This window comes from Pleurodeles waltl, chromosome 9 (genome assembly GCF_031143425.1).
Source record: "Pleurodeles waltl isolate 20211129_DDA chromosome 9, aPleWal1.hap1.20221129, whole genome shotgun sequence".
NCBI lineage: Eukaryota > Metazoa > Chordata > Amphibia > Caudata > Salamandridae > Pleurodeles > Pleurodeles waltl.
Genome location: NC_090448.1, coordinates 630,642,541 through 630,786,719, shown reverse-complemented (window position 1 = coordinate 630,786,719; position 144,179 = coordinate 630,642,541).

Here is a 144,179-nt window from a genome sequence, read left to right as displayed (position 1 = left end):
CCAGCAGAGTGGTGCTTGAGATGGAGGGGCCCTGTTCAGCGGTGCTCTTCTGCGCGGCGGGGCCCTCTTCAGCGGTGCTCTTCTGCACGGCGGGGCCCTGTTCAGCGGTGCTCTTCTGCACGGCAGGGCCCTCTTCAGCGGTGCTCTTCTGCACGGCGGGGCCCTGTTCAGCGGTGCTCTTCTGCACGGCGGGGCCCTCTTCAGCGGTGCTCTTCTGCACGGCGGGGCCCTGTTCAGCGGTGCTCTTCTGCACGGCGGGGCCCTGTTCAGCGGTGCTCTTCTGCACGGCGGGGCCCTGTTCAGCGGTGCTCTTCTGCACGGCGGGGCCCTGTTCAGCGGTGCTCTTCTGCACGGCGGGGCCCTGTTCAGCGGTGCTCTTCTGCACGGAGGGGCCCTCTTCAGCGGTGCTCTTCTGCACGGCGGGGCCCTGTTCAGCGGTGCTCTTCTGCACGGCGGGGCCCTGTTCAGCGGTGCTCTTCTGCACGGCGGGGCCCTCTTCAGCGGTGCTCTTCTGCACGGCGGGGCCCTCTTTAGCGGTGCTCTTCTGCACGGCGGGGCCCTCTTCAGCGGTGCTCGTCCAGTAGGTCAAGGGAGCCAGACCTGGCCTGGACTCCCTGCTCACTCGCCCTCCGACCGTGCTGTTGCTGGACCCTTCGGTGACGGAGTCCTGGGCCCTTTGGTGTCCTTCCTAACACCCGGGATGGGGCTTGTGGGCCCCTCCTGCTCCGCACTCCTGCTGGCTGACTCTTCCGCCCTGCTGCCCTTTCACTCCTTAGATGGGGCTCTCGGTCCCTTGCCTCCCCTAGCTGTTGTGGCTGGTGAAGTGGGCGAACTTGGCTCCTTGGGGGCAGCCGTGTCAGTCCTCTCACGGCAGCCCTTCAGCTTCCTGGTCTTCTTGCCTGGTGGGGGGCTGGCTGTCCCCTTGCTGCTGATTGAGGTGTCACTGCTGGCAAAGGGTGGGCTCCAGAACCCATGCACCACAGTGACACTCGAAGCTGGGCTGGTGGTGGCTGAGGTGCTCTTGGGACTCTTTGCAGATGGAGGGGGTGGGTCAGTGGAGGGAAAGAGGTCAAGATTAGCAAGGAAAAGTTTCTTAGGACCAAGGTAAAAGGTAGGAGAAGTGGAGATGGAAGTGGAGGAAGAGGATGTGGTTGTAGGAGAGTCGGGTGTGCTGTCTTTGGGTGCAGGTGCATGTGCTGGAGGCTGTCGTGAGGTGGATGGCTGTTGGGTGGGTGTCTGCCTGCGTTTGTGTGTCTTGGAAGAGGGGGTGACAGACACAGTGGGAGAGGACACAGGGGACGTGTAAATGGCAGTGGGGGTGGTGACTGCACGTGTGCGGACTGGACTGGAGGGTGTGCTGGTGATGGAAGCACTGGCTGATGGTGGTGTGCATGCAGGTGTGAGTGTAGACGTCACAGGGAGGGAGGAGGGAGACGAGGAGGAGGGGGACACAGAGGTGGTAGTGACTGTTGGAATGTCTGCATCTGGGTGTTGCTTGCGTGAATGCTTGTGGGTTCTGTGGTGCTTGTGTCTGGATGAGCTGCCCTTGGGTGTTGAGGTGTGTGCAGGCTGGTCTGATGGTGTGGATGGGATAGGCTGAGGAACAGGAGACAGAGACAGGCTGGAGGCAGTCAGAAGAGGGAGGCTGGAAACAGGGACAATGGCTGCCGTCAGTGCTGAGGCCAGAGCATTGAACGATCGTTGATGGGCAGCCTGACCCGAATGAATGCCCTCCAGGTAGGCATTGCTCCGATGCACCTCCCTTTCTACCCCCTGGATGGCATTCAAAAGGGTAGTCTGCCCAACAATGAGTGTCCTGAGGAGATCAATGACCTCCTCACTGAGGGCAGCAGGGGTAACAGGGGCAGGGGCTGAGGTGCCTGGGGCGAAGGAGACGCCCGCCTTCCTGGGCGAGCGGGCACGGAGCGTAGGCTGAGGGGCTGCTGGGAGGGTGGGGCTGGTGCGCTGGGTGGCGGCTGTACCTGCAGAGGCGGGGGGCCCGGATGTTGCCGCCACCGTTAGGGAGCTCCCATCCGAGGACGTGTCGCTGGTGTCACCACCGGTCCCCGTTGTGGTGCTCCCCTCGCCCTCCGGATCACTGGTGCCCTCGGTGTCTGTTCCTGGTCCCACCGGGGCCTTGTGACTTGCAGCTCCCTCGTGCTCTGATGCCAATTCTCCTCCGCCTGATGATGCTAATGCACACATGCACAAGAAGACGAAGAAGAAGGGTGGGGGGAGAAAAACGAAGACCAGGTTGAGTACATGCAATGTCAACACCGTTGGCGGAGAGGACAGACACAGGAGCCTCATGCACTAAGCCGCGCATTCGGGGTACACTACTCAATACTTCTGACTAGGACAACAGGTCTAGAGACAACAAAGGCGCACATGTGTGATGCTGGACCATCGATAGCTGTACTGGTCACCCTACAGAGGTGGGGGCCGGGAGCACAGGGCCATGCCTAAAGGAGAGGACTACACTACAGAAAGAGCCCTGGCCTAATGTCACCCCCAACCCTCCTCCCCCACCCAGACGCCTCCACTGCGCAGAGAGATAGCAGAATGTGCTGATACTCACCCCCTTGTGTCTGCTGTGATGTCCTCAAGCGCCCATCCAAATCAGGGTAGGCCACCGCCAGGATCCGGGACATCAGGGGGGTCAGGGTACGACTGGCACCCCTCCTAGGTTGGGAGGCCATCCCCAGCAGTGACTCGGCGGTCTTCCTGGTCCCACGGCGGATGTCCTCCCACCTCTTGCGGCAGTGGGTGCCACGTCTGACGTGGACCCCCAGGGCCCGGACTTCCTTGGCGATGGCACGCCATATGTCCACTTTCTGATGGGCGCTGACCTATTTGACATGTACAGGGTGGGAAGGAGAAATCATCATATTCCTGCATGTTAGATGCGATTGGCCCCCCCTCCCCAACCTTGCCATATGGCACATGCTCTCATCTGTTGTGCGTTGCACTCCTCATTCGCCCCCCACCCCACCAACTTAGCATCCACCCCACTCCACACAGGCATAGCCCATTCAATGTGCACCCAGTGGACTTACCTGTTGGTCTGGAGGACCGTAGAGTAACGCATACTGGGGGAGGACCCCGTCCACGAGCTTCTCCAACTCTTCGGAACTGAAGGCGGGGGCCCTTTCCCCAGTCGCAGCAGCCATTGTCACTTCCAGACCGAGGTCACAGCAGCACTTGCAGTATAGGTCCTCTCCTGTGGAAGATCAGGTCTCGAATGATTAAGCAGATAGAAAATGGCGGTCACGCCCGCGGCGGTGCGTACCGCGACCGCCGGCGCACCTCATTATTGGCTCCTGAAACCCATAGGCTTCAATGTTAGCCAATGCGGCTTTGTATAGCGGTCTTCGACCGCCTACCGCCACGGTGTGCCACGCCAGCGCATTGATCTCACATCCCATTGTCCCACTTCACAGGTCAGGCAGCCGCCATTTCAAGGGCCCACATGGCATAATTTGTACTGCGTCACACAGGCCTAGGCCTTGCATTGCCACACATACACGCCTTTCAATACATAGATAATCGTCTGCTATGCATGCAGTGGTGAACGTGCCTGTGACTTGCTTGACTCTGTGCTCCATGTTGTCCTTCCTAGGCACCGTCCGCTGGGACTTGCGAGGAGAAGGATGAATCCTCGCGTGTACCGACCGCTGGTGGACCTGTCGACAATGGAAGAACGCCACATCATACTACGATACCGACTTGACCGAGCCACTATACATGAACTGTGTGCCCAGCTGGAGACAGCCCTGATGTCCCCCATCCGCCAACCCACAGGAATTCCCCCTCTAGTGCAGGTTCTGTCAGTCCTCCATTTTCTGGCAAGTGGCTCATTCCAGACAACAGTGGCCATGTCATCTGGAATGTCTCAGCCTATGTTTTCAAAAATCTTGTCTAGAGTGTTGTCTGCCCTGACGAAACACATGCAGCGCTACATTGTATTCCCTGAGGAGGTAGATTTGGCCACTGTGAAGGGTGATTTTTATGCCCTTGGACATATCCCCAACATAATTGGTGCCATTGATTGGACCCATGTGGCTTTAGTACCCCCAAAAGACGATGAGCAGGTGTACAGAAACAGGAAAAGTTACCATTCAATGAACGTTCAGGTGGTCTGTTTGGCTGACCAGTACATCTCCCATGTGAATGCCATGTTCCCTGGGTCAGTGCATGACGCGTATGTGATGCGAAATAGCAGCATCCCTTATGTGATGGAACAGCTACAGAGACAACGTGTGTGAGGAATCCCCGGACCAGGGCAGAGGAACGGTACAATGAGGCCCATGGGCGAACTAGGAGGATCATTGAAAGAACCTTTGGTCTCCTGAAGGCCAGGTTTAGGTGCCTACATATGACAGGGGGATCCCTGATGTACTCACCAAAGAAGGTGTGCCAGATCATCGTGGCCTGCTGTATGCTTCACAATCTGGCATTGCGACGTCAGGTGCCCTTCCTGCAGGAGGATGGTCCAGATGGTGGGGTTGAAGCAGCTGTGGAGCCTGCGGAGAGTGAAGAGGAGGAAGACGAAGAGGACGACCCAGACAACAGGGACAGAGTTATCCAACAGTATTTCCAGTAGCACACAGGTAGGAATCACCCACGCCATTTAACTTTTACTGAATGCCCCCTGCATCTTTACTTTGTGTATTTCCCCCCAGTTCTTTTAAACTGAAGTTTACTTTTCCCTTCCCTTTTCAGTGCTGTATGACCCACTGCGTGACTTCAGCTTGGTTGGCCCATGGACTAATGCTTATAGACATCGGTATGTTGTCCACACATAAATTACAGAACATTATTGATAAGTAATGTGTTATACATTTGTAATTAATACAGGCTGACTCCAGAATGATTTATGTGCAATGAGTGATTTATTTTTAGTGCTATATATTGGTACATGATATTAAAACGGTGAAGGGTGAGGGTTGAGTTATGTCCATGGCAGAGTCCAGTTCTCGGTCGCACAGGTGCATTGTTCATATGGCTGTGGAAGGATGGAGCAGGGGCAGTTCAAGGTTGGACAGGGTGACACTGTGGGACAGTGGAATGACATCCGGGGGGATATTAGGCTGGCGGGGGTCTTGGCATCCTACTCTGTCTTCCTTTGAGATCTCAGGTTCCTCTTGCGGGGTGGTTGTTCTTCAGCAGGAGGTGGGGTTCTGGGGGCCTGTCGTTGTGTGGGGGCCTCCTGACCACTAGCGCCGGCGGAGGTGGTAGGCTGTTCCTGGCTAGTGACAGGGGCCCTTTGCGGTGCCACATGGTCCCGCAATGTGGTTTCTATCCGGTTGAGGGCCTGGACTATGGTCCCCATAGCGGTAGCGATGTCCCGGAGTTCATTGCTGAACCCCATGTACCGTTCCTCCTGCTGTGCCTGGATCTCGGTGAACCTGGCCAGTACCGTCGCCATCGTCTCCTGGGAGTGATGGTATGCTCCCATGATGGTGGTGAGGGCCTCTTGGAGAGTCGGTTCCCTGGGCCTGTCCTCCCCCCCCTGTCGCACAGCAGCCCTCCCAGTTGCCCTGTTTCCCCGGGCCTCTGTCCCCTGGATGGTGTGCCCACTACCACTGCCCCCACGTCCCTGTTGTTGTTGGGGTGTTGGGTCAGCCTGGGTGCCCTGTAGTGGCGGACACACCGCTGATTGACGCGTCCGCGAGACAGAGGCATGGGCCCGCTGGGTGGGAGCTGTGCTGGTGTTCCCAGAGGGGTTTGGGTCTGCTGTGGCCTGTGTCTGTGTGTGGGGAACCGACTGTCCAGAGGTCCCCGATGGTCCGGGCTGGTCGTCAGGTTCTAGGTCGACAGAGCTGCTGTGCTCGCTGGGGGCCTGTTCTGGGGGTGGGATGGACATCTCTGGACCCTCCGTGGCGGTGTGTTGGCGTTCGGGCCCTGCAGGGGTGAAGGAGTATGGTTATTGTTTCTGTGTGTGCCATGGCGTGCATTTTGAGTGCCCTTGTCCCCCAGTGCTGGCATTCCCTTGTGGGAGGTGTTGTGAGGGTTTGGGGGTGGTGTATGGGTATGTGCAATGGTCATGCTTTGGTGGTGGCTGTCTATGGTTTGTGTTGGCATTCAGGGGTTGGTGTTGTTTAGGGTGGGTTGTGGTGGTGAGACATTGGCAGGGAGGTTATGTGCTGGGGGGTGATATTGGGGGTGAGGGAGGGGGGGGTTGGCATGCTGGTGGTTGGGGGGGTGAAGTAGTTGAGATTCGACTTACCAGAGTCCATTCCTCCGTGTACTCCAGCGAGGCCATCAGGATGCAGGATGTTTACCACCTCTTGCTCCCATGCTGTGAATTGGGGTGGGGTGGGTGGGGGTCCGCCGCCAGTCTTCTGCACAGCGATGTTGTGCCTGGAGATCATCGAGCGCACCTTCCCCCGTAGGTCGTTCCATCGCTTTCTGATATCTTCCCGATTTCTGGGATGCTGTCCCACAGCGTTGACCCTGTCTACGATCCTTTGCCATAGCTCACCCTTCCTTGCTATGGTGGTGTGCTGCACCTGTGTGCCGAAGAGCTGGGGCTCAACCCTCATGATTTCCTCCACCATGACCCGGAGTTCTTGATCCGAAAACCTTGGGTGTCTTTGGGGTGCCATGGGGTGGTGTGGATTAGGTGTGGGGTGGTGTTTGTGGTGATGTGCGTGGTGATATGTGGTGATGTGTGCGTAGATGTGGTGTGGGTGATGAAGTTGGGTTCCTGTGTGTGTTGGGGTTTTCTATTGCTGTGCTCGCTATCTCTATCTCTCTTGCTCTCGCCTTCGCTCCGATTTCCAACTAGTGGGGGTTTGTGGGTGATGTGGGTGTGTGTTTTATAGTTGATTGGATGTGTGGGAGCGTTGTTTGTATGTGTCTCAGGTGTGCGTATTTCAAAATGTCCAATGTGGCAGTGTTTTGGAGCTGGGTGTGTATTTTGACCGCGGCGGTGTGTACCGCAAATGGAATACCGCGGTTGAAAGACCGCCGCGTGGATTCGTGGGTCAGAATGGCATGGGCGTGTTTGTGTTGGCGTGACGGTGGAGGTTTGTTCATCTCCAGTTTTCCGCGGCTCGCTGATGTGGCGGCCTTCCTTGGATGTCGGATTTTTGGCGGTTTCACAGTTGGTGGTCAGAATGACCGTGGCGGTCTACCACTGCCGCGGCGGTAGAATGGCAGACTTCTGACCGGCGGTAAGGGCCTTTTACCGCCGAGGTCAGAATGACCCCCTTTATGTCTTGACATAATCTTGTCATTGGTTGGTAGAGCTGCATTTCTTTTTGATGATTAACTCAAATGTTCCTATTTATGTTGAACAAGTGCATTAAGTCCGATGATCTTCTGTAGTATGCGTGCAGAGTGTTAAATAGAATTTATTTAGACACTTTTTTCTTGCTCAAACGCTGTTCCATCTGACATCATAGCACTTTATTTGCACTGCAAAACAGCAAGTTTATTATAAAGATACACATGAGAATAAATACAGTAAATAGATGCATACATGTAGATAAGGTATAGGTCCTTGCAGGACAACTCACGAAAAAGGTTAGAGGGGAGTATTATGTGGTATTGATATAAAGTGTTGCCACCAGTGATGTGGCTCTGTAGCACTGTGCTGCCCTTGTCTGATATGCACCAAATAATTATTGATGGTTGTAAAGTGTGTGTCAGGATTCATAGGAACATCCAGCCGCACACGTCAGAACTCATACGTTACACAAGGGCAGCAAACTATGCAGCATTCTAATGAATTAGGGCAATTAAGAAACAGAAATGGAGGCCAGGACTGAAGGGAGGTTGATACATTGGTTGGTCAATTGTATTGGGCGTGCCATGAGGTTATGGAGTGAGGCACCTCCATAAAAGCATCAGCAGGCCATTGTAGACACAGGAAGATTTCTGGAGATGGAAGAGAATAATCAGGATAACAAGTCCTATCTCCCGAATATCTTTGCCTGCCTGGTTGGTTACTTTCTCTGTACTCGGTTGGCAACATTTTGCGTTTTTTATATATTTTTTTTTTTTTGCCCTCGAAAGGATTTTACGTCTAGGGTTTTATTTTTGTTTTCTTCCATCCTTCTACCGATCTTGTTTCCCTGTCCACAGTTTGGAAGAACAACTCAGTCCGCAGCATCTGTCATGGTGCTTCGGTTTCACCTAAGTTCGCTCCGTGCAACAGTCTCTCTTCTGTTTGGTTCTCCAGCTGTCGCCAGGAGGGCTGGGGCTAGTAACAGCAACTTCCACAACTACAGCATCTGAGAACTCCACCTCTGTCTAACACATACATTACTTGATATGATTATAATACTTCAATAGCTACTTGACACCCATCCTTTACTCGACCACCCAGTATGTGGATTAATCCCAGCACTTCCTTGCTGAGTACCTTCTATCACAATTTCTGAACCTGCCAACTGGAACGGCCTGTCTTTCTAACTCTTTCTTGACCTTTTTTCTCCTCAGAGATCGTATTTTACCTCTGATTCTGACAGGCTTTGGTAATCACACCAAAACCAAAGGGAGAGTGGAATTCCTACCTACGGCTCCGAGTCTCTCACCGCCCACTCTTGGGTGGGCTTATTTACAAGAGGCCTGTGCCACTGGGGCATCATTTTCTTAGACGCTCTGGTGGCACAGGCCTCCCATTCATATCTATGAGGCGATGCTAGCCATCCTGCGCGGTTTTGCATGGCCTCAGATATATGGAGTGAGACAAAGCAGCTCAAAGCGCTGCGCTGCCTTTCTCTGCATCAAGGAGGTGTTCCATGGGCCTTGCAGTGGGTGTTCCCACACAACACACGTGGATTTTGACACTGCCCCAGATTTACAAAATCATGTATATCTGGGGCAGCACCAAAACCTTATGCTTCCCCAGAGCAGGCGTAACAAGGAGAAATGTTTTCATTTGTCCTCATTTTTTCCTCTTTCCATGTGTGCTACATTCTGCAGCAAATATAGAATGAGGAAAATGTTACCATGATTTTCTTTTGTGCAGGAAGGTATTCCTTCCTGCACAAAGGCAATCATGCCAACAACACAGAAATCTTTACACCATGGTGCAAGGGTGCCTGCATTGGCGCCAAGCACCAAATTTGATTTGAGATTTGTAAAGAGCATGGCTACCTGCCTCCTCACCAAACAAAAGTACATAGTCTAGTGTATAACATTTGCAGATGGAAGCAGCTTGATCATCTAATTCTTCTGGAAACATTATGATATTATATAGATAAAAACAGCCAAGTCTTTAGTTTCTTCCTCAATACTGTACGCAAATTACAAACTTGCAGCAAGTGTGGCAGGTAATTTTGCAATTTAGGGCCAAGATATGCAAAAGTCCAACCGTCGTGCTGGGTGCTCCCAATCCTCAAACTCAAAGCCAAATCTAAATGGCTTGAACTCAGAGCAGGATTTGGAATGTAAGCAGATCCCAAAGATCTTAAATATAATGGCTCGGTATTATCAAGGCACTTATGCATGTAGCATAAGGTCTTAAATTGGACCCGCTGCTCAATAGGCACCCAGTGCAGAATATTAAGCAAACAGGTTGTCGAAGTAAACCTAGGTGGATGAAGAAGTATATGGGCTGCCACATTTTTAACAATTTGAAGCTGCCTGAGCAAAGATTTAGTCCCCCCCATTAAAAGACGTTACCATATTCCAATCTGGATATCACTAAGGCCTCAACTACATTTTGTTGGGCCAAATCCAGTAGACGTACCTTCTTCAGCCACTTGCGAACACCAAAGCATGTGGCCACAACTGTATTAACCTGGTTACTCATGGGTAGTTTATCATCTATCCAAACTCCCAGACTTTTAACCACCTGCATTGGATTTGAGATTGGGCCCGGAGCAGAGGGCCAAAGATGGGGGCCCGAAGGTGGGGATGGTTACCTCTGTTTTATCGCCCATTTAGGTTCAGCAAATTGCTATTCATCCAAGCTAACCTTTGGGCAAGACCGAGGCTAAGGGCTTGCGCCTTTCAGGTGTCCCTGGTAGTCAGAGACACCACAATTTGTGTGCCATCAGCATAAAAAAAGTGTGAGTCCGCAGGACTCCACAATGTTAGCAAGAGGCATGCCATACAGATTGAACGGGAGTGGGTCCAAGGTATAGCCCTGAGGTACCCCAGGAAGCTAGCAGATGGGATTTAGACCTGTGTTGATGTGTATGGACCTGAAAGGTATCATTATACTGGAAAGGCTGTACCCTGCACTCCCATTCCTTCCAGGTAACTGAGCAGAATGGAATGATTCACTGTGTTGAATGTGGCACTGAGATCTAATAGAATCAGTACCGCCGAACTGACTGAATCTAGTTGGCCTCGCAGGCATTCCATGACACCAAGGAGAGCAGACTCAGTACTGTGACCAGCCCTGAATCCTGATTGCAAAGGATGAAAAATCCCATTCTGCTCCACAAAAGATGTAAGTTGCTGCTTGACATGCCTTTCTATAACCTTTGCTAAGGTAGGCAAAGGGAGAAATGGGACTATAATTTGACCATACCAAAAGGTCCAGATTAGGTTTTTTAAGTAAGGGTGTCACTAAGCATGTGTGTGCCAGCAAAGCGTGAGCTGGTACTGGCTGAAAGGACAGGAATGCACCATATCTTGTAAATAAGATGCATTCCTGCCCTTTCTATTTGGCATAGGGCAGCACCGCCCCAAGACTTGCAGGGCTGCACTATGCCAAATCTTTGTAATCAAGGCCCTGAGTGTTGTGTGTGGAGGCCAAAGTGATGCTCTCATTGTGCATGTTAGTGATGTAGAAGTGTTTAAAATGAATAGAGATGATCGTTTACTACATGCCTTCTATGGAGCCCTCAGTTATTTAGAAGAAGCAATCCATTTTGACTTGGTGCTATCAGTTGGTGAGGGCGGGGGATCACCTTGCCAGTGCAAAATAACTGAAAATCATTCAGCTAAGAGGTCTTTCTCACAATGCTTTATGGTTGAATGTTTGAAAGGAAGCTAACAGAATTATTAATATTAAGGTGGCTGACAGTCCCATTCACAGCCCACACTAATTTCTTCCTAACAACTGAAAAATGCAGAGGTCCAGTCTTCCCTTCTCCTCTTTTACACACTTCATTCAGATTATAGAGAAAGGTAGTGTTCCTGGTGGTGGAGTTGTTGCCAGCTTCTCTGATAGATCTGGCATCCGTGTGGGTGATTTCCCTTTTCTTTTTGCCTTTGCTTCCTGTGTTTTTGACTCTTATGGACATTGTTTTTGCTGTTTTTTGGTACTCTGGGCACTTTACCATTACTGACCTGTGCTAAAGTGCAAGCGCTCCCTGTGTAAAATGTGAATTTGATTGGTTATCCCTGATTGGCATATTTGATTTACTAGTAAGCTCCTAGTAGAGTGCACTAGAGGTGCCCAGGGCCGGTAAATCAAATGCTACTCTTTTGACCTGCAGCACTGATTGTGCCACCCACATGATTAGCCCTGTAAACTTGTCTCAGACCTGACACTGCAGTGTCTGTGTGTGCAATTTTACATTGCCAATTTGACCTGGCAAATGTGCCAGGCCCAAACCTTCCCTTTTACTACATACAAGTCATCCCTAAGGTAGGACCTAGGTAGCCCCATTGGCAGGGTGCAGTGTATTTAAATGGTAGAACATGTACTGGTGCGTTTTACATGTCCTGATAATGAAATACTCCTAAATTCGTTTTTTTCGCTACTGCAAGGCCTATCTCTCTCATAGGTTAACATGGGGACTGCCTGTAAATACCTTTTAAGTGCGGTTTCCCATTGGGATCAGATGGAGATGTGGAGTTTTGGGTCTCTGAACTCACAATTTAAAAATACACCATTTGGTAGAGTTGGTTTCTGGATTTTATCAGCTTGAAAATCCCACTTTTAGAAAGTGAGCATTTTCTTGCTGAACCATTCTGTGCCTCGACCTGCCTATGGAATTCACATCTGGGTCAGACTGACCATTGGGCTGTTTGTGAATTCCCTCTAGATTAAGACACAGAGGGAGCTGAGGGGTGCCCTGCATATCCCGATGAGTCTCATGGGCTAGAGTGGGGAGGGAGGAGCTGACACTTATATCTGAAAGGGCTGTGCCTGTCCTCACACAATGCAGTCTCCAATCCCCTGGTGTGTGTCTGGTGATGGTGTGTGTCTGGGCCAGGCCTGGGCAAGGCAGGATCTTATGAGCACCAGAGACTTTCCTTTGAAGTTTGCCTACTTCAACGGTAGAAATTAGTATAAGTAGTGGACCAAAAAACCCCAGACTTTTAGAATACTTCTGGATCAAGAATTACCTCTGCCAAGGAGAAGAGCTGAAGAGCTGGAGGAGTACCGCCCCTTTACTGTGTGTGCTTTGCTGGGTTGGCCTGCAGTTGTTGCTTCTGCCTCAAAGAGAACAAAGACTGGAATTTGCTCTGTATCCTGCTTGTGAAGGTTCTCCAAGGACTTGGACTGAGCTTGCCCCTGTTCTGAGGTCTCAGGGCCATCAGAGACTTCATCTGCCAGCACCTGTGCTCCATTGCTGAGAACCCTACCCTGCCAAGTGGTGTCACATCCAGTCCCTGGGCCCTTGAAAGGAGAAGCTGGTGAACCCAAGGTGGAGTTCCATGCACCGGACCCGAGCAGCAGAAAAATCAGCACAGCGCCTTCACAACAGCTGAAAAATTGACGCAAAGCCTATAAAATCAACGCAACACCAGTTCATCATGGATTCATCACTGCTGTGCATCTGGATTTTCCATGCATTGTCCTTGTGCATCAAAACCTGCAAAATCACTGCGCAGACTTGAGGCGGTTTTCCAGAAATCGAAGTATCTCTTCCCTGCGAGGAAAGAATCGAGGCAAGGCCTCACTTTTAAGGAATCGACAAATCGCTTGCTTTTCAGACGCACGCTCGCCCATGCAGCTTTATTTTTGACGCATACCAGGTACTTTGTGCTAAAACAACGCATCCATTGATTTCTATGTATTAAGACTCTTTTTACTTTAAAAATGTATATCTTTGCTTGGGTATGTAAGATTTTTGAAATTTTTGTCTTGTTTGATTTAGATAAATATTGGATATTTTACTGAACTGGTGTGGAGTCCTTTCTGGTATTTTCACTGTGTTACTGTGTGTGTTGGCACAATTACTATACACATTGCCTCTCAAATAAGCAATAAGCCTGAATGCTTGTACCAAGCTACCAAGGGGGTGAGCAGGAGTTATCCTAGGTGTGTATCTACCTACTATGACTAGAGCGAGGGTCTCTGATTGGGCAGAGTGCAAACTGACTGGCAACCAGAGACCCCATTTCTAAAATTCTCCATCAGGAAATTCCATCTGGTGGCTGACGATGCTGCCAGTGGTAATGGTTGATGGAAAGTCTACTAATCTTAGGTGGAGGTAATACCATGAAGACATTCTTAGAGTAGAAAGTCGCTGAAATGTAGGCATCTACATGATAGAGGTAGGATTAGAAGATGACATAGAAGATCACTAAGAGAGCGCTTACACAGTTTTTTTAAAGGAGGGTCTGGCAAATTGTGATTATTGTAGGCTGGATTGACTGCTCTGGCTTCCTGCCATAGCCAGAATTGAGGGGGTCTTAGACAAATGATGATATAATGAAGTCACAGGAGGATGCAGTACTTAGGCCCAGATTTAGACTTTTTCATGCAAAACTGCACTAGCACAGTTTTGCATGAAAAAGTATACCGCCAGCTAGCGTTATTCCAAGATGTAGGCCGGGCATCATATTTATTGAATGACGGTAGCTGGCGGTAAGGAAAAAGGAGGTGAAGGGGTGGGCAGGAGGTTGTGCGTCACAAGATGATGCAAGTCTGGTTAGAGGCATAAAAATGCCTCTAACCAGACTAGCATCATTTTTTGACATAGAAACCCGAAGGACATGGCTTCTGCCTTAGTAAAGACAGGAGTCATGCCCAGCACCCCAATGGCCATATGTGCCCTGGGCATGGCTATTGGACTCAGTGCCATGTATGGGGCCCAAGTTCGGCCCCCCATGTCACTTAAGAAAAAAATTGTAAATACTTACCTGTACTTTCTTACCTAAGATGGGGTCCCCCCATCCTCTGGTGTTCTCTGGTGTGGGTGGGGGTGTCCATGGGGCTAGGGAAGGGCACCGGTGGGCTCATTCCACGGTCTCTGACTATGGAAATAGGCCCACAGGTCCCCTAATGCCTGCCCTGACCCAGGTGTTAAATATTGGCGCTAAGCAAGCTTAGCGCCATTATTTAAGGCGCCCTTCCCCCTATGTGTGATTTTAGCACAGGGACAAATATTGCTCTAAGGCCATATCATCATATTTTGCACAGGAACGCCCACCTTGCATCTCATTGATGGAAGATAGTTTCCTGCAAGCAAAAAATGTCTTCAACTCCAAAACTTTGGCGCTAGAAAGGTCTAGCACCAAAGTATAAATATGGAGTTAGGTTTGTGCCGAATTTCTGTAAAACAAATTATGCAAATTTGGCGCAAACAGAGTAAAAATCTGGGCTTCAGTATCTGACCTACTGAGTGCATACATTATGGGCCTCATTCCAACCCTGGCGGTCTATGACCGCCAGGGTGGAGGGCCACGGAAGCACCGCCAACAGGCTGGCGGTGCTTCAGTGCCCATTCTGACCGCGGCGGTAAAGCCGCGGTCAGAAAAGGGGGTTTTTACCGCCAGGAACAGAATGTCGGGAACGGGTGTCGTGGGGCCCCTGCACTGCCCATGCCACTGGCATGGGCAGTGCAGGGGCCCCCTAACAGGGCCCCACCATGATTTTCACTGTCTGCTTAGCAGACAGTGAAAATCGCAACGGGTGCAACTGCACCCGTCGCACCCCTGCAACTCCGCTGGCTCCATTCGGAGCCGGCTTCATTGTTGCAGGGCCTTACCCGTTGGGCCGGCAGGCGCTCCTTTGGCGGATGCCCGCCGGCCCATCGGGAAAGCCAGAATGGCCTCCGTGGTCTTTTGACCGCAGATCGGCCAAGTGGCGGTTCCCGCCCGGCGGGCGGTGCCCGCCGCCCACCGATATCAGAATGAGGGCATATGTATCTCTAGCATTGTGTAAATAATTGGTTTGCTAGAACAACTCACAGTTTTAAATCACCTAAAGATAATGCTATTATTACCCTAAAATGTTATGTTGGTCACAGAACCACATAAATTAACTGATAAAGGAGGCGGCATGGCCTGAGGTCGTTTGAATGTCAATGTCAGGAAGCTAGATTTATTTATGAACCAAGTTTTTTGAGTTTGTGCTGGGATTTATTGACACCAAGAGGTCAGGTCCGCACTTTTTGTGATTATACAAAGTTTTACAAAGAGCAAAATAGGAATACATTTTTTCTAAATAAATATGAGTCAGCAATTGAAACACACCATAGTCTTCTGTGGACTATTGCTCAACTTGTGCTGTAATCAACAGCTTAAGTAATACGTTTTTTCCTTTTTTATTTATGTGTGCAAGACAGGATGATGTGGTTTCACCATTTAGGCTCTCGTAATACACTGAATAAGAATTTGAAACTCAGGGTATTGTGTAATTACTTACTAGTAAACTTCATTACTTCTGGTCCTGTTACCTTTGTCCCATTCCTCACTGGTGTGGAGAACCCACCGGCAAGACAGAAAAAAGACAATGCTCATAATATTCGCCCCTCCGTATGAGACTAGAGCCTACATAGGGATTACTTACCCAGCATTCCTTCCAACTACCAAGCTTCTCCAATATGAAGACCACCAACTCAGGAGGGATAGAGGGGTGTGATGCAAGGGACAAAGACAACAGGTCCAGGAGTAATGAGGTTTACTAGTGAGTAATTAGACATTAACCTCCTCTCCCCCTTGTCCTCGTCCCCTTCATCACTAGTAAGGACTACCATATAACCAGAACAGCCTTCATGTTCAGAAGACAAAAACTACACAAGCCACCATTCACTGCTACACCCAATGATGATTTATTATGCAGTTAAAAAATATCAAGGCATAACTAAATTCAGCACTCCCACTCCAAAATTAGTACTGTCATGTAAGACTTTCAGGCCCTCAATAAAACATTGGCGGTAAGTGCCACCTACCGCCATGACGACGGCCGCCAAAAGACCGTTGCCATGGCTAACATCCGTCCGCCATGATATAACCACAGCCGGATTTCCGCCACAAGAATGGTGGAAATCCGTCTGTGGCCATACTGGTGGACGGTGTTAAGAGGGCGCTGCTACCACCAGCAGCGCCACACCAGTGGACCGCCACCAGCTGTATTATGTCAAATAATATGGCCTGGTGGTGTTCTGCTGGCGGATGCTGCTGACGGTAGCAGCGTCCCGTCCCGTCCCCTGCCGCAAGACTCTCTGAATTCAGGTAAGTCAGGTTTCCGACAGGGGTGGGGGGTGAGTAGTGTTGTGTGTGTGTGGGTGTGTGAAAATGCGTGAATGAATGGAAAAGTGAATGCATGTCTGTGTGTACATTTGGATGTGTGTACGGATGTGTGCATTAATGAATGGATGCATGCCTGTATGAATGCGTGTATGCCTGTGTGAGTGAGTGTGTGAATGTATGGTGTGTGCCTGCATATGTGCGTGTATGGGGGTGGATTGGAAAGGGGGAGTTGTGGATGGAGGGAGGGTGTTGGGGGTTGTATGGGGAGTGTTGGGGGGTGGGCCTCCTACCAGTGACAGGGAATTCCTTCCCTGTCACTGGTAGGGCCTACTGCCATGGTTTTTGTGGCGTTACGAAGGCCACGAAAACCATGGCGGTAGGCAGGGTCACAATGGCGCCGGTGGGACATTAGTGGCCGCCGGATTGGAGATTGTTAACTCCAGCCCGGCGGCTGCTACCGCCATGGCGGTCAGTGTGGTAGATTGTCGGGCCAACACGCTGTGGGAAAGTACCATCTTGCCTGGCATGTTACCCCCATATTTCACTGTATATATGTTGTTTTAGTTGTATTTGTCACTGGGACCCTGCCAGCCAGGGCCCCAGTGCTCATAAGTGTGCACTGTATGTGTTCCCTGTGTGATGACTAACTGTCTCACTGAGGCTCTGCTAACCAGAACCTCAGTGGTTATGCTCTCTCTTTGCTTTCCAAATTGACACTAACAGGCTAGTGACCAATTGCACCAATTCACATTGGCATACTGGAACACCCTTATAATTCCCTAGTATATGGTACTGAGGTACCCAGGGTATTGGGGTTCCAGGAGATCCCTATGGGCTGCAGCATTTCTTTTGCCACCCATAGGGAGCTCTGACAATTCTTACACAGGCCTGCCACTGCAGCCTGAATGAAATAACGTCCACGTTATTTCACAGCCATTTACCACTGCACTTAAGTAACTTATAAGTCACCTATATGTCTAACCTTTACCTGGTAAATGTTGGGTGCTAACTTACTTAGTGTGTGGGCACCCTGGCACTAGCCTAGGTGCCCCCACATCGTTCAGGGCAAATTCCCCGGACTTTGTGAGTGCGGGGACACCATTACACGCGTGCATTGTACATAGGTCACTACCTATGTACAGCGTCACAATGGTAACTCCGAACATGGCCATGTAACATGTCTAAGGTCATGGAATTGTCACCCCAATGCCATTCTGGCATTGGGGAGACAATTCCATGATCCCCTGAGTCTCTAGCACAGACCCGGGTACTGCCAAACTACATTTCCCAGGGTTTCACTGCAGCTGCTGCTGCTGCCAACCCCTCCGACAGGTTTCTGCCCTCCTGGGGTCCAGCCAGGCTTTTCCCAGGAAGGCAGAACAAAGGACTTCTTTAGAGAGAGGGTGTTACACCCTCTCCCTTTGGAAAAAGGTGTCAGGGCGGGGAAGGAGTAGCCTCCCCCAGCCACTGGAAATTCTTTGATGGGCACAGATGGTGCCCATCTCAGCATAAGCCAGTCTACACCGGTTCAGGGATCTCCCAGCCCTGCTCTGGCGCGAAACTGGACTAAGGAAAGGGGAGTGACCACTCCCCTGACCTGCACCTCCCCTGGGAGGTGCCCAGAGCTCCTCCAGTGTGCTCCAGACCTCTGCCATCTTGGAAACAGAGGTGTTGCTGGCACACTGGACTGCTCTGAGTGGCCAGTGCCAGCAGGTGACGTTAGAGACTCCTTCTGATAGGCTCTTACCTGTGTTGCTAGCCTATCCTCCTTCCTAAGTAGCCAAACCTCCTTATCTGGCTATTTAGGGTCTCTGCTTTGGGGAATTCTTTAGATAACGAATGCAAGAGCTCATCAGAGTTCCTCTGCATCTCTCTCTTCACCTTCTGCCAAGGAATCGCCCGCTGACTGCTCTGGACGCCTGCAAAACTGCAACAAAGTAGCAAAGACGACTACTGCAACCTTGTATCGCTGAACCAGCCGCCTTCTCAACTGTTTTCCTGGTGGTGCATGCTGTGGGGGTAGTCTGCCTCCTCTCTGCACTAGAAGCTCCAAAGAAATCTCCCGTGGGTCGATGGAATCTTCCCCCTGCAACCGCAGGCAACAAAAGGCTGCATCACCGGTCCTCTGGGTCCCCTCTCAGCACGACGAGCGTGGTCCCTGGAACTCAGCAACTCTGTCCAAGTGACTCCCACAGTCCAGTGACTCTTCAGTCCAAGTTTGGTGGAGGTAAGTCCTTGCCTCCCCACGCTAGACTGCATTGCTGGGTACCGCGTGATTTGCAGCTGCTCCGGCTCCTGTGCACTCTTCCAGGATTTCCTTTGTGCACAGCCAAGCCTGGGCCCCCAACACTCTAACCTGCAGTGCACAACCTCCTGAGTTGTCCTCCGGCGTTGTGGGATCTTCTTTTGTGACTTCGGGTGAGCTCCAGTTCACTCCTCTTTGTAGTGCCTGTTCCGGCACTTCTGTGGGTGCTGCCTGCTTCTGTGAGGGCTCCTTGTCTTGCAGGGCGCCACTTCTGTCTCCTCACGCAATTGGCGACATCCTGGTCCCTCCTGGGCCACAGCAGCATCCAAAAACCCTAACTGCAACCCTTGCAGCTAGCAAGGCTTGTTTGTGGTCTTTCTGCGTGGGAACACCTCTGCAAGCTTTTTCACGACGTGGGACATCCATCCTCCAAAGGGGAAGTTCCCAGTCCTCTTCGTTCTTACAGAATCCACAGCTTCTACCATCCAGTGGCAGCTTCTTTGCACCCTCAGCTGGCATTTCCTGGGCATCTGCCCAATCTCGACTTTGTTGCGACTCTTAGACTTGGTCCCCTGGTTCCACAGGTACTCTCGTCCGGAAATCCATCATTGTTGCATTGCTGGTGTTGGTCTTCCTTGCAGAATTCCCCTATCACGACTTCTGTGCTCTTTGGGGAACTTAGGTGCCCTTTACACCTACTTTTCAGGGTCTTAAGGTGGGCTATTTTTCTAACCCTCACTGTTTTCTTACAGTTCCAGCGACCCTCTACAAGCTCACATAGGTTTGGGGTCAATTTGTGGTTCGCATTCCACTTTTGGTGTATATGGTTTGTGTTGCCCCTATACCAATGTGCTCTCATTGCAATCTATTGTGACTGTACATTGCTTGCATTGCATTCTATTGCTATTACTGCATATTTTTGGTATTGTGTACATATATCTTGTGTATATTTGCTATCCTCATACTGAGGGTACTTACTGAGATACTTTTGGCATATTGTCAAAAAAATAAAGTACCTTTATGTTTAGTATATCTGTGTATTGTGTTTTCTTATGATATTGTGCATATGACACTAGTGGTATAGTGGGAGCTTTGCATGTCTCCTAGTTCAGCCTAAGCTGCTCTGCTAAGCTACCCTTTTCTATCAGCCTAAGCTATTAGACACCTCTTCTACACTAATAAGGGATAACTGGGCCTGGTGCAGAGTGTAAATACCCCTTGGTACCACTACAAACCAGGCCAGCCTCCTACACACGCCAATGCCATAATGTGGTGGTATGTACCGCCAGCCTGTTGGCGGTACTACCGCCACATTTACACCGACCGCTGGGGTCCCCTCAGTAATTGGTAATACCTGACAAAAATATTTGGAGTTGCCCACATGGTTGCTCTATAAATTTCTGATATTTAAACTCCTCTCAAGATGGCCCATATAGCTGAAGCCCTTCTTGTAGAACAACTCTGTACTCCAGCCAGGGGAGGAGTTCCTGACAGGAAGTAAGCTAAAGAGATCATCTGCTTTATCCACCTCTGATAGATAACAAAGTTGCTTTTTTCTCCCTTGTTGGGAACTCAAAAAGACACAATAAAGAATCTGTTTCCCTAAATGGGTTTGATTTGTGCATCAAAAGAACCCTTTTTACACCCAACAATTGCAGAGTTAATAACAGACACCGCCACACTCATAAAGTCCATATACAAATCAGTCTTTCAGTTGAAAACAGTTGCGAAATTATCCTTTATTACAAGGCATCAGCACAGGTCCATCGAGTGATCAACGTTTCTTAACCACAGCCATCGTACTCAGTTGGATGAACATCTTTGCATAAGCAAGCCAAAACGTGTTTCATCACAACAAGTGACTTTTTCTAGGCTGCAAGGTATATACAAAGAGTTTTGGTAATAAATACCATATCAAAGAACATTCGAGGATGATAGCATGTTAAAATGGAGTGTGAGAGTACAAATGGTGAATCATGCGTCAACTGAAGAGAAAAGGTGGTAAGTTGCCCGTATGCCAATAAGAAAGGGAAGTAGTGAGAGAGATGATCGAAAAAACACACCTATTATATAAGTAAGAAAGTCAAACAACCCAGTGTCAGCATACCCTGAGTGACATAACATAGTATTGATGGCGTAAGAAAAGTGTTACAAATAAAATATTGTATTAAAACCCCATCACCAACATCAGGGAGTTACCTACAAATGGTGATAGTGTGTCACAGCTGAGAAATGAAGAAAAGCATACCTCAAAGGAAAGGCGCGGTCTGGAAAGTACCAAATGTATGTAGAAAGAAGATAGAATATGTTTCAGAAATATGGTTATGAGTAACTCTTTCATGGTAGTCACAAGGAAGAAAAGTGGCAGTTATGTGAGACCGTGATAAGTCTCAAATCTGTGAGGGAACAAAATTCCAGGTAAGATTTGAGACTGTAAAATATCTATAAAGAATGCAAAGCTTATAAGAAATATGCGGGAGTGGCGGGGACTAAATGTGAACTAATTAATATATATATAGATGGCACGTGTTATATAACTAGTAAGCACAAGTATCTTAAGGTGCAAAAAATAGGTGAAATGTTTTAAAATGATTAGCACAAGTATCTAAGAGTGTAAAATATAATAGTGAACCTAGTAAACGATCGACAAATGGAGTGAGGGCTATTGGTGCAATCCAATATTGTAGGAAACAAACCGAGGGCAAAGGTAGGTGCATTATAGAGTAAACAGATAAGGGGCTTTCCATTAAAAATAACTAAAAGCACGAGCCCGGAAGCTGTAGCTCAAAACTGCTGTAATGCTGGTATGAAATATGAGCTGCAGTAATAAAGGTAAAATGGTCTGTCTTAGAACGAAAAGGTTCACGGAGACACCAAACAGGAAAATGTGTTTAGGTTAGCTAACCTAGGAGTACATGCCGAGGAAGATAAAAGGGTCTGTCTTAAAGAGAAAGTCCAAGAGAATTGCATTTCGTTCTTCTGGAGACATGGAACGTCACCCTGCCCTGTCAGGGATGAGTACTCTGCCTGTAATGTCTAGGGTCCGTACGTCCAAGACCCATCTCCACTACACTAGACACAACAGAATGGCCAGTTTGGCTGACAGTTTCTTGTGAGAAAGATACTTGTTGGCTTGCCATGACAGGAAGAGGTTCAGAACCTTGTTGACGTCCCATATGGCTGAGTTGCTGTGCTCTGGTGGAAGAGATAATTGAATGCCCTGTAAGCCAGGACTTCTGAGGTCTGCTATGACACCAGTCCAACCATCTAGCTCACGTGGATCAGTAGCGCTTGATGGTACTGCCTGCCTATGCTTTGGAGAGGAGGTAGGCAGCTTTCTTCTAAATGCCTGAGACTTTCCAGCGTTCCCGGCAATCCTTCAAGCCGCAAGCAACAGAGACCCCTGCATCACTAGAAGATAGGAATTGCCGTCAGGATCCTAAAGGAAAGCCGGACAGAGGTGGAAGAGGGATTGGAAAATCCCAAGAAAGTAGCAGAAGAACCAGATACCAGAATTCCGATCTCCAAATTGGCATTGCCAACACCAGGTCCACTTCCAGTCTCAGCACCTGTGCTGAGAGACGTGTTATCATGGCGAATCGGGTAAAGGCATAGCCCCGCCCCTGACCGAAGTCCTGTAGAAATATGTCTGTAGTGGCTGCCCCCGGGTCCGGTCTCCAGATGAGGTATCTGGGAATCTGGTGGTCGAGCCTTGAGACATAGAGATCCACCGAAAATAGGCCCCAAAGGGCCTTAAGAGTGTGGAAGAAACGCAGATGAAGTTGGCACAGACTCACGTTTTGGGTGCAAGTCGGCTACCTGATTGTATGGCCCCGGGAAGTGTTCCGCCGTTACTGAGATCTTGTTTGCTAAGTAATATTCCCAGAATGACCTGGCAAGGTCCGAAAGGGCTTTAAAACGAGTGCCTCTCAAGTGGTTTATGTATCGCACCGCCTCAACATTGTCCATCTTTAGAAGGATGCAACGCTTCGCCCAAGACTTGGTCCGACATTTGACTGAGAAGGAACCCGCTAGAAGCGTGAATTAGTTGATGTGCATTGACTCTTCTTGAGATGTCCTCCCAAGTAAAAGGATCTACAATTGGCCCCCCAACCCGAGCAGCTGGCATCAGTTTCCATAACCAGGTCAGGTCTGGGGCAGAGCCGAATATCGCTGGCCGTTCAAGGTCATGTGGGCGAGCCACTATTTTATCTCCTCTTGTGCTTCCGCTGATAGAGGAACCACTTGCGAGTATGTCAGTCCCTTCCAGAGGTGGCTCACTTTGAGGTGTTGCAGGGCCCAATAGTGGAGGGGGGGCGGGAATATGGGCTGAATGAAGAATAGACAGCAGGCCTACCACCATGACAACCTGGTAGAGGGAGGTGGAGGGCTTGGCCGCCATCCTGCGCAGTTCGTGCCTGATCCTGTTGACCTTCCGAGTAAGCAGACCGAGGGTGACCTCTACAAAGCCCAGGGACACTATGGATTGTGTAGGGACGAGGACAGATTTCTGCCCATTGATGACTCCAAGAGGGAGACAGCCATCCAAAGGTGAGACAGCAAGAGTCAGGGGCACTGACTCATCAGGAAGAGATCATCCAGGTAGACAATGAGGCGCACACCCTGGGCCTGGAGAAACTTCACCACAGGTCGCATCACCTTGATGAAACACCATTGTGCGAACAAAAGGCCAAACCGAAAGGTTGTAAGCTCAAACACTCGCCCCTCCACTGGAATTGGAGGAAGCAACAATGGGGAGCGAAGTCTGAGATGGTTAGATAAGCATCCTTCAGGTCAAGGCGCACCATCAAGCCGTTGGGCTGAAGAAGGTCTCGAAGAAGATGGATCACCTCCATCTTGAAGTGGGGGCATATTAACTACTAGTTGAACTCCTTCAGGTTGATTACAGGCCTTGACTGCCATCTCTCTTGTCCACCAGGAAGATGTTGCTGAGGAAATCAGCTGGGTGGAGCAGAGTCTCCACAATCACTGCAGTAGTTCCGAAACCTTGGAGTCCACCAGTGTTATGTCTATGGCTGAAAACACCAAAGGGGGGCACCTCCCTTGGGCAGGAGAGCCGAAAAACTCTATGTGAAAATCCTGCACTGTTTGCTGCACCAAGGCGTCTGAGGAGAGAGAGTCCCAATTGGAAAGGAACATCAGTAATCTGCCCTCCCATCTGTAGTGGAAGAATAATTGGACACTCACCTTGGCACAAGGTGAGGCCGCCACCACCCCTGTGGCCTCCTCATGATTCCCCTGTGAGGGGGTAGGGTCTGGTCAGGTAGAAAGCTCCAAACCTGGAGTTGCCCTGGTACTGCCCTCTCCTTGAACCAGAGCTCCTGCCAGGTGGTCTGGGGGTATGAGTGGCTAACCGAGCACCCTCTGCTTCAGCCAGCCCCTGGGAAAAGCCAGGGTGTAAAGATTCGCTTGACTGAAGTCTGGGCCTTCTGCAAAGATGTAAATGTCTGCACAAACTTACCCAATTCACGGACAAAGGGATTTACAAAAAAGCCTTCCTGGGCGAGGGGGTCGACTTCAGAGGAGGCGAGATCCCCCGGTTTGGGGTCTATCTTTATAAGGAGCAAACAACACCTCTCCATGGAGATTGCACAGTTTGCATTTCTCAGGAAGATGGGCGCCCTCTGGGTCCAACCTGATAAAACTTCTGGGGGAATAAGAGTGCCAAAGGCCTTGGCATCTTAGGCCATGTTGAGGATATGAGTAAGGGGTCTGAACACATCTAAGAGCTTGTTCTGGCAAACCCTCCAGGACCTGTTGATGCCCTTTTTTAGGTCGCACATGAACTTCCCCAGGAAGGTGCCCATGCATTTATCGACCTCAGGGGTCAATGCCACTTTATAGCTCAGGGATGGACAAGGACATTCCGCACTTAGGCAGTTGTGGACCTCCTTGTCAAGGGGCATGCGCAGCTGCCCGGCGACGTAGGTTGCGACCTTGTCTGCCAGGGTCCATTCAGCTGAGCAGGGATGCAACAAGAGGCCTGGGTCTAGTCTGTTTGAAGCCCTTTGAGGGGGGTCTTAAGCCAAGGGATCAGCGGAGTGGGTCTGAGGAGGACACCAAGGACCTGTAGTGGAGGGAAGCAATACCTACTGGGATGCACCAGTGTATTTAGATAGGCCTGGAGTGCCAGGTAGGTATAGAGGGAAATTATTCTGGTGGGGTGGGAACTCCCACCTACTGGGGCATCAGTTTCTTCGATGGGTCTGGGGGTACCAGATGAGTACAGAGTGATTTTTTTTATTCAGGTGTGGGTATCCGAGCCCGGTATGCAGGCCACCCAGGGCCAATAACAGGGGAACCCCTGTGACACCATGTACACCGTCTATTCTTTTAAGGGCACTTCACCATCTGGGCCGGTGTCGATGTGGGAAGCGTGCAGCGCTTCATAACAATTACGGACCTCAGAGCATGCGGAGTCTTGATCCAGGCGAGCGGGGGCAGGCGAGTGCAGGTTGGGTGCTGGTCAGCCGTGCTGATGCTTTTGACACACCAACACCGATGAAGATAACGACGGTGAGTACAGCCACATAGCACACATGGGGGGGAGGGAGGAAAACAAGACTGACACGCACAACACACACCTGACACACACACCATACACATACCCAGCTGCACACGAAAAACAATTTGCACCCGATACGCAGCAGAATAATGCAAGGACAACAGGAATGGACAAAAGTGATTGTATTCAAATCAACATCTAAAAAAAATGATTGATTTGTCAATGAAACAGATATGTACACATGTACACAAAGGGACACTGCCCAGTCCAATGTTCACAGGGCCCACATAGCCACAGGGCACAGTCTAAGGCTCAACTTGAATCCTGACTTAATCTGAATAGAAACCGGCTTGGGCATCAGTTTGCAAGTAAGCAGGAACAATGGGGGGGGGCACCACAGCTGGATGCGGGAACAAGCCCACTGGTTCTGGATGGGGCAACATGCCCATTGCTCTGTCCTGGGGAGTGCAAGGCCACAGTCTTTCAGGTTGGTGACTTTCCCACTGGTTCTGGATGGGGCAACATGCCCACTGCTCTGTCCTGGGGAGTGCAAGGCCACAGCCTCTCAGGTGGGTGACTTTCACACTGGTTCTGGACGGGGCAACATGCCCATTGCTCTGTCCTGGAGAGTGCAAGGCCATAGCCTCTCAGGTGGGTGACTTCCCCACTGGCTCTGGAGGGGGCACCTTGTACAGCAGCCCCTGGAGGGTGGCCTACATGGCATCCGCTGGCGGTGATGGCTGCAGTGTGTTGGCAGATGGAGGTGCTTCCTGGGCAGTCTCTGCAGGTGGTGATGGCTGCAGTGTGGTGTTGGATGGAGGTGCCTCCTGGGCAGCCTCTGCAGTTGCTGATGGCTGCAGTGTGGTGTTGGATGGAGGTGCCTCCTGGGCAGCCTCTGCAGTTGCTGATGGCTGCAGTGTGGTGGTAGATGGAGGTGCCTCCTGGGCAGCCTCTGCAGTTGCTGATGGCTGCAGTGTGGTGGAGAATGGAGGTGCCTCCTGGGCAGCCTCTGCAGTTGCTGATGGCTGCACTTCCTCAGCTGGTGGTGGGGGCCCGTGACAGCTGGTGGTGGTGGAAGTGTCACCCTGACAACCTCCACTGGAGTAGAGGGCTTCCGCTCCTCCATTACATGGGTTGTGGATTCCTTACCCTTCCTGGCAGGGGTGGGTAGCTTCTTCCCCTTCTTGAATGGAGGTGCAGGCTACTTCGTCTTCTTGCATGGAGGTATAGGCACCTTCCCCTTCTTGCATGGAAGTGCAGGCTCCTTCGCCTTCTTCGATGGAGGTGCTGGCTTCCTCCCCTTCTTCGATGGAGGTGCAGGCTCCTTCCCCTTCTTCCATGGAAGTGTGGTATCCTTACCACCACGAGTAGGTGGTGTCACCACTGTCCCTGTGGACTGTTTGGCTAAGGTGGTGGGCTGGGTCTTTGGTACCCTGCTCATACGGGCAGGATGGGGGGGTAGCGGGAGGGAAGAGATCAAGTTGGGCAAGGAAAAGCTTTTTAGGGACGGTGGGGCGGGAAGAAGGAGTGATGGGAGTGGAGGTAGAGGGAGTGGTTGTAGGAGGTGTATATCTGCTGCATTTGGGTGCAGGTGCATGGGCTGTATGCTGATGTGAGGTGGATGGCTGTTGGGTGTGTGAGTGTTTGCGCTTGAGTCCTTTAGGAGGGGGGAAAGACAGGGTGGGAGAGGATAGAAGGGACACATGCATGGCTGTTGTGGAGGTGTCTGCTAATGAGGTGTGTGTGCTGCTTGGTGTGGTGATGCTGGTGGTGGATGTTGATGTACTGCATGCAGGTGTGAGTATGGACATGACTGGGAGGGAGGTGGAGGAGAAGGAGGAAGGGGAGACAGTTGATGTTGTCGTGTCTGCAACTGTATGGTGTTTGCTTGAGTGCTTGTGTGATGAAGTGTGGTGCTTGTGTTTGCCTGTGCCACTCTTGGGTGTTGTCTTGTGTTCATGCTCGTCTGTATGTGTGCTTGGGATGGGGTTGAGGAGAAAGGGACTGGGAAGTGGTAGTTGGAGGGGGGGCGGTAGAAACAGGGACAATGGCTGCCATCAGAGCGGAGGCCAGAGCCTGAATCGATCTCTGTTGGACCGCCAATCCACCGTGAATGCCCTCCAGGAATGTAATGCCAGGAATGCATTGCATTGCTGCATCTGGGTTGCCAGTCCCTGGATGGCATTCACAATGGTTTACTGACCTACAGAGGTGGATCTCAGGAGGTCAATAGCCTCCTCACTCAGGGCAGCAGTGTTCACTGGGGCAGGGTCTGAGGTGCCGGGGCAAAGGATATGCCCACCCTCCTGAGTGAGCTGGGCACGGGCAACACGCTGAGGGGCTGCTGGGAGGGCAGTGCTGGTACGGGGGTGGTAGCTGTACCTGCAGCTGGAGTGGTTACAGAGTTGTCCGCCACCACCAGGGAGCTCCCATCGGAAGAGGTATCTGAGTCTGTGTTGTCTCCTCCGGTCTCTGCTGTGGTGCTCCCCTCGCCCTCTGTCCCACTGGTTCCCTCTGCGTTGGTGGACTCTGCCTTCTGGGTCCTGCGGGATGCAGCTCCCTCTGTCGTCGGTGCCCCTACTTCTCTACCAGATGATGCTAATGCACACAAGGACAGGATGACAAAACAAGAAAGGGGGGGAGAGAGACAAAGGATACACTGGGTCAGTGACTGCACCAACACTACTATTGGCATACACATCACCGTCACATAGGGAACAGGCTTAAGAACTATGCATTGCACAACCAATGATATGGCTAATTACTAAGGCAAGATGACCACACACCGCCAGCTGCAGCAATCCTGGGACCCACGATCCCCTGCCTGAAATGGACTGCTAACAAGCAAGGTAACCTGTATTTTACATACACCCAATGCACTTCACATGATCCATGCTGCAATGTCTGGCCTGGCCTTAGGGGCACCCACTAACACACATCCACCACCCGGATACCACCTCATCAGCCAAAATATGTAATGATACCCACTGTACTCAACCCTTGTGGCTGCTGTGATTCCCTCAAGCGCCCATCCAGCTCAGGGTAGGCCACCGCCAGTATGGGGCCATCAGGGAGGTCAGGGTCCGACAGGCACCCCTTCCTCGTTGGGAGGTCATCCCCAGCTGGGCCTCCATGGTCTTCTGTGCCCAGCGTCTCAGGTCCTCCCACCGTTTCTGACAGTAGGTGCTCCGCCTGCCACAGACCCCCAGGGTCTGGAAATCCTTGGCAATGGCACGCCATATTCCCTTCTTTTGATGGGCGCTGACCTGCAGAGGCAATGCAGACAGGAGAACACCATTAAACAAACAGTCCAGCCTGTCACACAAATAGCCCACCATACCCGTTTCCATCACCAATGGCACACATATAGCCCAACGCACACCATATACACCGCCACAAGACATTCCCACCACTCCTCCACCCTCCTTACACAATGCTTGCACACACATCTCCATGCATCCTTCCCACATGCATCGTATCCAAAGTGTACTCACCTGTTGGTCTGGAGGCCCATACAGCTGTCAGTACTGAGGTAGGACCACATCCACCAGTCGCTCCAACTCCTCCGAAGTGAAGGCTGGGGCCCTTTCCCCGGTCACACAGGCAATGGTAGGTTCCAGACACAGGTCACAGCAGCACACACAGTATAGGTCTTCTCCTGTTGAAGGTCAGGAAACAATGAGGAATTAGATAGAAAATGGTGGGCACGTCCGCGGTGGTGTAGACCGTCACCGCAGGCGCAGATCCCCATTGGTTACTGTACTCCATAGAAACCAATATTATCCAAGGAGGAATTGCACAGTACTGCGAGACCGCCTTCCGTCACGACGCCCAACGTCGGCGGAACTACCTCACTTCCACCTGTCCCTACATACACGACGGCAGTCGCCGTTTCGGGGGATGGAGGAGGAACAGTCATACCGACAATAACTGCACCACAGATTAGATTGCCACATACCTCACCCTTAACACTGTCCCAATACATAAGTGCACCATGTGGACTGCAGTTGTGGTTTCAGTGTTCCAATTGTGACAGCCTACTCACTCTTATGTCCCTTAGATACCTATCGCTGCGGATGAATAGGAGGTGGAGACATACCCCCTTGTACAGAAGCCTCGTGGACTTAGCTACACTGGAGGACAGGCACTTTATCCTCACCTATAGACTGTACAGGGCCACAATCACAGAGCTGTGTGCCCAATTGGAGCCTGACCTGATTTCATCTATGCTTCATCCAACTGGGATCCCCCCCTCTTGTGCAAGTGCTATCAGTGCCCCATTTCCTGGCAACAGGTTCTTTCCAAGTGACTGTGGGCTTGGCAGCAGGAATGCCACAGCCAATGTTCTCAATCATGCTGGCAAGAGTGTTGTCTGCCCTGGTAAAACACATGTGCAGCTACATTGCTTTCCGCCAGGTGGAAGATTTGGCCACTGTGAAGGCCGGATTTTATACAATGGGACATATCCCCAATATTATTGGGGCGGCTGACAGGACACATATTGTGTTTGTCCCCCCCCACCAGCAGAATGAGCCGGTGTTCAGGAATCATAAGTTCCCACTCATTGAATGTGCAGAATGTGTGCCTGGTGGACCAGTACATCTCCGATGTCAATGCTATGTATCCTGGGTCGGTGCATGATGCCTTTGTTCTGAGGAATAGCAGCATCCCAAATGAAATGTGATGGCCCAACTACAGAGGCACAGGGTGTGGCTAATAGGTGAGTCTTGGTCCCCACCCACTGTATGTTAGTGTATGCCTATGGTGTTAACCCGATAGGATTGTGTGAGGCTAAATGTGCTCCCTCAATACTGTCAGGTGACTCTGGTTACCCAAACCTATCGTAGCTGCTAACCCATGTGAGGAATGCCAGGACAGGGGCAGAGGAACGAACCAGACGGATCATCGAGAGGACCTTTGGCCTCCTGAAGGCCAGGTTCAGGTGCCTCCATTTGACAGGTGGATCCCTGTGTACTCACCCGAGAAGGTCTGCCAGATAGTAGTGGCATGCTGCATGTTGCACAACCTGGCCCTCAGATGCCATGTACCCTTTCTGCAGGAGAAGGAGACAGGAGATGCCCCTGTGGCAGCAGTAGACCCCGATGACAGTGAGGATGAAGAGGCTAAGGATAAGGATGAGGACAACAGAACCACAGTTATCCATCAGTACTTCTAATGACACACAGGTGAGACAATGCAACTGCACATTTCTATGACTATTGGTATATTCTGTGCGGCTGTAGCATGATGGCATTAACTTCCTTTTCTCTCTACTTACTGTCACCTATGGTTTGTCATTTTACAGATGTTGGTGATATAACAAATGTGTACTGATGTGCTGACTACAGCCAGCTACAGGTCATTATTTCAATGATCTCACTGTGTACAGTTCATTTGCAATGGATGTGACGGTTTCCATAAGTACACATTTTCAACACATAAAATACTAGTAGTCGAGTTGTGTTCAAGGGTGTTTATTGAAGTGCTAAGAAATTGAGGTTAAAGAGCAATGGAATGGGGTGATGATGGAGGAAAGTCCAGGGTATTGTTCTAGTCTGTTTGTAGCACCGATGCAGTGCCCATGGGGCCATTGGAAGGGGAGCAACAGCAGTTCAAAGTGGACAAGGTGACTGAGTGGGATACAAGGGGAACAATTAGGAGAGTCTCGTTTCCTGGCAGTGGTCTTGGCAAGTGTCTCTGGCTTCTGTCTGGGTCGCAGGGAACGTCTGCGGGGTGGTTCACCTGCTGTAAGGGGAGTGATGCTGGTGGCCTGTGGGTCCTGTGGCGGGGCCTCCTGCCCACTAGCGGCAGCGGAAGTTGAGGGCTGGTCAATAGACTGGCCAATGGTAGGGGCCCGCTGGTGTGCTGTTGCCTCCCTCATGATGTTGGCCATGTCTGCCAGCACCCCTGCTACGGAGATCACGGTGGTGTTAATGGCCTGCAAGTCCTCCCTGATCCCCTGATACTGTTCCTCCTGCAGCCGCCTGTTCTCCTGCACGTTGTCAAGGATCTGGCCCATCGTGTCCTGGGAATATTGGTAGGCTCCCAGGATCTCGGAGAGTGCCTCCTTGAGAGTCGGTTGTCCTGGTCCTGTCCTCCCACTGGCGGATAGCAGTCCTTCCAGTGGCCCTGTTGGCCTGTGCCTCTGTCCCCTGAACGGTGTGCCCACTGCCACTGACCCCAGGTCCCTGATTGGCTTGTGGGTGAGGTGTGGCCTTGGGTCCCTGTACAGGTCGGCACACTACTGATTGACGTGTCCTGGGTACAGAGGTATGGGTACGCTGGGTGGGTGCTGTGGTGTGGGATACTGAATGGGGAGGCTCTGTGGTGGTCTGCGAATGGGCTCGAGTGACTGGCTGTCCAGTGATCCCTGATGGGCCAGGTAGGTAATCCAGATCCAGAAGTCCAGAGTTACTTTCATCACCGGGGGCATCTTCTGTTGGGGGACTGGATAGTCGTGGCACCTCCTTTCCACTGACATTGGCTGGGGTACCTGTGGGGACGTAAGTGATATATTATGCTTCATGTGTATGACATATTGTATATCCCTTGCTTCCCCTCTATCGTTGGTGATGCCCTGCCACCTTTTGCTTGTGAATGTTGATGTATTGTGGGATTGTTAGTTTCCCTATGCTGTGCATGCTTTTGTGATGGTTGTCCATGCAGGGCTGGGAGGGCTGTCCATGCATTGGTATTGCCTGGCGGGCCTGGCACTGGGGTTAGTCATATGTGTAGGTGCAGTATGTGGGATAGACTGGAGTGATGGGAGTGAGGGTGAGGGGATGTGATGGTATGCAGGTACGGGGTGATAAGTAGTAAATTTAGACTTACCAATGTCCAGTCCTCCGGCTACTCCAGTGAGTCCCTCAGGATGCAGTATTGCCAAGACTTGCTCCTCCCATGCTGTGAGCTATGGGGAAGGAAGTGGGGGTCCACCGCCAGTACTCTGTATGGCAAGCTGGTGCCTTGCTGCTATGGAACGTAACTTCACCCGTAGGTCGTTCCACCTCTTCCTGATGTCGTCCCTTGTTCTTGGATGCTGTCCCACGGCGTTCACTGTCCACGACTCTCTGCCATAGCTCCATCTTCCTTGCAATGGATATCTGCTGTACCTGTTCCCCAAATAGCTGTGACTCTACCCTGACAATTTCCTCCACCATGACCCTTAACTCCTCATCATTGAAACCGGGCTGCCTTTGTGGGGACATGGGTGTTGTGTGGTGTGTGTTGATGAGAGTGTGTTGAGTAATGTGGTGGGGTGTGTGATGTGGGGTAAGTGAGGGATGTATGGGTGTAAGTGGTGGGTATCTAGTTGTCGCAGTGGTCGTAGTGTCAGTCTGGTGGCAATGATTTGTATTTGTAGAGGGTTGTGGGTAATGTGGGTGTGTGTTTTATAGTGGTGTGGGTGTGTCGGTGTGGTGTGTGTATGTGTCAGGTGTGTGTCTTTAGTATTGGCCAATGTGGTGTTGTTTTGTATGTGGGTGTCCATTCTAAGCGCGGCGGTATGTACCACCAATGGTTTACCGCCGTTGAATGTCCGATATGGCGATTCGTGGGTCATAATGTGATGGCCGTTGTTTGGTTGGCATAACAGTATGGGTGTTGGGACCACCACTTTTGCACTGACCTTTGGGCTGGCGGATTTGTGTATGTGTGTCATAATATGGCGAACGGATATTCGCCACTGCAACGTTATGTTGGCGGCCATCAGAATGGCGGTAAGCGGCATTTACCGCCAATGCCATAATGAGGGCCTAAATTATTAAATCAAGTCTTTTATTTCAATTTTTTGCAGCTGGCCAGCATTTGAGAGAATAATAATTGTCTTGATTGCTTTCATCCTGAAATGGAGATTCAGAGTGCGTATAAACTTTAGGTGGACTCTTGAGAGGAACTTTCCTGTATTTGGGATAATTTAATTTAGCACATGTAGGATCTGATTTAGATCTCGTGGAGGGGTTACTCCATTGCAACAGTGATGGATATCTGATCACCAAAATCTAAATACCATAGAAAACAATGGCAGACGGGATATCCGTTACAGTTGCAAGTAACCCCTCCGCCGAGATCTAAATCAGGCCCATAGTCTTTTTGGTTTCTTAGAACTGTAATAGGGCTTCTGCTACTCTTTCCAAAACTCAAATAGGATAGAGTGCGAAAGAAGCATTTCTTTCCACTTTAAAATTTAAAAATCTACTTATTAGGGGTTTGTGAAAGCAATTGCAAACCATTGATCAGATAACTACCCTCGGATTTGTCCTTTTTGGGGATCATGTCAAGCGGTGTCAGGGGAAAAATCACTGGTCAAGAGGACTGCCGCCAGTTCAGCAGCCATGTTTCAAAATGTTATTTTTTTTAAGCAGTGCCTGTCACTTTAATACATATGGGTTGCTTTAAATGGTTTCTGTAGGAAGATGGCTCTGTATATACTATTTCAAACTAAGAAATAGTGTGCACAGAGTCCAAGGGTTCCCCTTAGAGGTAAGATAGTGGTAAAAAGAGATAATTCTAATGGTCTATTCTGTGGTAGTGTGGTCCAGCAGTAGGCTCATCAGAGGGTAGTGTTAAGCATTTGTTGTACACACACAGGCAATAAATGAGGAACACACACTTAAAGACAATTCCAGGCCAATAGGTTTTTATATAGAAAAATATATTTTCTTAGTTTATTTGAAGAACCACAGGTTCAAGATTTACAATCAATACTTTAAATGAAAGTTATTTCACTCAGGTATTCTAGGAACTTTGAATTATCACAATAGCATGTACAGTTTTGACAAAAATGGCAATACGCTATTTTAAAAGTGGACACTGCAAAAATCAACAGTTCCTGGGGGAGGTAAGTAAATGTTAAGTTCACAGGTAAGTAAAACACTTACAGGGTTCAAAGTTGGGTCCAAGGTAGCCCACCGTTGGGGGTTCAAGGCAACCCCAAAGTTACCACATCAGCGGCTCAGGGCCGGTCAGGTGCAAAGGTCAAAGTGGTGCCCAAAACACATAGGCTTCAATGGAAATAGGGGTGCCCCGGTTTCAGTCTGCCAGCCGGTAAGTACCCGCGACTTCAGAGGGCAGACCAGGGGGGTTTTGTAGGGCACCGGGGGGGGGACACAAGCAGGCACAGAAAGTACACCCTCAGCGGCACAGGGGCGGCCGGGTGCATAGTGCAAACAGGCGTCGGGTTTTCAATAGGAATCAATGGGGAGACCCGGGGGTCTCTTCAACAATGCAGGCAGGCACAGGGGGGGCTCCTCTGAGTAGCCACCACATGGGCTAGGCAGAGGGTCGTCTGGGGGTTGCTCCTGCACTGGAGTTCGGTTCCTTCAGGTACTGGGGGCTGCGGATGCAGTGTGTTTTCCAGGCGTCGGGTTCCTTGAAGCAGGCAGTCACGGTCAGGGGGAGCCTCTGGATTTCCTCTACAGGCGTCGCTGTGGGGGCTCAGGGGAGTCAACTCTGGTTACTCACGGGCTCGCAGTCGCCGGGGAGTCCTCCCTGTAGAGTTTGTTCTTCGCAGGTCGAGCCGGGGGCGTCGGGTGCAGAGTGGAAAGTCTCACCCTTCCGGCGGGAAACGTGTGGTCTTTAAAAGTTGCTTCTTTGTTTCAAAAAGTTGCAGTTTCTTGAACAGGGCCTCTATTCTCGGGAGCTTCTTGGTCCTTTCGATGCAGGGTAGTCCTCTGAGGCTTCAGAGGTCGCTGGACCCTGTTGGATGCGTTGTTGTTGCAGTTTTCTTCAAAGTAGGTAGACAGGCCGGTGGGCCTGGGGCCAAATCAGTTGTCGTCTCCGTCTTCACCTCAGGGCTTCAGGTCAGCAGTCCTTCTTCTTCTTTAGGTTGCAGGAATCTATCTTCCTCGGTTCTGGGAGCCCCTAAATACTCAATTTAGGGGTGTGTTTAGGTATGGGAGGGCAGTAGCCAATAGCTACTGGCCCTGAGGGTGGCTACACCCTCTTTGTGCCTCCTCCCTGTGGTGAGGGGGGCACATCCCTAATCCTTTTGGGGGAATCCTCCATCTGCAAGATGGAGAACTTCTAAAAGTAAGAGTCACCTCAGCTCAGGACACCTTAGGGGTCCTACTGTGGAGTGACTCCTCCTTGTTTTTCTCATTATCTCCTCCAGCCTTGCTGCCAAAAGTGGGGGCAGTGGCCGGAAGGGCGGGCATCTCCACTAGCTGGGATGCCCTGTGGCGCTGTAACAAAGGGGGTGAACCTTTGAGGCTCCCCGCCAGATGTTACAGTTCCTGTAGGGGGAGGTGAGAAGCACCTCCACCCAGTACAGGCTTTGTTCCTGGCCACAGAGTGACAAAGGTATTCTCCCCATGTGGCCAGCAACATGCCTGGTGTGTGGCAGGCTGGCAAAAACTAGTCACCCCACACTGGAAGTCAGGTATGTTTTCAGGGGGCATCTCTAAGATGCCCTCTGGGTGTATTTCACAATAAAATGTACACTGGCATCAGTGTGCATTAATGGTGCTGAGAAGTTTGATACCAAACTTCCCAGTTTTCAGTGTAGCCATTATGGTGCTGTGGAGGTCGTGTAAGACAGACTCCCAGACCATATACTCTTATGGCTACCCTGCACTTACAATGTCTAAGGTTTTGCTTAGACACTGTAGGGGCATAGTGCTCATGCACCTATGCCCTCACCTGTGGTATAGTGCACCCTGCCTTAGGGCTGTAAGGCCTGCTAGAGGGGTGACTTATCTATGCCATAGGCAGTGTGAGGTTGGCATGGCACCCTGATGGGAGTGCCATGTCAACTTAGTCATTTACTCCCCACCAGCACACACGAGCTGGCAAGCAGTGTGTATGTGCTGAGCAAGTGGTCCCCAGGGTGGCAGAAGACATGCTGCAACCCTTAGAAACCTTCCCTGGCATCAGGACCCTTGGTACCAGGGGTACCAGTTACAAGGGACTTTACCTGGGTGCCAGGGTTGTGCCAATTGTGGAGACAAAGGTACAGTTTAGGGAAAGAATACTGGTGCTGGGGCCTGGTTAGCAGGTCCCAGCACACTTTCAAATCATAACTTGCCATCACCAAGGGCAAAAAGTCAGGGGGTACCCATGCCACAGAGGCATTTCCTCACACAACCCCCCCCCCCCCCCCAACGAAAGAGGATGAGTCTAACCTTTCCCAAGAGAGTCTTCATTTTCTAAGTGGAAGAACTTGGAAAGGCCATCTGCATTGGCATGGGCAGTCCCAGGTCTGTGTTCCACTATAAAATCCATTCCCTGTAGGGAGATGGACCACCTCAACAATTTTGGATTTTCACCTTTCATTTGCATTAGCCGTCTGAGAGGTCTGTGGTCAGTGTGAACTACAAAGTGAGTACCAAAGAGGTGTGGTCTCAGCTTCTTCAGGGACCAGACCACAGCAAAGGCCTCCCTCTCAATGGCACTCCAACGCTGCTCCCTGGGGAGTAACCTCCTGTTAATGAAAGCAACAGGCTGGTCAAGGCCATCATCATTTGTTTGGGACAAAACTGCCCCTATCCCATGTTCAGAGGCATCAGTCTGCACAATGAACTGCTTGGAGTAATCTGGAGCTTTGAGAACTGGTGCTGTGCACATAGCTTGATTCAGGGTGTCAAAGGCCTGTTGGCATTCTATAGTCCAGTTTACTTTCTTGGGCATTTTCTTAGACGTAAGTTCTGTGAGGGGTGTCACTATGGATCCATATCCCTTCACAAACCTCCTGTAGTAACCAGTCAAGCTAAGGAATGCCCTGACTTGAGTCTGGGTTTTTGGAGCTACCCAGTCCAGAATAGTCTGGATCTTGGGTTGGAGTGGCTGAACTTGGCCTCCACCTACAAGGTGTCCCAAGTAAACCACAGTACCCTGCCCTATCTGACATTTGGATGCCTTGATAGAGAGGCCTGCTGCTTGCAGGGCCTGCAAAACCTTCTTCAGGTGGACCAGGTGATCCTGCCAGTTGGAGCTAAAGACAGCAATATCAAGATAAGCTGCACTAAAGGACTCCAAGCCAGCAAGGACTTGATTGACCAACCTTTGGAAGGTGGCAGGGGCATTCTTTAAGCCAAAAGGCATCACAGTAAACTGATAGTGCCCATCAGGGGTTGAGAATGCTGTCTTTTCTTTTGCTCCTGGTGCCATTTTTATTTGCCAGTACCCTGCTGTCAAGTCAAAGGTACTCAAGTATTTGGCAGCACCCAATTTGTCAATTAACTCATCTGCCCTTGGAATGGGATGGGCATCTGTCTTGGTGACAGAATTAAGTCCTCTGTAGTCCACACAAAACCCCATCTCTCTCTCTTGCCATCTTTGGTGTGAGGTTTGGGGACTAAGACCACTGGGCTAGCCCAGGGGCTGTCAGAGTGCTCAATGACTCCCAATTCCAGCACCTTGTGGACTTCCACTTTGATGCTTTCCTTAACTTGGTCAGACTGTCTAAAAATGTTTTTGACAGGCATGCTGTCTCTTGTGTCCACATCATGGGTACACAGGTGTGTCTGACCAGGGGTTAGGGAAAAGAGCTCAGCAAACCGTTGTAGGGCTTTCCTACAGTCAGCTTGCTGTTGGCCAGAGAGGGTGTCTGAATAGATCACTCCATCTACTGAGCCATCTTTAGGGTCAGTGGAGAGGAGATCAGGCAGAGGTTCACCCTCATCTTCCTGGTCCTCATCTGTAACCATTAACATGTTTACATCTGCCCTGTCATGAAAGAGTTTGAGGCGGTTTACATGGATCACCCTTTTGGGGGTCCTGCTAGTGCCTAGGTCTACCAGGTAGGTGACCTGACTTTTTCTCTCTAGCACTGGGTAAGGGCCACTCCATCTGTCCTGAAGTGCCCTGGGAGCCACAGGCTCTAGAACCCAGACTTTCCGGCCTGGCTGAAACTCACCATAGCAGCCTTTTGGTCATACCACATCTTCTGGAGTTGTTGGCTGGCCTCAAGGTTTTTACTTGCCTTTTACATGTACTCTGCCATCCTGGAACGTAGGCCTAGTACATAGTCCACTATATCTTGCTTAGGCTCATGAAGCGGTCTCTCCCAGCCTTCCTTCACAGGAGCTAGTGGTCCCCTTACAGGATGGCCAAACAGAAGTTCAAAGGGGGAAAACCCTACTCCCTTCTGAGGCACCTCTCTGTAGGCGAAAAGAAGACATGGTAAGAGAACATCCCATCTCCTTTTGAGCTTTTCAGGGAGCCCCATGATCATGCCCCTCAATGTCTTGTTAAACCTTTCAACAAGACCATTGGTTTGTGGATGGTATGGTGTGGTGAATTTGTAAGTCACCCCACACTCATTCCACATGTGTTTAAGGTATGCTGACATGAAGTTGGTACCTCTGTCAGAAACCACCTCCTTAGGAAATCCCACTCTGGTAAAGATACCAATGAGTGCTTTGGCTACTGCAGGGGCTGAAGTGGACCTAATGGGGATTGCTTCAGGGTACCTAATAGCATGATCCACTACTACTAGGATATACTGATTCCCTGAGGGTGTGGGAGGTTCAAGTGGACCCACTATGTCCACTCCCACTCTTTCAAAGAGGACCCCCACCACTGAAAGTGGAATGAGGGGTACCTTTGGATGGCCACCTGTCTTACCACTGGCTTGACAGGTGGCACAGGAGGCACAAACCTCCTTGACTTTCTGGGACATGTTGGGCCAATAGAAATGGTTGACTAACCTCTCTCATGCCTTGGTTTGTCCCAAATACCCAGCATGTGGAATGTCATGGGCTAAGGTCAGAATGAACTCCTTAAACTCCTGAGGTGCTACCACTCTCCTAGTGGCACCAGGTTTGAGATCTCATGCCTCAGTGTAAAGGAGCCATCTTCCCAAAAGACCCTGTGTGTTCCACTGACTTTTCCTTTTGTTTCCTCTGCAGCTTGCTGACTAAGGCCTTCAAGAGAGGGACAGGTTTCTTGCCCCTTACACAGCTGTTCCCTTGTGGGTCCCCCTGGGCCTAAGAGTTCAACCTGATAAGGTTCCAACTCCATGGGCTCAGGTCCCCCAGAGGGCAGAACATCTTCCTGGGTAGAGAGGTTATTTTTCTTTTGCTGTGTTGAGGCTGGTTCCCCAGTCTTCTTTCCTTTTCTCTTGGAGGGTTGGGCCATTATTCCAGGCTCCAACACCTCTTTTTCACCCTGAGCCTTGCACTGTGCCCTTGTCTTGACACACACCAGTTCAGGGATACCCAGCATGGCTGCATGGGTTTTGAGTTCTACCTCAGCACATGCTGAGGACTCCAGGTCATTTCCAAGCAAATAGTCTACTGGGATAGCAGAGGAGACTACCACCTGTTTCAGGCCAGTGACCCCTCCCCATTCTAAAGTTACCATAGCCATGGGATGTAATTTAGTCTGATTGTCAGCGTTGGTGATTGGGTAAGTTTGTCTAGTCAGGTATTGTCCTGGGGAAACCATTTTGTCTGTCACCACTGTGACACTGGCACATATATCCCTCGGGGCTTCTACACTAGTCCCATTAATTAAGAGTTGCTGCCTGTATTTTTGCATATTAGGGGGGCAGGCAGCCAGTGTGGCTAAGTCCACCCCACCCTCAGAAACTAATGTAGCTTCAGTGTGAATCCTGATTTTCTCTGGGCACACTGTTGATCCCACCTGGAGACTGGGTAGTCCAGTGCTAACTGGAGTAGTAGTAGAAGTGGAACCTTTCTTGGGACAGGCCTTGTCTCCAGTTTGGTGTCCCTGCTGATTACAGCTAGGACACCAGGCCTTTTTGGGATCAAAGTTTTTACCCTTGTACCCAAAATTGGATGGTGAAGAGGCTTTAGACCCTCCCTCCTGAGCAGGTCTTTGGGGCCCTGTAGAAGACTCTTTACTTTTACCCTTGGATGTCTCAACACTCTTCCCCTGGGGAGTCTTTGTAACCCCTTTCTTTTGGTCACCCTCTGTGGATGTATTGGTCACCCTAGTCTTGACCCAATGGTCTGCCTTCTTTCCCAATTCTTGGGGAGAAATTGGACCTAGGTCTACCAAATGCTGATGCAGTTTATCATTGAAACAATTACTTGAAAGGTGTTCTTTCATAAACAGATTGTACAGCCCATCATAATCATTTACACCACTGCCATTCATCCAACCATCCAGTGTTTTGACTGAGAAGTCAACAAAATCAACCCAGGTCTGGCTCAAGGATTTTTGAGCGCCCCTGAACCTAATCCTGTACTCCTCAGTTGAGAATCCAAAGCCCTCAATCAGGGTACCTTCATGAGGTCATAGGATTCTGCATCTTTTCCAGAGAGTCTATCCCTGCACTTTTCAGTGAACATTTCCCAAAGGAGAGCACCCCAGTGAGATTTATTTACTTTTCTGGTTGCACAAGCCCTCTCAAAAGCTGTGAACCATTTGGTGATGTCATCACCATCTTCATATTTTGTTACAAACCCTTTGGGGATTTTTAGCATGTCAGGAGTATCTCTGACCCTATTTAAATTGCTGCCACCATTGATGGGAGCTAAGCCCATCTCTTGTCTTTCCCTTTCCATGGCTAGGAGCTGTCTCTCCAAAGCCAATCTTTTGGCCATCCTGGCTAACAGGAGGCCATCTTCATTGAGGCTGCCCTCAATGCTTCCAGAGTTGCTGGACTCCCCTGTGGGAGAAGCAGCATCTCTGACTATCACTTGTGGAGTCAGGGTTGGAGGTACCCTGTTCTCTCTAACTAGGAGTTGAGGTGGGAAATTTTCCTCCCCATCATTAGCTTCCCCTTCTGTAAAGGTATCTTCAGAGGGGTTGTCTCCAGCAAACTATGCCAAGAGCTCCTGGAGCTGTACTTTGGTAGGGTTTTTATCTTTTTGATTTTGAAGAGAGTCCTTAACTCTGACATCCTAAGATGCAGGTAAGGGGTGAAGTTGAGCTTCACCACCATCTCTTCTGCAGTAGACATTATTTCTCTAAAAGTTGGGATACTTTTTAAGAATCTAAAACTATCTCTAGAACTTAATCCAAACTTTTACAAAACTTTTGAACTCTAAAAGAAATGCTAACAGGGACTAACACAAGGCCCTAGCAGGAATTTTAAAAATTTAGAAAAAAAGCTCAAATTACAAAAATCCATTTCTAATGACAATTTTTGGAATTTAGTCGTGTGATCAGGTATTGGCTGAGTAGTCCAGCAAATGCAAAGTATTGTACCCCACCGCTGATCCACCAATGTTGGAAGTTGGCTCTGTATATACTATTTCAAAGCAAGAAATAGTGTGTACACAGTCCAAGGGTTCCCCTTAGAGGTAAGATAGTGGCAAAAATAGATAATTCTAATGCCCTATTTTGTGGTAGTGTGGTCGAGCAGTAGGCTTATCAGAGGGTAGTGTTAAGCATTTGTTGTACACACAAAGGCAATAAATGAGGGACACACACTCAAAGACAATTCCAGGCCAATAGGTTTTTATATAGAAAAATATATTTTCTTAGTTTATTTTAAGAACCACAGGTTCAAGATTTACAATCAATACTTTAAATTAAAGGTATTTCACTCAGGTATTCTAGGAATTTTGAATTATCACAATAGCATGTACAGTTTTGACAAAAATGGCAATACGCTATTTTAAAAGTGGACACTGCAAAAATCAACAGTTCCTGGGGGAGGTAAGTAAATGTTAAGTTCACAGGTAAGTAAAACACTTACAGGGTTCAAAGTTGGGTCCAAGGTAGCCCACCGTTGGGGGTTCAACGCAACCCCAAAGTTACCACATCAGCAGCTCTGGGCCGGTCAGGTGCAGAGGTCAAAGTGGTGCCCAAAACACATAGGCTTCAATGGAAATAGGGGTGCCCGTTTTTATATTCTGCCAGCAGGTAAGTACCCGTGACTTCGGAGGGCAGACCAGGGGGGTTTTGTAGGGCACCGGGGGGACACAGGCAGGCACAGAAAGCACACCCTCAGCGGCACAGGGGCGGCCGGGTGCAGAGTGCAACAGGCATCGGATTTTCAATAGGAATCAATGGGGAGACCCAGGGGTCTCTTCAACGTTGCAGGCAGGCACAGATGGGGCTCCACCTGGGCTAGGCAGAGGGTTGCCTGGGGGTTGCTCCTGCACTGGAGTTCGGTTCCTTCAGGTCCTGGGGGCTGCGGGTGCAGTGTGTTTTCCAGGCATTGGGTTCCTTGAAGCAGGCAGTTGCGGTCGGGGGGAGCCTCTGGATTTCCTCTGCAGGCGTCGCTGTGGGGGGTCAGGGGGGTCAACTCTGGCTACTCACGGGCTCGCAGTCACCGGGGAGTCCTCCCTGTAGAGTTAGTTTTCCTCAGGTTGAGCCGGGGGCGTCGGGTGCAGAGTGGAAATTCTCACCCTTCCGGCGGAAAACGTGTGGTCTTTAAAAGTTGCTTCTTTGTTTCAAAAAGTTGCAGTTTCTTGAACAGGCCGCTGTTCTCTGGAGCTTCTTGGTCCTTTAGATGCAGGGTAGTCCTCTGAGGCTTCAGAGGTTGCTTTACCCTGTTGGATGCGTCGTTGTTGCAGTTTTCTTCGAAGTAGGGAGACAGGCCGGTGGGGCTGGGGCCAAATCAGTTGTTGTCTCCGTCTTCACCTCAGGGCTTCAGGTCAGCAGTCCTTCTTCTTCTTTAGGTTGCAGGAATCTATCTTCCTCGGTTCTGGGAGCCCCTAAATACTCAATTTAGAGGTGTGTTTAGATCTGGGAGGGCAGTAGCCAATGGCTACTGGCCCTGAGGGTGGCTACACCCTCTTTGTGCCTCCTCCCTGTGGGGAGGGGGGCACATCCCTAATCCTTTTGGGGGAATCCTCCATCTGCAAGATGGAGGATTTCTAAAAGTAAGAGCCACCTCAGCTCAGGACACCTTAGGGGCTGTCCTGACTGGGGAGTGACTCCTCCTTGTTTTTCTCATTATCTCCTCCAGCCTTGCCACCAAAAGTTGGGGCAGTGGCCGGAGGGGCGGGCATCTCCACTAGCTGGGATGACCTGTGGCGCTGTAACAAAGGGGGAGAGCCTTTGAGGCTCACCGCCAGGTGTTACAGTTCCTGCAGGGGGAGGTGAGAAGCACCTCCGCCCAGTACAGGCTTTGTTCCTGGCCACAGAGTGACAAAGGCACTCTCCCCATGTGGCCAGCAACATGTCTGGTGTGTGGCAGGCTGGCAAAAACTAGTCAGACCACACTGGAAGTCGGGTATGTTTTCAGGGGGCATCTCTAAGATGCCCTCTGGGTGTATTTCACAATAAAATGTACACTGGCATCAGTGTGCATTTATTGTGCTGAGAAGTTTGATACCAAACTTCCCAGTTTTCAGTGTAGCCATTATGGTGCTGTGGAGTTTGTGTATGACAGACTCCCAGACCATATACTCTTATGGCTACCCTGCACTTACAATGTCTAAGGTTTTGCTTAGATACTGTAGGGGCATAGTGCTCATGCACCTAAGCCCTCACCTGTGGTATAGTTCACCCTGCTTAGGGCTGTAAGGCCTGCTAGAGGGGTGACTTACCTATGCCATAGGCAGTGTGAGGTTGGCATGGCACCCTGAGGGGAATGCCATGTCGACTTAGTCATTTACTCCCCACCAGCACACACAAGGTGGCAAGCAGTGTGTATGTGCTGAGTGAGGGGTCCCCAGGGTGGCATAAGACATGCTGCAGCCCTTAGAAACCTTCCCTGGAATCAGGGCCCTTGGTACCAGGGGTACCAGTTACAAGGGACTTACCTGGGTGCCAGGGTTGTGCCAATTGTGGAGACAAAGGTACAGTTTAGGGAAAGAACACTGGTGCTGGGGCCTGGTTAGCAGGTTCCAGCACACTTTCAAATCATAACTTGGCATCAGCAAGGGCAAAATGTCAGGGGGTAACCATGCCAAGGAGGCATTTCCTCACACTTTCCATTTGGGAATAGAAATCAGGGACGAAGGTCTGTTGCCCCTTGAAGTCCTCCATTCCTGCATTGACAGTCAAACACAGGTGGTCAAAATTGTGGCCTGCCTAATACATAATTCAGTTGGCAGGTTATTTTTTGGAGACCCTCTGCAAATGGACAATTTGCAATGAAACCTGTTAGTGAATAGGGCACAAAGCAATTGCATTTCTGTTTGTAAGCCAGTCATTGTGCAATCTGCACATCCATGGTTTGCAAATAGGGATTGTACATCCTGCCTGAAATAGTCCATTGTTGTACAAATGCCATACATATATGGTTGTTGGTAAAATTCTCCACAAAGGTGGCCACATTTTAGTCACCTTTCTAAATTTGATTGGCCACTAGATAAAGGGAGAGATTTCCTAGTAGGCCAGTACCTTTCGGAAGCCCGTGGAGTTGGAGTAGTGTGACTAACGAGTTGTTTGGTACAAGGTGCCATACATAGGCCTTAAGGTAAACAAGGAAAATGTCCCCATCCTCTGGTTTGACAGTTGAAAAATCTATAATTGAAATGGAATAAACCTCTCAGTCTATGGGCCCACTGTATCTATTGTTAGTTATGCCCATGAAAGCTGCGAAGCACAAAAAACGTCATGTTCAGAATTTCAGACAGTCATCAGACTCATAACCATCCCTGGTTGTTTTCAGAGGCAGGTACTGCTCAGCAGCGGCGGTTTCTTAATTAGGGTGGGGGACCGTTGCCCACTGCCCACTGCTAACAGTGCTAAACGTGAAAAATAAAATGGCAATGAAACAATTTAATTGTCATTTTTTCACCAAGGAACGCTGCAGCCACCAGCCTGCTCTTGAGCAAGAAGAAATGGGGGTATTGGCAGCAGAGAACTGGAGCACTGGCTTGACTGTACGCTCCAAAGGGCGCATGTCACTTTGGCCGTCTGTTTCTCACCAGTCAAAGTGATATGCGCACTTTGAAGCTCTCCCCCACCTGTCTTAGAGACAGGGGCGGCTCCTTCGCAATGGTGAAGGAGCGTCGCCCCCCTGGCTGATCCAGGAGCTGAAAGATAAAACTATATTTCTTTATCGTTTTATCTTTCAGCTGCTGGCTCAGCCAGGATCATGTGAAGGGAGGGGCGTGCTGGGCCACAGGAGGTGGAAGGGGAGGAGGAGAGAGTGCACCTATGTGTGCATGAGTTTTTGGCTGGCCGTCGTAGACCCGCTGTGTTGAACAGCCTGGCTGGAGCACCTGCACAGACCCCAGGGCAGTGTCTGAGCGGCAGTCCAAGCCGCTCAGACCAATCCTGATGCTGCTTTTGTCCTAGGTTTAGCATGAAAGCAGTTCCAGGACTGCTTCGGAGCCTGTGCTAGTGTCCCAGTGAGTGATGGGACAACAGAAGAAGAGGAGTAAGGCGGCAGAAGGCGGTGGTGACGGGAAGAGTTACGTTTTTTAAATTATTTTTTATTCCCCTCATCCCTACCCCCCTAAGATTAGTAGTGGCTTAGACACCTGGGTAGAGAACAAGACTCCACGGCCGGAAGGAACGTTTAGCCAATCCACTCCATCCAATCCAGGCCCTCAGGCACTTCTCTCAAGCTGGTTAGCTGCATGAGAGCAGTGTCCAGATTGGTTAGGCGATCATCCTTAGTGCATCAGACTGCAGAGGAACACCAGCGAGGACGTGGAGCTTGTGGGTAAGTACAAGTTTATTTTATTTATTACGAATGTGTAATGCATGTAAGTGTAGTGATTAAGTTGGTAGCTCTGTTTTCTTAGGGGTTTGGTTGGAGGGGTTGTTCTTATTTGGGCTTTTGGAGGGATGGTTGGTTGTTTTTGACTTTTGGAGGGAGGGGTTGTTTTATTTAGGTTTTTGGGAAGCGGTGGGGCACTTCGCATACCCCACCACTTTCTAAGGTTACCAGCCGCACCTGCTGCTCAGTCCGAAAACTTCTCATTTCTCAAATTTGTAAATTCTTCCCAAAAAACACTATCTCCCTAAATTACTTAAATGCTTCCTTGCTTGTGCTGTGATCAAGTTTGTCCTGGCGTCGTTTGGTGTGAGGTCGTAGTGCCACAGAAAACATCACTTCTAAAGAAAGAAAATTAGACACCAATTCCAGAGAAAATTTGCAGTCTTACAGGTAAAAATATTGAACGATCCCGTCAGGTAGCGGGGTATGGGGGTGCGTGAACTTCAGGTTTCCCAACACAACCCAGGCATATAATGTTAGCATACATTATGTGACAAGCAGGGCGCATGAGAAGACCTTAAGGGGCAGTGGAAAGGAAAGGAAGAGGAATCCAAGTTGGCAGGGTTTTTAAACTAACCAACATTTTTAAAGACTTTAAAAACAGTGTTTTGTATGCGTTTTTGCCTGTCTGCAAGTTCAAATTCCTGAAAATTCGACAAACACATCACCACACCCCAAACATCCCTCTGAAGCTTCGCCCCTGCCAGGTAACTGTATGATTAGCTTATTTGGAAGTACTTCAGTTACTGAAACCGCCTTAGTAATTGTTAATCAACACGCGCGGCCCTCGGTGAACCAGCAATACTTAGCTAGAGACCACCTGGCACCCGGTTGCATCTGCACCTTGCTGCGCCACTAGCCTTCGTCGGACTAACTCTTGTCACGCGCACAGATTCAGTGACGGTTTAAAAATCGACGTCTCATTCTTTCCGAGAGAGGCGCAGCGAGCGGAGTGCCTAATAAGATTCCCTCAAACTGAATGTCTTTTTCGCTCCACTGTCACATGAGGCTTCTGGGATCACAGATCAAAGAAGCCGTTTGCAGCCCCTGGCAGCTCGCAAGATACACAACGCAGGTGCTGTACGAGAACAGAAAGCAAGGTGATTAAATCAACACGGACCACAACCCCGGTGACGCCTTGTCCCATTTAACACCGTTGCAGTATGAACCAGAAGAGAGGGAGCGTAGAGGTGGGAAGTTTGATGGTTGTCTAGCTCTCACGTCGGCCTTACATCTCTATATGCTAATCCTAGCGTAGGAAGCTTGCCCCAGAAAAGAAAAAGCTCATAGAGCTTGATTAACAGTAAATATGTTTGAGTGTGTGTGGCTTATTTGTCGGCTTATTTCAGATGGACTCCTGAATTTCCAGGAATAAGTGGCACTTAATTGTGAAAAGGAGTTTTTCGAATTGAGATCATATCATGTTGAACAATGCTGGCATGGATTTACTCATATTTCTCAAATAGTTACGTCTTTGAATTAAATGTGAACTGAAGCAGTCTTAAACTGGAGTTTTGCTTGTTTTCAATGTGTTATCTTCTTTTTACGTCTTGTCATTCCCTACCTTATGCGTTCTTGTTTGGCAACTCGAATGACAGCTCATATGCATATTTACTTGTGGTAACAACATGTAATTTAGCACACTGGTTGAGTGAAATCTTTGCCTTTCAATTATGCATCAGTGCTGTCTTTGGCTGCACTTCGTCCCTGCCAGGTAGAATCAATCCCCTGTAGATGCCTGTCCATCAATTAAACTCGCCTAATCCTGCCTTATAGGAGCTTCCTAAAATGCCTGTTTATCTACAGGTTCCCATGTGTTGTAAATCTTCAGTTCAATCTAGTTTTCATTTCAAGTACCCGGGCTATTTTAAGTGAAGCCTTTTCCTCATTCAGTGCAGCATTAGATCTTCCAAAGAAAGCCTACCCATTCTCTTCTGGCTTCTAGGTTTACTAGACAATAGGTCCTTCACACTGTCCAAGTTCTCAACATTAAAAGCTATCTGTCATGTTTTGTCATGAGAGGTTATGTCTGGGAGATTTCACAGTTTTTTGAATTTTAGGGGGCTATATGCAACATGTGGAGCCTGGTGGTAGATGTGCTGAGACAGACATAATGCTACGGTTGTGGGTCCCAATAAAAAGACTCTACACCTCATCGGTGTGGGTGGCAAATAATATTAGAACATTGGAATGTTGGTAGCTCCATTGCAGACAACTGAGTGCTCCAGGCTTCTAATGCCTGGTAAAACCCCACAGCCTCAACATTCCCTCGTGGAGCCCAAGGAGATTTCAATCCCCTTGGGCTCCATGAGTCCTTTGCTTCATTTATTAGAACTTTCTGCCTTCTAGTGACTGAATGTTCTAAAGCCTTATAGCTCTTTGTAGCTGGCCTATACTGGCTATTAAAGTCCTGCACCCTTGTTAAAGGCCCGAGGCTTTGGCTCCGGCCTTTAATGTTGGAGCAGGCTTTTAATGACCAGTATAGCCCCCTATGGCAGGCTCTAGAGCTATACTATCCTCTTCTCACAATTCACAAGGGCTCTTCAGAAAAGCCTTCCCGTCCTTCCATATCTTTGAAGAAGCCTAGGGGGAACTCCAATTTCCTCAGATGGTTTGCAGAGAGAATTGTATCCCCTTTTATGCCTTCCTTTCAAGCTCTTTCAGTGGATGCCTATCCTTTTCCCTTGCTTCGTAGATTCTTTCCACAGGTGTCTTTCCTTGATACTATGTAATACCTCTCCTTGCTAGAGGAAGAACTTTGACGAGCGCTTGTAATAGCAAATCCTCCCCAAAATTCTGTTATCTTCACAGGTTATGTGCAATCTAATTAGAGACTCATTCTTCCTATAGTTCTTCTCAGAATCTTTATCATCCCCCATAAACATCACATTTTCTTCAGGGAAGTGTGGCTTATCCTGAACTCGGCAACAAAATGCACCACTAGTCAAAGCCCTTCATGCTTGTGAAAGATGTATGTATGCCATACCTCGTCAGTAAAATTAAATATGCTGGTGCCTGTTGGTTGGTTTTCTTCCCAACAGAGCACAACCACGATTTTATCATTAACTACTGATACTACTAATTAATTTACTTCATATATTTTGCCATCATGATGTGACAGTGTCACAAAAGAAATTTTGACTGAAGATTTATAATATTTTTTGGGGGGAATGTGCATATGAGAAATTTAAGCTATAACTAGAATGTTAACATTTCTACAGTTTGTACAGTTTAAGTTGGGTTTGAAAGGAAAAAAACACAAATGAATCTTGCCTAACTGTAACTTAGCTCTCCCCGCAGTTTTTTCACTGAATTTAAATGTTTTTTTATTTTTTAATAAAAATGTGTTTCAATTCATAGTGTCATTCAGTTGAGAGTTGTGAAGTGGAGTGTGGTAGAGTACAGGGGAAGACAATGTCATAGAGTGTAATGTGGTAAAGTCTAGTGTTGTACATTGGAATAGTGTGTAGTGGAGTAGAGTATAGTGTTGTAAAGTTTGGTATAGTGTAGTGGTGCGCAGTGAACTACTGTAGAGTAGAGATGCATACAGTGGAATGGTGTAGAATGGAATAGGGTACATTACAGTGGCATAGAGTGGATTGGCATACAGTGGAGTGGCATAAAGCGGAGTGAGGTAAAGTGTAGTGGTATACAGTGGATTCCCATAGATCGTACAGGCGTACAGTGGAATGGTGGACAGTGGAATAGGATACAATGGAGTGATGTACAATGAAGTGGTGTAGAGTGAGGTTGCATACCCTGTAATGGTTTTGAGTGCAGTAGTGCACCCTGCAGTTCTGTGCAGTGGAATAGTGAACATTGGAGTACCGTAGATCTTAGTGTCGCACAGTGGCATGGTCTAGACTGAAGTGGCATTGAGCGAAATAGCATAGAGTCTTAAAGTGCACAGAGAAGTGGTGTACAGTGTAGTGGCATAGAATGGAGTGATATACAGTGGAATAGGGTACAGTAGAGTGACATACAGTGGAGTGTATTGACTAGAGTGGCATAAAGTGGAATAGTGTAGAGTGGAGAGACATACAGTGGAACAGTGTGCAGTGAAGTAGCATAGATTGAAGAGCTACACAGGGATTGGTAGAGACTGCAGTGTTGAACAGTGGAGTGGCATGCAGCGCAGTAGTGTAGACTGGAATAGTGTAGAGTGGAATGGTGCAGTCTGCAGAGGGGTATAGTGTAGTGGCATACAGTGTAATTGTGTAAAGTGGATTGGCATATAGCGGAGTGGTATAGAGTGCACTGTGATAGAGTGGAATAGCATAGAGTTTAGTGGCATTGCGTGATGTGATGTAGCGTGGAGTGGCATAGAGTGCAGGGGTGTAGAGTGGAATAGTGCTGACTGTATTAGCCTAGAATGAAGTGGTGTAGGGTGGAGTGGCATACAGTGGAATAGGGTAGAGTGGAGTGGCACAGACTGGAGTGGCATGCAGTGGGAGAGTGTGCAGTGGAGTGGCATAGAGTGGAGTGCTGAAGATTGTAGAGACATACACATGGAATAGTGTACAGTGGAGTGGCATGCACTGGAGTGGTGTAAAGTGGTGTGGCGTACAGTGGAATAGTGTAGAGTCTAGTAGTATACAGTGGAGTGGCATACAATACAATAGTGTAGAGTGGGGTAGAGTGGAGTGGAGTGTTGTAAGCTGTGGTGGCATACAGTGCAGTAGCATCCCATGAGTCCCATGAACGGTGTAGTGGTGTACAGTGGAATAGCATAGAATGTAGTGGCATAGAGTGGAGTGGCATACGGTAAAGTAGTGTATAGTGGAGTATCGTACAGTGGAATAATGTAGATGGTTACTGGTATACTGTGTATTGAAGTAGAATGGAATGGCATATAGTGGAATAGAGTACACTAGAGTAGAAAATAATCTTGTTCACTGGAATAGGGTAGAGTGTAACAGGGTTGAATAGAGTGCGTACAATCCAGTGGCATAGATTGGAGTGGCATAGATTGGAGTGGCATAAAGTAGAGTAGAGTGCAGTGGCATAGAGTGAAATAGGATACAGTGGAGTGCTGTACAGTGAAATAGCATATATTAGAGTGGCTTATAGTGGAGTGACGCAGAGTGGAGTGGCATAGAGTGGAGCACCGTAGAGTGTTGTACAGTGGAATAGTGTATAGTGCATTGTGTATAGCATAGTAGCATGAGTGGTGTGGACTGGAGTGTCATAGAGTTGAGCACCTACATTTGAATAGTGCAAGTAGCATGGTGTACAGTGCATTGCCATGCAATGGAATGTGGTAGAGTGGAATATTGTAGAGTGTAGTGGTGAGAGTGGAGATTTGAACAATTTAGTTGAGAAGAGTAGCGTGATGGGATTAGCGTAAAATGCAGTGGCATACATCGGAGTGGCATAGAGTGGAGTGGAGTAGTGTAGTGGCTTAAACTGGAGTGGGCCAGAGTAGACTGCAGTGGCATACAGTGAAATACTGCATATCAGAGTGGCATACAATGGAGTGGTGTACAGTGGAATGGCATACAGTGGGATAGTGTAGAGTGGAGTGGCACAGACTGGAGTGGCATACAGTGGGATAGTGTGCAGTGGAGTGGCATTGAGTGGAGTGCTGAAGATTGTAGAGACATACACATGGAACAGTGTACAGTGGAGTGGTATGCACTGGAGTGGTGTGGCTTACAGTGGAATAGTGTAGAGTCTAGTAGTATACAGTGGAGTGGCATACAATACAATAGTGTAGAGTGGGGTAGAGTGGAGTGGAGTGTTGTAAGCTGTGGTGGCATACAGTGCAGTAGCATCCCATGAGTCCCATGCACTGAAATAGCATGCAGTGGTTTGACATAGTGTAGAGTGGCATACAGTGAAATAGTGTAGAGTGGAGTGGCGTACTGTGTAGTCACAAACAATAGAAAAGCATAGAGTGGAGTGCCATACAGTGGCGTAGTGCAGAGTGAAGGGGCGTACAGTGTAGAGGCATACATTGTTGTGGCAAACAGTGGAAAAGCGTGGAGTGGTGTAGAGTGTAGTGTAGTAGAATGGAGCAGCATAAAGTGGAGTGGCATGAACTGGAGTGGCGCAGAGTGTACAGTGGAGAGCCACACAGTGACATAGCATAGAGTGATTTGTTGTAGAGAAGAGTAGTATAATGTGGAGTAATGTACAGTGGAGTGGTATACAGTGTAGTGATGTAGAATGGAGTAGCGTAGAGTGGAGTAGCATACTGTGTAGTGGCATACATTTCAGTAGCCTGCAGTGGAATACCTTTCAGTGTAGTGGTGTAGAGTTTGACTCCGTACAGTTTAGTGGCTTAGAGTGTAGTTATGTAAAGTGGAATAGGAGCCTCGGACAGTAGAGTGATGTTGTGTGGAGTGGAGTGATGTAGACTGGGGTGGGTACAATGGAGTGGTGTACAGTGGAATAGCATACAGTAGAGTAGGGTACAGTGGAGGGATGCAGAGCGGAGTGGCGTCATGTGGAATTGCTACAGTATAATCGAGTGAAGGATTGAAGTGAGGTACAGTGTAGTGGTTTAGAGTGGAACTGGATACAATGGAGTGGAGTAGAGTGGAGTGTCATAGAGTGGAATAGCATAGTGTGTGGTGTAATAGAGTGGATCTGCGCACCGTGGAATAGCATAGTGTGGAGCAGCGTACAGTGGAGGGTCATGCACTGTAGTGGCGTACATTGGAGTGGCCTAGAGTGGAGTCCTCTAGAGGGTGATAGCACTGACTGTATTAGCGGAGAGTGGAATGCTGTGGAGTGGTCTACAGTGGAGTCGTTCACAGTGGAGTGGTGTAGAGCAGAATAACGTTGAGTATAGTAGTCTACAGTGGAGTGCCATACAGTGAAATAGCATAGAGTGCTTTGATATGCGTGGAGTGGTATACAGTGGAGTAGTGTACAGTGGAGTGGTGTACAGTGTAGAGTGGAGTAGCATACAGTGTAGTGGCATACAGGTCAATAGCCTACAGTGGAAAACCATTCAGTGTAGTGGTGTAGAGTGTGACTCCCTACAATTTAGTGGCTTAGAGTGTAGTTACGTACAGTGGAATAGTCAACGCAGACAGTAGAGAGATGTGGTGTGGTATGTAGTGGTGTAAACTGGAGAGGGTATAATGAATTGGTGTACAGTGGAATAGTGTACAGTCGAGTAGGGTAGAGAGGAGTGATGCAGAGTGGAGTTGCATCATGTGGAGTAGCTACAGTAGAGTTGTGTATAATTTTGGATTTTGGTGAGGTACAGTGTAGTAGTTTAGTGTGGAACTGCATACAATGGAGTGGAGTAGAGTGGAGTGTCGTAGATCTGAATAGCACAGATTTTGGTGTCATAGAGTGGATCTGCACACAGTGGAATAGCATTGAGTGGAGCAGAGTATAGTGGAGGGTCGTACACTGTAGTGGCCTACAGCGGCGTAGCCTAGAGTAGAGTGGTGGGCGTAATAGTATAGCGTAGAGTGGAGGGCTGTGGAGTGGCCTACATTGGAGTAGTTTACAGTGGAGAGGTGTAGAGCAGAATAACGTTGAGTGTAGCAGTATATTGTGGAATGGTGTCAAGCCAAGAGCCATATAGTGGGATAGCATAGAGTGGAGTGGCATAGAGTGGAGTGTTGTACAGTGGAGAAGCGTAGACTGCAGTCGCATACAGTGGAGTGGTGTACTTGGAGTGGCATAATGTATAGAGGAGTGGTGTAGACTGTAATAACGTACTGTGGAGTGTTGTATAGTGGAGTAGTGTATACTAAAGTGGAATACAATGGAGTGCCACAGAGTGGAGTGGCATACAGCCAAATAGTGTACAGTGCAGTGGTATACACTTAAGTGGAGTAGAGTAGAGTAGCATAGACTGGATTAGCGTAGACTGTAGTATCGTGGAGTGGAGTTGCATACAGTGGAATTGTGTAGAGTGGAGTAGCAAATAGTTGAGGGGCATACAGTGTAGGGATGTAAACTGCAGTGTAGTGGAATGGAGTGGCGATAAGTGTAATATTATGCAATGAAATTGTTTAGAATATACTGGAGTACAGTGGAGTGTGGTATAGTGGAGTGGTGTGCAGTGGATTAGCACAGAGTAGAGTGACGCACAGTGGATCAGTATGGAGTACAGTGGCATATAAAGTAGAGAATGGCAAAGAGTGTAATAGTGTAGAGTGGAGTGGTATAGAGTGGAGGGCCATAGAGTGGAGTGGTGTAGAGTGGAGTGTTGTACTTGAAAAATCTGTAGCATGAAAATGGGCAATGTATGTAGATGTAATGTGCCAGGAATACATATAATGAGGAGGAAATGCTTGTTTGTGGTAGTTGGTGTAAATAGTGTTAAAGTTATAGGTTTTAAAATACTTTGTAATATATTGTGCCACGGTATGCCTTGGTAACTTCGTGCTATACTGTGGTACATGCCAATAAGGAGGCAGTAATAATTGGGTAGTGGCTTTCATTACAAACCATAAAAGGCAGCCATGTTGTTTCCAGCACACTTTTACTGCATTCTGGATTAGTGCCTTATATAAGGATTAGATTTTAAACGTGTTGTCTACCTATTACCACTGTATAAAAGTGATAAAAGCTGGAAAAAAATATTTATTATGTTCTATATTTATATTTTACAGCAGTTTAGGGACAATTGTGTTTTAAAAAAAAAAACGTAAGTAGCATTATTGCGGTACTCTCTAGACTTTTTGGTAAAGATTGAAATATGTTCAACATTGAAAATACGCTGTAATCTAATATATTTGTAAAACATAGTGCAGTACAGTGTGTTTTGAATTTTTAACCTATTTATCGATTGATTTTTTAAAGTAATGCAGTACTACCAAGGCAGTACCCTGGTACTCTGTACATTTGTTTAACTATATAAAATACAAAAAATATATTCCATACTTATTACCACTTTACTAGAGCGGTTTACAGTGGTGTACAGTGGAGTGGCTTAGAGTGGAATAACATAAAGTGGAGTGCCATACAGTAGAGTTGCATACTGTTGAAAAGTGTAGAGTGGATCGGTGTACAGTGTGGTATTGTACAGTGCAATGGCATACAATGGAGGGTGTTACAGTGGATTGCTGTACAGTGGAATAGCATGGAGTGGAGTGATCTACAGTGGAGTGGCATAGAGTGGAGTGGCGAATAGTGGAGTGCTCTAGAGTTCACTGGCCTAACATGGAGTGAGGTGCAGTGTAGTGACATACAGTGGTATAGCATAGAGTAGAGTGACATATACTGGAGTAGCATACAGTGGAGTAGTGTACACTTGATTGGGGTAGAGTGGAGTGGCATATAGTGGAGTGCTGTAGAGTGGAGTGGGTTAGAGTGTAGTGGTGTATACTGCAGTGGCATACAGTATAATAGCATAAGGTGAGGTGACAAAGATGGAGTGTTGAACAGTGTAGTGGTGTACAGTGGAATAGCATAGAATGTAGTGGCACAGAGTGGAGTGGCATACAGTGAAGTAGTGTATAGTGGAGTATCGTACAGTGGAATAATGTAGATGGTTACTGGTATACTGTGTATTGAAGTAGAATGGAATGGCATATAGTGGAACAGAGTACAGTAGAGTAGAAAAGAATCTCGTTCACTGGAATAGGGTAGAGTGTAATAGGGTTGAGTGGAGTGGCGTACAATCCAGTGGCATAGATTGGAGTAGCATAAAGTAGAGTAGAGTGCAGTGGCATAGAGTGAAATAGGATATATTAGAGTGGCTTATAGTGGAGTGACGTAGAGTGGAGTGGCATAGAGTGGAGCACCATAGAGTAGACTGTTGTACAGTGGAATAGTGTATAGTGCATTGTGTATAGCATAGTAGCATGAGTGGTGTGGACTGAAGTGTCATAGAGTTGAGCACTTACATTCAAATAGTGCAAGTAGCGTGGTGTACAGTGCAGTGCCATGCAGTGCAATGTGGTAGAGTGGAATATTGTAGAGTGTAGTGGTGAAAATGGAGATTTGAACAATTTAGTAGAGTTGAGAAGAGTAGCGTAGATAGGATTAGCGTAAAATGCAGTGGCATACATCGGAGTGGCATAGAGTGGAGTGGAGTAGTGTAGTGGCTTAAACTGGAGTGGGCCAGAGTAGACCGCAGTGGCATACAGTGAAATACTGCATATCAGAGTGGCATACAATGGAGTGGTGTACAGTGGAATGGCATACAGTGGGATAGTGTAGAGGGGATTGGTTTACAGACTAGTGGTGTACAATGCAGTGATGTAGAGTGGAGTAGCGTACAGTGAAGTGTTCTAAAGTTCACTGGTAGAGGGTGGAATTAGATACAGTGTAATGGCATACGTGGAGTAGAACAGAGTAGTGTGGCGTACACTGGCGTGTCATACAGTGGAACAGTGTACACTGACGTGGGGTAGAGTGGAGTGTTGGATTGTGGAAGACCATATTGTAGAGTGTTGTAGAGCGGATCAAGGTAGAGTGTAAAGGTGTAGACTGCAGTGGCATACCGTGCAATAGTGTATTGTGAAGTGGCACTGATTGGAGTGTAATACAGTGGAGTGGCGTACAGTGTCAAAGAATGGAGAAGACCTGGCGCCTTGCACCCACCGAATCCAACCACACCACCTTCAAAACTGCCATCCGCAAACGTCACCAACTGATCCGCACTACCAAAAGAACCTACTACAAAAGCAGAATAGACACCAACGCCCACAACAACAAAGAACTCTTTTGCATCATCAAAGAACTCTCCAACTCTAGGACTCCCACGAACCCTCACCATCGCAGGAACTCTGCAACTCCCTCGCCACTGACTTCCGTCGAAAGATCGAAGACATCCACAATAGCTTCAAACCCCAGACTCATCAGCCGACCACAGACAACCACGAACCCAACGCATCAAACAACACCAACCCTCTATGCTCCTGGACCCACGTCAACAATGAAGACACCATCAACACCATGGCCTCCATCCACTCCGGCTCCATATCGGACCTCTGCCCGCACCAGATCTTCAACAAAGCCAGCAACATCATCGCCCCCCACCTCTGCGCCATCATTAACAGCTCCTTCGAGACAGCCACCTTCCCGGAGAGATAGAAACACGCCGACGTCAACGTCCTGATGAAGAAACCCAAAGCAGATACAGATGACCCCAAAAACTACCGGCCCATCTCCCTCCTCCCCTTCCCAGCGAAGGTCATTGAAAAAATTGTGAACAGCCAACTATCCCGCTACCTGGAAGACAGAAAAGCGCTCGATACCTCCAAATCTGGATTTTGCAAGAACCACAGCACGGAGACCGCACTCATTGCTGCCACAGATGACATCAGGACCATGCTCGACGAAGGCGAAACCGCAGCGCTCATCCTCCTGGACCTTTCAGCAGCTTTCGACACCGTCTGTCACCACACCCTTCGAGCACGCCTCCACAACACCGAGATCCGCGGCAAGGCCCTCGACTGGATCTCCTCTTTCCTCTCCGGCAGAACCCAGAGAGTTCACCTTCCGCCCTACCTGTCCGAATCCTCCAAAACCATCTGTGGCATCCCACAAGGATCCTCCCTCAGCCCAACACTTTTCAACGTTTATATGGCTCCCCTCGCCAACATCGCACTATCCCACCACATCAACATAGTATCCTACGCAGACGACACCCAGCTGATCATCTCCCTCACGAAAGACCCGACAAAAGCAAGAAACAACCTCCACAAGGGACTTCACGCCATCGCCAACTGGATGGAATCAAGCCGCCTCAAGCTAAACACAGACAAAACAGAGGTCCTCATCCTCGGCAGCAACCCCTCCGCCTGGAACGACTCCTGGTGGCCTACCTCCCTCGGAGCCACCCCCACCCCTACCACACAAGTATGAAACCTGGGCATCATCCTTGACTCAGCACTCAGCATGACTCAGCAGGTGAACGCAGCCTCCTCTTCCTGTTACAACACCCTCCACATGCTCCGCAAGATCTTCAAGTGGATTCCCGTAAAAAACAGAAAAACAGTCACCCACACCCTAGTCAGCAGCCGACTGGACTTCGGCAACGCACTCTATGCAGGAACCACGGGCAAACTACAAAAGAAAATGCAACGTATCCAAAACGCCTCCGCCCGACTCATCCTTGACGTCCCACATCGCAACCACATCTCTGCCCACCTCAGAGAACTACACTGGCTACCCGTATCGAAGAGGATTACCTTCAAACTACTCACCCATGCACACAAAGCCCTCCACAACACAGGTCCGGCCTACCTCAACAACAGACTCACCTTCCACATCCCCGTCCGCCAGCTCCGCTCCGCCAGCCTCGCCCTTGCCTCCTTCCCTCGCATTCACCGCACCACCACCGGAGAAAATCCTTCTCTCACCTCGCCGGCAAGACCTGGAACTCCCTGCCGCTCCAACTACGCCAGACCCAAGACCTCCTGACCTTCAGAAAACGCCTCAAGACATGGCTATTCGACCAATAGCTCCTCCCCCCAGCGCCTTGAGACCCTGATGGGTGAGTAGCGCACTTCATAAATTGATTGATTGGAATAGCATAGAGTGATGTACAGTGGCATAACACAGTGTTACTGGTGTATACTTTAGTGACATAAAGTGGAGTAGCAGATAGTAGAATAGGGTTCAGCAGAGTGACATAGGAAGGAGTGTCGTACAGTGGAATAGGGTAGAGCGTAGTAGGTTTGAGTGGAGGGGCATACACTGGAGTGGCATAGGCTTGAGTGGCATATGGATGGAGTAGGGTACAGTGGAGTGGCATACAGTGGAGTAGCATATTAGAGTGGCCTACATTGGAATGGCATAGAGTGGAGCGGCACAGGTTGGAATAGCATAGAGTGGAGTGTCATACGGTGGAATATTGTTGAGTGTATTGGTGTTTAGTGTAATAGCATAGAGCGGAGTGTCATAGTGTGTAGCAGCATGAAGTGGAATAGCATAAAGTGGAGTGGTGTACAGTGCAGTGGCATACACTGGAGTGTGTTAGAGTGGAGTGGTGTACAGTGGAATAGCATAGAGTAGAATGGCATACCGTGGAGTGGCATAGAGTGGAGTGGCATACAGTGGAGTGTCGTAGAGTGGACTGGGTACAGTGGAGTGAGGTACAATGCAGTTGCATAGATCACAATAGCGCAAATTAGAGTGGAGCGGCATATAATGGAGTGACATACAGTGGAATAGAGTACACTGGAGTGGGGTAGAGTGGATAGCATAGAGTGAAGAGATGTAGAGTGTAATAGCGTAGAGTGGAGGGAGTTACAGTGTAGTGGTGTACAGTGGAAAAGCGTAGGCTTGAGTGGCGTAGAGTGTAGTGGCGTAAAGTGGAGTGTTGTAGAGTGGAATACGACAGAGTGGAATGTTATTGAGTGGAGTGGGGTACAGTGTAGTAGGGTAGACTGTTGTGGCGCACAGTGTACTCACGTATTGTGGAGTGGCATAGAGAGGAGTTTTCTAGAACAGAGTGGAGTTGCATGAAGTGTAAAGGAGTAGTATGGAATTGTGTAGAGTGGGTAGCATACATTGGAGAAGTGTAGAGTGGAATAACGTTGAGTGTTACTAGCATACAGTGTAGTGATGTAGACGGGGGAAAATATTGGAATAGTACACACTAGAGTGGCATAGAATGGAGTGTCATACAATCGAGTAGGGCAAAATTTAGAAGGGTAGAGAAGAGTGGCATACCTTGAAGGTGTGTAGAAATGAAGTGAGGTATTAGAATGGCATGTGATGGAGATACCTAGAGTGGAGTGGCATAGAGTGGAACATCATAAAGTGGAGTGTTTCACAGTTGAGGTGCATACTGTGACTTGGCATATACATTAGTGGAATACAGTGGAGTGTCGTTGACTGGAGTGTTTTAGAGTTGAGCAGCACACAGTGCAATAGCATACAGTGGAGTGGTGTACACTAATGTGCTAGAGTGGAGTAGCTTATAGTGGAATAGCGTAGAGTGGAGAGGCGTACAGTGGAGTGGTGTACAGTGGAGTGTTGTACAGCGGATGTAGGGTGTAGTGAGGTACAATGTAGTGATGTACATTGAAATAGCATGTAGTGAAGTGGCATAGAGTGGAGTGGCCTTTACTGGAATGGCATACAGCAGAATAGCCTACAATGGAGTGGGATACAGGGAAGCTTCAAAGGTCTTACCTCCTTTAAACTCGACCCCCAGGCCTGATGCTAGCAGCAGATGGTCAGCGCCTTTGCAAACCCCCACTTTTGCCGGGAGAAAATGTGGGAAACCACACAAAGGATAGGAGGCATGGCCCTACCTGGCATGCACCACCCCTACGGTATTGCCTGTGAGGTGGACACTCCATTTCATTTTCCTCCATCTTAGAAGGAAGAAAAATAGTCAATCAGGGTTAGGGAAGTGACCCATCTCACAGGGATTAGTCACTATAGTAGTTGTAGCCACCCAAAAGTAAGTGTCCCATTGGACACTACCAGGTTCCCCCTAAAATGCCCACTAAATTCAGTATTCAGTGGGCATCCCTAGACCAAGAAAACAAATTTGAAGGACACAAGGAAGACCAGCACAAAGAGGATCCAAAGCACAAGAACTGTGGAACTCCTGCACAAAGGAAAGATGCCAAACTCTGTCTGCTGCACCCAGGACCTGACTATCACCATTGTGGAGAAGCTGGACACTAGACTGACCTCAAGAAATCCAGAGGATCTCCAGGCACCACCAATCTCCCAAGATTTCCCTCTAGAGTGGAGGTACCACTCTGCAACAACAAGGAAACCATAAACCTGGTGAGGGTCACTTCACTGACTGGCTGCTAACTCCTGAACCAGATGCTGTAGCCAGACCCTACAACACACTGATAACCACAAGGACAAACCCAGCAAGTGTGCCAAGTTTGGTGGTGCTGCACCCTCCAGTGGCCGAACCATATTAATACCCTGGGTACTGGTCAGCTGGTGTTGGACACCAGGAAAACCAGCCCTCTGGGGCTGAAAAAGGACCAGGAGGAATCCCCATTTGAGGGGCTTTGGGAACACCCCAGAATTCCTGGCCAGAATGCCCCCATTGTCCTGTAAGCAACCCTTAAAGAGATTTACCTCCAGATCCCAATGGCATCTTTGCACACAGATCCTCGCTCACCAATTCACTCTGCACCGTAGAACCTGCTGTGCCCTGCAATGAAGAACCTGCTGTGCCCTAAGGGTCCCTCACCCCTTGCGACCTCAATACTCCAAGGTGACCCCAAGGAACCACCTCTAAACTTACCTGTGCAGTACTTTTCCAAGTGGTCCCTCGTAGTAACCCTGCACCAGCTCCAGAGACTTTCCAATGCTGCTGCTTCCGGAAATGGGAGCCATCTGAACTTCTCCAGCTGGCACAGTGTGCCCACCGATGACCTTGACCATCCTGCAAAAGAAAAAATTGGTAACTCAACTGTACGATTTTATCTGTATTTTAAAAGTGACTTTCCATTGATACCTATGGTGCGTAATTACACACAAAAGACAATTTTCTTTAAACTTCAAAAATCAATATCTCCAAAAGTTTGCATCCAATTTCGATACTCCTGGTCTTAAAATAAATATAAAAATCTGAAGTATTGTTTATAAATTGGTCTGGAGTTATTCCTTCGAATGTGTGAGTTGCATGATTGATACTGTGATTACCACAAATTGCACTTCTCCAAGATTGGCCTTATTGCTTGATCAAGCTACCATAAAAATTAGAGCATTAGGTGATCTAGTTGTTATCTCTATATACCAATGTGTGGTTGCCTTGACTCCCTGCACAGTGTGTCTAGTTTTGCACGCTACATTGAGGGCCAGCCTCCTACAGCTGCGTGCAGTGGAATAGCATTCAGTGGAGTAGGGTAGGCTGGAAAGGCGTACAGTGTATTGGCCTACACTCTGGTGTGTTAAAATGGGGTGGCATACAGTGTATTGGGGTACAGTGTGGTGTTGTAGAGTAGAGTGTTGTAGAATGGAGTGAGGTAGAGTGGTTTGGTATAGAATGGATTAACATAGAGGTGAGTGGTGTATAGTGTAGTGATAGAGTGGAATGGTATAGAGTTTAATGGCGTAGAGTGTAGTGGCATTCAGGGGAGTGTGATAATTGAAACAGACATAGTGAGAAAGTGTGTTAACAGGTGTAGAGGTAATGCAGCAGAAAAATAGATTATTTTGTGTAATTTATAGTAGTGTGTGGATATTGTAAACAATGTTAAAGTTATAATTTGTAAGCTACTTGGTTATATATGGCCAGATGTAGCAAAGTTTTGCGAGTCGCAAATGGCCCGATTCGCTATGCGACACAGCACCGACTCACAAAAATTGCGACCTGATTTTGAGACCCGCAAATAGGAAGTCGCAAATTGCGAGTCGCAAACCATATGCAAAAGCCAGTCGCAAATTGCGACTAGTCGCAAAAAGCCCATTTTGCACATCCAGATTACCACTGATTCTGAGCAGGTGGTAACCAGAACCAAAGTATTAAAGGAGACCCAGAAGGCATCTGGGTGACTCAAAATGGCTGAACTGTACGTGATAGCATGGAGGAGGAGAGTCCAGGCCGCTCAGCAGAGGAGGAGGAGGCAGAGACAGGAGAGGATATACCGAGCCTGGCAGACACTATTTCATCAAACTGAGGAGGAGATCTATGACAAATATAGACTGAGCAGTGCTGCAATCTTAGAATTAATTGAACTACTAAATCCTCAGCTTGAACGACAGACAATGCGCGGCAGCGCCATCCCCACACATGTGCGAGTGCTATGCTCACTGCACCTCTTGGCCTCGGTAGCTATCAGGGGGTGATTGCTGTGGCAGGTGGGGTACCCCATAGTGCACTCTCACGATTCTTCAGATGTTTCCTAGATGCCATACTCACACACATGTCCAGATACATATACCTACCCAGAAATGAGGCAGAAATTAACAGCACCAAGTTGGACTTCTACAGAATTGCCAACTTCCCCCATGTAATAGGGTGTATGGACGGGACACATATACAAATTTGCCCTCCTGCAAATCTGGAATATGTGTTCTGCAATAGGAAATGTACCCACTCACTAAACATCCAGGTGGTATGTGGCGCCCATAATGTAATTACTGACATTGTAGCTAAATATCCAGGGAGTACACATGACTCATACATATTCAGGCACAGTGGGATACACCAACGCCTAGAACGTGGGGAGTTTGGAGACGGATATCTATTAGGTATTGCTGACTACACCCTGAAGCCATACATACAGGTCACTGTGTAAAGCATTGATGCCCTGCTAAATTTGCCTTTTTTGTCAAACAGGTGACAGTGCATACGCCCTGAGACCATGGATACTCACCCCGTACCTAACAACTGGCAATCAGAATGAGAGGCGATATAACAGTGCACATCGGCGGACCAGAACTGTAGTGGAGAGGACCTTTGGCTTGTTAAAGGCAAGATTCAGATGCCTCCACAAAAGTGGAGGTGTACTCCAGTATGCCCCAGAAACAGCATGCAAGATAGTTGACGCCTTTGCCATCCTACACAACATTGCCACCAGACGTGGGCGGAAGACACAGACACGGAGGATGAGGAGCAAGAGCTACCGCACGACAGCCTGGGGATAGAAGCATCGCAAATGAGGGCAGACAGAGACGGAACCACAATGCAACCCAATACTTTGGCAGGTACGTGGCAAACGTGACCACACTCACTAATGTCAGACACACATAGCCCAGTTATGTAGTGAAACAAACAAAACCTAAAACTATGAAAAATATAGAATAATGCTGTATGCCACAGTCTTGAATTGTCAATTGTCATTTAAGACACATTAAATACGTGTGCCTTATTCAGAGTCAAGTTTGTGGCTCACACCCTCCTCCTACTTCGGCCACCATGGCTCATTCCTGGTGGGTCCCCTGACCCCTGCCGTGCACTGCTACTCCGCAGCACACGTGAATCGCTGGCAGACACACTGCTTATGGTCGACCCCTCCTCGCTGTCCTGCGGGGTATCCCCTGTGCCCCTTGCAGCCTGCCTGCTCTCCATAAGGTCTGCCGCATGACTGATGCAGCCAAGCCCTCGTGCCTCATCTCCTGCGAAATGCCCAAGTTCTACCTGGAGGCTGACTGTACGCCTTGACAGGCATGTGGTATTAGTTGCAAGGCGCCCAATGGATGCTGCCAGTCTGTCTAAGCGGGCGGCAGTGTTGTGCTCCCTGCGCCTTGCCTATGCCCTGTCTGCCACAAGTTCAGTGACCAAATGTTCAATGGCCTGTGTCAAGTTCCCCAGATGTTGGTTCATGTGGTGCAACTGACTGTCCACATTTGCCATCCCATGGGTCATTGTGGTCTGCAGTCTATTCAGGTTTCTGTTTATCGACCTTAATTGTCTGTTCTTCAGGCGTTGACCCTGAATCAGTGATGCCTCCAATCCCGCAAACTCTACGCCTGCTTCATCATCCCGGGGAAAAGACTGCACTCTGCGCCGGCGTCTGCGCATTGCTCCATCTGCTGGCTCTGTGCGCCTCTTTGTGGGGCTGGGCCCTGGTGCTATTCCGGCTGCCTCCATGTCCTGCATTGGATCTTCCATGGACCCTGGTGGTGTTCTGCTGGGCCCTGCTGCGTTACTGGCAGGCTCCTGCTGTGGGTCTGGCCCATGTACCTCTCCCTGCCTTTGTTCGCTGCTGGGGGTGCCTTGTGGGGGACCTGTGGGATATTGGGGATACACTGTCAGTCTCGCACATCTGTGTTATGCCTCATAATAAACATTTGCCTATATTTGAACCACTGTACCACATTGCCCATAATGCACTATTCTAGAGGTTGCTAGACTGGAATGGAGCTAGTCTGGTGGGGCCTGCTGCTGTGTAATGGGATACTGTGTGTACTGCATTTGTGGGTGTCAAAGCATATCTCATGGTACTCACTTTTTGATGTCCCAGGCGCTGAACTGTCCAATTCTCCCATGCCCAGTACGCCCTCTGGCTCCAGTGTCTGCTCCACCATGCTTTCCAAGGCTGTGGGTGGTGGTACAGTGGATGGGCCTCCTCTGGTGCCCCTCATCTCCCTCATGCGCTCCGCAACCCTCTCTTTGGTTCTGGAGTGCAGGTCATACCACCTTTTGCGGATTTCCTCTAGGGTGCGGTGGCTCACCCCAATGACATTTATTTTGTCTTGAATTTGTTGCCATAATCTCTTCTTCTGAGTGTTGGGGACACTCATTGCTGCCTTTCCGAAGAGTTCATCATGGTGCAGGCAGCACTCTTCTGTAAGGACCGCCAACTCCTTGTCTGAAAATTTAATTTTTCTCATTCTGCCAGTACTGCCTGTCTCCTTCATGGTTGCTGCAGCAACTCTCCCCTGGGTGTGGCTTAGCAGTTTGGGATGGGTGTGGTCCTCCCTCCTCCCAGTTCTATTTGGTGACTTCCTGGTTCTGATGTCATCACCAAGAGCCAGGAAGTGGGTTTCCCACCTGTTGTGGTGCACCTGCAGGTAATTTGCGAGTCAGTCGCAATTTGCGACACCCTTCTCGCAAATTGCGACCTCTCTAACAGCGGAGGTCGCAAAATGCGGTGCATCGCCTCTGCGACCTTGCAGTTTGGTATCGCAAGTCTTTCCTGCATTTGGTTTTGCGAGTCGGAAATAGCGATTCGCATGGAGTCGCTGTTTCCGATTCGCAAACTTTTACCTACCTACATCTGGCCCATATTGTTCAACAGTATGCTGACGTAAGTTTGTGATATACGACGGTACATGTGCATGACAAGGCAGTATGTGATTGGCTAGTGTCTGTGTTTACCAAAGGTAAAAGGCATCCAAGTTTTTTTAAGCACATTTGTTGTGCGTTCTGCTTTTCACTGTGTTCTGGTTAGGGTCCTAGATGTACGTAAATAATAGGTTTCATTGTTTTTCCTTATCTATTAACACTTTATTAAAGTGTTGAAAGGTAGAGAAATGTATTTATAATTTTCTATACATTTTAGTAGTTTTGGGAGAACTGCACATTTTTAGAAAACATTTTTAAATGGCATGGTAATTTTTAGGTATTACCGTGGTACTTCTCAAACTTTTTACTGAAAATTTAAATAGATTAAATACACTTTAGGACACAATATTTCTAAAATGAAGGTTAATACTGTGTATTTTTATTTTTCAACATATTTATTAATTTTCCTAATTTATTTTTGGTAGTGAAGAACTCCTGAGGCAGTACTATGGTACTGTGTACATTTTTTTTAAATTAGATGGAAACTTATACATATTTTCCCTATCTCTTAAAGAAATTGGTAATAGTAATAGGCAGGGAAAAAAATTAACCTAATATTTACCTACATCTGAGTGCGAAACACAGAACACAGGTAAAGTGTACCTAAAAACAACATGGCTGCCTTTAACTTTTGAAAAGGCAGTCATTAGTGAATCATCTAATGACTTGTAATCGTTATGTACCGTGGTACTTCCGCAAAATACTATGGCATAGGACAAAATTTCGCAAAAATACTGCAACAACAGATATCACTCATTAGTGCTCATTCTGATCTTTCCGTACGAAGTAGGTTAAGTTGGCCTCTCAAAGTGATTTAATGATTCCTGTGTCTTTATGATATTGTACAGCTTTTTTAAGATCAGACTGCAGTCCTTCTCTAATCAGGGCCCATTCATGCCTTTTTGCAGCTGTAGTAGTAATGTTTCTTGCTGTGATCGCTGTTTTAAACCTCAATTGTGTGGGTAGACCTACTGCCCACAACAGGAAATGCCCCAAAATACAATGTGGACACATCAAAATGATCAAATACAAAACTACCTGTTTTTGCGGTGTGGGGCACCTGCGTTTTTGATCCTGGGCTCAGCAGCCATCTAGGAAAACCTACCAAACCCACACATTTCTGAAACCTAGACGCTTGAGAGAGTCCAGGGAGGTGTGACTTACGTGGATCCCCCAGTGTTTTATTACCCCGAATCCTCAGCAAGCCTCAAATTTGGCTAATAAAATCAAATTTTTCCCACATTTCTGTGTGGGATCACTGCACTGTCACAAATTTCCTACCGCCAAACATTTCCCTCAGTCTCCTGATAAAAACGATACCTCACTTGTGTAGGTGGGCCAAGTGCCCGTGACAGGGAAGAGGCGAAAACATGTCAAATTAGAGGGGGAACCAAAGCAGGTCCGAAAGGACAGTTTTGAAAAAAAAGTTTGTAGGCTGACAAGTGGGGCAGAATTTTTAGTGGTATAGATGCGACAATGCTGGGTGGCAGGAATTTAGTTAATTCCTGCAGATTCCGGAAAGTTCCATCACAAAAATGTGCGGAATTGTGTGATTTCAAGCAAAGTCGGAGGTTTGCAGGGGATTGTGGGTAGGAAAATGGTACGGGGTGAATGTGAAGCACACCAGCCTGGACTCACCCAGATGTTTAGTCTTCAGATGTGTCTAGGTCTCTTAGATTTTTCTACATGGCAGCATCCCAAAGTCCCAAAAGTGCAGCCCTCACCATTCCAAGTGGGACGATTTTGAGAGTTAGGCAAGCTCTCATGGCCCAAATGTAAAACCAAAACCCCAAAAAATCGAATGTCCTCTTGCTTGCCATGGGATAAGATGTTTTAGTGTGCGGGGGTAGCTGAAAGACTGTTATCCCCTTTAGTTGGGGTGGGAGCATAACCATGCCCATACTGGTTGGTAGCCACCACCCCACTTTTTGATTTTTATTCCCTGTCATCTAGTAGGCTTTCTGCCCCCCCCCCCCTTGGGGGAGTGGATCGGGGGTAATTACCCCATCTGCCCACCGGTGGGCAGAACAACTTTGTCCCCATTTATTTGGGGGAGGAGGGTATTGTCATACCCCCAACCTCTTTTTTTGAAAAAAAGTCTTCCCTTGTGTCTGGTGGGCTTTCTGCCTCCCTTGGGGACAGATGGGCCTTATAAAAATAGGCTGATCTGCCCCAATGGGGGGCAGAAATGGCCTAAAATAAATTGGCCCCCCAGGGGAGCGACCCTTACCTAAGGGGTCGCTCCCCTTGCATGAAATTGGCATAAAGAAAAATCCCTTGTGTCTAGTGGTTTCTGCCCCCCTTTGGGGGCAGATTGGCCTAAGAAAAATAGGCTGATCTGCCCCCAAGAGGTGCAGAAATGGCCTAAAATAAAATTGTCCCGCAGGGGAGCGGCCCTTGCCTAAGGAGTCACTCCCCTTTAGTGAAATTGTCATTAAAAAAATCATCAGATGTCACTGTGGGGGCGGAGGTGGAAGGGCAAGTGATTCCCCTTCCATCCCTGCCCAGGGGAGGGGGTGGGACACCCTCGGGGGGAGCGTTAGCGCTTCTCCTGAGGTCCGGTTACAGGACGTAATTGTTACGTCCATGGCGCCTCAGCGCACGCCACCGAACATAACCATTATGTCCTTGGCGGCCAAAGGGTTAAAGTAATTCTGTTGGCATTAACCTACTGACTTCATGATCAAAATCATTATGAGAACCATCATCACCTTTGGGATTAGTGAGCGAGTAGGGGTGATGGCAGAATTTGCAATGAATGGCACACATACAGACCAGCATAAGAATATAAAGAACAGGGACAACAATAGCAGGAATTATTATTTCCATTGACTTAAAAACTATTCCACAAAGATGAATTTTAGACAGAACCATATACTGAATCCTTCTAAACTGAATCCACAATTTTTTGTTGATTCTTCACACCTTCTGGAATGTTAACCATCTTCTCATGAATACTGTCAGAGTTTGGGTACATAGTAATGTAAGGAAATGGGTCATTCATTGTGTGGCCTGACAAGTAATGGGTCCATATTTGCCCACCACTGGGAGCCAAATACCCCATTGTAGCACTTGAATCTCTTGGGATAGCGTAGCAGAACAGTCCAAGGCCTCTTTGAAATATGGCATGGACTAGTAATCAATCACCATTTGCTGGCATGCAATAATAACACTCAATAAATAATTTTCAGTATGTGTTTGCTTTTGAAAAAGGAAAAGTAAATTTATTAGAGTCACACTACTCAATACTACGCAGTAAATCACAAATTTACATTAGGCTGATGGAAATAACTTTTGATGATATTGCGTAAACGCCTCTGACGCCCTCATACATGGATCAAGACCAACAACCACATCAAGCAAGTACATTGACTTGGTCAAAGATTCATATTCTACAAACCACATGACAAAACTTTATAACTGTAGGTGAAAGTGCAATATTGAAAAATAACCATGAATGATTGCATTTATTACTAATAACAAATCTTATGTACTTTGATCATGAGTTGTTGTCAACATCATTATTTCAGTAAAACATTTACAATAATTAAATATGCATTTCTCATGGGTCCGTGTGCGTTACATACTTGCAGCATTGAAAACACAATTATAACAAGCATTTTTAATGCAATAGGTCTCATATTTTCTTGAGTTAGAGCTATTGGCATTGCAAATTCAGAACTGGACGTTTCTTGACACATAAATTGGTCAACCCTGTCTCATAATTTCATCTTTTCCTGCCACGTTTTGGTGGTCACTGGCGGCTACTGACATCAGAAGTCACAAGCCCTTGAGGAGAGAGGAGAAGATGACTTAAGCACCTCGCGTTGTGTAAACGTCTGAACAGAAATTGTAAAATAAAGCTGGAGAAGTATTTTCTTTTTATTTTAACAGAAGGAAAAGTCTTGCAAGCAGTCTTGGCTTGCATTCAATGAGCAGAGCAGTCTGAAAAGATTTATGGCCCCAATAAAGGAGATAAGCAATGCCCTGTGTGCCATGTTGTGAGTGCTGGCAGGAAGTGGCCCAATAGAGAGAGACTTGAGATGCGATTCGAGGGCTAGGCAAGTTTCATATTACTGCTTCTAGATTTAGCTACATTCTACCAGAAAGGGCATATTGTGCCTTTTGTGAGCAGGGACCTAAACAACTGAGTGTTTCTTTTGTAAAATAAGCTTATTTTAGGATCCAGAGGTAAAGGAGGACAGCTCTGAAATATAGCCAAAACAAATGTCAGCTACATGGGAGGAGATGGGAGGAATGGAATGCTGCAATAAAACACAGGCAGCTACCAGCCTAAAACACCCACAGTGAAAGGGGAGCACCAAAGAAATACCAAAACTAGTCTGTCACAGCAACAGATAAAGAAACCAAAGTGGAATTATACAGTGGTTGGTCACTGCTCTGAAACAGAAAAGGGAGGGAGAAAAAGGCAGAACCAACCACTAGCGAGCAAGAATGCTTAAAGGACATTGCAACCAACCAATGAAATTGTTTTAAGCCATAATAAGTATACTAAAAGTATACACGAGGTCAAACGCTTACGCTCGACCTAAAAATAGCCCCTAGAAGGCATCACATTTGAATCACAAAGCATGTAACCCTAAACTTCACCCCTACAGGGCACTGCACAACATGTATTCTTTATAGATACCTTTAGGCCAAGGGAGATGAAGACAAGAGAAGGTTATCCCCTGAGACGGAAGAAGCCTCAGAGAAGCCAGGAGGCCACCGTTAATGCAAAACACCCAACCACGCTCCTGTACGAGCGTGGCTTTTGGGCTCGGTTCCTGGGTAAATACAGAAGGCAGCGAATGGATGAGATAGGTCATTAAGTGCTCTCCCTCACTGACCCCACTGTAACAGTGAACGATTTAAGGTTAGAGAAACGTCATCTCAACAGGAATGTCAGTTATGGGTAAAGGGGGACATGTATGGATTAAATATCTTTTCTTGAGGTGAAAGTTGTATTTTTGTTTATATTTCTTTCTGGTAACTAAAGGAAGTTGATTCCTTGATAAATCTAGGGAAATGAACTAGAACTTGATACATCATTTCCTATTCCCTGATGGGATCAGGCATACACAGGTGTGATGGTCATTTGGTGATGGGAACAACTTTCTTTTGAATGTATATACGAGTGTTAAGTCCTCACAAACCACAATCCTTATAGCAGAGGCTATTAGTGGACCATACACTTACCTGGGATAATCTCCTTACTCCGAAGGCCCTACTCGATACAGGTGCTCCTGACTTCCCTCCAGCCTAGAAGAAATAAGAAGAAGGTTGTTGCCAGACATTTATATCATAACCTAACCTTGAAAATATACTACTTACGTACAAAATGGTCATTGGTCTATGTTATAAATGCTGTGCCTTCGACGAATATGTACTGTTACTTTAGAGTTTGGGTACAAAGTTGCTTTCCTAGCTGTCTGGTCGACACATGCATTGCCCTGAGACATGTCACCCTGGGAGGATTGGCGAGTACACATTTAACAACAGCTACTTCACATGATTCTATGAGAGCAACTAACAACCACTTTAAAGAAGCACTTTTTTAATTGGTGTTCCTGTGGAAGTAAGAAGCACCCTCTAAGTCCACAAAAGACTCAGGGGGCTGCACTAAAGGGATATTTAAACTCAGTGAATATACTAATAATACCTCATTGTGTAGCGAGGATCCATGCTCAGGTGAAAATTATAAGCTTTTCTACCTGGGCTGAACGAACTGAGATTAGTGGTGACTTTCGGCAACTTCACACAATGTACATACAGTGTACCTGGACACTATTGACCCAACATAATTTCTAAGGCAAGAACCGTCTACATAATATATGAGTTCACTTTTGTGCATCAGAAAGATCTGTAGTTGTGACCAAACAATACTGCGGGTTGTGTTCTTGTGGGTTAGGCATTAAAGAAGCTGGATTCAGTGTTGAGCAGTGGATCAAAGTGACAGAGGTGGCAGATAGCTACAGAATCTCTAAAAGGGACAAAGTCACTTTAGACAAGTATTGGATTTTTGTGGTGAGCAATAAGGCGGCTATGGCTTGGTCACATTGAATATAAATGATAATTTCCTCCTATTACATAGAGATTTTCTGAATTTGTACATACAGGCACCCGTGTAACATATATGCCATAAACTGAAAAATTAGCTCACTGAAGGTGCACTAGGTTCTCTTGAGATGAACACAAAAGGTCTCGTGGAAGGATACAAGGAATGTAAACTTCTGTATGCTGAGTTGACTACTTGTGAATCCTAGCCTGTGCTGCCGTGCTTGAGAGAGAGGCTATATATCTCAGAGGCAGCGTGGCCTACATAGTTAACAGTGCAGGTATGGTTAACTTGACCCGGAGTTCTTGTACAAATAAATATGCTGGTCTGGCAGAGCAATACAAAAGGAGGGCACTGTCACATGGATAATTTTCCAGTGAATTTCGACTCTCCTTGGCCTCTGATATAACTAAAACCTCCAAGTTAAGACTTTGGGTTTGTTGGATTGTGATCTCATACTGATAAACAGCGTCGGAATGGAGCAGTTTTCACAGACCTCTCTCCGAGCAGAATTTTGCCTGTGCTCCTCTCCCTTTACCATATTGTAATATGTTACTTGGTTTGTGTCACATTTACTTTGTCTGTGTTCTATATTCTATGTTCTCTATTCCACATAGCATCGGAGTGCTGGTGAGATTCCAGAATCAAGGTCAATTGGACTCTGGCTCTGGACTTGTCAGGACTTCTTTTGCTGTCGTGGATCTTTACCTTAGAATAAAGAAGAATCTACAATTTGGATGTAAAGTGTTCTTTTCGTTTTCGTGTACTCTGCACATCACCCACGCTACAATTTGGTACCAGGAGTGGGGCGAATTGTTTTTGATCCACCGACCGCTATTTGAGGTGAGACTGCGCGGCCTGACCAGAAGCGGAGATTTAATGGTGCCGTTTTGCCAGAGATTAAAGAGATTAAAGGAAAGAAAAAAAAAACGCCTTCTTACCGCGATTTTCTACTGCCAGGTAAGCCCTGGTGAAGTTTGTTTCCAGGTTTTGGAGCGCCCGTGCCGTTAAGCGCTCGAGCGCACAGTGCTGTGTGTGGAAACTCGCGTGCACAGCTGTCCTGCGCGCATGCGTGGGTACGTCCAGTGCGCTGATTGTTGCTGGGCAACTCGCGTCTCTTGTTTTGCGCGTCAGTTGCCGGGGCAACGCATTTATGCCAACGAAAGTGATGGGAATGGTGTCCTACAACAGCGCTCTACTTCCTGTTTCATGCGTTAGTTGCTAGGACGACGTGCTAACGCCACCGTTTTATAAAGGAAAAAAAAAAAAAAAAACTGGGAAGCACAGTATTGCTCTTCGTTTAGACATTGTTTAAATGTGAATTCTGACATCTTCACGCAAGTTTTCTAATTTGTGGATTTATAAATTAAAAAAAAATATATATATATATATATGTATATTTATATGTATATTTTCATTTTAGGGACTTATATTTGCTAGTTTTACAACTCTGGACAATCTCTTTTGGGTATTTCTTGGACTCAAATATCACTGAGTTGACATGGCATCAAATCATCTGGTTATGCAGCCTCCTCCTTTTTTGCAAAAAGGAGGTAAGCCGGAGATAAGATGGAATGAATGGCTGAGAATTTTTGAAAATTATTTATCGGCAATAGATGCTATTAGTTATTCACCATCCAGGAAATTGGCCCTTCTTTTCAACCACCTAGGAATAGCGGGTTAGCGTGTTTTTGACAATTTACCAGTAATTCAACCGCCGCAAGGAGACAATGCAACTTGGGATGTTTACATCGAAGGAAAGGAGAGGATCAAAAAACAGTATTCGGATGACTCAAATGTTTTATTAGAAAGATTCAACTTTGCTATGTGCAAGCAGTCTTTAGATGAATCCGTAGATGAATATTTGGCTAATTTACGGGTGCTTGCATCTAAATGTGACTTTGGCAACATGGTTGACACGTATATTAGAGACCAATTTGTTTTTCATTGCTATTCTAAGAAAATTCAAGAGCGTCTCCTAGCTTGTCGCAATCCCTCTTTGGATGAGGTTATTGATTTAGCCAAGGCTATTGAAAGGTCAATTGTCACTTCTAGAGTTGTATGTGGACAAAGTGTTGCGCATGCGTTATGCGATCATAGCGAGCGTAGTGTCAATCATTTAGTGGAGGGAACCGAAGTGAATTTTGTAAGGGAGAAATCTATTAAAATGAGGAAGGCGCAAAAACAAACAGGCAAGGCCTGTTATCGTTGTGGTTCCAACAATCACTTAGGGAACAATCCAAATTGTCCTGCTGCAGGGAAAAGGTGCATGAAGTGTGGTAAGTTTGGCCATTTCCAGGTAGTTTGCAGACAAACAAATTCTGGATCCAAAATGAGAATCAGCAATGTGAATGCTGAAGAGGTAGAGGAGCTGGATCAGTGTTCTGGGAGAGTTTCTACTCTAGTTCTCACTGTTGATATGGTTAATCAAAGTAAAGGGGGGTGTTCTAAAATTCAGTTTAAGGGTCCTGTGTGTGAGGCAACTATAGACTCTAGAGGAGTAGTCGTTATGGCAGACTCTGGGGCTCCAATCACTATATTGGCAGACAGTACTTATTATCAATTGTGGCCTGACTCTAAAAAACTAAGTGAAGCTGATGTTGCTCCAAAAGCTTTTGGTGATCAGGACATTGATCTTTTGGGTTTTTTCTATGCTACTTTGGAGATACTAGACAGATCCATTTTTACTAAAATTTATGTCGCTTTCAAAGGCAGGAACATAGTTGGGTGGAAGGATTTAGCACGCTTGGGTATTGTATTATACCCAGGTCAGGAAAATCCCATTAGATTAGGTGAGAGACCACACATTGTTGATGGAGAATCTGTTTTGCATGTGGCTCCTAATAATATTGTTCCTGAGCAATACACACAAAAGTTTCCTGATATCTTTGTCGATAAAGTTGGGTATGTGAAGGGGTTCGAGCACACTATTAGACTAAAAAAAGGAGCTATCCCTGTTGCTCACAAAGTCAGGCCAGTTCCACTCTCCATTAGAGATCAGCTAAAATTGTTGCTTGACAAATTAGTGTTGGACAAGATTATTATGGCAACAAATGCATCAGAATGGGTTTCTCCAGTAGTTATTACAAAGAAAAAAAATGGAGACCTCCGATTGTGTGTTGATTTAAGATCCCTTAATAAGAATATTTTAGTAGATTGTCACCCTCTACCACACATACAAGAATTGATCACCACAGTGGGGAATTCAAAATTTTTCTCTACTCTAGACTTACATTCAGCTTATCACCAGATTCCTCTTAGCAAAGAATCTCAGGAGCTAACAACTTTTGTTACACCCTTTGGTGCTTTCAAATTTCTCAGATTACCTTTTGGGCTTGCCTCTGCGGCGAGTGTTTTTCAGAAAATGATGGATACTTTGTTTGGGCATCTTAAGGAAGTTTGTGCTTTCCAAGATGATATTTTAATTCACACAGCAACCTTGGAGGAACATGAGCAAGTGTTAGATAAAGTTTTAACCATTCTTCAAAAGTGTGGGTTAACTATTAAGACTGAAAAATGTAATTTCTTAGTTCGGAGTGTGGATTATCTTGGTCACTCCATTTCTGCTGAGGGCATTGAGCCCAAAATGTGTAATCTGGAAGCTGTGAGAAAAGCTCCGGTTCTGTCTAACAAAGATGAACTGCGTTCCTTTTTAGGGCTGTGCGAGTATTATTCTAGGTTTGTTAATGGCTTTGCAATGATTGTACAACCTCTCCGTTCTCTACTTAAAAAAGGTAGCAAATTTGTTTGGGATAGGCAAACTAATGATGCTTTTGAGCATGTCAAACATGTTGTTTTATCTACTCCTACTTTGAAATCGTTCATTCCATCTGCTAAGTCTTTCATAACAGTGGATGCCAGTCTTAAGGGGTTGGGGGCAGTTTTTGGACAGTGGCAAGAAGGGCAGGAACATACTGTTGCGTTTGCATCTAGAGCTCTTTCTAGTGCTGAATGTAATTACAGCACTATTGAAAGGGAGGCCTTAGCGTGTGTTTGGGCTGTTCAAAAGTTTAAAACGTATATTTGGGGAACTCATTTTGAAATGTTCACGGACCATAAACCTTTGGTATTTTTATTGAATGGCAATGGTCTAGGTAAAGCGTCTGCCCGACTGGTGCGTCTTTTATCTAAACTGCAAGAGTACAATGTTGAGGTCAAATATATTAATGGTGGTGGAAATGTGAGAGCGGACTGTTTATCCAGAACACCACTGCCTTACACCACAGATGTTGAAGATGATCAAGACACAGAATGTGTGATAGGAGTTTTAGATTTAATTTCTTTTTCTGATGGCATTTTTTCACAAAAAGAGTGGGAGTCTGCCATGGTCAATGATACTTTATTGTCTCAAGTACTATATTATATCAAGCATGGTTGGCCCAACAAAAAGTCATATTCTGGAGGGTTAAGCACCTTTAAACAACTTGAAATGGAATTGTCTTGCGAGAATGGTTTTTGCATGAGGGGATCTGTGTGTGTGCCTCCTAAAGGATTGAGACCTAGATTAATTGAAGTAGCACATCAGGGTCATACGGGTATTTCTGCCACATGTAACATTTTGAAGGAAAAATATTGGTGGCCCAATATGGATAAACAAGTCGCAGAATTCATCAATCTATGTCCATCGTGTCTTGTGTCTGATAAACATTGGAGAAACAGTGTGAAGCCCTTGCATACTGTTGCTCTACCAAACAAACCATGGGAGAAGATTGCTTTGGATTTCTCTGGTCCTTTTGATCTATTACCTAAAGATATGAAGTATATGATTGTGGCTATTGATTATCATTCTAAGTGGATATATTATTCTTTTGTGGATAGTACAGATACAGATTCTGCAATTCGATTTTTGACAGATTTATTTGTTTTGGAAGGGTCTCCATCAGTGATTGTTTCTGATAATGGAGTACATTTTACTTCAAGGAAAATGGCAGTTTTCCTTGAAAGGTTCAGTATTCAACATTTACAAGTGGCTTTTTATAGTCCTGCCTCTAATGGATTGGTAGAGAGGGCTAATAGAATATTGAAAGAAGGTATTCAGACTGCTTTGGCTAGTAATTGTAATGTTAGAGATTTTTTAAGAGAAAAAATATGGGCTTATCTAAACACACCACATTCCACTACGGGTATTTCCCCTTTTAAACTACTAAGAGGTAGGGAGTCAAGGTCCAAGCTTGTGCCGGCATGGTTAGCCAACTCCATTAGCGAAAAGGCAGATAGGTCTGATCTTGCCATGAGTGTGATGAGAGATCGTGTCAGAGGGAAACAAATAATTCAAAAAAATTATTATGACAAGAGAAACAATGTCAAGGTCACAGAGTTGAATGTACACAATTGGGTCCTTATCAAGAAACCTCAAAGAGTTGCCAAAGGAGAATCCAGATACTCCCTGCCAGTTAAAGTGTTAAAAGTGACCAAAGCCTCTGTTTTGTTAGAGGGAAAGGGTTGGTGGAATAGAAATAGTGTGGTTCCCATCACTGACAGACAGGCTCAGATCTTTAAGACCGTTTACTCAGAAAGAAACAGTGATGGTTCAGGAGTTCTGTTTCATCATGTTGGCCCTGCTTACCCTAGTACATCTTCTTGTTCAAGAGGTAAGGAAATTACAGTGCAAACTGGTGAAGCAAGTGATCCTGCTGATTCTGACAAATTACCCATCTCTTTTGAGAAGGATGTTTCTCCTAATATTACAGGCAATGCTATGGTACGTGACTGTTCTAATGAGAAGTGTACCCGTAGTAACAGAGTGGTTAAAATACCATCCAAGTTTAATGATTTTGTGTTACATTGTTTTGATTAGGAAAAGATTATAGCTTTATTTTTGTTGTCAGTTTTGTTTAGTTTAAAGGGGGGAAATGATGTAATATGTTACTTGGTTTGTATCACATTTACTTTGTCTGTGTTCTATATTCTATGTTCTCTATTCCACATAGCATCGGAGTGCTGGTGAGATTCCAGAATCAAGGTCAGTTGGACTCTGGCTCTAGACTTGTCAGGACTTCTTTTGCTGTCGTGGATCTTTACCTTAGAATAAAGAAGAATCTACAATTTGGATGTAAAGTGTTCTTTTCGTTTTCGTGTACTCTGCACATCACCCACGCTACAATTATATATTCCTACATTACCCCGATACTCCACGGCAATTAACTCAGGCTAATGGAGTTAACTAATAAGCCAAACTGGGAATTATTGCTACAGAAAGGTTGTGTTTTACCTCCTTTGAAAACCATTTCTCAAGCTTCAACATTGTCCGGCTTTTAAATGCTAGATGCATCTTGCTCTTCGATGAAGAAAGTTTGTTGCTAAACCAAGGTAATATGGCTGCGTACTGAAACTCATGAAGCAATTGCAATAAAATGTTTATGGAAAAGCAATTATGGTTTAAATGACGGGTTCGCTGGGTTTTATGTGACATACAAACAAACTCATCTCATGTGTGAAGTCTTTAGCCAAAGACATTTCACCTATTTAAAGAAATAAAAATGCGGTCTTGAGCCAGGACTGGACTACTGACTTGTAGGTCAGCACAGACAGGGTTTCGAATGGCAGTCCAACACCATAGGGGATTGGATTCAACCTGGAAAAACGTCAGGAGACATCCGCAGTGGCACAAGGTCTCTCGACATTAGCCCCTTAGGAGTACTGAGTTCTGGGTGATATCCAGTTTTAAATTATACCAAGTGGCACCCCCAGGCTCGGCACAACAGGAATGAACATGGCATGATCCCTCAAACCTTATCCATAATGTCAGTTAAAAAACACAAAAAAGAATTATGGAGTCTGTTAGACCTGGCAGCTTTTTGGCGTGTCCCCCCTGTCTTTTTGCCTTCTGACCTCCTGGATTTGGACTCTGTTTTTGCTGGTTTATTGTCTCTGTGCACTTTACCACTGCTAATCAGTGCTAAAGTGCAAGTGCTCCCCATATAAATTGTACAGTGGATTGGTTTAACCATAATAGGCATATTTGATTTACTAATAAGTCCCTTGTAACGTGCCCTAGAGGTGCCTAGGGCCTGTGAATCAAATGGTACTAGTGGGCCTGCAGCACTGGTTGTGCCACTCACATTAGTAGCCCTGTAAACATGACTCAGACCTTCCAGTGCAGTGTCTGTGTCTGCAATTTTAAACTGTCAATTCAACTTGGCAAGTGGGCTCAACCTTCCCTTCATGTAAGGCACCCCTAAGTTAGGCCCTAGGTAGCCCCGGGGCAGGGTGCAGTGTATGTTTAAGGTAGGACATATACTAGTGTGTGTTATATGTCCTAACAGTGAAATACTACCAAATTCGGTTTTCACTGTGCAAGGCCTATCTCTCTCATAGGTTAACATGGGGGCTGCTGTTAGATACCCTTAAAGCGCAGATTCCCTTTGAGAGTAGATAGAAAATGTGGAGTTTAGGGTCTCTGAACTCACAATTTAAAGATACATCTTTTGGTGAAGTTGGTTTTTAAATTGTCTGTTTGAAAATACCACTTTTAGAAAGTAGGCATTTTCTTGCTTATACCATTCTGTGACTCTGCTTGTTTGTGGATTCCCCGCCTGGGTCATTTTGACAGTTGGGCTGTTCACACCTCTCCCCTAGACAGTGACACAAAGGGGAATGGGGTGTAGCCTGCATATCTTGATTAGTCATCTGTGCTGGAGGGGAAGGGAGGAGTGGTCGTTCACACCTGAAAGGACTGTGCCTGCCCTCACACAGTGCAGTCTCCGACCCACCTGGTGTGCATCTGGGGCCTGGCCTGGACAAGAAGGGATCTTGCAAACACTTGAGAGTTTGCTTTGAAGTTTGCCAACTTCAAAGGCAGAACAGGGCATAAGAAGAAGACCCAAAACCCCAGACTTTCAGAATCTTTCTGGAATCAAGAGGAATCTCTGCCCAGGAGAAGAGCTGAAGAGCTGAAGGAGGAGTACTGTCCCTTTGCTGTGTTGCTTTGCTACTGGCCTGCAGTTGCTGCTGCTGCCTGAAAAGAGTGCAAAGGGTGAACTTTGCTGTGTTTCCTTGTGGTGCGTAGATCGAATGTGGAATGGGATCGACATTCGATCTGACACACAAGACAGGGTTTCAGTAGGCGGCGGTTGGGCGAACGGAGTTGTTCTGACATTGCTCCTGAAATGTTCCCCGCTTAAACCCTGAAATAAAAGTAATATACTTACTTACCTGTTGGTCTCCGTCTTCACAGTGGTGACGAGGCGGGCAGGAGATATGTTGATGGCGAGATAACGATCGCATATTCATTTTCGGCGATCGTGTTGCGGGAACCAGTGGTGCATGCCGCTACCTACAATAGTTGAGAGGTGTTTCTTGCAGCGAGTGAGGAAGGCATTTAGTAGTCCGTGCGGAGTATTTGGCATTGTTTTCTGGTTCATTGTCAATGGAGCTAAAACGGAAACTACGCAAGGAATTATGGGTTGGAGTGTGCCCAAATTCCTCTAGAAAGCACGCTACGTAGTGTGTGGTGGCCATCTTGGAGGAGGTTGGAAGTTCTTTAATCCTTTATTGTGGAATACGGTGATAGGCACACCTTGTGCCTACAATTTAAAAAAAAACAGTTAATCTACATAACGGTGACTGGCACACCTGTGTTGTTGAAGGTGCAGGAATTTACTGTGACTAAACTCCATTTTGGACTTCTACATTTTTTTTTTGTTTAAAATGAAGGAAGAGGAGTAGGAAGGCACATTTATGCATATATAGAGCTATTTTGCACTCAAGGCATTTTACGCCGATATTGTTCAACCACATTGAGTATTATTTGAAATATAGTTGATTATATACATTAACATTGGACATTGTTAATTGCAGAATGTCTAGTATTCAGCCTCCACCATTTTTTTTAAATGAACCAGGAGATCCACCTATTCAGTGGGAATTGTGGTTGGATTTATTTGAGGCATACGTAGATGTGTTGGAAGATGGCAAATGTTCACCTGATAGGCACCTGTCATTGCTTAACCATCGTTTGGGGGCTGTTGGTTTAAGGGAATTAAAAAATTTGCCACCTGTCGATAATGTGCATGTGGAAGATGTGCACAAATGTGCTTTACAACAGTTACAGGATAGGTATGGCCAGAAAATAAATGTAGTCATGGAAAGATATACAGTTTATTCCAGGGAACAGAAGGCTGATGAATCCATTGACCAGTATATGGCAGTTTTGAGAGGCTTAGCAGTTACTTGTGCTTTTGATAATATGATATTGTCTTCTGCCTTCGGCTCTTCTGCCTCCTCCGTCCTCTTCTCCCCGCGCCTGCCCTCCTGCTCCTGCCTCATCCCCCTCCCCCACTCGCATCCCCCCTTCTATCTCCCCTATCTAACCCGTTCACTTTCTACCTCCCTCACTCCTCCTATCTACCTATCTCTCCATCTCTCTATCCCACTATCCAACTCCCTCACTCTCCACCTCCTCCTATCTTCCTATCTCTCTATCTTTTTCCCTATCTATCGATTTCTCTATCTACCTTTTCTCTCTACCTATTTCTCTATCTCTCCCCCCCTCCCGACACCCCCTCTATTACCTATCTTCCTATCCCCTCACTCTACCTCTCACCCTCACCCACCTCTACAACCCCCCCTCCCCTATCTTCACAACCCTACACCTATCTTTCTCCCTAATCTCCTAAACCTCCTAACACTCTCCCCCCTCCACCCTTAAACCCCCCTCCCCCAGCTCTTCTCACTCTACCTGTCCCCCCCCCTCCCTCGCGCTTTCCCGCCGCGACCTCCTGCACGCCCCCGCCCCCCAGCTCCCATTCGCCCCCAGCTGACCCCTCCCCCCCTCCCCCCCCTCCTACCTCATATGGCGGCCACTGCGCGACCGCGCAGCGGGCGCGTGCAGCGGGTGCGCGCCTGGCCCGCGCCCAGCGCCATGACCCCTGGTCCCCAGCGCTCCCAAGCCCCGATGATCCGCTATGACCCCACCACCCTCCATGCCCTCAACCCAGGACGCTCCAACACCTGCTTCCAAGCTCACCCCAAACGCACCCATGGACCCTTCGCCTGCAACTCCTGCAAATGCATCTTCCACCACGCAACAACTACGACCACAAGCCCATGCGCCATCAACCACCTCAAGTGCATCCTAGTCAACGCTCGCTCCGTTCACAAACACGCCGTTGAACTCTGGGACCTCCTATACTCCACAGCACCAGACGTCGCCTTCATCACGGAGACCTGGATGAACGCCTCCTCTGCTCCAGACATCGCCACCGCCATCCCCAAAGGCTACAAGATCTCCAGGAAAGACCGCACCAACCAAGTAGGAGGAGGCATCGCCATCGTCTTCAAAGACTCCATCAGCGTCACCACCTCCACTGAAGACTCCCCTCTTGCCGCTGAACACCTGCATTTTCAGATTCGCACCGACCCGAGGACCACCCTCAGAGGATCCCTCGTCTACCGTCCTCCCGGACCTCGCGCCCCTTTCAGCGACACCATCGCCGACTTCATCTCCCCGCACGCCCTCGCCTCACCGGACTACATCCTCCTAGGCGACCTCAACTTCCATCTGGAACAAAACAACGACCCCAACACCACCACCCTGCTCGACAACCTCGCCAACCTCGGCCTCAAACAACTGGTGAACACTGCCACCCACATCGCCGGACACACACTCGACCCTATCTTCTCCGCCAGTAAACACGTCTTCTTCAGCCACGCCTCCGCCCTTCATTGGACCGACCACAGCTGCGTCCACTTCACATTCCGACGCGAGACCCGCCACCTCCGCACTCAACCCATTCCTCGCCGACAGTGGAACAAGATCCCTGAAGAGCAACTCTTCGCCGCACTCGCCGCCAACCAACCCACCCTCACCACCGACCCCAACGTCGCAGCCCTCAACCTCACAAACTGGATCTCCAACTGCGCAGACAACCTTGCTCCCCTCAAACGCTCGCAGCGACAGAACAACACCAAGAAACCCCTCTGGTTCTCTGACACCCTCAAAGAATCAAAGAAAACTTGTCGCGCACTTGAGAAAGCCTGGCGCAAGGACCGCACCGCTGACAACATGACCGCCCTCAAGAACGCTACCCGCAAACACCACCACCTGATCCGCACTGCCAAAAGGAATTTTTTCACCGACAGACTGGACAAAAACAGCCACAACAGCAGAGAACTCTTCAGCATCGTCAAGGAGTTCTCCAACCCCAGCGCCAACGCCGTCACGCCCTCACAGGATCTATGCGAATCCCTCGCCACTTTCTTCCATCGCAAGATCAGCGACCTCCACGACAGCTTCGGACACCAGACCCAACCTAACACCACCGAACCCACATCCCCGACCATCACCCTCAACAACTGGACCCACATCAGCACGGAAGAAACCAAATCCATCATGAACTCTATCCACTCCGGCGCCCCTTCGGACCCCTGCCCGCACTTCATCTTTAACAAAGCCGACAACATCATCGCCCCGCACCTCCAGACCGTCATCAACTCTTCTTTTTCTTCTGCTACCTTCCCCGAATGCTGGAAACATGCCGAAGTCAACGCCCTACTAAAGAAACCTACGGCTGACCCGAGCGACCTGAAAAACTTCCGCCCCATCTCCCTTCTGCCTTTCCCAGCCAAAGTAATAGAGAAGACCGTCAACAAACAGCTGACCACCTTCCTGGAAGACAACAACCTGCTCGACCCCTCACAGACCGGATTCCGAACCAACCACAGCACTGAAACCGCCCTCATCTCAGTCACAGACGACATCAGAACCCTGATGGACAACGGTGAAACAGTCGCCCTCATTCTTCTCGACCTCTCGGCTGCCTTTGACACCGTCTGTCACCGTACCCTAATCACCCGCCTCCGCTCCACCGGGATCCAAGACCAGGCCCTGGACTGGATCGCCTCCTTCCTCGTAAACCGCTCCCAAAGAGTCTACCTCCCTCCGTTTCGCTCAGAACCTACTGAGATCATCTGCGGCGTACCTCAAGGCTCATCACTCAGCCCGACACTCTTCAATGTCTACATGAGCCCCCTCGCTAACATCGTACGCAAGCACGACATCATCATCACATCCTACGCCGACGACACCCAACTTATACTCTCCCTCACCAAGGACCCCGCCAGCGCCAAGACCAACCTACAAGAGGGTATGAAGGACGTCGCAGATTGGATGAGGCTCAGCCGCCTAAAGCTGAACTCTGAAAAAACTGAAGTCCTCATCCTCGGCAACACCCCGTCTGCCTGGGACGACTCCTGGTGGCCCACGGCCCTCGGCACCGCACCGACCCCCGCAGACCACGCCTGCAACCTCGGCTTCATCTTGGACCCCCTTCTCACCATGACCAAGCAAGTCAACGCCGTGTCCTCCGCCTGCTTCCTCACCCTCCGCATGCTCCGCAAGATCTTCCGCTGGATCCCCGCCGACACCAGAAAAACCGTGACCCACGCCCTCGTCACGAGCCGCCTGGACTACGGCAACACCCTCTACGCTGGGACCACCGCCAAACTCCAAAATCGCCTGCAACGCATTCAAAACGCCTCAGCCCGCCTCATCCTCGACGTACCCCGCAACAGCCACATCTCCGCACACCTGAGACACCTGCATTGGCTCCCAGTCAGCAAAAGGATCACCTTCCGACTTCTCACCCACGCACACAAAGCCCTCCACGACAAGGGACCGGAATACCTCAACAGACGGCTCAACTTCTACGTCCCCACCCGCCCCCTCCGCTCCTCTGGCCTCGCACTCGCCGCCGTCCCTCGCATCCGACGCTCCACGGCGGGTGGGAGATCTTTCTCCTTCCTGGCGGCCAAGACCTGGAACTCCCTCCCCACCAGCCTCAGGACCACCCAGGACCACTCCGCTTTCCGGAGACTCCTAAAGACCTGGCTGTTCGAGCAGCGATAACCACCCCCTTTGTCCCTAGCGCCTTGAGACCCGCACGGGTGAGTAGCGCGCTTTATAAATGCTAATGATTTGATTTGATATCTGATCAAGTTTTAAGGGACCAATTATTAATGAATACTAAATCTAAAAAAATACAGGAGAAACTTTGGTCTTCAGGGGAAATATCTTTAAAAACAGCTGTTGAAGTAGCAAGGAGCATTGAGCTTACTGAGGATTGCATACAAACTATGAGGAAGGAAGTCAAAGATAATGACAATGTGGATACCATAAGCAAAGACAAGGAAAAAATGAAAAAAATGGTTTCCCGTTCTGGCGGTGGGGATAACAAATCTGGCATGAATAACAATACTAAATTGTGTTTTAGATGCGGGGCCAGCTCGCATTTAGCAAATTTTAGTGGTTGTCCGGCAATTGGGAAAAATTGTAGTGCATGTAAAAAAAAAGGACATTTTGCACGAGTGTGCAAAAGTTTTGAAAAAAAGTGAGTTGTATTGTGGAGAATGTTGATGATGAGTTTGAGGAAGGAATGCAGAATATGGTATTAGGCATTCAAAGTTGTAACATTAAGGGAAGAGATCTTCAATTTCCCAAGTGCTATGTAAATATTGATGGTGCACGAGTGGAAGTCATGGTGGACTTGTGTGCATGGTACACTATAATAAGCAAATAACTATTTAATCGGTTGTGGCCTAGGAGGAATTTACAGGAGACAAAAAACAGTCCTTGTAGCTTATCTGGTCATAAAATTGCAATCGTAGGAAAAATGCAGGCAGAAATCGAATATGCTGAAAAGAAGTGTTCAGGGGAAATTCTCGTAGCGGAGAGTGGGGCAACAATTTTGGGTTGGCCACATATATGTCACTTGGGGTTGAGGATGGACCCTAGTGCCAGTCCGCCAGTGTACACTATAAATATAGACATATTGCAGAATGATTTGTATCGTGATGTAAAGGAGATGTTCCCTACCATGTTTAGTAGTCGTTTGGGAGTATGAAAAACTTCCAACATACAATTGTAATAAAGGAGAATGCTATTCCCATAAGGCAGAAGTTGAGGAACGTTCCCTCAAATTATAGAGAAAAATTGAAGGCAATATTAAAGGACTTGTGTGTTAAGATATTATCGAACCAATTCAGTGCTCGGCTTGGGTTTCTCCAATTGTAATTTCGGGAAACTCTAGTGGGGACCTCAGGTTGTGTGTTGACCTGCGGGCACTCAACTATGCAATTTGGATAGATGCATTCCCTTTGCCAAATTTGCAGGAACTGATATTGTCTATTGGACATGCTACAGTATTTTCAACCATTGACTTGGCAAGTGCGTATCACCAGATACATTTGAGTCCTGAGTCTAAACATTGTACAGCATTTATTACACCGGAAGGTTTGTTCCAGTATAAAAGGATGCCATTTGGATTGGCTAGTGCGTCTGCAGTTTTCCAGAGGGAGTTATCCAAAATACTTTCGAATTTTAAGTGGGCAAAGGTATTCCAAGATGATATTTTAGTATATGGTTGGGACAGAATTGAGCATGACAGAAACTTAAAGGCAGTATTGCAAGTATTGAGTGACAATGGACTAACTGCTAAGGATCTAAAGTGCAATTTTGGTGAGAGCCACGTAGAATATTTGGGTCATATTATTTCTAAGGATGGCATTCGACCAAAGATTAGTCATATCAAAGCTATTAGTGAGGCTCCAGAACCAAGGTGCAAGGAACAATTGTTATCATTTTTAGGCCTAGTAGAGTTTTATTCTCGTTTTGTGGAAAACTTTGCATCCAAAGTGGAGAACCTCTGTTCCTTGCTGAGGAAAAATGCGACATTCTGCTGGAAAGAGATACATTCCAAGGAGTTTGCGACCATAATGGAAGAAATTGTTAATGCGTCTTGCCTCAAATCGTTTGATGAAACTGCTGAATGTACTATAGCAGTGGATGCTTTCGCATATGGTATTGAGGCAGTTTTGTCTCAAAGAAGGAAAGGAGACACATGGGTGGTCGCATATGCCTCTCGTATTCTGTCTCAAGCAGAGTGGAACTATTCTGTAATTGAGAAAGAGTTATTGGCCGCTACTTGGGCTGTACAACAATTTAGAATGTATATATGGGGGTGCAAATTAAAAATTTGTACGGATCACAAACCTCTGGTTAATATTTTGAGTACGAGAGGGGGTAGGAACCTTACTCCTAGGTGGGCAAGGTCAGCTTCGAAATTACAAATGTACCACTTTGAAATTTTGCATCTTCCAGGGGAGAGTAATTGTGTGGCAGATGGGTTGTTTTCGTTTACCACTATCTCATAGTAGTGTTGAAGAATTTGATGATGGTGAGTGTGATGTTGTGTTCACTTATAATGATGTTATGTTCCTGCAAAATGGGAATGTGGATGGTGAATTATCTGAACATGTGTGGATGAGAGAAATGCAGAAGGATGAGGTTTTGTTGAAAGTGAAGGAGTTTTTTTTGACGGGATGGCCATCAGAACAAACATGCGGGGCTAGATTAGTACATACTGGAAGGTTAAAGAGGAATTGTCTGTGTCGAATGACATTATATTAAGAGGTGATAAAATTGTGCCTCCCTATGGTATGCGTGACACCGTTGTCAAGTTGGGACATGAAGGTCATGGTGGCATGGCTAGTACCAGGAGGAAGATTAAAGAAATCTTTTGGTGGCCGGGATTAGATGGTATGGTGACTATTGGGTAAGAGAGTGTACTAAATGTTTATTGAGTGACAAGTCTGTGAAACCATTAGTGGTGCCACTACAGATGATTACCGGATTGCCCGTGGCAAAAGGTTGCGATCGATTTTATGGGCCCATTTGTTAACTTACCTGCTAAGGAAGGGTATGCAATTGTCCTAGTTGATGAATTTTCCAAATGGCCAGAAGTTCGTATGGTTGGCAATATAACTACTGATACAGTTATCAAATTTTTTAATTATGTATTTGCGAGGGAAGGTATTCCTGAAACTATTGTTTCGGATAATGGAGTACAACTTACCTCTGATAGGATGAGTTCCTTTTTGAAAGGTTGTGGGGTAAATCATGAGAGGGTATCATTGTACCATGCTGAAGGTAATGGTCAGGTTGAAAGATTTAACAAGGTAATCAAGGAGACTATAAAATTAGCCGTGGGATCTAATTTGCCCTAGAAGGAGGTCGGAAACCATCTTCTAAAATAATTCCTTGGTGGTTGAAGAACAGAAAACAAGGAAGTTCAGGTGGGTTAGACTTTAGCTCTGTGTGGAAACGGGTGCAAGAGCATCAAAATAAAGTGTTAAAAAAAATCAACAGTGGGAAAACTATGCCAAACTTAGTGGTTGGACAGTATGTGCGTGTAAAAAATCTTGGGTTAATAAATAAAAGGAATGTGAGATGGTCACGCCCTGTGAAAGTTGTGAAGGTATTGAATGGTGCTGTCTAACTTGAGGATGGAAGAGTACGTAATTTGCAGCATGTGAGTTTGTTTAAAGCAAGTAGCATTCCCCGGGAAATGGTGTGTAATGACCTTAATGAAGAGAGTGGATATTTGTGGGGAGATTGTTGTATATTGTGATCTGAGGAGGTGCGGTCAGACAGGGATGAAGGAAGTGAATCCAGGAATTGTGAGAATAGTATTGTATTGAAGCTAATAAGGAGTGGTGATGCATTCAATTTTGAAAACATTTATAGGTATATGTGTTATGTATTATTTTCTATTTTTTTTTTTTTGGTATTCCAATTTTAAGTATATTGTATATTAATGGTTCTATTTGTTTTTATTGTTGTTTTGATAAGGGGTAAGATGTGTGGTGCTTAGATGGAATGTAGAATGGGATCGACATTCGATCTATGACACAAGACAGGGGTTCAGTTAGGCGGCTGGTGGGCGAACGGAGTTGTTCTGACATTGCTCCTGACATGTTTCCCGCTTAAACCCTGAAACAAAAGTAATATACTTACTTAACTGTTGGTCTCCGTCTTCACAGTCCTGCTTGAGAAAATTCTCCAAGGGCTTGGAGTAGAGCTCGCCTCCTGTTGGAAGTCTCAGGGACACCGAAGACTTCAGTTTCCTCAACCTGCAGCACTGGGAACTGTGTGTTTTGTGCTGTTCAAGAGGAGAAACCACTGCGGCACCGCCAACAATGCTGCTGGCCTGCACCGTGACCTTCCGACGCCACACAGAGTCGCAATGCCCCGCTTCGCACCGCAACCCTGGTCTAACCGATGCCGTCATCGGAGGACTTCACCGAGCCGCTGCCTGCATTGCGAACTGTGGGCCCCGCACTCCGGCATCGCCTGCTCACACCGCAGCCTGGGCATCCCCGATGATGAAGCTCCTGCTGACATTGGCGCCGCTGCCTGCACCGTGGCCTGTGGACACTGCTCGTGAGGGTCACGAAGCACCTTCCTGTCCTGCACTGCTGGCTTGGGCCTACCGCAGACAGCGCTTCAGCAACGACGACGACACTGCCTGCACCCTGACTTGTGGACACCACACATCGCACCGCCCCGATTCACACCTCAGCCCTGGTCTCACCGACGCCGCTGGATGCCGTCACCGAGCGGCTGCCTGCACCTTGACCTGTGGGCACTGCACGTCGCATCGTCGCACTTCACACCGCAGCCCGACGCCATCTACGCCGGCGCACCTGACTTCATCAGCCTGGAGTTCGATCTGCAGCAGGTGTGACCTCAAGGGCCCAAGGACTCCTGCACCGACTCCGGACCGACACTGCGACGTCAGTGACACTGCCTTCCGGAGCTCACCGTGAGGATCACGATGCCCTGTAAATCTAAGGTACTGTTTGCGGGTCTTCCCGACACCGTAGCTGGCCCGCAACGCCGAAGGCGGCCTGAACTGTTGGTTTTGTTGATCACGACACCGTGATAGCCCCAGGTGGAGCTATCAACTTCAAGGAACCGTAGTTTTGAGTAAATCTTGTATAATTCATATTTTTCTTACTGTATGTTGGATTCTTATCGTATTTGGTCTTGTTTTATATATTAAATATTGGCTATTTTTCTAAAACTGGTGTGGTGCCCTTATGTAGTGTTTTCACTTATTACTGTGTGTTATGTGCAAATGCTTTACACATTGCTTCTGAGATAAGCCTGACTGCTTGTGCTAAGCTACCAAGGGGGTGAGCAGGGGTTATCTGAGTGGATATCTCCCTTATACTAACTAGAGTGAGGGTCCCTACTTGGACAGGGTGCAAACCGACTGCCAACCAGAGACCCCATTTCTAACAGAATCCCATTAGAATGGTTTGAATTGTAGGCCTATGTGACTTGTCTTAATCGGATTTTAACGATGTGAAGACCAATTTGATCATTCGGTAATCTCAGGACCAAAATAGGAGAAAAAATTCCAAGCCTGCTCGTCGCTTTGAATGAGGGTTGGGCTTTTCTGTGAGTGAACTGATCACGTTTACATCCATATGATGAATCGAGCAGGGGCTCATTGTAGTGCCTGTTTTGAAGCAAACGCATTGCTCCAGATGTTTCTTCATTATTACAATTGTTTCTTTTGTACAGTCTTTAGAAAAGTGAGTGGTGTTACCTTTCTGTAGTATCAGTGAAAGTAAATTAGCTGTTTTGTTTATTTCTGCTTTGTGTTGAAATCAGAAAACTATTGATATAGTGAAACACACATGCTCTAGGGCAGGATCAATCTAGGGCAAATAACATTAATTCTGGGTACTGGACATGTATTGCAGCCGAAATACATATGTATATCCAGGCAAAAAGAGGAATTGTGTCCTTAAATAGTAGCAGTAACAATTTAGCATGCGTTATTATCGCTTCTTTTTAAGTTTTGCGCTAAGGTTTACTACTACTGAAAGCTTGATTGTATCTGTGTAGCCAAACTATGAGCGATGATTTCCTCATAGAATGGTAGTTTGCACACCGTTTTGGAAAAAACTTCGAAGTCTAAATAGCCTGAGTGTGTTTTTGAACGAAGAATGGTTCATTTCTGATGGATACAACTACCTGTGGATTCCTCACCTAATGAATACTCCCATGGCGCCAGCATTCAACGGAAATCTTCTTACTAGTCTCTGCACGTCGACGAGGACGTCACTCTAGCCCACGCGACGCCGTCTGACGTCATACAGGCAATAAGAGGTCCTCGACGACGTGCCGACGTCAGTTCCCTTTTTTCCGTGCATTCGAAACGGTTATCTTCGAGGGAGCAACTGTTACTTTTGTGGTTACAGTGTATTTTTGCTGCGTAGTCTTTCGCTGTGGTAATAATGTCGCAGAGAAAGTCTGGATTCAAGCCTTGTCGTGAGTGTGGAGGCAAGATGTCAGTGACGGATCCTCATTCCGATTGCCTTTGGTGTTTGAGCTCCGACCACGACGTCTCGACTTGTGATTCATGCCAGCACATGAATCCAAAGGCCCTCAAGGAACGTGAGGCGAAGCTGTTTATGGCGAAATCGAAGGAGAAGCATCACAAGAAGTCTTCTTCACCAAGACATCGGCGTCATCGAGACTCCCGGCGCCGTAGAGAATCTCGGCGTCATTCAAAGGAGACTCGTTCCAGGTCTTCGGATCGTTGCCCTCTCCGGCGTCTCCAACTTCACCTGGACAGGCGTCGGTGATTGAGGTATTGGAGCCTCAGGTGTTTTCTCCGGCGTTGCAGACGTCGAGGCCGGCGTCGGGGTCGCCTCCGAGACAGGCACCCCAGTATCCGGCTTTTCCCACCCCTGGAGCCGATAGTTCCGCATTCTTGAATGCGATGTATGCCATCTTCCAACAGATGGCTCCAGGGGGTGCTCCGGCTGGGCCTTTGGCCTTTTCATTGGGTGATCCTGCGCCTCTTCGGCCGGCACCCTTTATGCCCTTTCTCCCTTTTGGGAACGTGGGCTCGGCGCCAGTGTCGGCGCCGGTGGCCGCTCCGGTGGCTTCAGAGGGATTGGCCCCGGGGATTTCCATCCCGTCGACGTCGGGATTTCGGCCTGTGACTCCGGTGGGTCCATCTGCTTCGACTGCTCTTTCGTCGGTGGCTTCTGAAGATCGGCGCCGATCTTCGACTTCGGCGGAGGCATTGTCGACTTCGCGTATTGAACAACAGCTTCATTCGAGGAGACGTGCTCTCCGTGTATTAGAGGAGCAGGAGTACCAACGAGCCCTGGAGGAAGGAGAGCTAGAGGACTCGGGTGATGGGCTGCGTGGTCTGGAGTCGGCCAGTGGGCTGGACACTTCCCCTGAGTGGGATCTTTCGTCCCCGGGAGAATATACTGAGGAGGCTGCTTCCTTTCACGCAGTGGTACGGAAGGCAGCTAGTTTTTTGGACCTGCTTTTGCCGGTGGTGGAGGCTAAACAAAACCTTCTAACAGAGGTGCTACATCCGGCCTCAGCTGCGGCGGAGCCTCTTTTGCCATTTAATGACGCTCTGCTGGATCCTGTGTTAGAGGTGTGGAAGAGGCCGGCATCTTCCCCAGCAGTTCACAGAGCCGTGGCCAGGAGGTATCGGGCGGCTCCGACTGACCCTGGTTTTCTGTCTAGGCACCCTACGCCGGAGAGCTTGGTGGTGCAGGCCTCCTGTTCATCCAAGTCAGCGCCTGGTTCTTTCCCGACGGTGCCTGGGGACAGAGATTCAAAGAAACTAGAGGCGCAGTCCAAGAAGATTTTTTCGTCCTGCAGTCTGGCGTTGAAGGCCACCAACGCAACCTGTATCCTGGGGAGGTATATTCATGCTCTGATGGATGACATTTCCTCATCATTTACAGAGCTTCCCCAGGGTCTTTTGGATGTTGTTTCAAATGCCCAGGCTGCTGCGACCCAGATTATCCAGACGGGACTGGATACGACCGACTCGGTAGCCAGAGCAATGGGCACAACTGTGGTGGCAAGGAGGCAGGCCTGGCTCCGTAACTCGGGCTTTTCTGCGGATGTACAGTCCACATTGTTGGATCTCCCGTTTGATGGGGACAAACTGTTTGGAGCCAAGGCTGATTCGGCCTTGGAACGTTTTAAGGAGAGCAGGGCCACGGCTAAGTCGTTAGGGCTCCAAGCTCCTTCTTCCACGGCCTCTTCCAGATTTTTCAGGAGGTTTCGTGGATTTGGGCGTGGCTCTTCCTCCACTTCCTTTCGGGGAAGATATCAGCAACCTGCCTCTTCCCATCCCTATAGATCTTTTAGAGGGAGAGGTAGGGTCCGCACCAGAGGAGCCTCTCAGCAGCACTCTGCCTCTTCCTCATCCTCTGGCGGGGTGCAGCAGGGGAAGCAGCCTTAGGCTTCCACCATTTCCCACTCACTCCTCTCCTGTAGGGGGAAGATTACAGCATTTTCTCACCAAATGGAAGACTGTTACAACGGACACTTGGGTTCTCAGTATTGTGGGAAAAGGCTACACCCTTCCCTTTCGGGAGTTCCCGCCCCTCATCCCGCCCCACCCTTCTTATTGTTCAGAAGAACACCTCCTGTTGCTAGAACAGGAGGTACAAGCCCTCCTTTCAAAGGGCGCGGTGGAGTTGGTCCCAGAGCAGGAAAGGGGTCGAGGATGTTACTCAAGGTATTTCCTGATTCCCAAGAAGGATGGTCGTTTGAGACCAATCCTGGACCTGAGGATCTTGAATTGGTTCCTCAAGCAGGAAAAGTTCAAGATGCTGACCCTAGCACAGGTGCTTTTGGCGTTGAACAAGGAAGACTGGATGGTGTCTGTCGACTTGCAGGATGCTTACTTTCATATCCCGATACTCAAGTCACACAGGAAGTATCTCCGGTTTGTGGTGGGATCGCAGCACTATCATTTTGCGGTCCTTCCGTTTGGTCTTACTTCAGCACCTCGAGTCTTCATGAAGGTGATGTCGGTGGTTGCGGCAGAACTCAGAAGGAAGGGGATAGCTGTATTCCCTTACTTGGACGACTGGTTGATCAAAGCCAAGTCCCCGGAGCTTGTGTCGCATCATCTGCAGTCAACAACCCAGTTGTTGTTCGACCTGGGTTTTTCGGTGAACGAGCCCAAATCTCACCTAGAGCCCTCTCAGCGCCTCCTGTTCATAGGGGCAGTACTGGATACAACATTGGGTCGGGCCTTTCCTCCGCCTCAGCGGATTCAAGATATTCAGGATTTGGTTCCAATGTTTCGAAATGGAGCGGTAGTTCCAGTCCTCAAGGTCCTTCGTCTGCTCGGTCTGTTTGCCTCCTGCATTCTGTTGGTCACGCATGCTCGCTGGCACATGAGGGCTCTTCAGTGGTGCCTCCGAAGGCAGTGGTCTCAACACAAAGGGGATCTAGAGAGTACTGTCAAGATCTCCAGAGATGCTGCTGTGGATTTGAAGTGGTGGATTGCAAACAACAATCTTTCACAAGGAAAGCCGTTCCAGCAGTCGCCACCAGTGGCCACAGTCATAACGGATGCTTCCACTCTAGGGTGGGGAGCTCATCTGGGGGATCTGGAGATCAAAGGTCTTTGGTCTCCAGAGGAACAGATGTTTCACATCAATCTGTTAGAGTTACGGGCTGTACGTCTGGCTCTCAAGGCCTTCCTCCCTTCCCTTTGTGGTCAGTCGGTACAGGTCCTAACAGACAATACTACCACGATGTGGTACATAAACAAGCAGGGAGGAGTGGGGTCGTACCTTCTCTGCAGAGAAGCTCTTCGACTATGGTCCTGGGCAAAGGACCATCAGATTTGCTTGATAGCAAACCATCTGGCCGGAGTCTTGAACGTGCGTGCGGACAGTCTCAGTCGCCAATTCTCGGCAGACCACGAGTGGCGTCTCCATCCAGATCAAGTCCGTTTAATCTTCCAGAGGTGGGGGTTTCCTCGGGTAGATCTGTTTGCCACTCGAGAGAACGTGCATTGTCCGTTATTCTGCAGCCTCCAGTATCCGATGCAGGGAGCATTGGGGGACGCGTTTCAAATAACCTGGTGCGGCCAGTTGCTTTACGCGTTTCCTCCCATACCCTTGATTCCTCGAGTATTGAGGAAGATTCGCCAGGACCGGGCTCTAGTCATCCTAATAGCTCCGGATTGGCCAAGGAGGGTATGGTACTCCGACCTTCTCCAACTCTCAATGTGCCCTCCGCTCCGTCTCCCTTTCAGGGCAGACCTCCTCTCGCAGTCGCAGGGGCAGATTTTACACCCCAACCTCCAGAGTCTGCACCTACATGCCTGGAGATTGAACGGGGCAACCTGAGTTCCTTCTCTCTCCCGCTTGAGGTAGTGGATGTTATATTAGCGGCCAGGCGACACTCCACTAAATCTATCTATGCTAATAGATGGTCTAGATTTGTTGCGTGGTGTGGAGAGAGGCAGATTGATCCTTTGCATGCTCATCTATCGGACGTTTTGTCTTTTGCTCTGTCTCTAGCGCAGAAAGGTTGTGCAGTGGCTACCATTAAGGGTTATTTATCGGCCTTGTCAGCCTTCATATGTCTTCCAGACCAAACATCTTTATTTAAATCCCCTATTGTTATCAGATTCTTGAAAGGTCTTCTAAATAAATATCCTCCAAAGCCATTCGTTATGCCGCAATGGGATTTGTCCTTGGTCCTGACTTTCCTTATGGGGTCCCCTTTTGAACCTATGCATTCTTGCCCCTTAAGGTATTTGGTTTTAAAAACAGTCTTCCTGATAGCTATAACATCAGCAAGGAGAGTGAGTGAGTTGCAGGCCTTATCAGTAAAGCCCCCTTATACAACTTTTTATGGGGATAAGGTGGTGTTGAGGACCAAGGCTGCTTTCCTCCCGAAGGTTGTTTCACCTTTCCGTTTGGCTCAGGCAATTACTTTGTCCACGTTCTATCCTCTGCCTCATCCTTCCAAAGAGGAAGAAAGACTGCACCGTCTGGACCCAAAGAGGGCGTTGAGCTTCTTTATTGATAGAACAAAGGATTTCAGGCTGGAGGATCAGCTGTTTATTGGATACGTGGGCAAGAGGAGAGGAAAGGCAGTCCACAAGAGAACACTATCAAGGTGGGTTGTTCTTTGCATTAAAATCTGTTACTCTTTGGCAAAGAAGGATCCTACTGAGGGCATTAGAGCTCATTCCACCAGAGCTAAGTCGGCCACTTCGGCCTTGGCCAGAGGTGTTCCTGTGGTCGACATCTGCAAGGCCGCAACTTGGTCGTCCCTTCACACTTTTGCAAAACATTACTGTTTGGATTCTGAGGTTAGAAGGGACGTCCATTTTGCACGGTCAGTGCTGCAGGATTTCTTGGTTTGACCATTTAGGCACCCACCGCCGGGCGTGGTACTGCTTTGGGACTCTATTCATTAGGTGAGGAATCCACAGGTAGTTGTATCCATCAGAAGAACGAGTTACTTACCTTCGGTAACGACTTTTCTGGTGGATACATTAGCTACCTGTGGATTCCTCACGGTCCCACCCGCCTCCCCGTTGCCTTTCTGGTCTTACCAAGTAATCCTTGAGTACGCTCCTCTTGGTCTTTGAGGGTGCAATAGATGTTGTATATATTATATTTATATATATGTATATATGTATATATCTTTGTGTATATACTTGATGTGTATATATATTTTAAAAAAAGAGAGTTATATATACAGTATATATAAAAGATTTACAGTTATTCATGCAATGTTGTGTATTTTTACAATGTAATGGGATGTTGCCTTGCTCTTTCATTGCATTGCCTGGTTGTTCTCATGCACGTAAAAAATGATTGGTACTGACTTCGGCACGTCGTCGAGGACCTCTTATTGCCTGTATGACGTCAGACGGCGTCGCGTGGGCTAGAGTGACGTCCTCGTCGACGTGCAGAGACTAGTAAGAAGATTTCCGTCGAATGCTGGCGCCATGGGAGTATTCATTAGGTGAGGAATCCACAGGTAGCTAATGTATCCACCAGAAAAGTCGTTACCGAAGGTAAGTAACTCGTTCTTCCAGTTTTATGAGGCATGACACTTGTACCATTCTTCTGCTCTGTGCCTTCAGACATTCGAAAAATGTTAAGCCTCAATGATTGGAGCAAGAATCCCTCACAAATCAGGTGGCCTGGTTGCTGTTTTATAAAAATCGAATGCTCATGTGATGATCTACACCTACAATACAAAACAGAACATGTCTTCAGTACACTCCTAAAGACCCTATTCGAGTGCCTCGACTTAATCTGAGGCAAGAGTGTTCCACAACTGCCGAGACTATATATAAAGACAAACCTTCACCCATCCTCGCTTTGTTGATTAGAAGTGTGTCAAATAGTGCTTTTGAATTAGAACTGAGATCTCTATAGTGCACGCACAACGTGCAAGTCGCTGCCCCCACAGACCATTACCCTCCCTCAGGAAGGAAAATACAATTATGATGGTTCCACCAAGTCATAGCCTTTATTGGACAGTATAAGGGAGATAAATAGTCGTAGTTCAGCAGTCATGAAATCATAGTAATACAGGACTGAACGGAGAAGAACACTCCAATAGAAACATCAAAATCATTACCACATTAGTGATACTTCATATGGCATTGCTCAAAAAATTTGTTGAATACATAGTGCCAGAAGGTCCCAGTTGTGATACATCTCCCAGGCCGTTTACCTAAGGCATCTGTGAACTATTTGGCAAACAAGGCATTTGTCTGGCAGACTAAACTAACATCACCACATCCCCTCCATTCCAGAGGGGTACCATTGTAACACATACACCAGTGCACCGCATAGCGCACCATACCTGCTGGGGTACCTGTCCACAGGTGAAGCCCCCAAAGTTCTACTCCAGACATCGTCGGGTAAGGCAGAAGGGTCCAGGACCACCAGCAGGCCAGTCTCCCCTCCTGCCTGACCAGTCCCCACACAAAACATTACCCCACCAAGGCTCAGTCCAGTTAAAGAGTCCAATTCTTAAGTATCCCCTGTTTGACTGTTGCCAGCTACTCCGCCTCTCTCCAGGGGTTGGTGGGATAGAGCATAAATTCATCAGGTGTCTTCAAATCAAATCAAATGAAAAAAAATGTATAAAGTGCGCTACTCACCCGTGAGGGTCTGAAGGCGCTGGGGGGTGGAGGTGGGGGGGAGAAAGAAGAGGGGGACTGCCATTTTACTGTTCGGAGAGCCATGTCTTGAAGTGTTTTCGGAAAGACATGAGGTCCTGGGTTTTGCGGAGCTTGGTGGGGAGGAAGTTCCAGGTTTTGGGGGCGAGGTAGGAGAAGGACCTGTCTCCTGAGGTGGTGCATTGGATGCGAGGAACTGTGGCGAGGGCGAGGGCGAGGTCGGCGGAGTGGGGTGGCGGGTGGAAATGTGGAAGTTCACTCTTTCGTTGAGGTAGGCTGGTCCAGTGTTGTGGAGGGATTTGTGTGCGTGGATGAGGACTTTGAAGATGACCCTTTTTTTTATACGAAGCCAGTGGAGGGATCTGAGGTGGGTGGAGATGTGATCATAGCGTGGGAGGTTCAGGATGAGGCATGCGGCTGCGTTTTGGATCCTCTATAGTTTCTGCTGAAGCTTGACTGTGGTGCCAGCGTAATGGGCGTTTCCGTAGTCTAGCCTGCTGCTGATGAGTGCCTGGGTGACTGTCTTTCTTGTTTCTATGGCTGTCCATTTGAAGGTTTTTCGCAGTATGTGGAGGGTGTTGAAGCAGGAGGAGGTGATCGAGTTGATTTGCTGGGTCATGGAGAGCGAAGAATCTAAGATGACGCAGAGGTTGCGTGCGTGGGTGGCGGGTGTTGGAGGTGGTCCTAGGGTGGTGGGCCACCAGGAGTCCTCCGATATTGTTTTGTTGGGGCCAAAGATGATGATTTCGGTCTTGTTGGAGTTTAGTTTGAGGTGGCTTGCTGTCATCCAGTTGGCGGTGTCTAGGAGTCCGGCATGGAGGTTGGTCTTGGTGGTGGTGGGGTTCCTGGTGAGGGAGATGACGAGCTTGGTGTTGTCTGTGCAGGATATGTTGGTGATTCCGTGTGGGCGGAGGATGTTGGCGAGCGGGGCCACGTAAATGTTGAAGAGGTGGGGCTAAGGGAGGACCCTTGGGGAACTCTGCAGATGATCTTGGTTGCTGGAGATTGGAAGGGAGGGAGGTGGACTCTCTGGGTCCTTTCAGCGAGGAAGGAGGCGAGCCAGTCCAGGGCCTTGTGTTGGATTCCTGCGTTGTAGAGCCGTGTACAGAGTATTTAGTGGCAGTCAGTGCCGAAGGCTTCAGAGAGGTCCAAGAGGATGAGTGCGACGGTCTCGCCTTTGTCAACTCTGGTTCTGATGTTGTCAGTGCAGGCGATGAGGACGGTCTCAGTGCTGTGGTTCTTGCAGAATCCAGACTGGGAGGTGTCAAGTGCATTGTTTTCCTCTAGGAAGTGAGACAGGTGGGCGTTCACTAACTTCTCAGCAACCTTAGCGGGGAAGGGGAGATGAGAGATCGGGCGGTAGTTCGTGAGGTCATCACGGTTTGCGTTGGGTTTATTTAGGAGTGCAGTTACTTCTGCGTGCTTCCAGGAGTCTAGGAAGGTGGCGGTGTCGAAGGAGCTGTTGATTATGACGCGAAGTTTGGGAGCGATGGTTGGGCTGGCCTTGTTGAAAATGTGGTGAGGGAAGGGGTCCGAGGGGGAGCCTGAGTGGATGGAGTTCATTGTTACTTCGGTTTCTTCATCGCTAGAGGGGGACCAGGTGTGTAGTAGGTTGAGGAGGGGGGTTGTGTTGTTGTTGGCCGTGTCAGTGTTGGATGTGGGGGGGTGCTGGTGGTGTGAAGCTGTTGTGTATGTCTAGGACTTAGGAGTGGAAGTGGTTGGAGAGGGAGTTGCAGAGGTTCTGTGTGTGAGTGGGGTCGATGTTGCAGGATTTGGGTTTGGTGAGCTCTTTGATGATGGTAAGGAGTTCCTTGCTGTTACGTGAATTCATGTCTATGCATTCCTTGTAGTAAACCCTTTTGGTGGTCCTTATGAGTTGGTGGTGTTTGCGCATGGTGGTTTTGAGGGTGGAGAAGTTGGTCATAGAGGGTTCCTGGCGCCAAGCTTTTTCTGTTTTGTGACATTCACGCTTGGAAACTTGGAGTTCAGTGGTGAACCAAGGGGCGTTCTTGATGGTGCGAGTGGTGATGTTTCTTCTAAGTGGGGCAAGGGAGTCTACGCAGGTTGTAATCAATTGTGTAAGGTTATGGGCAGCAATGTTGGGATTGTTGGTGTTTGGGGGGGCGTTTTGTGCGAGCTGGGCATTCAGGTGTTCTGTGGGGATCTTGTCCCACATGCAGTAGGATGTGGTGTGTTGGTGATGGTGTGTGGGGGTTTCGAGAAGGAGAAGTGGACGCAGTGGTGGTCGGTCCAGTGGAGTTCGGTGGTGTGTTTGAAGGTTATGTGGTTGCTGGAGGTGAAGATCGCATCTAGCGTGTGTCCTGCTGAGTGGGTGGGTGATGTGACTATTTGCTTGAGTCCTAGGTTTGTGAGGTTGTCTAGAAGGCATGTGGAGTTGTGGTCATGGTGGTTCACCAGGTGAAAGTTGATGTCACCAAGGAGGATGTAGTCTGTGAAGGTGAGGGCGTGTCGGCTGATGATATCAGCGATGGCATCACAGAAGGGGAGGGCGAGGTCCTGGTGGTCTGTAAATGAGGGTTCCTCGGAGGATGGTGTTGGCGTTTATGTGAATGAGGAAGTGCAGGTGTTCTGCGCTGTCAAGGGTGTCGAGTGTTTTTGTGGTGATCTTTCTGGTGTTTTTATGTACAATGGCGATGCCACCTCCTGGTTTGTTTAGACGATCTCAACAATGGATTTTGTAGCCTTCAGGGATGGATAAGGCTATGTCGGGCTCGGATGAGGGATTCATCCAAGCTTCCGTGAGGAAGGCAATGTCCGGGGAGTGTGACATGATCAGGTCCCAGAGTTCGATGGCATGTTTGTGTATGGAGCGGGTGATTAGGAGTATGCAGTTAAGGTGATTGCGGGGGCTGTTGTTGTGGTGGAGCGTGATGGTGTTGTTGAGGGGGGTGTTGGTGTTGATGTGTGTTGTGGTAGTGTTGTTGTAGAGCGTGCTAGCGTTGTGGGACATGTTGGGGTTGGCGTGGGGCATGTGGGTGTTTTTGGTGTTGTTGTTGTGGTGCGTGATGGTGTTGCCATGAATGGTGTAAGTGTTGTTGTGCGTTGGGGTATTGTTGTTGTAGAGCAAAGTGGACTCCTGGCCAAGGACCGGTCAGGGGGTCACCCAAGAACCAGTCAGGGGGTCTCCAGGACGCATGCCAAGGAAAAAGGGATGCTCCTGGTGCATGTCGCCTTAAATGCCCCCTGATCCAAGGCATAATTTTGTGATGTCACGCCAGCAGTACAGACACAAACAACAGGCTCCTATCTCAGGCTCCTGCCTGTGGTAAGACTAATGGCACCACGATGTCTAATTGTTGGGGGCACCTGCACATAGTGCGCGCACAGTGTGCCAGTCCATGCCCTCACAGATCAACCCCTACCCCAGGCAGGAAAATACAATTATGATGGTTCAACCAAGGGATAGCCTTTTATTGGACAGTATCAGGGTGATAAATAGTCCTTGCAGAGCAGTCATGAAATCATAGTAATCCAGGATGTAACACAGAAGAACACTCCAATAGAAATATCAAACATCAGTCTCACATTTGTGACACTTCCTACGGCATTGGCCCTCAAAATATGCTGAATACATTGTGTCAGAAGGCCCAATCATGATACAACTCCCCGGCCCTCTACCCAGGGCATCAGTGAACTATTTAATGAAGAAAACATTTGGCTGGCAGACTTCAATACCAATATCACAACATCCCCTCCATCCCAGAGGGGTACCATTGTAACATATACACCAAGGCACCCCATAGCGCACCGTCTCAGTCGGTGTACCTGTCCACAGCCGAAGTCTCTAGAGTTCCACTCCAGACATCGCTGGGTAGGGCAGAAGGATCCAGGAACACCAGCAGGTCAGCCCTCCCTCCTTCCATGCCAGTGTCCTCACAAAACATCACCCCAACTAGGGGTCAGTTCAGTGGTTTCTCCAACACAGGGAGAGGAGGTCACTGGAGATCACACCCTCCCCCCACCACCACTGGCAGAGTTTTGCAATGGCCCCCAAGACAGTCTGAAAGAAGGGCTCATGACCCCTGGAAGACAAGTGAACGGTGACTGGTGAGCACAAAATTGTTGAGTGTCTCCAAGATGCAGTGCAGCAGTAAAAGGGCCACTCCTAGTGGGTTCCGCCTTAAATGTCCCCTGACCTGAGGCACACATTGGTGATGTCACACCCCCAGTACAGACACAAATGACAGGCTCCTATTGCAGGCTCCTGCCTGTGGCGCGACTAATGGCGCCCCTACCTCTAATTGCAGGGGTGTCGGCTCAGGAGGTGGTAGTGATTTAATGTCATGGCTAGCAACGTTTTTTTCTGTTCCTCAAAAAATCCTGAACACCAGGCAGAGGGTTTTAAATTTAAAAAAATCCCTGACTGGGACCCAAAGCAATTCCCTTCTTGGCTGTGAGATAGCCTCATACGTCTTTAATTTACATGCGGTTCTGGTGGCCATGCTTTTGACAAACTGTAGCACATTTAGTGAGGATTATGGAAGACAGAGGCACAGAGTGTTGGAGTAAGCAATTTTGGATATGATTCATACTTTCTTCAACCAATAGAAACATTATAAAGGGAGAACAGTAATTTGATGCTTCATGGAAAAGCCTTAATTTACATATACACCAAGTGATTTAACCTCGGGAACAGAGCTGAAACCATGTTATCTGGTCATATTGAATCCTGGATCTGGCTGAGTTTTTTTCCCCTCGTCAGCATCTCCATTTTACTGGTCTTGAGAGTTACAAGCCATCTATGATCCCCCTGTGGTGAGGCAAGATGTCAAACTACAAGTGGATATATATGCATTTTGATCCAATATGAGTTGAGTATCATCCATGTAAGATTCCTCTATGCTGCAACAGAAATTAATGAGTGCTAAGAGTGGTTGACTGTATATGTTGAACAAATAGGTGATAATGAGGACGCCTGTGGTACTCTGCACAAAACCTTTTGCAAAGTTGAATGATAGGAAGTTAACATCACTGTGTAAGGTTGATTCCCAAGCAGGATATACACCAGCTCCAAACAGTTTTCTTGATGCCAAGTCTTCTAAGCCACTTAATTATGATGTTGTGGTCCACAGTATCGAAAGCTGTGGACATATCCAACAAAATCAATGAAGCACTATTGCCACCGTCAACTATTAGATGCAACTCATCCAAAGTGGGAGCCAGAGCTGATTTTGGTCCTCTACCACACCTTAATCCTAACCGTTATTTATCTAAACCTTCCCCTTCTTCTAACTTCTTAGTCAATTGTTTGCATATTGTTTTTTTAATGACCCTCTTTAAAATATATTTACCCCTTTGTATTTGTAATAGTTATCAGTCTATTTCTGGTACAAGAAGAACACATCACAGTTGGCTGTTGTAGGGATGCATGGTTCAGTGTTAGGTGAGAGAGCAACCTTTCAGGAAACTACTGTTATGGATGCCAACAATAATAATAGCACACTTCTGCTGTTACTACACACCATCAATAACAGGTGTTGCTACAACTTAATTAAATGGTACTAAATTTAGCAAATCCTTTGAAAGATGGAGGACTGAGGGGCAGATATAAGAGCCCCTACTGCCATGGAGCATCACGTTTCGTTAAAATGGGATAAGATGAACATTATTCTTGACGGCTTTATGGAGTCTGTCCTATCATCCCAGGGTGTATAAACCCTGTGTTTTCTCTGGGGATCAGACCTCGTGGTCAGAGCTCATGAGCTAAGGTAGGTCATAAAATAAAGGATTTTTAATCCATGACCATAAACTTGCGATGTTTCAGAGTGCAGATTAGAAAGAGTACCAAGCAGGTGGACCAGAATGCTAAAGGAACAAAGAAGCAAAAAGCCAAGTCTTCAGTAGTTTATGAATGCTCTGGTAGGGTGGTTGGATAGGATGTGCAGAGTGGTTGAAAGGGTGTTCCGGATTTTTGGAGAGAGGAATGAAAAGGTGATGCTACAACATAGGTTTTCTCTGGGGAGATTATAAGACCTGCCCAGACCTTCAAGTGCTACATTTGTAGGATAATGGGTGTGCTGTTTCAGCATTTAGGCAGCGTCCTCAATAGATGTGCCTGGCAAGGGTGTAACCAGTACATCCACCAAAAATATGCCTCAACCTGTATTGTTACAGGGATCTGGCTAACGAAAGATAAATGAGAACCTCAGCCAGTAGTGCATGCTGGCATCATCCTCTGGACAGTGATGAGTAGCTGCCTTTCCACAGTGTGGTCTCTTTGATGTCGGCTTCCATGATTTGCACAAAAATGTTTTCTATTCCAAAAGGAGAAAGTTGGAGAACTTCCTATATAGATCCTGAATCTTGCAAAACCTGTTTTATGTTGTGGTTTTACTTGTCGTTAACTCAGCATACTATCAGGGCTTCCTTACGAGTGGGTAGCTCACAGTGCCTCATCCGAACCCCCAAATCAACTGGAGTGGAAGGTGATTACTGCAACCTAAACATAATACTCTGACTAGCCAGGGAAGTTGTGGCAACAGATCTTACCCTTTCCTGGTACTACTCATGCCTGGCTAGGCAAGATACAAAGAAATGCGAGATATGGTTTCAATACGTTTATTGAAGCAATCACACTCTGGCATGAGGCGAATGAGCTGCAGTAATTAGGCAGGTGAAAGAAAACAATCAGCATTATATACATGGTAGAGAAAATAAACAATCCAACCATTTTTAATGTGATTCTAGATATTCTAGATGTTCTTAGCTAAACTTTGGACTACGCTAAGAGCATAGCGGGTGTACTCTTCTGTCTGGCCCAATCTAAGGAATTATCCCCATACCCGAAGATATTGTCAGGAGTCAGCCTGCGGTCTAGATGAGATGGTAGATTAGCGCCGAAAGAGCTGCTTGTCAAACACAGCATTCGTCTCAGGACGGTCGTGGCTGGAATGCCCTCTGCCCCTTCCGGGTCCATTTATAATAAATCCATGGTGTGTTGGAAGCACAGCTCTTACGCAGTGCTGTGTCTAGATGTTAGGAGCAGTCTCCTGAATGGGCAACACAAACTAGAATATCGTGTACAGTGTTTCTAGCCTGAGACAGAAAGTACTGATTACATGTTGCGCAAAGGCTAACTAAACAATCAGCTCGCACTACAGATTCCTTAAAGACTATCATATGAGAAGTGCAGGAAAATATCTTTGCTAACAGCAGCTTAGTTAAACTGAATAAAATAGAAAATGAAGCTAAAAACGAGGGAACCAACATGAACCCAAAAGGTCCTTTTAACAGCGGCTTTTATGGTTAAATGGACTCTAATGACCCAATCTGTAAAGTTAATTGTGAATATATTTGAAAATTGTGTTTTGATATGCACTATTTGTACTTGTCGTTCTAAATACATCCCCACAAAGTCACTGGAGTGGGCGAGGCTTGCATGCTGCTTTACTTCAGGTGGTTCCAGGTCTTTTCAGACGTTTTTGCTGTAATACATTTTTGCCTGTGTCAGAAAGTATATGTGGAGCCATACTATTCTGTGTGCTAGGTGGCATGAGCACCTTATTCTAAATATCAAAAATACCTTCCACTGAAAGAGAGACCCACCACAACTACAGCACTTGGAGCCATCTGGGTGTATGTAAGTGATAGCTGGCTCATCGTTCATTTAAAAAAAAATACCAGTTTGCTTTATAAAACCTCAACACAGAGAGGCGTGCAATCCCCTTATGAAAGCCACTCTCTAATATCCTTATTACAGGTGTCTTCTGACATCTTTACTTGCCTGTAATTAAGAAATAATGTATTTGCTCAACTGTAACAAGTTATTACAATTAACTGCTAACTCACAATGCCGGATGCCAGAGCTGAGCCAGCAGCAAGGGTGAGAGGCAGGTTAAGGAGCATAATTACAGCTGCAATTTAAACAAGAAAACTGGATCTCGCTTTACTTCTGCAGATATCGTTTTCCTAAAGTAAGGAACATGAAAGAGCACGACAAGAAGAATTCCAGTAATTGGGGGAAGGGTAATGGTGATACGGAATAAAGTACTGTTGCAGTTCGATTCTTGCTGTAGGCAAGACTGCTGGTTTATGGATGACAGTACGTAAGTGACTAGGCCAGTCCTACAACAAGTGGCAACTGTCGTCCCAACCCTCCCGGCTCACAAGCAGTACCTCACTGAAAACCCAGCCAGTAAAAGGTGATTTGTGGCAGCATTTACATATGGATTCAAGAGTGCGACATCTCAGGGAAGTCGAGGTTAAATGGACAGTACTCTTTTCTTACATGAACAACATATTTCAGTCAAACACAGGAAATGAAAGAGATGCAGGGAAGTTTTCAATAGGATTTATTAACAAGACTGCAATCTACTGAATATTACATGGGCTGCAATGATTAGGATAATGAAAAATGCAAGAAACAGAATGGTAAAAATGAGAGTCATGAATACAGAGAACCCCACAATCTTGCAACAACATGCAATATGAACTAGGTGTGAAATACGCCTCACAACCCTAGCATGATGAACCTAATCTCTAACTTAAAGAGAACTAGGTGTGTTAAACCTAATCTGACAGTACCATGTCCATGAGAAGAGCCCCCAACCCTTGTTACCTTGGAATAAGGTCTCTAGATCAGACTCCGTGGGGACACGATACTGGGTCAGCATCAAGGCGACGTGTAGCATAGATAGCGTCAATGGTATCCGGTAGGAATCCCTCTGATTATCTTGTCTGTGTGAGATGTATTTATACAGATCTGGTAGGACCCCTGAAGCAGGTTTGTTCCCAAACAATAGATTAAAAGGCATGCTTGGGGTGGCAATAATATAAATAATTCCCTGAAAAGATACATTATGTTACTGGCACACGAAAGTGGGGAAATACAAAATACCTACGTATCTCATTTATCTTTGATGCTGATAGTGGCGCCTTTATAGAATGGCACTGATAACGTGAAACTAAACATCTTCCTAAATATAAACATGGCAGTCATCTTGGAAGAAATAATTAAATAAATGTGCTAAAACAGAGCACGCTAAGTAGGTTAAAAGTCACTGGGTAACGGGGGCACAGGCCTGCAAGTCAGAAGGCTAAGCAAACTCCTGATTCCCATTAAAACGAAATAGGATCCACTACAGTAGACCCAGCTGTACATTATAAGTAGATTGCAATTCATCTTGGAGTTCCATGACTTTGTAAAGGAACTGAGTCTTTGGCCACAGTCCTCTATATGGTCATGGAACTGTCTGTGACTTGCATTATCCTTATAATCTAGGGCAAGGGAGTATTTTATCCTACATATAAGAAGATTTTGCAGCAGGAGGGCGGGGATCTCGGGGGCTTTGCAAAAGTGCATGGCCTTGGATTTAATGGCCTCCTTGTTATGACCCTACATTTCGAGGGTGATTTAAGTATTTTGTCAGGGCTGGCTTTGGTCCCAAGGACTATTCCTCACTTTCCACAAGCTGTCCTTGTGAGCATATCTTAGGTCCTTTACTGCTTGGTACTTTCAAGCCAGCAGCACAGCTCTGGACCACCCCCATCTTTCTCTGTTTGCACCTGCTTCCATTCTCATCTTTTTACGATAAATGTAAGTAAAGGCCTACTTTAGAAGCTTCCTGGAATGGTGAAGTAGCAGGACAGCTCGGATTCCTTCTTGCAGAGCAGGGTGAGACTGGGGCAAAAAATAGGCCCTGGCACCAAAATACAAGTGGCTCACATTAGCAAAGCAGAAAGTTAAAAATAATGGTCCTCATTTGCAAATCAAGCCAGTTTTAAACTTGTAAAGTCAAGCTATATGGGTATTTTGCAATGTATGGGAGATGGAATGCATGTGTGTTTGCTGCAGGCAATGCTTGTGACAACATCAGGCAAATCAAGAGTAAAACTATTCCACCGGCCTTAAAACCTGCCCACAAGCTGCCAACAAGCATTTGCAATGCAACAGGTCTTGTATTTATGAGAGGTACGGCTATTGGTGTTGTAAATGACAATGTCTTTTACCCATGTGTTTTTGTTTGAAGTGGAATGAATGTAAGTTGTTTGTTTGGAGTGCAGTGAATGTATGTGGTTTGGAGTGGAATTACGTAGGTTGAATTCAGACCTGTCAACTCACAAGGTGCCACCATGCGTCACACTGTTTTGGCTCCCTTCACACGGTCACCCCGTGAGGAGCCAAGATCACATGGTGGCAGGGAAAACAAGTTGAAAACCACTGTGAACAATGGGTTTCCAGCTCATTTTCAGAGCTGCAAGCAGCCGATGTCCTTTAAAGGTGTGAAAACACCCAGGGACATCGGCCACAGCCTCAATGACTCTTTTTTTGTTTTTTGGGAGGAGGCTGGGGGGCTTGGTGACGGGCAGAGTGCCTTTCAGTTAGCTTTTGGCACCAGGTCCCATCCCCTACAAGGCCCGACCCCCTCCCCACTCTTTGAAAATATTTTGTAAGTTGGCAGGTATGTGGATTGGAATTGTTTGTTATGGAATTGTGTGGGGTGGAATTGTGTGATGTGTAGAGTATTTGTCTAGTTGAATTATGTGGCATGGTGAACGGATAGGGGTGAGAGCTGCATTGATTTTGTATCTTTAATACAATAACTAAATAACCTAAATTTACACAAGACTGTTAATGTCTTTATGTTCTTTTCACATTTGTGCATACGACTTGTTTGATTTAAATGCCCAATAGAGAAGAGTTACAAGTGAGTTAGCAGTTAATTGGTCCTCATTAGGTAGCTGACAGTGGGTTACCCTGATTGCTCTAACCCGTCTCTATGATGAAGAGAGATCTATCGGAGGTCCATCGCCTCTAAAATGGGGTGAGCGAAAAAGGTAAGTTTCCTAACAAATGGGTCCAGTGCAGTAAGTGCGCAAAAGGCATATGTATTGGCTGCATCATACTTCTTTCAGAGCCGGCAGCACTGCCTAATGCGTTAGACGAACTTGTGCCACAGTGCGATAAAACACAGAGGATCCTACGCTTTGGTACATATGAACTTGTCCCTGTTACAAGATTATAAGGGTCACTGAATGGACTCTCCATGATTAAGAAACATAATGGGTAAATGTGGATTTTTGGTTCAAATAAAAAAACAGGCTACATTCAAAGGAACACTTTGAAATGTTTATGCAAGAATACACCAAAGGTTACACTATAAAAAAAGCTAGAAAACGCAAATTTGGTGCAGAGAAGACCACGCATGTGCATTACACCTAGCTAATTGCTGTAACTGGAGTTTGAGCAGGCACAAGATCTTACTGGAAATAAAAAGAGGACTAACAATGTCAATTGTGCCACTGAATCATATACACGTATCTGCCTTCACCTGCAATAACTTGTGTAAAGTAACTGGTGCTCATGTAAAGTGCTCCAGGTCATGTTCGCACAAAATACAACTACAAAAAAATGTGAACAGGAGGAAAAGGGTGTAAGCACTTGTTAAATTGATAACTGCAGATCGACTCATATACTTATTTGTTTTTCATTTACGATAATCGCAACATTTCTTTAAAATGGATTAAAATGGCTAGATCACTGTAACTGTGCAGCTTTCACATACATGACATGACTTTAATCATATGAAAATAGGGAAACTCTCCTTCACCTCATTTGTATTCCTTAATTTCCCATGTTGAACTGACAGCTACTAGGAAAGAGCAAAAAGTTCCCATATGCTGCGGAATAAATTGTGTCCTATTTTCCTTAGGGATCACACACCTTGGCGTTTGCTGCTCGTTCAGCCGACTCTTCTTGTGATGCACACTTACTTCTGTCCACCACGCTGGCAGTGGACCCTGTCTGCCCAGGGCTCTGTTTGTTGTAGATCCTGTAGAGTCGCGCCCGTGGACTAACGGGAACGCAGCACTACCAAAGTTAAAATGTTGTAGGGGTGTTGCCACGGCAACCAGCACTGTTATACTTACATTGGTTGAGCCCTGGCTCACTGGAGCCAATAGTAATAAAGGGCTGCCAGTGATGCGACGGAGCCGGAGAAGGAGAAACGGCTCCCTCGGTAGCTGCGCAGTGAATTGATCTAAAACCGGTGCACCGCGTGTTTTGTGCAGCGCGCGGTGCTGGGAATCTCAAATACAACACTGGCGACGAGGACGGGCGCCGCCCACCAGTAAAAGGAGGCGAAGCACGGTGCTCGTGCCTCGACCACGAAGCAGCCGTGCATACAAAAGAAGACCTCCACATGAAAACCAAACCTACCGGTAAGATTGCCGGCCCTCGAATGTAGGCCATGCCCCAAAAAAAAAAATATAAAACAAAAGAGCAAACAAACCACAGGATAAGAAAGGCAAAGCTGGGGGTGCCTAGCCTAAAAGTAATACCTGAAGGCACAGAGGAAGTGATGAGACAGTAAAAAAAAATATATATATATATATTAAGAGACAGCAAACAGAGTCTCAGCTCCATACACCATCACTAAAGAGAGAGACAGTCAAAAGAAACAAAACTAGTAATACAAAATGAATACCGTACCCCCCATTGAGCCATTCATAGTGGAAGGTGCCCCATCCACACAGGCAGCGCGATGGAATGAATGATTGGAGCGTCTCATGTTTTATTTTGAAGCCACAAAAACGGAAGATGAGCAAAAACGAGCAATGGTGGTACACCTAGGAGGGAAAGACATATACCGCATAGCGAAAACAATAAACGAGGCAGAGCCAAAGACGCATCTCACACTCATTGCAGCGCTCCGGACGCACTTTGCACCCATGGTCAATGTAGACTGAAAGGTTCATTTTTCGACAAGCTCGACAGTCTGCTGATGAATCGATTGATATGTTCTACTTGAGACTGAAAGGGCTTGCAGCCACATGCGCATTCCACAGTGAGAATGATGAAATTAGAGGTCAAATCATACAAGGCTGTGCGTCCTCCAAGTTAAGGGAACGGATTCTTGAAGAGTCAGGGCGACCTCTACAAGACATTCTCACAATGTCCTGGGGAGAACCAAAGAGCTATCAAAGGCAAGAGCATCACATATGGAAGCAGATCTTCAGAACCCAATCAAGATGGAACAGGTAGCAGCAGGGATAGGAGCGTCCTCCAAACCAAAGACACAAAAGACACTATCATCGACTAAAACATGTGGAAGGTTCGGAGGGACAAACCACCCCCTTATCAACTGCCCTGCCAAAGGAAAGAAATGTGTAGGGTGTGGAAAATTTAACCATTTCTTCAAAGTATGTAGAACGACGAGGGGCACAAATACTCAAACCACAGTAAACACGGCTATAGAGACACAACCCAGAGGCAGTGACATGGATGACGGTGAGGAAGGAGTACAAATAGTCCACTCCATCTTCACCATCAGTACGGCCACAAGTCGGCAGAGAAAACTGCCCAAGTGTCAAGTACAGATAGCTGGATGTCCAGTGCACGTCATAATAGACACTGGAGCGTCCATCAACATCATGGCACAAGCAACGTACCAGAAGCTAAATCTAATTCCACCCCTTACACCGACGCAGGTCAGAGTATTTGCATAAGGCCAAGTGCGATATCTCACGGATCTCAAGAAATTGAAGCCTACATCTATGTAGCAGAGGAAGGACAGCGAACGTTACTAGGGTGCCACACCGCAGAAGCCCTAGGCATCGTCACCTTCACTTTTGAGATATACATGGAATCCCTGAGTGACATATTAGAGTCCTACGCTCCTGTTTTTGAAGGCATAGGGTGTCTAAGAAACAAAGAGATCACTCTGCACATCAACAAGTCAGTTCAACCCATAGCTTTAAGACACAGAAGGATAGCGTTTCACTTACGCCCCCTAGTGGAGAAGGAACTATGCAAGTTAGAATCGGCAGGAGTCATAAAGAAGGTGGAGGGCCCGACACCATGGGTATCTCCGATTGTAGTAGCCAAAAAACCCAAACAGCCTGGAGAAGTCAGGATCTGTGTTGATATGAGACTGCCAAATGTAGCCGTAAAAAGAGAACGACACATTACACCAACCATCGATGACCTAACAGGAGAACTAAGTGAAGCCAGATGGTTCTCGAAACTGGACCTCAGATCAGGGTACCACCAACTAGTCCTAGCAGAGGAGTCCAGGTATATGACAACATTCTCTATCCATATTGTACTCAGCCGCTACAAGAGGCTGAACTTCGGAATTTCAAGTGCAGCTGAAGTCTTCCAAAACACGATACGAGAGTTGCTAATAGACTTGAAAGGTGTTATAAATGTCAGTGATGACATCCTCGTGTTCGCAAAAACCATCCAGGAACACCACGACATTCTCAAAAGAGTTCTCCAGCGGATCCATGAGTCGGGACTCACCCTCCATAGAGAGAAATGTGAGTTTCTCAAAGAAACAATACAATTCTTCGGATACACCTTATCATCATGCGGCGTTGCCCCTGACCCGGAAAAAGTGATAGACATTAAAAATACCAAACCCCGACGACCGTAACGGGAGTCCGAAGCTTTCTGGGCATGGTGAACTACTGTGGTCGTTTCATAAAGAACCTCACGTCACTGACTCAACCGTTGAGAGACCTCACGAAAGCGACGTCAACATGGTCCTGGGGTCCTGAACATGAACGTGCCTTCCAAGCAACAAAGGAAGCGTTGTCAGACGACACCATCCTATGATATTTTGATCCCCGGCGAGAAACATCCATTGCAGTAGATGCCAGCCCAACAGGGCTAGGAGCCGTGCTCCTCCAAAAAGTCAATGAGGAAGATTGGGCCCCAGTTCCATATGCGAGCCGCTCACTAACGGAAACAGAGAGAAGATAGTCTCAGATTGAGCGTGAAGCAATTGCAATCCATTGGGGATGTAAACACTTCCACCTATATGTCTACGGACACCCGTTTATTGTCACCACAGATCACAAGCCTTTAATACCACTCTTCCAAGGCACAGCATCCAAGCCACCTCCACGCATAGAAAAGTGGATGCTTCAATTGCAGGAATACAATTGTAAAGTGGAATATCGCCCAGGATCAAACAACCCAGCAGACTACCTCTCAAGGCACTCCAGACCTGCCAATCAGCGAGAAGAACGCGAAGCTCGTGAGACAGAGGAATACGTCAAATGCGTAGGAGAAAGATCACGACCACTACCCATTACGATGGACACAATAAGACAAGCCACGGAGTCAGATGACAACCTCCAAAGAGCTATACAGATGATACAGAACAATAACTGGCGCACTGGACCAAAACAGTGGCAATCACTAACCCCGGAGTCGAGGATGGTCATGGAAGGACACCGGGTGAGGCAAGAACTAACTGTCAGTGAAAATGGATGTCTCCTCCGAGATCACAGGCTCGTGATCCCATCCAGCCTCACGAGTAGAGTCGTTCAGCTAGCACATGCTGGCCACCAAGGGATGGTGAAGACGAAGAACTGATTGTGGACAAAGGTGTGGTTTCCACAGATGGATGAAAGGGTACAGGAGTTAATACGGTCATGCCATTGGGGCCAAGGGACTGGAACTCCCAACACCCCAGTCCCTATTGAGACTGAGGAACGACCCCATAAACCATGGGTGTCGATGAGCCTTGACTTTGGGAGCCTGCCTAATGGAGATCATCTAATGGTCATGATTGATGACTACTCTCGATACCCCGAGGTAGAAATAGTCCAGACTATGACAGCGTCCAAAATCATTTCAAAGATGGAAAAAATGTTTGCATCTCATGGGCTAGTACAAGAGGTTAAGACTGACAATGGGCCACCGTTTCGTGGGAGTGAATTCGGAGAATACCTACGGTGCCTGGGCATTAAGCACAGAAAGATAAGTCCTCGCTGGCCTGAAGCCAACGGGGAAGTAGAAAGATTTATGAGGACACTAAATAAAGTGGTTTGGATTGCGATGGCTAAGAATGAAGCAATAGAGAGAGCTATTTACTCTTTTCTCCGTGATTACCGTTTGACACCACACTCTACCACTGGAGTAGCTCCTGGTCATCTATCGATGGGGCGAATAGTGACGGATGTCATACCCCATCATGAGTCCTGGAAGCCCAGTCCAATAGATGAAAGAAAAGAGTATGCCAAGAGGAAAACCTCCAATGATGGAACAAGCAGGCGTAGGAGAGCGCATCATTCGGATATACAAGAATGAGACTCCGTGCTCATAAAGGACCGATTCCCCGGAAGCAAGTTTCGTCTCCCGTTTGAAGACAAGCCGTGGATAGTTACCAGCCGTCAAGGATCAATGATTGTGGCAGAGAGGCCCTGAACAAGTTGCGCGGAATGTGTCATCGTTTAAGAAATTCCATGCTCCATCAGAAGTCCCCAAAGCCAGTCCAGGACATGGTCCCTTACCGACAGAAATAGATGGGGCTGAAGAGGATGAAGAACTAGAGCACCGGTTGAGTACTCCTGCTCCTGACAACATGGAACGTGTCTGTGAAAGACCAGACGATGACTCTTACACTAACCTCGGCTCACGAGATGGAAGAGATCTCCGGTCGAGATACCACCTGAGAAGCAATCCTGCACCCTCTACGATGCTGCGTGACTTCCTACTATAAATCGAAGGAGCTAAGTCATTCATTGATATTGTTCATCATGATGGTGTTATGTTTCATTTTCTTGTGAAATTTTGGGAGGGATGTAGTGTCGCGCCCATGGACTAACGGGAACGCAGCACTACCAAAGTTAAAATGTTGTAGGGGTGTTACCACGGCAACCCCCACAGTTATACTTACATTGGTTGAGCCCTGGCTCACTGGAGCCAATAGTAATAAAGGGCTGCCAGTGACGCGACGGAGCCGGAGAAGGAGAAACGGCTCCCTCGGTAGCTGCGCAGTGAATTAATCTAAAACCGGTGCACTGCGTGTTTTGTGCAGCGCGCGGCGCCGGGAATCTCAAATACAACAGATCCTATGTTTCCACAGAGGCATGGAAATGCACGGTAGCTCAGACTGTTGAAGGAGCTGGCTCGCCCTAATGGAAAAGACAGCTGACAAAACCCTTATATTATGCTTTTTAGCCCCTTAATCTGTTTTAAACCAGGTTTATCAGTACTTCCTCACTTGTTTAAGCATGTTGAAGTTGGTTAGCTATCAATGTTAAAGATCAATTCTTTGAATTTCGACAAATGGATTACCGAGCTATCGAGCATCGAGCCGCAAGCTGGAGTGCTGAGGAGTCAGGCGACAGCCGGGAAGGCTGGAGAGCGGTGGATTGCACCACGCTGCATTACAGATACTGAGGCGCGTCAGAGGTGAGCAGGACAGCAGGGGGAGAGTGGTGTGGTGTAGTGTACAGTGCAGGGTTGTGGGGTCAGGGCTCTGGTGAGAACCAGCGGTCCAGAGGTGTGGTGGGCTCAGGGCTGTGGTGGGCCAGGTGACAGGGTTGGGTACAGAGCTGGGCAGGGCACAGCTGTTCTCTGCCGACTGCCTCCTCTTGCTACTTGCTCTTTCGCCCCCTCTTGCCTACCCTCACCTGCCTCCCCATAGCTTCTTCCCTGCTCCCGTAACTCCTTCCTCTCCCTGTCCCCTGCCCTATCCACTGCCCACGGCTCACTCCCACTGCCACTTACTGCCTCTTCTTGCACCTCCCACTGCCAACATCGGTGCTCCCTTTGGCTCCTGTCCCCTGTTCCTTGCTTGCCTCTCGTTGCTTTGCGTTGCCTCTCTTGCCTCACTTCTTCCTTGCCTGCTTGTCCACCTTGTTGCGCCTGTTGCGTTCACTGCCTTACTGCCCTGCCCAGTTGCCTCGGCCGTGGTCTGGATTGGTGGGCAGGCGTTCAGGCAGGTAGGTGAGCGGGTAGGCAGGTGGGCGCTGAGTGGTTGGGTAGGCAACTCAGAGTGGCTCAGGGTGGCTCAGGGCTTGGGAGGTAGCAAGCATCTTCAAGAACCCCGTGCTGTGAAGGAGGTTTTATGAGCGTGGCAGCCGTTGTAGGTTGCTGATGAGAGTGCACCACTGGACTTTCACGGAAGCGGCCCAGCTAGGTCTGTGTGTGGCTTGTGGGACCCCGGTGAGACCCGCTCATAGTCCATCTTTCTCAAATACCCCTTAAACTGCCTGGTTGCACCACTTCAGGTCACCCTCAGGATACTTACCCAAAGACAGCAGATAACTGAGTTACTACATTACCTGCCACCTGTTACTCATCGTCCGCAGCCAACCCTGCCATCCTGCTACTTGGCTACCTAGCGAACAGTATTGCAAGAGAGCAACAAGGCCATAATGCGCTCCAGAAGAGCTAGGGCACCCCCAACCTCTCGTCAGAGAAAGAAGTCAAGTCGGGGGGGCGGGACTGAAAGATCTGAAGCCCTAATTAATGTTATTGACATCACTGATCCAGCAGGGTCCTTGCAGGACAGTAGCTCAACTCTGTCTGCTCAGACGGAGTCCCATGACAGGATTAATCCAGCAGGCCCCATATCTGTGCAAGACATTCTCGCACCGACAAAACGTCAGTCCAAAATTGATGCCAAATTTCTTCTTCTTAAGGATCTAGTTTCAACTATCTAGCAGCAAACTCAAGTATCGCAGGCGAACCATCTCCCCTGTAGCCAACTATTATCAGTCAAGTAGCCACTTTTGGTTTAGCTGCAAATACATCGGTTAACCTTAAGCTTGTCGGGCGTTTCCCAAGCCCACCAGTGCTCTCTCCACCGGAGCATCTACTCTTCAAATAGCAACTAAGGGCCAGATGTATCAAGCGATTTTGCATTCGCAAACGGTGCGAATTGCAGAATTCGGCCGTTTGCGAATGCAAAAATGCCTTTCAGAATGTATGAAAGGCATTTGCAGTGCAATTTTAAGGAATCGCTAAATAGCGATTCCTTAAAATTGCGACCCCATTCAGAGAATCGCAAATTGCGATTCTCTAAATAGGAAATCGCAAATAAGGAATCCTTATTTGTGATTTCTTAAGCACATGTATCAAGCATTTCCTAAATGCGAATTGGGCATTTAGAAAATGCAATTACCACCAACAAAAGTTTGGTGGTAACCATGTGCAAATTTTAAAAATGCATTTTAAATGCATTTTTAAAATTGACATGTAGTGCACACATGCCCCTAAGGCATGTGTGTGCTTCGCATGTCCGTAAAAATATTTTTGGGGTGCAGCAGAGGGGGCCTTAAGCCCCCAGCACCATGGGATTTGCATTTCCTAAATTGCGAATTCCTAACTGAAATTCGCAATTTAGGAAATGCAAAAACATTCGCAACAGGCCCATAGGTGCAAATGGGGTCGGATTCTCTATTTGCGATTCGGTAATAGCATTTGCGAATTTTAAGAAATTGCTATTACCGAATCGCAAAATTCATACATACCATTTTGCATTTCTTAAATAGCGATTTCTTAAAATTCGCTATTTAAGAAATGCAATTTCGTTTTTTGATACATCTGGCCCTAAATCCTTTACAGTGGCACACGTGCACTTGCATGGCTCTGGAACAGAGTTCCTGTCCGCAGGCGCAATCGACAGCTGTGACCGCTGCACAGACAAATCCAATATAGTAGAATCCCTCCTCTCTGGTATTGTCAGAACCAAGGCAGCCAACCCAGCTCACTAGTTCAGACCAATCTCACTCACCAGGCTCAAATTCGAACCAACATTGAGAATCTGCAACTGTGATACCACTCTCGGCACAGGCCGATCAGACACAGTGCCTGGTCAACACTCATCAAAGGACCCAACAGGCAGATCTCGTCTCAGTCTCCTCCCCTTTGACAACTCTACACCACAGGATAAACTAGCAAGTTGTACACAGCAGAATCCTTCTTCTCTCACCTCCCTGGAATGGGAGGCAATGGATGCAATATATGGAGACGGTGACGGGGCCTTGGGGCAGAATCAGTCCTGCTCTACCCTGTGCTCACCTGCAGTAGTTTGCTCTGACACCAGGCATCGCTACACCTCTTGAGACTGCCACAGATCTAGATATACCAACAGTTTTGAACATTATACAGAGTATCTTCCAGCTCACTGCTGAAGTCTTAAATTCTCAGTCTACTAAAATGTACACTTAAATCAAATTGTTAAATACGATGGCAGTTTTTATTTCAGGAATTGACTCAAAAATTGCAGATCTTAATAATCTGATAGTTAGAGCCCAGAATTCTGCCGACTCTTGGCTACCTGTCTGTCCCTGTACTTGTTCTCCAATCCTGGATACGTTGGGATCCCTACCAGAAACCCTAAGTATCATCTTTGATGATATGAAAAGAGCTCAGAACCAAAACAGGGTAGCAAACCTCAAGTCTGCTATCAACACCAGGAGTGACAACCCTCAGCAGCCTCAAATAACATGTCTGCAGGGTGTGTCTCAGGAGTCTTCCAAGTCACACAAACAGGAACCTAAACACGGGCATCGAACCTCAGCAAACAAACAAACAGCAGAGTCCCCTAAAATATCCTTACACGACTCTCAACTATTAAGTGGCCCCTCTGGGAAACAGAATTCAGGGCCACGTATCAGCACTGGAATCCCCTCACCTACTACAAGTGGCACTCCAGACAAAAATTATTCGCCATCTACGCCTGGAAGAAGTGCCGACCGAAAGGGCGGAAGCACAGGCTAAAAGCACTTGAGAAGTAGACAATTGCCTCCTTCTTCAGTAACCAGGCAGAGGGGCGCAAAATACCACCTAGCTCCCCTCCAGGGTCATCGACTCAAGCACATACTCGTCATACAGGAATTAAGGACTGGTCGATGATAAAGTCCCCTCGGGGAACAGTGCCCAGTCCTACTAAACTGGCGACCCAGGCTAGCTGTCATCACCAAACTAATCTTGAGAAGGTGTCTCTGGTGGATAACTCAGGCATTGGGCCTGGTAGACCAACTACCCCAATCCAGCTCGTACCAGCTGGTCAAGGGTGTGACAAAAGGAGTCAAGCCCCTCTCCCAGCTAATGGACAAAAAAGTTTTATTGAAACAAAGCCATGCCTGGCTCATCCTGTCATCATCTGATAGTCTTGTCCCACAGTCTTACCTGGGAGTAGCAGCCAATCCATGGATAAAATCAGCTTTTATAAACTATCGAATGGGCTGTCTTCCAACATATGTCCATCTCCCCAGGTGGCTGCAAGGTAACATGACGAGCACTTATTGGCTCTGCGGGCTGGCTCCGGAAACACCGATCCATCAGATATGCCTCGCAAAAGAACTATGATGGACCTCAAAAGGCTCAAATGACCAGTATGGCTTCAAAGGGGACTGCGTAGGTGCAGGCCAGCGATTTTGGCTGGATTCAAAGGGGACGGTGTGCAGCTTAGCTACAGGCCGGTGAAAATTCTGGACATATTAGGGAGCCTGCTCCTAGAGATTGAGAGTTCTAGGCATGCGCGCACAATTAGTCAGGAGACAATTCTGTAATACAATCAAGTTGCATACTTTAACTTAAAATCGGCCTTTTTTGCATTTTATGATATTTTATCTGTATATTGATTGTGTAATGGTTTTAATTAACTGAACACTGGTAAATAAAAATTACAAATTACAAATTCTTGTACATATGAATGCATTCTCGGCACAGGCCGATCAGACACAGTGCCTGGTCAACACTCATCAAAGGACCCAACAGGCAGAACTCGTCTCAGTCTCCTCCCCTTTGACAACTCTACACCCCAGGATAAACTAGCAAGTTGTACACAGCAGAATCCTTCTTCTCTCACCTCCCTGGAATGGGAGGCAATGGATGCAATATATGGAGACGGTGACGGGGCCTTGGGGCAGAATCAGTCCTGCTCTACCCCGTGCTCACCTGCAGTAGTTTGCTCTGACACCAGGCATCGCTACACCTCTTGAGACTGCCACAGATCTAGATATACCAACAGTTTTGAACATTATACAGAGTATCTTCCAGCTCACTGCGGAAGTCTTAAATTCTCAGTCTACTAAAATGTACACTTAAATCAAATTGTTAAATACGATGGCAGTTTTTATTTCAGGAATTGACTCAAAAATTGCAGATCTTAATAATCTGATAATTAGAGCCCAGAATTCTGCCGACTCTTGGCTACCTGTCTGTCCCTGTACTTGTTCTCCAATCCTGGATACGTTGGGATCCCTACCAGAAACCCTAAGTATCATCTTTGATGATATGAAAAGAGCTCAGAACCAAAACAGGGTAGCAAACCTCAAGTCTGCTATCAACACCAGGAGTGACAACCCTCAGCAGCCTCAAATAACATGTCTGCAGGGTGTGTCTCAGGAGTCTTCCAAGTCACACAAACAGGAACCTATCCACGGGCATCGAACCTCAGCAAACAAACAAACAGCAGAGTCCCCTAAAATATCCTTACACGACTCCCAACTATTAAGTGGCCCCTCTGGGAAACAGAATTCAGGGCCACGTATCAGCACTGGAATCCCCTCACCTACTACAAGTGGCACTCCAGACAAAAATTATTCGCCATCTACGCCTGGAAGAAGTGCCGACCGAAAGGGCGGAAGCACAGGCTAAAAGCACTTGAGAAGTAGACAATTGCCTCCTTCTTCAGTAACCAGGCAGAGGGGCGCAAAATACCGCCTAGCTCCCCTCCAGGGTCATCGACTCAAGCACATACTCGTCATACAGGAATTAAGGACTGGTCGATGATAAAGTCCCCTCGGGGAACAGTGCCCAGTCCTACTAAACTGGCGACCCAGGCTAGCTGTCACCACCAAACTAATCTTGAGAAGGTGTCTCTGGTGGATAACTCAGGAACAACACCACAGCCAATTCTTTCGAGCTGGGGAACAAATCAGCCACTTCCTGGATTGCTCCTCCTGATGCCGATAATTGCGTTTCATGAAATGCACCCCTCATTTTCACAACAAATTTCAACAAAAGATCCTGCCTGGTCAAACTGTCCTTGAATTCGTCAAATCAGGAAAAGCCCAGGTGGATGGAGCAGGGGAGCAATTACACATCGGCAGCGTCAGCAACTCATGAAGCCACAAGACTTCAAAAAAGGACTTGCAGCGTGATGCCCTTTTCTCAGGCTGCCCCTGCGACCCCAGCTCTGACCTTCCATAACTGTGGCCCAAGCTCTACAGTAACTCTGATGTACTTGGAATACAAATTAAGAGGCACATTCGACATTTTGAATGGGAGGAACATTTTATGGCTGCTGAGTCAGCTTCCTGAGACGGCAAGTATCACCTCAGCGGATACGGTATCAGTGGAATTTATTCCACCTTCACCATCTCAGATGAATAAAGCATCCAAAGTGACATGGACCTCTGCTAAGGTAGCAGAGCAAGTACTAGGAGTTGATGGGTCGTTTAGGAATTGGGGATCCACATTACCCCCATAGCAGACCCTGCCTATCCACATCTTCTACTGACATGACAAGGAGACAAGGGGACTCAACCACTGCCCTGTGCCTTTAATTTTATTGGCATTCCAAAGAACACTCATGGCAAGTTGCTTTTCCACTAAAAAGCGTAGGCAAGCACAGTGCCCTCGCACTGTACCACGGACCCCTCCTTCCCTAATGACTGGAGCTGATTACCCAGCACCCTGAGCACAGGACCAAGACAACTATGGCAGAGCAGGCCAACTCCCAGTGACCATAAAGATAAAAGCAACCTTGCAATGTGCTCCTGGAATATCAGTGGGTTGCTGGATAAATTGGGGGATAGAATTCCAAGTAATAATGCTGCAGGCGACCTGGACGGAATCTCCACCTGCAATCCTGGGATTCGTGAGTTATCACAGGCCAGCAATGAGGAGGGTCCGTTTTGGGTGTCTGAGTAGTGGACTCATTATATATCTCAGCTCAGCCATGAAGGGGTACCACCACATACCCTCAGCCACATGCAAAACTCTGATGACAGTTTTTTGTTCTACGACACAAGGGTCCTCATCCTCCATCTAGCTCCAATGAACATCTACATCCCCTCAGAGAAAGCTTGCAAACTGGAGGATGTATGGCAGCTGAAAGAGAAGATTGAAGAGCTACTAAATAACGCTCCTTGCTCTGAGCTGGTTCTAAGCTATGACTTCAATATGAATCTATTGGGAACAGAGCTTTCTGAGAAGCTATTACGGCGCAGAACACCTTTTGGCTGATCCCGGATCAGATTTCATTCAGACCTTATAAAGGGGATAGGTTAGGGAAACTGTTAATAAGAGACCTCGAAGCAACGGGGCTTTGATCCACCAATGGCCTTTACGGCATGGACCAACCTTCATCATTCACGTTTTTTAATGAAAAAGAGAGAACGCTAATAGACTTTACGATTCTATCATCATCCTTTTTCTGCTGAATTTCGAAATTCAAGGTAGTAAGTGGAGGCAAGAGCGATCACTTACCACAAGAGCTGCACTTCAATCATCAAATTGATCACCATGACCCCACAGATGTGCTGCAGCATGCAACATATACAAATAACAGGAGTCAAATTAAATGGACATCAGAGACTACACCTGTTCTGGCAGAAAAAGCCAAGAGAATGTGGTCCCTTAAAATAAACATAACAGGCCCTGAGCTAACAGCATAAGCAGCCTAGGATGAGTTTGTAGGGGAATTTCTGGCATCCTGTCAACAACAGTCTCAAGGCACAAGACCTTACAGTCCTCAAGGACCTCCATCCGGATGGTGAACAAAGATTCTCAAGCGCAATCTAAACATTGCCCTTCACCTTTTTCAGAAAGAGCCTAGAGATGATGCCTTGAGAGTGCTGGTATTCACCTCCAGATTTGCCTACAGAGGCCACTTGTGGGCATACCAAAGAGACAAGGCAGCGTGGCTAGCAGGGAAGATCCTGCACACATTGAAATCAAATAGGCACCCACAGTTCTGGAGACACATAAACAGCCTAAGTTCTGCAACATACACTCACTCCATAATTAACATCGCCAAGCCTACTTGGTATCAATATCTCTCCTTCCACTTAGGTCCCCCGACTCAGGGCCTCGTAGGTGAGGGTCCCTGGCCCTAGGAAATAACACAAGCTCAAGCACAAAGTGCCACCTGCTTTTCTTCACAACCATGCAGCTTCCTTCAAATTCTCTCAGAAACAATGAGAAAGAGAATCCTTAAGTGTCGGAGCGAGGGAGCACCAGGACCCAATGGTATTCCTGCCTCCTTGTACAAAGAGGACTCAGACTTTTGGGCAAAACATCTCTCGGTACTCTACAAGTGCATACTTGCCACTAACATCATTCTGCAATCATGGAGAGGCTCAATCTCCCCAGTCTTCAAAGGATGGTTGACCAACAACCCAGCAAACTACAGATTAATTTCACTTTTAGATGTTGAGTCCAAAATCTTTGCAGGGATCCTCTTGGAGGAACGAGAAACCTGGGCTGCTGACAATAACCTGATCTAGTTTAACCAAACCGTGTTCTCTAAAGGGGTGGGTACATTTGCTAATCTTATGGCTGTATCACTACTATTCGATCACTGCCATCACACCAAGAAGTCCCTCTTCCTCTCTTGATGTACGCAGACGATCCTATCCTTTTCAGCCATACCAGAATAGGACTGCAGAGGCTACTCAACACAACAGCAAAATTTTCAGAAGAACATGCTTTTCTCATGAACTTTGGTAAATCAAAACGTATGTCGTTCAGGACAACTGCGCGGCCGCCGCACCAGTGGTACCTGGGCAACAACAAAATGTAATCAGTGCGTGAATATAAATACCTAGGCATCCTCTTTGACTGTAACAGCTCTTTGAAGCCCCACCTGGAAAGCCTCAGCCGGAAATCCATCTCTTTTACTTTTACATTTAAACATGTTAAAAATGCTGCTGGTTCTCCAACTTACCTGGTGCTACTAAAGGTCATATAAGCCAAACTAATTCCAACAATTACATATGGCAGCGAAGCATTGGTGGGTAGAGGAGAGGAGCTCTTGGACAAAACAATTGTCAAGCTCCGCAAGGGGCTGTCCAGCTTACCAAACCGTGCTTCACCGGCTCAGGTCCGTCTTGAATTTGGTTTGCTCAGACAGACTCTAGCAAGAAAAGGGGCATTTATTAACTTAAGCTATAAACTTAAGACAGCAAGACAAGGCTCTCTAAGCTCAGTCATCTGGGCTGAAATCAATGCGCACTCCAACTCCCCCTTTCATCTTTTTTTTTAGCCCTCTCTGGCGGCATTGGGCCTGGTAGACCAACTACCCCAATCCAGCTCGTACCAGCTGGTCAAGGGTGTGACAAAAGGAGTCAAGCCCCTCTCCCAGCTAATGGACAAAAAAGTTTTATTGAAACAAAGCCATGCCTGGCTCATCCTGTCATCATCTGATAGTCTTGTCCCACAGTCTTACCTGGGAGTAGCAGCCAATCCATGGATAAAATCAGCTTTTATAAACTATCGAATGGGCTGTCTTCCAACATATGTCCATCTCCCCAGGTGGCTGCAAGGTAACATGACGAGCACTTATTGGCTCTGCGGGCTGGCTCCGGAAACACCGATCCATCAGATATGCCTCGCAAAAGAACTATGATGGACCTCAAAAGGCTCAAATGACCAGTATGGCTTCAAAGGGGACTGCGTAGGTGCAGGCCAGCGATTTTGGCTGGATTCAAAGGGGACGGTGTGCAGCTTAGCTACAGGCCGGTGAAAATTCTGGACATATTAGGGAGCCTGCTCCTAGAGATTGAGAGTTCTAGGCATGCGCGCACAATTATTCAGGAGACAATTCTGTAATACAATCAAGTTGCATACTTTAACATAAAATCGGCCTTTTTTGCATTTTATGATATTTTATCTGTATATTGATTGTGTAATGGTTTTAATTAACCGAACACTGGTAAATAAAAATTACAAATTACAGATTCTTGTACATATGAATACATTCAAATCAACATTTAAAAAAAAATAATTATAGCATGCTCACATTGACTACTTAAGATAAAAACACAGAGAAATCATGTACGTAAACAAAGATAAGGTGGACAGACATATGCCCTTTCCCTATCATGGCCGCTGCTCAGGACAGCCCAGCCAGCTGGGAGGACTGATATGGGCAGTGCACTAATGCACAGCCTGTGCAATTAATGCTGCGTGGTTGGTTGCAAGATGCTTATGAACATCCATATTGTATCATGGCATCCAAGAGGTCTTTGCACTATGTGTTCAAAGTGGGAGACAGAACCCGGCTGCTACATTTTACAGGGAGCTGCTAGGCATCAAGATAGGGAGGTAAAGAGCATACCTATTAAAATGTGACCATAAAAGTATAATGCCAAATTGAAGCCTGTCATGAGTGTCATAAAAGAGCAAAAAATAAAGGTGCTGGGCCACAGCGGCCGCCATGCAGCGTGGCTGTAAATTAAAAGTGAAAGTGCTTGTTCCGTTGCCAGCAGCTGAAGGAAGCCATTTTAGGCAGCCTCTCTATTTTGGCTGCGGGCTCCTTGCAAAAAAAATAAATAAAGTGGAAGCTCTTGTTCTGTTGCCAGCAGCAGGTGAAAGACATCTTAGGCAGCCTGCTCTATTTTGGCTGCGGGCGCCGTGCAAAAAAAAGGAAGAGCTGCAAATAAGTCATGCACACACAACTAAAACGAGAGCCGGAAAAAAATAGCTCCTGACAAACACTTAAAAACAAACTGAGTGGAACCTTACAGAAGTTAGACCCTGCTGTCTGGACATAAACAACCAACTAAAAGGAGGGCCAAAAAAGAATGATAAGCCACTAGAGTGCAGGACTTTCCAGTGGACAACCAAGTTACCAATAAAAACCCAGGAGGCGGGTTGAAACCCCATACGGTGAATACAGCCATCCTTGCAGACAGTGCATGTACGCTGCCTAGGCTAAAAAGCCAGCCCACATGTGTCTGATTCCTTTATAGGCCAGTCCGACCCTGTTGCATAGTTAAGACCTGTGTTTTACCGCTTTCTAGGCTGTGATTCCAAACCTCTCAGCTGGATGGTTTCATCTGCCACTCATCTGAAAGGAGCAAACTATTTTTTCTACTTTTTAGTGTTAGCATTTCATTATAGGTTAATAAGGCTTCATGTCTCTAAGTTGACAGCTTTGTGAAGCAACAAATAGTTAGTTTTTGCATCTCAATGTTTTGCAATTTATGCACTCGTTACATAGAATGTCACAATGATACAGCAGCCTTTGATATCATTTGTCACTAACAAAGGTATTCGTTTGCAGCAAACAACAAAATGAACACAGTTCACATATGCCTGTCACTGAAGGTAGAGATGTCATGATTATAGAGATAGTGTTTATTTTTTTATTCACAGTAAGTCTATTAAATGCATAAAGAAACGTTGACATCACCCTCTCCCTTTTCCTTGCCCCCACCATCCAAACAAACAGCACATAGCTTAGATTACACTTGAAAGTGCTTTGCAAATCTCACTTTCTTTCACATGACATGCCGCTGCCTGACTTTTATAGTGCATTCAGTATGACAACACAAAACTGGACTCAGCCTCTTCCAGCGAGGTGCGCATGACAGAAGGCCTATGGCAAAGCCCAGTTGTCACTAGATGTGCCGTAGTGGTGGCCCTCAACATTTTGAACAGGGCTGCCTTTAGAAGGTGCACTGAAAGTGTGCCATCCTTTTGTGGTGCTCTTTCAGTGCGCCTCCTAAAGGCATGATTGCCGCACAAGCATTTGCGGTCCCTTCAGCAATATTAAAGTGCCCCGGGGGCACGCAAAGCGGGTGCAAACATTCGTTGCACCCCCGGGGCACTTCTATAATACGGTCCCAGATGTCAGCAATAAGCTTTGAAGCTCATGGGAGCTATCAGTCAGCTCCAGTGGATCAAAGCTTCAACGAAATGATTTAAAGTGCAGTACTCATCAACAGTAAAAATAAATTAAGAGGTCACACTGAAGGGCATCTCACCACTTTACCCTAGTTGGTTAATGATTACACTTAAATCTGTTTTTGAAACGACACAGTGGAGTAACATAGGCCCCTGCAGCCCCCGCGGGTGGCAGGCCCCGACTGGGTCCGGGGGGACGGGGCCCCCTACAGGTACTTTGCAGGAGGCCACCTTACTTTTTATTACTCCACTGAAACAACACTACTGGGTTCCACTTAAAACACAGAGGCCTCCATTGCACTTATACTTACATCGTCAGAAGACATGTGAGTCCAGCTCAACAGCATCCATTTAAGTAAGGTCTTATTACTCCACTGAAACAACACTACTGTGTTCCACTTAAAACACAGAGGCCTCCATTGCACTTATACTTACATCGTCAGGAGACGTGAGTCCAGCTCAACAGCATCCATTTAAGTGAGGTCTTTGCTCCATTTCAGCTCTTCCAGGGACTCAATATCCTTCAAGGGCCCTTATGACGAGTCTCTCCAGAAGATTCTGAGGAGCAGGTGTTCCTGTATGGGGCAACACGGGGCTCTGCTCGACTAGATGAGGAAATACTCCTGATAAAACCACAAGGTTTCCACACACAGATTGTTTCCATCTGCTCAGTCTGAGGAAAACGCCACAGAATTGAGAAAAACAAAGTCTTATGACATTTTCATAGCAAAATCTTTAAGCATAGGATTAACTATTGTGGTATTCATGCCAAGCTGAAACACTGCGACAGCATTTGACCACCAGGGACGCAGTATTTGAAGTTTGAAATAACACAGAACCATCTAAGGGCCCCTGGGAAAAGTTTACACAGTTCCTTGTGCTTCTGCCTTATTAGAGCTTATCAGCGGTGTAATGAAACTTTAGTGGGGGCCCCTGCAAGGTGTTTGGAGGGGGGCACCATTCTCCCTGGACACAGTCAGGGGCCTGCCTCTGTTCACAGTGCTACGGGGGCCTTTGTTACGCCACTGGAGCTGTTCAGATAAGAATGGATTTACCCTGACATAGAGTTCACCAACGTATGATATGCATAATTTAAAATGGACTTTAAGCTTGAAAAGGTATAATATGCCCACAGACAGCGCCTATTTCCACCACCGCCAAACTGTCGGTTGCCTTCAGCTTTCTTGTCCATTGTAATAGAATAATGTGCTTCTTAGCAGGCCCAAGTGTGCTGGCACATAAAAATTGCATTTTAATTGAAATGGAAGGATATAACCAGGACAGGAATTTGATTGGGTGGGATCTGTTGGAAATACATACAGAAGCGAAATACAGAGCCTACTCCTGGTAAGCACCCAGGATTTGGAATTCTGTCACAGTCCAAAATCAACGGCTCAATTCCGTTTCCTCTTCTGTTAAGAGATGAAGGCTCACCTCTTGAAACAAAATCTCATTGAAAATCAGCCTCCAAGCTGCTTAACACTGCAAATTACCCCACCTTCTCATCCTCACCCTGTCTCAGGCCACCGAGATACCTACTGCCTTACCAAAGGTATCCTGCGCCTATGCCTGGCAGTTGAACAGCACACAGCCAGGTTTGCACTATATAAGTCCATACATACATTTACTGATCCAGGACAAATTTTCAAGTTATCCATGTAAGGCAAATATACGTGCAATGATTCTACAAGGGAATATTTGCATAGTCAGTGGAGTAGGTATCCTGAAAATCTGGTAAGGATTCGTTCATCCGTTGGACACCTCAGGTTAAAGGTGACTCATCTGAAACTTTGTTGTACCATGCTGTATGTTGTTCTGTGTTAGCGACATCCCCTCTAAAATCAGGACCTGACCAGGACACTGACAAACTAATAATTGAAAACACTTGGTGATGTTTTATTGTGGCATGCAGGAAGTGATGTTCTAAAAGTTACAATATGCTGTACCTTCCAGCAACTGTGTCTACTAATAATGTCCGCAGATGGTCCGGTTCCTACTATTCTGGGCGGTTAGCATTCCAGCATTATTATACACACACACCAAGAGCAGGATCTTCCAAAATGTTTCACTCTACAGCACAGTGTTCTGTGGGTTGATAACATATTTTTGGAATATTTGCGCAACATATCATCACACATGCTCAAACTGTGACCCTGTCAAGATTCTAAAAATAAAATAAACACACATTTTTTAATGACTAAACACACTGAACATTAACTCCAAAATCTACGCGTGCATAAAAAACACAACCATAATTGCATTGCAAATTGGAAAAGGTTACTTATGTTGCAACAGAGTAGAACATTCCAGATAGGTAGAAGTGATACCCTAAAAGGATCTTTTCGAAGGGCATCGCATACATTGTTTTCTGTGGTGGAGTCCAGACCATGATTGTAATTTCTCACTTTGCAGGCTTTCATTTTACTACATCTCGTTTTGCACTTCGCAGTACTGTGTAGTATGTTTGCTGCAGCAGGCACTGTTGTTCTATTCAGATGACAAACACACTTTCATCAGTGCAAACAGTATGTCACCATTGTCACCACCAGCTTCACCTACTAGAACACAACATTCATGGAACACATGCACTCCTGCCTACTTGCCAGCAAACACATCATCATCAAAGGCATCCTCGCATACTGACCACTCCGACCATGCACCAAGTTCAGCAATCTCTTCCTGGACTTCATCCCCCCCATTGCCATCAGCTTAAACTATTTCATCCTACTCGGTGACCTCAACTCCATCTCGACAATCCCACAGATCCTAACGCCACTGCCCTACTTGAGAGCCTTGGCAACCTCAGACTCACCCAGCTCCTCCAAGGCCGTACCCACAATACATGACATACCCTTAACCCCATCTTCACAACCAGCAATAAAATTAAATTCAGCCAACTCACCCCACTCACATTAACTAACCACGCCATCACTCACTTCAACATCGACTCACCCCAGCTCCCTGCACCAAATCCAAATAGCTACCACAGACAAACCTGGAACAGCAGAAGCAGACTGGACCAAAACCCTTAGAGCCATCCAACCAGATCTCACCAGAGACCCGCAGACCAACATAACAATCTTCTAGATCTTAGCCTGCGAGGACAACCTAGCCCCCTGAAGGATGTCAGTCAATCAAGAACCAACGCACGAGTCAGTTAGAACACTGAAGACCTAAGAGATTCCACACGTTACTGCACACAACTGGAGCAAAGATGGAGCACTATCCGGGACACCAACACAAGAAACACCTACAAACCCATGCTTAGGGAATATCACACATAAATCACAGAGGCCAGGAAAGAAGACCTTGCGCTGGGACTACAAATTAGCTCCAACCACTGAAAAGAGCTCTTCAAAATCGTCAAAGAATTCTCCGACCGTCAGCAGCCACCAACACCCCTCACCCCCTCATAGGACCTCTACAAAAACCTCTCTTCTTTCTTTCACAACAAAATTCTCAGCAACATATTACAGAAGACCTCATCATGCAGGTGCCCACTGCCACCAGGTTTGACCACCAGCTAACAAACTGGAGCCCCCTCACCCTAGAAGGCACCCCCAAAATCATGAAAACAATGCACTCAGGTGCCCACACATCTACCCCTGCCTGTACCACTTCTGAAATCTCGGAGGAACCCTGATCAGCTCACAACTCACCATCATATTCAATGACTCCATCCATAGTGGAACCTTCCCAGACAACTGGAAACACACAGAGGTTACTCCTCTCCTGAAGAAACCGTCAGAAGACCTGGAAGAGCTCAGTAACTACAGATTGATCTCGCTCCTGCTGTTCCCATTCAAAGACATGGAGAAAGCAATCAACAAGAAACTCTCCAAACATCTAGCATAGCACCATCTCCTAGACATCATTCAGTCAGGTTTCTGTAGCAACCACAGCATGGAAATCGCCCTCATCACAGCAACTGATGATATCCGGACCAACATCGACAAAGGGGAAACCACAGCTCTCATCCTGCTCAACCTTTCTGCAGCCTTCAACAACGTCTCCTATGGCACCCTTGTCTCAAGACTTCACAACTCAGGAATATAAGGACCTGCCCTGGAATGGGTTGCCTATTTCCTCTCCGACAAAACCTAACAAGTCAGACTCTTGCCGTACACCTCCGAACCCAAGCACCTCATCTGTGGAGTTCTTCAAGGGTCATCACTAAGTCCTACCCTCTTAAAGGTCTACATGGCACCACACGCTCATGTCATGAGATACCACAAAATCAACATTGTCTCCTACACAAATGACATGTAGCTCATCCTCTCTCTCATAGACAAAAACCAGGCCACAAGGACCAACTTCACAACCTGCATGTCAAGCATGGCAACCTGGATGAACCGAACTGCCTAAAACTCAACATCGACAAAACAAAAGTCCTCCTCCTGGTGACCAAATAAACTGCAACCCACGCCCATCTCCACAGATCAGGGCAGAAACCTCAGAATCATCTTGGACAACAAACTCTCAATGACACAGCAGGTGAGCGCAGCTGCTTCCTCGTACTATACATGCTCTGCAAAATATTCAAATGGGTCCCCACAAACACCAGACACATGGTCACCCAGTCCCTCATGACCAGCAGACTGGAATACAATAACACACTCTATGCTGGTATCTCGAATCAACTCATTCAAAGGCTCCATACTACCAGAACACCGCCACCAGACTCACCTTTGACATCCCCCGCAGTGCATACACCATGCCCCTCCTCAGAGAGCTACACTGACTACCCATCCAGAAGCTCTGACAATTCAAACTGCCGTCCCATGCCTACAAAGCCCTTCACCACTTCAGACCTGACTACCTCAACCACCACCTTAACTTCCACCATCGAACTAGACAACTGAGCTCAGCCGCACTTTACCTCGCACAGATACCACACATCCTCAAAAGCAGAACAGGAGGATGCTCTTTTTTCTACATCACCACCAAAACCTAAACAACCTTCCCTATCACATCAGGACCTCGCCATCTCTGCTCGAGTTCTTTAAGAAACTGAAGACCTAGCTGTTTAACTAAGAGTTCCGATTGGCCTACACATCTGTGCTAGCGCCTGGATACCCAGTCGGGTGATAAGTGCACTAGCTATGTAAATACTATTACAATACAAATCAATACCAATCCTCATAACTTAGAATACTATAACATTTCCCAAATTCAATTTTTATATTAGAGTACCTCAATATTGGGCCACTACTAATAACATCACATAGCCAATGCTACTGAGAATGTTCTGCGACCTCTGAAATACGCAATGTAAATTCCATTGCTACATTTCACATTACACAAGCAGAAAGAAAAATGCACATATGTGCCCTATTTTTCCATCTCTGTATGCATTTTTTGTAATATGGCCCAATGGTTGGATGATGCAGCATGGTCTCGGAGTTTGATTGCTGTGATGTGGACTCCTTCTGATAAATGAAGCTATCCCCTTCCTCTCTCCCTTTCATAGTTTCTTAGGACTGCTGAGTAGCTCTATGCCATTCTATCACATTGTTTATATATATGTGCAGGCCTGCTTTTTTCATGGCATCTGCACACTAAAATGGAAACCAGTCAAACAAGTTTCTGGTGTTTTCCCTAAAGATTCTTGTGTACTATATTAGCGTGGTCATGATTTTGGCGGTGTGCGATGGACCAAATCTTCACCTCTGCTATGAGATTCTGTGCATACCAAAACCTATTTCTAAACAAACCAGGGAGGGCAGCTGTACACTGTAATGGGTGGGCGAAAAATGTAAATGACACATCTACAGACCAGTGGAAGTATAAGGCTCGCTGAAAGCCCCCATAAGTAGCATATTAAGTACATAATTCAATAATACCATAGGGTTTTGGCTAACGCAAGACCTCGGAAGGGTTGGTTTATTGCCAATACATCAACTTTTCAGGTTGCTAACTAATTATAAACACAGTGGTCATCTTGTAACCAATACAATATGTCGATCCCATTCCAAAATGGGTGCAGTGCTTGTAATCATCCCTTTAGTTACCTAACAGCACCCAGTAGCAAGCGTTGACAAATATATTTGAAACATGCATACTACTGAAAATAAAGGAACCATTTTTAGATCTCACCTACAATACCTATTCACATCATCTGTTGTCACATATTTATAGACGGGGGCTTTATTTCTTATATGGTGCACCACCTGTGTCCTTCGCAAGCTGCGGCTCTCTGGCATCACTTTTGTTTGCCAGTGGTGTGTGGGGAGACACGCATTCTCTTGGGCTACTTCTCAGTAGCATTGCAGTATTGTTTGTACTAAATCATTGTATAGTGCTTCATGACGTGACGTTGCGTCCTCTGTAGGCATGGATGTGTGTTCTTGTGGGTGCAGCATGTTAAACAGGTAATTTTAAATTTGGCTGGGTCACTGTACATTTCTCAACGAGCAGTGGCCCAGCCAATAAGTCTCCTCTTGGCGAAATCTCTCAGCTCTGCCAATGTTTTTTTGTCATGTTGTACAGCAGAGTCGCTGCTGTGCAGCAAGGCTGAAAGTTACAAATAAACATTTTTTTTGCAGTTTCAGACACTCTTCACAGCAGCTGATCTGCTGTGCAACATGCCAAAAAACATTGATAAAGCCAAGAGGTCTTGCATAGGAGAGATCTAATGGCTTTGCAAATGCTTGTTTTCTGTCTCATCTATTTCTCAGATGTTTTGTGAGCGCTTGCTCCCCAGTGCTTATGGGGTTCTGGCTGATTACAAAAAAGACCCTCACGCATTTCGTTGAAGGTGAAAAAACACATGAAAGAAGCCAAAGGAAAAACAGTGAAACTGAATTGCTATTGAAAACTGAACCAAGACCCCATTGACAAGCTTTCATGGCAGTTGCGATGGTTTCATACCAAAAGAAAACAGTGACTGAAGGAGGGGACCCCCAAGCCTCTAAAAGTAACTATGAACTACAATATGTGCGCCATGCATGACACTCATTCCATACGTAATGTCAATCTTAAAAAGAACTGCAAATAGTATCACCACTTCGCTCTTCTTTTCACTGAAGTTCTTGAGCCCTTCATTTTCCTAAGCATCGCTATCCTATCTCCAATATTCCCCTGCTTTGTCCGCCTCAGTTATGGCGAGGAATTAATCTTTCTCTGTTCTGTAAGCATGTTTATTTATGTCTGTTTTTGTTGCAACCCTACCGTTGGCGGCTAGTGACATTTGAAAGTGGTGGGGCATAAAAGTTGGGTATGACTTTTATGTAGTGAGTGAAGCGAGCAAGCTTAATGGACAAACATAGGGTCCAAGGTGGATTCTCCTCCCAAGAAAAAAATGGAAAAAAGATTAACAAATGGTGCATTTGAAAACGAAGGCATTTAGTGAGAAAGCAAGGTTTTTAAAGCAGTGGGAATATATAGGGGGTCATTCTGACCCTGGCGGTCGGTGATAAAGCGGCGGCCAACCCGCCAACAGGCTGGCGGTCCAAAAAATGGAATTCTGACCCTGGCGGGAACCGCCAACAGGGCCCGCCACTTTAACACTCCGACCGCCACGGCGGGACACACAAACAGCGCAGCGTTCACCGCCAACAGGCAGGCGGCAGACAATGTACCGCCCACCCTATCACAACTCACCAATCCGCCACCTTTTCCGGGGCGGGAGCACCGCCGATAAAAACACGGCGTAAACAGACTACGAATGGGAAAACGCTCACCTCTATACACTCCACGAGGACGGAGGACAGCATGGAGCCCGAATTGAACATCCTACCTGCTCTCGTCTACCTGCTCATCTACAACGAGTACGAACTCCGGCGCAGACGACAACGGAGAGTACCGTCCCTACGCCACAGGGGAGGGGGGGAGGAGGAAGGGTTACGGGCACACACATATACGCAATACACCCACCCCCCAACTATCTACACACCAATGCAGAGCACCAAGTCAAAGTGACCCCACCCAAACCCCCCGGAATAATGAAAAGATATAATTAAAGTGAGAAACTAAATTTATGTATAAAATAGGTTCATTGAAGTCATGGTAAAATAGGAAAATGAATAAAAAAAATTCAAGTTTAAACATTGCGTAACCGATAAATAGAGGCAATAAGTCCAGCACAGTCACTGAAATTTCAACTGTCCGTGGGCCAAAGTGTATCAACACATGGGCAAAGCCCACACAGGAGACCTGAGTCAGTTGGAGAGAACACTGCAGGGGCATCAGATGATAAAACTACAGGCACCTCAGACGGAAGGGAAGGGGGGGCACCACAGTCACATAAGTCCACGACGCCAGATCCAAGAAGGGGCCACCATGCCCACTGTTCAATCCTGGGGAGTGCAAAGCCTCAGTCTCTCAAGTCTCTACAGTGGGTGGCTTGCCCACTGTCATATCCTGGGGAGTGCAAAGCCACAGTCTCTCAAGTCTCTACAGTGGGTGGCTTGCCCACGGTCATATCCTGGGGAGTGCAAAGCCACAGTCTATCAAGTGGATAACAGTCTCCACAGGCAATGGAAGAGGCAGGGTGGCCCGAGTGCAGCGTGAACAGTAGCTCGACACAGAACCGGCACTGTCATTGGGCCAGCGGTGCTTGAGACGGCGGGGCCCAGCGGAGCGGTGCTTGAGATGAAGGGCCCAGCGGGGCGGTGCTTGAGACGGCGGGGCCCAGCGGAGCTTGAGATGAAGGGCCCAGCGGAGCGGTGCTTGACAGGAAGGGCCCGGCGTAGCGGTGCTTGAGACGGCGGGGCCCAGCGGAGCGGTGCTTGAGACGGCGGGGCCCAGCGGAGCGGTGCTTGAGATGAAGGGCCCAGCAGAGCGGTACTTGAGACGGCGGGGCCCAGCGGAGCGGTGCTTGAGATGGCGGGGCCCAGCGGAGAGGTGCTTGAGATGAAGGGCCCAGCAGAGCGGTGCTTGAGACGGCGGGGCCCAGCGGAGCGGAGCTTGAGATGAAGGGCCCAGCGGAGCGGTGCTTGAGACGGCGGGGCCCAGCGGAGCGGTGCTTGAGACGGCGGGGCCCAGCGGAGCGGTGCTTGAGATGAAGGGCCCAGCGGGGCGGTGGTTGAGACGGCGGGGCCCAGCGGAGCGGTGCTTGAGATGAAGGGCCCAGCGGAGCGGTGCTTGACAGGAAGGGCCCGGCAGAGCGGTGCTTGAGACGGCGGGGCCCAGCGGAGCGGTGCTTGAGACGGCGGGGCCCAGCGGAGCAGTGCTTGAGATGAAGGGCCCAGCGGAGCGGTGCTTGAGACGGCGGGGCCCAGCGGAGCGGTGCTTGAGATGAAGGGCCCAGCGGAGCGGTGCTTGAGACGGCGGGGCCCAGCGGAGCGGTGCTTGAGATGAAGGGCCCAGCGGGGCGGTGCTTGAGACGGCGGGGCCCAGCAGAGCGGTGCTTGAGATGAAGGGCTCAGCGGAGCGGTGCTTGAGACAGCGGGGCCCAGCGGAGCGGTGCTTGAGACGGCGGGCCCAGCGGAGCGGTGCTTGAGATGAAGGGCCCAGCGGGGCGGTGCTTGAGACGGCGGGGCCCAGCGGAGCGGTGCTTGAGATGAAGGGCCCAGCGGAGCGGTGCTTGAGACGGCGGGGCCCAGCGGAGCGGTGCTTGAGACGGCGGGGCCCAGCGGAGCGGTGCTTGAGATGAAGGGCCCAGCGGAGCGGTGCTTGAGACGGCGGGGCCCAGCGGAGCGGTGCTTGAGATAAAGGGCCCAGCGGGGCGGTGCTTGAGACGGCGGGGCCCAGTGGAGCGGTGCTTGAGATGAAGGGCCCAGCGGAGCGGTGCTTGAAAGGAAGGGCCCGGCGGAGCGGTGCTTGAGACGGCGGGGCCCAGCGGAGCGGTGCTTGAGACGGCGGGGCCCAGCGGAGCGGTGCTTGAGATGAAGGGCCCAGCGGAGCGGTGCTTGAGACGGCGGGGCCCAGCGGAGCGGTGCTTGACAGGAAGGGCCCAGCGGAGCGGTGCTTGACAGGAAGGGCCCAGTGGAGCGGTGCTTGACAGGAAGGGCCCAGCGGAGCGGTGCTTGAGATGAAGGGCTCCTGTTCAGCGGTGCTCCTCCCGGCGGGGCCCTGTTCAGCGGTGCTCCTCCCGGCGGGGCCCTGTTCAGCGGTGCTCCTCCCGGCGGGGCCCTGTTCAGCGGTGCCTTTCTGGATGGCGGGCCCTGTTCAGCGGTGCCTTTCTGGACGGCGGGGCCCTGTTCAGCGGTGCCTTTCTGCACGGCGGGGCCCTGTTCAGCGGTGCCTTTCTGCACGGCGGGGCCCTGTTCAGCGGTGCCTTTCTGCACGGTGGGGCCCTGTTCAGCGGTGCCTTTCTGGACGGCGTGGCCCTGTTCAGCGGTGCCTTTCTGGACGGCGGGGCCCTGTTCAGCGGTGCCTTTCTGCACAGCGGGGCCCTGTTCAGTGGTGCCTTTCTGGACGGCGGGGCCCTGTTCAGCGGTGCCTTTCTGCACGGCGGGGCCCTGTTCAGCGGTGCCTTTCTGGACGGCGGGGCCCTGTTCAGCGGTGCCTTTCTGCACGGCGGGGCCCTGTTCAGCGGTGCCTTTCTGGACGGCGGGGCCCTGTTCAGCGGTGCCTTTCTGGACGGCGGGGCCCTGTTCAGCGGTGCCTTTCTGGACGGCGGGGCCCTGTTCAGCGGTGCCTTTCTGGACGACGGGGCCCTCTTCAGCGGTGCTTGTTCTGTAAGTCAAGGGAGTCAGACCTGGCCACGACTCCCTGCTCAGTCGCCCTCCGACCGTGCAGTTGCTGGACCCTTCGGTGACGGTGTCCTGGGCCCTTGGGTGTCCTCCCTCACACCCGGGATGGGGCTTGTGGGGCCCTCCTGGTCCGCGCTCCTGCTGGCTGACTTCTCCGCCCTGCTGCCCTTGCCCTCCTTCGATGTGGCTCTCTGGGCCTTGCCTCCCCTGGATGTTGTGGCAGGTGAAGTGGCAGAACTTTGGTCCTTGGGGGCAGCCGTGTCAGTCTTCTCGCGGCGGCCCCTTACTTTACGGGTCCTCTTTCCAGGGGGGGGGCTGGCTGTCCCCTTGCTGCTGACCGATGTATCACTGCTGGCAAAGGGGGGACTCCAAAATCCATGCACTACGGTGACCCTTGAAGCCGGGCTGGTGGTGGCTGAGGCGCTCTTGGGACTCTTAGCAGATGGAGGGGGGGGTCAGGTGAGGGAAAGAGGTCAAGAGTGGAGAGGTAAACTTTTTTAGGACCAAGGTAAAGGGTAGGTGTAGTGGTTATGGGAGTGGAGGAAGAGGAGGTGGTTGTAGGAGAGTCAGGTGTGCTGTCCTTGGGTGAAGGTGCATGGGCTGGAGGCTGTCGTGAGGTGGTTGGCTGTTGGGTGGGTGGCTGCCTGCGTTTGTGTGTCTTGGAAGAGGGGGTGACAGACACAGTGGGAGAGGACACAGGGGACGTGTAAATGGCAGTGGGGGTGGTGACTGCACGTGTGCGGACTGTACTGGAGGGTGTGCTGGTGATGGAAGTACTGGCTGTTGGTGGTGTGCATGCAGGTGTGAGTAGAGACGTCACAGGGAGGGAGGAGGGAGACGAGGAGGTGGGGGACACAGAGGTGGTAGTGGCCGTTGGCATGTCTGCATCTGGGTGTTGCTTGGGTGAATGTTTGTGTGATCTGTGGTGCTTAGGTCTGGATGAGCTGCCCTTGGGTGTTGAGGTGTGTGCAGGCTGGTCTGATGGTGTGGGTGGGATAGGCAGAGGAACAGGAGACAGAGACAGGCTGGAGGCAGTTAGAAGAGGGAGGTTGGAAACAGGGACAATGGCTGCCGTCAGTGCTGAGGCCAGAGCATTGAACGATCGTTGATGGGCAGCCTGACCCGAATGAATGCCCTCCAGGTATGCATTGCTACGATGCACCTCCCTCTCTACCCCATGGATGGCATTCAAAAGGGTAGACTGCCCAACAATGATGGTCTGTAGGAGGTCAATGACCTCCTCACTGAGGGCAGCAGGGGTAACAGGGGCAGGGCCTGAGGTGCCTGGGGCGAAGGAGACGCCCGCCTTCTTGGGCGAGCGGGCACGGAGCGAAGGCTGTGGGGCTGCTGGGAAGGCGGAGCTGGTGCGCTGGGTGGCGGCTGTACCTGTAGAGGCGGGGGGCACGGATGTTGCCGCCACCGCTAGGGAGCTCCCATCCGAGGACGTGCCGGTGTCGCTGGTGTCACCACAGGTCCCCGTTGTGAAGCTCCCCTCGCCCTCCGTATCACTGGTGGCCTCGGTGTCTGTGCCATGGCCCACCGGGGCCTTGTGAGTTGCAGCTCCCTCGTACTCCGGTGCCAATTCTCCTCCGCCTGATGATGCTAATGCACACATGCACAAGAAGATAAAGAAAAAGGGTGGGGGGAGAAATAAAAACAGGTTGAGTGCATGCATTGTCAACACCGTTGGCGGAGAGGACAGACACAGGAGCCTCATGCACTAAGCCGCGCAATCGGGGTACACTACTCAGTACTTGTGACTAGGCCAACAGGTCTAGGGACAACAAACGCGCACATGGGTGATGTAGGACCATGGATAGCTGTACTTGTCACCCTACAGAGGTGGGGGGCGGGGGCACAGGGACATGGCTAAAGGAGAGGACTACACTACAGAAAGCGCCCTGGCCTAATGTCACCCACAGCCCTCTTCCCCCACCCAGGCACCTCCACTGCGCGTAAAGATAGCTGAATGTGCTGGTACTCACCCCCTTGTGTCTGCTGTGATGTCCTCACGCGCCCATCCAAATCGGGGTAGGCCACCGCCAGGATCCGGGACATCAGGGGGGTCAGGGTACGACTGGCACCCCTCCTAGGTTGGGAGGCCATCCCCAGCAGTGACTCGGCGGTCTTCCTGGTCCCGCGGTGGATGTCCTCCCACCTCTTGCGGCAGTGGGTGCCCCGTCTGTTGTGGACCCCCAGGTTCCGGACTTCCTTGGCGATGGCACGCCAAATGTCGACTTTCTGATGGGCGCTGACCTATTTCACATGTACAGGGTGGAATTGGAAATATCATCAATTTTCCGCATGATAGATGTGATTGGCCCCCCCTCCCCAACCTGAGCATGTGGCACATGCTCTCATCTGTCGTGCCTTGCACTCGTCATTGTCTCCCCACCCCACCATCTAATATCCACCCCACTCAACACAGGCATAGCCCATTCAACGTGCACACAGTGTACTTACCTGTTGGTCTGGAGGACCGTAGAGTCGCGCATACTGGGGCAGGACCCCATCCACAAGTTTCTCCAACTCTTCTGTAGTGAAGGCAGGGGCCCTTTCCCCAGTCGCATCAGCCATTGTCTCTTCCAGACCGAGTTCACAGCAGCACTTGCAGTATAGGTCCTCTCCTGTGGATGATCTGGTCTCGAGTGATTAACCAGATAGAAAATGGCAGTCACGCCCGTGGCGGTGCGTACCGCCGCGGTGCGTACCGCGACCGCCGGCGCACCTAGTCATTGGCTCGTGAAACCCATAGGGTTCGATGTTAACCAATGCGGCTTGGCGCTGCGGTCTTCGACCGCCTACCGCCACGGTGTGTCACGCCAGCGCATTGACCTCACATCCCACTGTCACACTTCTCAGGTCAGGCAGCCGCCATTTCAAGGGCCCACATGGCTTAATTTCTACTGCGTCACACAGGCCTAGGCCTTGCATTGCCACTCATACAAGCCATTCAATGCATTGAAAATCGTGTACTGTGCAAGCTGTAGTTACGTACCTGTGGGTTGCTTGACTCTGTACTCCATGTTGTCCTTCCTAGGCACCGTCCGCTGGGACTTGCGAGGAGAAGGATGAATCCTCCTGTGTACCGACCGCTGGTGGACCTGTCGACAATGGAGGAACGTCATATAATACTTCGATACCGACTTGACCGAGCCACTATACATGAACTGTGTGCCCAGCTGGAGCCAGCACTGATGTCCCCCATCCGCCAACCCACAGGAATTCCCCCTCTGGTGCAGGTTCTGTCAGTCCTCCATTTTTTGGCAAGTGGGTCTTTTCAGACAACAGTGGCCATGTCATCAGGGATGTCTCAGCCTATGTTTTCTAAGATTTTGTCCAGAGTGTTGTCTGCCCTGACGAAATACATGCGGAGCTACATTATTTTCCCTGAGGAGGGTGATTTGGCCACTGTGAAGGGTGACTTCTATGCCCTTGGACATATCCCCAACATCATTGGTGCCATTGATGGGACCCATGTGGCCTTAGTACCCCCAAAAGACGATGAGCAGGTGTACAGAAACAGGAAAAGTTACCATTCAATGAATGTGCAGGTGGTCTGTTTGGCTGACCAGTACATCTCCCATGTAAATGCCAAGTTCCCTGGGTCAGTGCATGACGCGTATGTTATGCAAAATAGCAGCATCCCCTATGTGATGGAACAGCTACAGAGACAACGTGTGTGGCTAATAGGTGACTCTGGTTACCCCAACCTGCCGTGGCTACTGACCCCAGTGAGGAATCCCCAGACCAGGGCAGAGGAACGGTACAATGAGGCTCATGGGCGATCTAGGAGGATCATAGAAAGGACCTTCGGCCTCCTGAAGGCCAGGTTTAGGTGCCTGCATATGACAGGGGGATCCCTAATGTACTCACCAAAGAAGGTGTGCCAGATCATCGTGGCCTGCTGTATGCTTCACAATCTTGCATTGCGACGCCAGGTGCCTTTCCTGCAGGAGGATGGTCCAGATGGTGGTGTTGTAGCAGCTGTGGAGCCTGTGGAGAGTGAAGAGGAGGAAGACGACGGGGATGACACGGACAACAGGGACACAGTCATACAACAGTATTTTCAGTAGCACACAGGTAAGAATCCCCCACGCCATTTTACATTTACTTCTGGCCTCCTGCATCTCTACTTTCTGTGTTTCCCCCCAGTTCCTTTCAACTGAATTGTGACTTTCCCTTCCCTTTTCAGAGCTGTATGACCCACTGCGTGACTTCTGGTTTGTTCGCCCATGGAGTAAAGCACATTGACATTGGTATGTTGTCATCACAATGTAACTGAACATTTTTGAACCGTTATGTGTAATACATTTGTTAAGAATACAAGCAGACTCCTGAGTGTTTTAAGTGCAATTAGTGATTTATTTAAAGTGCTACATATAGGTCCATGATAGTAAAACGGTGATGGGTGGAGTGATGTCTATGGCAGAGTCCAGTTCTCGGTCGCACAGGTGCATTGTCCATATGCCTGTGGAAGGATGGAGCAGGGGCAGTTCAAGGTTGGACAGGGTGACAATGTGGGACAGTGGAATGACATCAGGGGGTATCTTATGCTGGCGGGGGTCTTGACATCCTACTCTGTCTTCCTTTGTGATATCAGGTTCCTATTGCGGGGTGGTTGATCTTCAGCAGGAGGTGGGGTTCTGGTGGCCTGTCGTTGTGTGGGGGCCTCCTGTCCACTAGCGCCGGCGGAGGTGGTAGGCTGTTCCTGGTCCAGGCTGGTGACAGGGGCCCTTTGGGGTGCCACATGGTCCCGCAATGTGGTGACTATTAGGTTCAGGGCCAGGACGATGTTCCTGAGCTCCTCTCTGTACCCCATGTACCGTTCCTCCTGCTGTGCCTGGATCTCCTGGAACCTGGCCAGTACCGTCGCCATCGTCTCCTGGGAGCGGTGGTATGCTCCCATGATGGTGGTGAGGGCCTCTTGGAGAGTCGGTTCCCTGGGCCTGTCCTCCCCCCCCTGTCGCACTGCAGCCCTCCCAGTTCCCCTGTTTCCCCGGGCCTCTGTCCCCTGGACGGTGTGCCCACTACCACTGCCCCCAGGTCCCTGTTGTTGTTGGGGTGTTGGGTCAGCCTGGGTGCCCTGTAGTGGCGGACACACCGCTGATTGACCTGTCCTGGAGACAGAGGCATGGGCCCGCTGGGTGGGAGCTGTGCTGATATTCCCAGAGGGGGTTAGGTCTGCTGTGGCCTGTGTCTGTGTGTGGGGAACCGACTGTCCAGAGGTCCCCGATGGTCTGGGCTGGTCATCAGGTTCTAGGTCGACAGAGCTGCTGTCCTCACTGGGGGCCTGTTCTGGGGGTGGGATGGACATATCTGGACCCTCCTGGCCGGTGTGTTGGCGTTCGGGCCCTGCAGGGGTGAAAGAGTATGGTTATTGCTTCTGTGTGTTCCATGGCGTGCGATTTGTGGGTGCCCTTGTCCCCCAGTGCTGGCATTCCCTTGTGGCAGGAGTTGTGAGGGTGGTTTGTGGGGGGGGGATGGGTATGTGCAGTGGTCATGCATAGGTGATGGGTGTCCATGGTTTGTGTTGGCATTCAGGGTTTGGTTTTGGGTTGGGTGGGTTGTGCTGGTGAGACATTGGCAGAGAGGATGTGTGCTGGGGGGTTGGGGGTGAGGGTGGGGGTGTGGGTTGGCATGCTGGTGGTTGGGGGGGGGGAGTAGTTGAGACTAGACTTACCAGAGTCCATTCCTCCGCCTACTCCAGCGAGGCCCGCAGGATGCAGGATGTTCAAGACCTCTTGCTCCCATGCTGTGAATTCGGGAGGAGCGGGTGGTGGTCCGCCGCCAGTCTTCTGCACAGCGATGTTGTGTCTTGAGACCATCGACCGTACCTTCCCCCGTAGGCCGTTCCAGCGCTTTCGGATGTCTTCCCGGTTTCTGGGATGCTGTCCCACAGCGTTGACCCTGTCGACGATCCTTTGCCATAGCTCCGCCTTCCTGGCTATTGTGGTGTGTTGCACCTGTGTGCCGAAGAGCTGGGGCTCTACCCTTATTATTTCCTCCACCATGACCCTGAGTTCTTGGTCCGAAAACCTGGGGTGTCTTTGGGGTGCCATGGGGTGGTGTGGATGAGGTGTGGGGTGGTGTTTGTGGTGATGTGAGTGGTGGTGTGTGGTGATGTGTGCGTAGATGTGGTGTGGTTGATGATGTTGGGTTCCTGTGTGTGTTGGGGTTTTCGATTGCTGTGCTCTCTCTCTCTCTCTCTCTATCGCCTTCTCTCCGATTTCCTACTAGTGGGGGTTTGTGGGTGATGTGGGTGTGTGTTTTATAGTTGCTTGGATGTGTGGGAGTGGTCTTTGTATATGTATCAGGTGTGTGTATTTCAAATTGTCCAAAGTGGCTGTGTTTTGGAGCTGGGTGTGTATTTTGACCGCGGCGGTGTGTACCGCCAATGGAATACCGCGGTTGAATGACCGCCGCGTGGATTCGTGGGTCGTAATGGCATGGGCGTGTTTGTGTTGGCGTGGCGGTGGAGGTTTGGTCATCTCCAGTTTATCGCTGCCCGCTGATGAGGCGGCCTTCCGTGGATGTCGGGTTTTTGGCGGCTTGGCAGTTGTGGGTCAGAATGACCGTGGCTGTTTACCGCGGCGCGGCGGTAGAATGGCGGTCTTCTGACCGGCGGTAAGAGCCTTTTACCGCCGAGGTCAGAATGACCCCCATAGTCTTGAAATGTTAATCACATTGAAACCTGCCCCATATCTTACTGCACTAATACGTTCAACAGTTACTTTAATGTGCAAATTGTACAGCGCAACAGCTTCAGGCCCTTTAAGGTGTGTGCTTGCCCAGTGTCTTGCACTGCATGCGGCATCAGCTTTGGAAGAAAATGCTCTAACCAAGCATCAGGAAGCACCCACAGATGCTGGCTGCAATCAATCATGCAGAAATATGTGCGGACAGGTCTTTAAGTGGGATGAAAAAAGTGTCGGCTCTCTAAAAGGGAACATATACAATCAATTTCTTTGATTCCCATAGTGCGCCACCTGGCCTGTATTTTGGTTTTTTTCTGAGATGTTATTGCATCCAGAAATATAATACAACAATTGACATACACCTAAAATCTGTCAGTACTATTGGCTTTGTCAAAGGTTCTTAGCTGTTTAAGATAAATGAGTAACAACAATAATTATTTATAAAAAATTAACATTGGAAATGTTTCAATTCTGAAATTGTGATACTGTGGCCCATGGAAGGTGTATGGCCTTCAATTATGTGTTCTTTATGATAGATATGTGTGCCCTTTTTCTCTTCACATCTCATCCATCTGCACGTTTTAAACCTCCTCTCTTTACTCTTCAGCACCCCCTCTACACTATCCCCTGAACGCACTCCCTCCCATCTCCCTCATTTTACCACCCCAAACATGCAGTGTATTAATTCACATTTAAGCACTTTATTTCACTTTGCTGTTGCCTTCTAAATATTTTGACCCCTGGCTACCCCTTCAAACACACACTGATTTTAATTGGTAACTGGAATACATGACCATTGTACTGTGTATTCTGCAGAAAGACCAACTCACTGACAGACACTTTGCTTTGCCTTCAGCCTCAGCACCAGCGCTTTCAATCAAAGCCCCTCATAAACACCTGTCACGAGTCAAAATATGCACTATGCAAGAGTAATACAATGCACAAAAACACAGCATGCTAAAATAGCTAACTCTCTTGGGGAATGCAACATAAAGTAAAACATGTAAAATAAGAGGAGCTAAATGGCTGTCACACATTACACACATCTTAACATTCATTGTTCGCATATCAGCCCGTGATTT